General features: G+C 44.8%; 1 protein-coding gene across 1 annotated transcript; it reads right to left on the reverse strand.

The window, feature by feature from the left end:
• Positions 1-10,021: 10,021 nt before the first annotated feature.
• LOC134909186 (uncharacterized) lies at positions 10,022-119,867 on the reverse strand. Its single transcript, XM_063915814.1, has 12 exons — positions 119,813-119,867; positions 117,043-119,499; positions 105,759-105,950; positions 100,424-100,591; positions 92,168-92,269; positions 85,653-85,763; positions 70,820-70,998; positions 47,232-47,389; positions 35,918-35,960; positions 16,763-16,949; positions 12,783-12,918; positions 10,022-10,419 (listed from the first exon to the last, which is right to left on the reverse strand). Exons 1-12 carry the CDS (start codon positions 119,865-119,867, stop codon positions 10,320-10,322), a joined length of 3,888 nt encoding a protein of 1,295 aa, XP_063771884.1. The 3' UTR covers positions 10,022-10,319.
• Positions 119,868-124,979: the final 5,112 nt, after the last annotated feature.

Consider the following 124,979-nt stretch of genomic DNA (forward strand, 5'->3'; position numbering starts at 1 on the left):
GCCTTGAACCACCGATACTGACTACCTTTACTTGAGATTTCGACTATGGGGGTAATTCCAAGTTGATCGCAGCGGGATTTTTTTTAGCAGTTGGGCGAAACCATGTGCACTGCAGGGGAGGCAGATATAACATGTGCAGAGAGAGTTAGATTTGGGTGGGTTATTTTGTTTCTGTGCAGGGTAAATACTGGCTGCTCTATTTTTACACTGCAATTTAGATTGCAGATTGAACTCACCACACCCAAATCTAACTCTCTCTGCACATGTTATATCTGCCTCCCCTGCACTGCACATGGTTTTGCCCAACTGCTAAAAAAAATCCTGCTGCGATCAACTTGGAATTACCCCCTATGTGCGATTTTGACTAAGTGCCAATTTTGACTATACTACTGTATGTACTAGATTGTACACAATATAGTCAAGATTGACTTGGCTGCACAGTCTATCTTCTCTTGTGATACCGACCCCACGGGAGTGTGCATCGGTATCGCAAGCTGTGTACACACGGTGCGATTTGCACTAACTTTCCTTATGATTTTGACTATATAGTTAAAATCATATGGTTACATCGCACTGTACGGCGCATGTGCAGTTCAGACCTGATCGCCTGCTGTGTGAAAACACACAGCAACGATCAGGTCAGAATTAGCCCCTGTGTGTATGCACCTTAAGACATAGCGCATCAGCACTAGGCTGATGCACTGTGGCAGTGGCAGGATCACTGAAGGGGGGAGTTTTCTCTCCCCCACTCCGGCAGCTGAGATATCAACACATTTCATTGGTATTGCTTCCTGCTTTGCCTCGATAAGAGACGAAGCAGGAAGAGCTACAGTGACACAAGAAGTGCCAATATCTCTAAATGACACATCAAAAAAAAAAAAAAATCATAGGGAAATTATGACTGATCAGCTATTCAAAAATGTATTTGCAAACTCTATTTTGTTTTGGTCAAAGAACTGTTTGTAAGATGTCATTCAGATACCTTGGGTGAGAAATCAAATTATTGGCAAGTTGACACCAACTTGTATTATCTTTAAACATTTGTCTATGGAAATCTATTAAAGTCTAGCTCTTGAAGCACGATTTTCTTGCAGAAAGGGCTTCATGTGATTCCTTTGAGCCATAGGCAATAGCACCACAAAAGGATCTGCGAGTCTTTATAACAAGTCTGCTCCAATTCGCACCCACGACCCATTTGTGGGGAAGATGAATGCAGGCACATCTATAGTTAAATGCTTGACCCACAATATGTAAAGTAACCCTGAAGTTAGCTGTTAGAAGGAAGCCAGACAGTGTACTGTATACTGTACAGGGAGCATACAGGTTATTTTTCCTTTTCTGTCTACTCAATAACATATAGGAGAGGACCTGCTGCAACGTTTGCAATTTTTGATACATTTTTCTCAGTCTTATTTGTGAAATTAACAGTTTATCACCCAGTAAAGCATTAAGAGCTGCATCAATATCTGTACTCTTAATATTCTTTTATAAGTGTAGAACTGAAAGCGTCTTTAAAAGTTTTACTCACCTCAGAATGCTCACGCTAGAGTATAGGTAAGGTGGAGGTGTCCTGGCAGATAGAGTCACTCTTGTGTTCAAGTATTAGGATTCCCACTCAGAAGTGTGGGAATTCTCAGGAAGGGAAAGTGTTAGTGACATTGGCCAGCAGTCACATATTTAGAGTATTGAGTTTCCAGGGTGGGGTGTATTAAAATACATTGACGCCCCTTGCAGTGATGCTAATTGCATATGTACTAACATATGCGATTAACATTGCAAAGCGGTATAGGAGGCCCCCTGCTATGTTGGTGGTGAGGTCTGCAGGGGTCGGTGGGAGTCTCTGTCATCTCCCAGACTCGGGAGGTGACTTTTGCAGGGAGTCCCCAGGCTCCCCCCCCCCCCACCCCACCCCCTGCAGCCGGAATGACAAATGGCTGTGCTGCGGGAGGTGGGGGGCCGCACCAGCATTATGGAGGCTTACTGGACAGAGGTATGCCATGGGGTGCTGTCGTGAGTGGCGCGGGGCGGTGGAGGCGGCGGGATAGGGCGGCAGCGGTTAGAAGCCCATAGGCTTCTATAGTGTATCGCCGCAAAAAGATGGCAATACATTCGACGTCAATAACCCGGCGGCCGGAGGTTAGTACATATGAAAATGCATTTTCCCTTTAGTACATCCCGCCCCCAATGTTTTTACCTACTACAGGCAATATCAGAGAACTTTGTGTCTGTGCCAGAGCTGGCATCCCTGTGAGAATTTTTTATTTATTTATTGTCAGTGGGAACATTGGTCTTGAACATGTGCTGTCCTCAGAAGATGTTTCCTTATGATCAGTATCCATTTTTACCTCGGAGTCTGAGGGATTATTATTTATTTAGTTAAAAGCCCGTATATTAGGAGGGCGGTCGCTACTCAGAAGCTGTCGGGTTTAAGGGTTCATGTGGGCATTGTACAAGCGTGCAGCAGGATGTTATGATCAGAGATGTGCAGAAAAGATAGGCAGGGAAAGCACTGCCTCACCTGTTATAGACTGTTTTTACTCCACAGTTTTCACTATAAAAAGGATTAGAATACAGAGAAGATATTTCCAATATATTCTTTGTAATTTTCATATACATTTATATATATCTATCTATCGTATACATTAGTACAGTATGAAAGGAAATGCTCTGCCTCACCTGCTTCACCTCACTGCACGTCTCTAATGTGTGTAGCATTAACCTTTTATAACTATAAATGCTGTATATCTGTAATGGCCAGGCCATAATCATGCTACACTACAGTGTATACAACAGTATGGGCAATCTGACCAGTCCCAACACAGCTCCCTACCAGTCTGGGGGCTAGAGAACACCAGTAGCCACCAGCAGCTGGCCGGGGAAGGGGGGGGGGGGGGTCTGGGCGTGGCTTGTGCGGGGTGTGGGAGGGTTGAGACCAGCACTGAGCCCTCCTCCTCCCAGTCACTGCACTGTTCACCCGACAGAGGTTCTTACCTCTTCCTGCCAGACTGATTCACCTCCCCCTGCCGGTAAGTGCTCACACAGAAGAGAGACTTGAGGATTAATCAATATGGGAATGACCAGCAATGGGTTTATCATTAGTTTATCATGAATCAAACTTCAGGTCTCCAATTGATGCCATCATTGGGCATAAATACAATGCCAGCTACAGGCTATGGGCAGCACTGTTCTGTTGATTCCGGACAGGATATACACTGCTCAAAAAAATACAGGGAACACTTAAACAACACAATGTAACTCCAAGTCAATCACACTTCTGTAAAATCAAACTGTCCACTTAAGAAGCAACACTGATTTACAATCAATTTCACATGCTGTTGTGCAAATGGAATAGACAACAGGTGGAAATTATAGGCAATTAGCAAGACACCCCCAATAAAGGAGTTGTTCTGCAGGTGGTGACCACAGACCACTTCTCAGCTCCTATGCTTTCTGGCTGATGTTTTGGTTACTTTTGAAAGCTGGCGGTGCTTTCACTCAAGTGGTAGCATGAGACGGAGTCTACAACCCACACAAGTGGCTCAGGTAGTGCAGCTCATCCAGGATGGCACATCAATGCGAGCTGTGGCAAGAAGGTTTGCTGTGTTTGTCAGCGTAGTGCCCAGAGCTTGGAGGCGCTACCAGGAGACAGGCCAGTACATCAGGAGACATGGAGGAGGCCGTAGGAGGGCAACAACCCAGCAGCAGAACCGCTACCTCCGGCTTTGTGCAAGGAGGAACAGGAGGAGCACTGCCAGAGCTCTGCAAAATGACCTCCAGCAAGCCACAAATGTGCATGTGTCTACTCAAACGATCAGAAACAGACTCCATGAGGGTGGTATGAGGGCCCGACGTCCACAGATGGGGGTTGTGCTTACAGTCCAACACCGTGCAGGACGTTTGGCATTTGCCAGAGAACACCAAGATTGGCAAATTCACCACTGGCGCCCTGTGCTCTTCACAGATGAAAGCAGGTTCTCACTGAGCACAGGTGACAGACGTGACAGAGTCTGGAGATGCCAAGGAGAACGTTCTGCTGCCTGCAACATCCTCCAGCATGACCGGTTTGGCAGTGGGTCAGTAATGGTGTGGAGTGGCATTTCTTTGGGGGCCGCACAGCCCTCCATGTGCTTGCCAGAGGTAGCCTGACTGCCATTAGGTACCGAGATGAGATCCTTAGACCCCTTGTGAGACCATATGCTGGTGCGGTTGGCCCTGGGTTCCTCCTAATGCAAGACAATGCTAGACCTCATGTGGCTGGAGTGTGTCAGCAGTTCCTGAAAGACGAAGTCATTGATGCTATGGACTGGCCCGTTCATTCCCCAGACCTGAATCCAATTGAGCACATCTGGGACATCATGTCTCGCTCCATCCACCAACGCCACGTTGCACCACAGACTGTCCAGGAGTTGGCAGATGCTTTAGTCCAGGTCTGGGAGGAGATCCCTCAGGAGACCATCCGCCACCTCATCAGGAGCATGCCCAGGCATTGTAGGGAGGTCATACAGGAACGTGGAGGTCACACACACTACTGAGCCTCATTTAGACTTGTTTTAAGGACATTCCATCAAAGTTGGATCAGCCTGTAGTGTGTTTTTCCACTTGAATTTTGAGTGTGACTCCAAATCCAGACCTCCATGGGTTAATAAATGTGATGTACATTGATAATTTTTGTGTGATTTTGTTGTCAGCACATTCAACTATGTAAAGAACAAAGTATTTAATAAGAATATTTCATTCATTCAGATCTAGGATGTGTTGTTTAAGTGTTTCCTTTATTTTTTTGAGCAGTGTATTTACCATCTATAGGCAATTCCGGAGAATGATCAAATAGATTTGCCTGAACAGGGGTCCCTGTGAGAAATCCATATTTTTTATATTTTTTAATTTATTTATTTTTGATAGTAAAATACTTATGATAATATGGAGGAAAAAAACTGAATGATTATTAGATAAAATTTTTACCTCAGAATGTAAGGTAAATTGCCCATCAGGTGTTATGGCTGAAGGATTTCTCATTCCCTCTGGAGTATACTTTTCTCATATAATTGTCGTATCTATAATGGGTGCAGTGTGTGCGGGGCACACAGGACCCGAAGTCCAGGGGGGCCCACCCCGCACACACTGCACCCATTTGTTTAATACTTACCTCTCTAGAGCCCCCCGTCAAAGCCATCCCTTCTCGGCAGCGCAATAGAGTCTGAACACTAGGGGGTACAAACTCTATTGCGCTTGCTGAAAACTCCGGAAACGTGGCGCGGTGGACATTTTTCCAGAGTTTTGCGCTAGCACATTAGGAAAATCTTCAGGATAATGGCCGCTGCGCCATTTTCCTGGAGGTTAGCGCATGCGCGATAGAGTCTGTGCTCAGACACTATTGCCGCTGCGGAGAAGGACGGCACCGCCGGGGAACTCCGAGGAGGTAAGTATTAAATCCTTGTGCATCGTCAGAGAGGATGATATATCTGCAGATACATGTATATCGGCACATTGTGCTGTGTGTATGAGCAGTCTGCAGACCACCCATATACTTGCTGCAGGGGCCGCTGGTGACTGACAGCACAACTGAGCAGGTGCATGTAAATGCCCGCCCAGTTGTGACCTCAGCACAGCACAATGGGCTGATGATCTGTAAGTGTGTATGTACCATTATATATATATATCTCAGGACACAGTATATTTTATTTATACACAGTCAGTGGGCGGTATTAATTTCTTTCGGCACCCTCCCACACCCATTCTGTTTCTGCTGACGGGTGTGGTATATCCATTTCAGCTTGCTACCCCTGGGGTAGCGAGGTGCCCAACTCTTTACGCAGCTAAACCTGGTTACTATGGGCGCGTTACCCGCTATAACGGGGATCACTTTAGAAAGGAAATTGGGTGTGATATATGATTTGAATGCCCCCTAGTGAATTTTGCTATACACAGAAACAGCTGGAGAGCCCACTCCCCATCCAGAGCACAGCAGTGGCCATCACCCCCCATCCTCTCACCCGGCAGTCCACTGACAAACACCTCACACAGCAGCCCAGAGACAGTGGGGACATCCGCTGCTTCCCTGGATCACCTCCATGAGACACAGCAGCCAGAGCTGGTTACTCCGGAGGGGAGACACCTGCCTCACCCATGAGAGATGCCTCAGTGCTGTGCCCCCGATGTCTGTGGGTCGTATAAACACAGCAGTAGTTATAGCGGTGGCGGCTGTGCCGGCGCGGTGGTCACAGGGAGCAGCAAACCTGATGGGATTTATCCTTGCTGCTGTGTACCAAAGTACACAGCAGCCAGCATTAACCCCTTGCCTGGCATGGTCGCATCAGATGCGACCACACCAGGCAGTGCTTTATCTGACCTGGTCGCACAGTGTGCGACCAGTAGATAAACAGTAATAGCAGCGGCAAGGAAGGGAAACTTCCCTCCTCTGCTGCTGTCAGATTGACAGGAAGGTCCCTCTGCCTCCCTGCACTCTCCCATACTGATTGCCGTGCTGCCGATTATTGCTGATCGGTCAGCACGCCTTGACTCCCCCCCCCCTCCCCTCCAGCAGCTGTAGTGTAAATTAACCCCCCCAAGCCTCCCCTGTGTACCTGGAGGCTGTCTCGGCTTTCAAATTGAAAGCTGCAATGTTTATGATGATCGTGATGTTCCGATGGTCACGACTGATGTTCCGATGTTTGGGAAAAATTATTGAATTTATTTTCAAATATAAAAAATATATATATATTTTTTTTTACTAAAATCATTTTAGATGATGTTTAACACACATTCTTCACCTAACTGACTAATAAAAAAAACCCGACAATTTCTGAGCAGTTTTTGGGAGAAAAAAATTGTCAGTTAAGTGGTTAAACCTCCTCCATTTCAGTACACAGCCATACATCCTCTATATCAGGGAAAGACAATTGTGTCAGCCAAAGAGACTGAGACTACACTACGCCCTCCATCCTCCAGCGCTGAGAGATAATCTGCCTCAGGGATCAGTAGCCCCGCCCTCAGCTGCTGGTGTGCGTGTGACCTGTGCACAACCTAACCTGCTGGGCAGGTGCAGCCTCACTGTTAGTGTCGGCAGGTTAGTGATGGAGAAGTGTCACTCCCCTGCCTGTCAGTGGAGAATCAGGATGCTTGCTGCCCCAGCCCACCAGCTGATGTACCATGCAAAAAGAAGCGTATGCACAGTGCTATTTCAATTGAACTGGCAGAGACATGTCTGTATAATTTGCAGCTGATCTTCTTAGGGAGGAATAAACATATTTACAGGTGTCTACTACTGTATATACTCTGCTATCTAGCTTTAGAAGCAAATATAAATATTTAACCTCACAACAGCACTATAAACTGCACCTGGTAAACAATTTGTGACACAAATGTTATGCAAAATGCAACAACAGATAATTATAATATAAAGTGTATCAGCTGGGAATTGTAGCACGCTGCCAGTTGGGCCATTCTACACCAAATCAACACAGGTTTCAGACTGACCATTTCAGATTGTAATGAAATTTGGTATAATAAATGCTGCCATGGGTGTAACCCAACCCCCCCCCCCCCCCCCTGAAAAAAATAATCTTAGGCTGATATCTTCAGCGGTTTCAAAATGACGTGCCTTTAAAGCTCCCATTTTTTCATGAAAAAATGTGCTATTAATGTTTCTTTAAATTGCACTTGCGGCTCACCTAATTAAGCTAGGGAGTTGGACAAGGTCTCATTTTAAACCTCTTTTTATGGGCTTTCAATTGATTTATAACATAGCAGTATGTTTCCATAAAAAATAAAAATTACAAAATTTGCAAAAACAAAATTTCGATTTTCTTAAAAAGCCACTATTTTAAATTTTTGGAAAAAAACCCTCAAAAATTGTTCATCCGTTGTTAATAAATCCCCAAAGTTTTATTTTGGGATCATGATGGGATCACTTGCTATAAGAGCTTTCATTTTTTAGTGTTTCATGAAAATTGTATTTAAAAATCAACAAACAATATTTTTCCAGTTCACTACATTAGAGAAATGCATGTTCCTCTTCAGGTGTGTTTGGGGATGAGATTCTACAGACAGCGTCTGCTCTCACTTCTGTGCAGGCACACAAACTTAAGTGGAAAGGTACTCTGGGGGTCATTCTGAGTTGATCGCTAGCTGCCGTTGTCCGCAGCGCAGCGATCAGGCTAAAAATCGGCATTTCTGCGCATGTGTATGCACCGCAATGCGCAGGTGAGTCGTGTGCGTCATTAGAATCAACGCATACGAAGAGTAACTACAGGGCTGGTCTTGTTTTGCGGGCGCTCTGCTGCACAAGCGTTCGTACTTCTGCAAAGCGAAAATACACTCCCCGGTGGGCGGCGACAATGCGTTTGCACGTCTGCTAAGAACTGCTGCGAGCGATCAACTCGGAATGACCCCCTCTATGCGGAATGATACTTCAGTTGTGTTAAATTGGCCACTACAAGTGGTCCAGGGACAGGATAGCTTTGGGTGGGCTTTAAATAGTGAAGAAAAGCCCATTACGGTGTAAGGCATATTGTGTAAGGGGCATTACTAGAAGGAGGAAAAATGGCAAATAATGTAAGGGGCATGAATCAGGATTTTTTTCCCCTGTGGTGGCCAATGTCTGGGTGTGCAGGTTGCAAAACTGGGCTCCCTTGTTTTGCATTCACAAATTCTTTATTCTTGCCAAGGAAAATTCTTAATTCTCATAACGGTGCCTTTCCCACTGTAGCTCCTCCCACACTGCCCACACCTACGCCCACTGCTGCTCACCCCCAGGAGTTCCTGACCCTATTTTTATACAAAAATAGCACTGCATATATATGTGTATAATCATATCTATACTCACCAACATGTTGCTGTGTTGGAGGGGTATCACTGTCTTTAACACTGACAACCTACAAGAAGCTCTACTGGTAGGATGTGCCTCAGGTCTTCCTTATAGAAGGGGTAGGGATGGCCATCGGTGGGTTATTCATCGATGGTTATCATAGATGGTACCATTGGTGGATAACTTTGATGATGGGAAACACTCGGTAATGGAACCATCAATGGTTTTTACCATTGATGGTCACCATTAATTTAGTATTGAGCTAGCCATTTGCCAATCAGGCCCGGGTGCATGGCTTCATGGGTGTAAGTGGGTGGAGCTAAAAATAAAAAAACATTGATAGCTCTTTATCATCAATGGTGGGAAACCATCTGGTTCTCCCCCATCGATGGTAACAGTAGTTACCATCGGTCATAGACCATCGATAATTTTGAATAATCGATGGTCAATGGCCATCCCTAAGAAGGGGTGTTCTACAGCCAGGAGAGGGCCTCACCCTGTCACTGTAGCAGCCTTTCTGTTGGTTCCTCTTTCTTTCTGTATGTCTGAAAATCTGTTCTTGCAGTATGCCACAATGCGTTTTGATGAGCATATTGCATTACAGCATTGCAGATCCCATCATAAATGCCATTTGCAGCTCAGTGGTGACCTTGCTGCTTGACTCAATAAAATCAGATAACATTGTACAATTTTAGTAATGAGAACACAGTGCTAATCATCTGAGGATCAAATATTGCAAACAGACTTCGGGCCTGATTCATTAAGGATTGCAAATGCAAAGCTGCTGGCAGCAGCTTTGCATTTGCAGTCCTTAGCAATGCAAATGCAGAAGGAGGTGCATACCACCTACTCCCTGCATTTGCGATGCAATCACATCTCAGATGAACATCGCGACCATCAGTTGCGATGTTCATCTGCGACGGCAGGCTGAGTACACTTCATCTTAATCAGCCTTGCAATAATGATATTCATGACCATGTGACAAATTTTACTCTTGTTGAAAACATAGCGCCATCTCAGGTTTTGTACCTGGAAAGTCCTCTCACACTCTCACACTTACTATATTATACTTCCTAGGAGCACTTTCTTTTTTTTTTTTTTTATTAATATTTTTTTTTTAATAAAACACTTATATAAGTCTCTATACAGTATCTATAGTACATTCCATGAAATGTTTGTGCACATAAAAAAAAACTTCACTTTTATTTCAGCTAAAGGTCATTTGACATAACAAAAAGTTTATTTTTAGACTTTTACATTTTGGGTCTATGCAGCCTATCAGACTAAACCCATGAAGTCCTTGATTCACAGTAGCTCTGCTTCATCATGTGGTTACACATTGTATTCTTGCAGTGCACACAGCAGCTGTGCTCCAGCAGAAGCTGCCAGGCCTTGGATATGCATCTGGTGGCACACAATATACATTTGCTGTTCCATCACAGTATGTTGCACATTTTAGTCAAGTCTTTCAGATGCTCTAAATGTTATTATCATACATAGCAGCTTAGTGTCATCACATTCTGGTTTCCTCCAATGGTCGGCTCATAAAATCTTGGATGGCTTGATGCAATGGTAACCACTTGTTTATTGACATCTTCAGTGTTGTGATCCAACTGGTAAAATAACAATGATCATTACTGATACAGAATAAAGTTTTTGGACGTTATTTTCCCAGGTAAGAACTGTGCTGTCGTCAGTAACGATGGTGGTAGTCACGCCCCATGCATACTGGTCATGCCCACAGGTGAGTGGCTTGAAAACCCCTATCTAGAAATCCTGTGTTTTCTCAGTGCCCCATGTTCCCAACTCTCCCCCTGTTGTATAAATATGTACCACCCCTACCCCCTTCTATAAAGCATATTCACCATCAGATTCACCCCCCCCCCCTTTCTTCCCGACACACATTTTAATCCCTCCTTCACTCACACTACAACTCCATGGATGTACAGGGAAGGAGACCATACTCCACCAATGATTGCCTCTGGCTCCATGTACAGGGAAGGAGACCATACTCCACCAATGATTGCCTGTGGCTCCATGTACAGGGAAGGAGACCATACTCCACCAATGATTGCCTCTGGCTCCATGTACAGGGAAGGAGACCATACTCCACCAATGATTGCCTCTGGCTCCATGTACAGGGAAGGAGACCACACTCCACCAATGATTGCCTGTGGCTCCATCTACAGGGAAGGAGACCATACTCCACCAATGATTGCCTCTGGCTCCATGTACAGGGAAGGAGACCATACTCCACCAATGATTGCCTCAGGCTCCATGTACAGGGAAGGAGACCATACTCCACCAATGATTGCCTCTGGCTCCATGTACAGGGAAGGAGACCATACTCCACCAATGATTGCCTCTGGCTCCATGTACAGGGAAGGAGACCATACTCCACCAATGATTGCCTCTGGCTCCATGTATAGGGAAGGAGACCATACTCCACTAATGATTGCCTCTGGCTCCATGTACAGGGAAGGAGACCATACTCCACCAATGATTGCCTCTGGCTCCATGTACAGGGAAGGAGACCATACTCCACCAATGATTGCCTCTGGCTCCATGTACAGGGAAGGAGACCATACTCCACCAATGATTGCCTCTGGCTCCATGTACAGGGAAGGAGACCATACTCCACCAATGATTGCCTCTGGCTCCATGTATAGGGAAGGAGACCATACTCCACTAATGATTGCCTCTGGCTCCATGTACAGGGAAGGAGACCATACTCCACCAATGATTGCCTCTGGCTCCATGTACAGGGAAGGAGACCATACTCCACCAATGATTGCCTCTGGCTCCATGTACAGGGAAGGAGACCATACTCCACCAATGATTGCCTCTGGCTCCATGTATAGGGAAGGAGACCATACTCCACTAATGATTGCCTCTGGTGACATCACTGGCTCCATGCACAGTGTCAATCCATCCACCTGGTAACGGGTGAGGATGAGGAGCAACCAACTGACCAATGGCATATCTATAATGGGTGCAGGGTATGTGGTGCATACAGGGGGACCCATACTGCACACACTGCACCCATTTCTTCGAAACGTACCTCCCCCGGGGTGCACAATTCACCTGGAAATTTTGTTAAAGTGGGGGTCTGCCTTAGATTGCAGCATTGAAGATAATGCAAATCACAGCTACAGGAGGTGCACTTGGACCTCCCATCTGGGATCTCTCTGAGAAGGGTTCATAAAGTGGACAAAAATGACTCAGACTAAATTGTCAGATTGATGGTAAGTCAATAAGGGGTTGATGTACCAAGAAGTAAAAAGAGTGGCCAAGTAGACCAGTGGAGAAGTTGCCAATGGCAACCAATTCACTTGTATGTATCAGTTTATAGAATGTACTTGATAAATGTTACCTCAAAGCTGATTGGTTGCTATGGGCAACTTCTCCACTCTTTTCACTGCTTGATACATATGCCCCGTGGTGCTGTTTGTGTATACAGATGGGTCCACGGTTATCTTGACTAGTTTTCTGCGCCTAGGCACAACATGATTTATTAGCATAAACACTTCATCTATTGTTCTCAGCTGCAATACAATACAAAGAACAATACAGCAGGGGATTAAGTCCGACTGGCCAGTCTCAGTTAATCCTATTAAAGGTCAAGATAAACGTGGACCCATCCAGGGTCGGACTGGCCCACAGGGGTACCAGGGAAACCACCGGTAGGCCCCACTGCCTGAGTGCCCACTCTTTCCTCTAGGGATCAGGTTCCAGACTGCACTTGTATTATACATGGTATATATGTTGCATTACACTGCACTTGACTATTGTGTATTTCAAGCCTCTGTGGAGGCTGGTCACACCCCCTTTGTAGGCTGGCCACACCCTTAAGTATTGGCCCCTATCACTGCATTCCCCCGGTGGGCCCTTCATACCCCAGTCCGACACTGGACCCATCTGTATTTGCATACTAAGCCTGAATATACAGTAAGTTTATAAGAAATGGGAAGTATACCGTTTGTTTTCAGCTGCATTTCCTGCGCTCAGGTAGAATGTTTTAAATTCCTCAGATGGAGGCCTAAGTTCAATTATGCAGCGTCTAGTGTTCAGCAACTGTTCACTGACAGTGTATCCTTGCAAGTAGATTCCGCCTGCAAATAAGATAAATGGAACATTAAATAATATATTGCAGTGTAACCGAATTGTATGTCCCAGCCCAACCCATAACCCTATTCAAGTGCAATGATCTTAAATAGACTCACACTGATCTGTTTGGTGTCGTTATATACTAAAGCAATACATGTGCTTTAAACAGGATTTACAAAATAACAAAAGAATAGAATGAATTGTTCATACAGTAAATGTTTTTAAATATTGTAAGTTAAGAAAACATTGACATAAAACTATAGTCCACGTATGCTTTCTTAGTATTTCTTTAAAATTTCGCACAGCGGACGATCAGGTACTAAATGGGCATGTGTATGCACCGCAATGCGCACGTGCGTGGGACAGCAACAAAGGGCATCGCTGGTCAGCGGCAGGATGGTTAGAAAAATCCGTTTGCACGGGCATTCGCAAGGCGATTGACAGGAGGAAGCCGTTTGTGGGTGGTAACTGATCGTTTACTGGGAGTGTTTTCAGGGAGGGTGTCTGACGTCAGCTCCGGCCCCGATCAGCCTGATGTGATCGCACTGGAGGAGTAAGTCCTGGGCTGCGCAGAGACCGCACACACTGAATTTTAGCAGCTCAGCGATCAGATCTGAATTATCCCTATGTTATGTTTTAACAATTACAGGGGTGAACTTTTCATTCTTTAAAATTAATAATTACATTTTTTTACAACCAGAAGCTGGCAATACCTATATTAACGTGCAATATCACAGACTGATGTCATAGTCACATGAGCTGCCCGTGTCACAAATTATCTGGATTTCAGTAACGCCAAAAAATGTATTTTATGCAGGGAAGACCTGTAATCATATCACTGTATTTTCCTGTGTGTTATCAGGGTCCTACTGTGATGAATGTGGGCAGGGATCCCAAAGACACTGCTTTCACAATGTCTTCAGTTATCACCTGGATGCCTTCTCCTTTTCCGAAATATGTTTGTGTACCTCAAGCAACGGTGATCAGACTTTTTGTATTTGAAGTGTCAATGTGCTACTATTCTGTGACCTCAAGGTTCAGTGTACCATTGTTCCAATTGTATTCTTTTAGAAAGGTGCATACACACTCACCGATGCAGGCTAACAGCCGATACTGACTACATTGTGCCCGGAGGCATGTAGACAGTATCGCCCCCCGCCTGCACACACTATATTTTCTTGCAATGCCGATCCCACAGGACCGCACATCGGCATCGCAAGTGCATACACACGGTGCGATATGGACTATATAGTTCATATCACACGAAAAATTGCACCATGTGTATGCAGCTTAATACTTACTATTTGCTAATCACCATTTATTGGGGGTAATTCCAAGTTGATCGCAGCAGGATTTTTGTTAGCAAGTGGGCAAAACCATGTGCACTGCAGGGGGGGCAGATATAACATGTGCAGAGAGAGTTAGATTTGGGTGGGGGGTGTTCAATATGCAATCTAAATTGCATTGTAAAAATAAAGCAGCCAGTATTTACCCTGAACAGAAACAATATAACCCACCCAAATCTAACTCTCTCTGCAAATGTTATATCTGCCCCCCCCCCCCCTGCAGTGCACATGGTTTTGCCCAATTGCTATCAAAAATCCTGCTTTGATCAACTTGGAATTACCCCCATTGATTCTTCCTATATGCAGCAAAATAGTGCAAACATGCAAATATTCATATATGCAAATGATTTTACCTATAATCCATTATGACTGTAAAGCACACTTGCCTACTTTTGAAAAAGCATTTCAGGGAGATGTGAAAGTAACATCTAACAGCGCGGGCGCGTACTGCTACATGTGAGAGGCGCGTCATAAAAATGACTTACGTCCAAATGTAAATGAGCCCCAAAGTTAGTAAGATCTACTTGTTAAAGATAAGAAAGTGATATTTTGCAGGATTTGTTTGTGTATTGTGTTTTACAAGAGGTTCCATATACTGTAAGTGGCCACAAAAACCTTATTTAAAATGCATGTAGCTATAGGGATTACCATGCCCTATAACCAATGCAGGGAAATGGCACTGATGATCCCATCTGAATGTATATATTTCTGATTTATTTTTTTTCTCCCAAGAATGTAACAGCTACATAATGGGTGTAAGGTGCAATGAGAGATTGCTGGACTATTCAGGGAGTCGGGGAGATTGCCACTATTTCAGGGAGTCTCCTGCAGAATGCGGAAGAGTAGGCAATTATGCTGTAAATTATGGAATGTAATGATGGGGGTTATTCAGAGATGGTCGCAGATCTTGCTTCCCGCAGCAAGATCTGCGTCTATCTACTCACATGCGGCTTACCCCTGCCTTCTCAGAGCGTCTGCGTGTGACATCACGCAGCTCCCCCGAAAACGGTCTGAACACGCCTGCATTGTCCAGATCATGCGCACTAAATGCAGCATCAACACCCCCAACAGGTACCGCTGTCAATCACCTTGCAGCTGCATCCTTCCGGGATGCAGCCGCATGGTGAAGGGTCGTGCACTATAGACACTGCGCATGCACAGACCTCCTGGATGCGGCTGCTGCATCCAAACACGCAGCTGCGTCCAGGTCTGAATAGACCCCTATGTGCTATGTGCCCCTGGAGCTGCCTGAGCTAGGGTTGCCTGAAAATGTACTGGCAACAGAGGCAGGACCACACTTGCACTAGTAAGGAACTGTGCACTAAGCTTTTATTTTTCACTATTGCACTATTTTTCATTTGCCTTCTGGCTAGGGCAAGGATGTTATTTTATTTTACTAGGCCTTCTGGCTTGGGCTTATTTATTTATTTCATTAATTCTTTCTATTATTTTATATTGTTTGCACTTTTTTGCATCGTTCACCTCACCTTTTTGTGTTTGTTTGTGAGTGCGTCACATTTTCATAGGTGAGACATTTTTGGTGAGACATTTACGGGCCTAGTCTCCTGGGGATGTTTCCTTTTGGGGAGAGCCAAAGAATCTGTTCCCCAGGGGGAAGCTTCGGCCAACTCTGTGGAGAAAGGGGCAACCATAAGCCGTGAGGCAGATGGAAGGATCCTTTTGACTCAGGGTGTCGGGGATGCAAGGGGTCCCTCCGAGCTTCGGCAATGGGGGATCTGAAGATAATCTTTTCCCCTCATTGGGCCTTTTGACTCTGAGGGGATGGTGAATAACGGGGACCTTATCCTTTTGGAGAGGGTCAAAAGTCCCATGCCCCAACACAGTTTTTGCACTGCACTGGGTGTTTGAAGCCATGCACCACGGGCTTCTTCTTGGGAGAGCTGAATAATCTGTTCCCAGAGAGGAACTTTGGCCTGTAAACACTTGCTCTCTAATGGGCCTTTTGCCTCTAGGGTGGGCTGACGATTAAAGGGGTTTCTCTGAGGATCTGCAAGGAGGGCAGGGAGATTTCTTTTACTCCTCATACTTCCTTTTGGTTCTGAGGGGAAGGAAAGATGCAGGGCCCTAATCTTTTTTGGAGAGGGTTTAAAGACCCAAGCCCCATTACAGTTTTGCACTGCAATAGATTCATTTGGATCTTGCCGACTGGCACAATGAACTTTTAAAGTGCCTTTTGTTTCCAGGGATTGGAGATTTAAGGGGTCTCCCCTAGCTTCGGTAAAGGGGAACCTGAATTTTCTCTTTATCCACTAATGGGGGGGGGGGGGGGGGGGGGGGAAGAGAGCTATTGGCTTCTATAAAGATAGGGAGACATGGACTATACCTTTTGAAGGAGGGCACAAATTTAGGGGGGAGCAAAACACCCTAGCATTGGCCCTGACCATAATTGTATAATTAAAAATCAGGGGACCCCAACAATATTTTGAATATTAAAATACAAATTCTTGTTAATATTTTAGATATAATAAGTACAGTACAATACCTAAAGCACTATTTGAGCGAATACTAGAGTAAAAATACAAGCAACCATCTTTCAAGATGCAATAATGCTGGATCCAAAAATCTTTGTTTCTGTCTAGTTGATGTAGAAGGCCCAGACACTCAGGGTTCTTGATAGCCAGTGGTGGAAGGCTGATATTGTGTATGGTCACATCAACCCACACATGGTTCTACAAAGCAAACAAAGTAGTATTGTCAGTATTAAAAGAACACTAAAGGAAAACATGAAAAAAAAATTATGACGGTCTTTCAGGAAAATAATGAATTGCTATTTCCCTCCCCATCTTCTACCAATAGTAAAACCATGCCAAACTACAAAAGCTAGAAAGAATCCTCCAGGAAGCTCAGGAATCAGTAGTTATGTTTATGGAACTGCATCGGTTGCAGAGACATATTAGTGATAACCGTTACACCAATCAGCAAGGGAAAAAAGGAGCAGCTTAGAGGACAGGATATCAAAGAATAATCTAAACTTAGAGTGAACTCATCTAAAAGACTACTGGCGAGATGTGCCAAACCATGGAGAGAGATAAAGTGGAGGTGTCCCATAGCAACCACTGAACCTTTCTCATTTTTCTAGTACAGCCTGTAAAATGACAGTAATGGTTGGATACACACTACGCAACATACTGGACAATATATCGTTCTGGCGTGTATTGGAATGATATATCATCTACATCACATAGTGTGTACCTTTGATTACACATTCACGACCGTCGTCCGCAGGGTTGTCCCATGTAATGTTCTGCATGTTAAATAGGCCAACCCTACGGCATGCAGTTAACTGTGGGATGTACTGATATACAGTATCATGCCAATGTATGATATATTGTACAGTGTGTACGGCAGTGCCATATATAGAAACATTGCGCATGCCCGTCGCTGGGACACACCATTGCTTGGTGTGTACCCAACTTTGGAAACTGACTGGTTCATATGGGCAACTTCTCCACTTTATCTCTCTCCAAGTTTGATACATCTCCCCCTATGTAATAGAACACAACTCTTGGTGACTACAGTAAAAAAGGAGTGTTATGGTAGACTTACTATTGTTAACACTCTTTCTGCAAAGTACACAGGGTTCCACAGGGGTGTAGAGTGGATATGGATCCAGAGGCACCAACAGGTAAAGTTTTAGCTGTCCCAGGATGCATAGGGGCCTCCTCTATAACCCTGCCTCCAGGCACTGTGAGCACAGTTTTGTTAACCAGTCCAATGCAGGAAGCAGGCAAGAGAGAAGGCAGATTTTAGTCACATAAGAACACAATCTCACGGCAGGAGAAGGTACCAGTGGCTAATGCCATACAAAGCCAAAGAAGGTCCAACAGACCGGGTAGAATGGGCCTTAATCAAAGCTGGAGCTGGAAGACCAGCCTGTTCGTAAGCATGTGCAATCACCATTGTAATCCATCTAGCCAAGGTTTGCTTATTCACAGGCCAGCCACATTTGTGGAATCCAAACAGGACAAATAGGGCATTAGACCATCTAATAGAGGCAGTCCTGTTCATAAAGACACAGAGAACCCTAACCACATCTAAAGACCGTTCTTTAGCCAACAAGTCCAAAGAATTGAAGGGCGGGACCACAATCTCTTGGTTAAGGTGAAAAGATGACACCACCTTAGGTAAGTAGCCGGGCCAAGTTCGGAGAACCGCCCTGTCACGGTGAAAAATCAGAAAGGGAGGACAACAGGACAAAGCGCCTAAGTCCGAGACCCTTCTTGCAGAGGCAATAGCCAGCAAGAACAGGACCTTGGCAGTGAGCCATTTGAGGTCTCAGACCCTGCAGGTCTGAGAACCAATGCCGTCTGGGCCACGCTGGAGCGACTAGAATTAGCATTCCCCCTCCTTGCTTGAACTTCCTCAGTACCCTGGGCAGGAGTGACACAGGAGGTAATATGTAAGGCAGCCGAAAGTTCCACAGAACTGCCAGTGCATCCATGAACACTGCTTGAGGATCCCTGGTCCTTGATCTGAAGACCAGAACCTTGTGATTGTGTCGAGATGCCATGAGGTCCACGTCTGGCAGACCCCATCTGTCTGAGTTGGAAGACTTCGGGATGAAGGCTCCATTCCTGAGACTGAGGAAGTCCGCTTCCAAGTTCAGGATGCCTGGAATGAACACTGTCGATATGGCTGGTAGATGGCGTTCCGCCCAACATAGGATTTTGGACACCTCTAACATTGCCATGCGGCTTCGAGTGACGCCCTGATGGTTTATGTAAGCCACCGTGGTGGCGTTGTCTGATTGTACCTGAACAGGCCTGTTCTGTACCAGAGGCAGGGTGAGAGACAGTGCATTGAACACCGCCCTCAGCTCCAGAATATTGATCATAATGAGTGATTCTTCCTTGGTCCAATGACCCTGAAACAAGTGTTGGTCCAACACCGCTCCCCATCCCCGAAGACTGGCGTCTGTTATCAGTAGGACCCAGTTGGGGATCCAGAAGGGACGGCCCCTGCTAAATTGCTGGTCCTGGAGCCACCAGGACAGCGACAGATGAACCTCAGGAGTCAAAGAGACCATTTGGTATTTGATCTGATGAGGTAGGCCGTCCCACTTGGAGAGGATCAACCATTGCAGAGAACGAGAGTGAAATTGAGCATACTTTACCATGTTGAAGGACGACACCATCAGGCCAATGACTTGCATTTCCGAGTGTATTGACACTCTGGGGCGTCGAATGTAGTGTCTTATCCTGTCCTGAAGTTTCAGGACCTTGTTCAGGGCCAAGAACAGTCTCTGACTGTGACTGTCCAGTAGAGCCCCTAGGTGCACCATGTTCTGAGCTGGGAACAGGGAGGACTATTTCCAATTTATCAGCCACCCTTGGGCTTGCAGGAAAGTCACCGTCAGTTGGAGATGACTGAGGAGGACTTCATGTGAACGTGCCAGAATCAAGAGATTGTCCAAATATGGGAGGATTCTGATTCCTTGGCGACGGAGGTGAGCCGTCATAACGGCCATGACCTTGGTGAAGATCCCAGGAGCTGTAGCCAGCCCATATTGCAGAGCCTGGAATTGGTAATGAAGGTCGCCAATAGCAAACCACAGGAACTGCTGATGTGAGATGGCAATAGGAATATGCAGATATATCCTGTATATCCAGGGATACCATATAGTCTCTGGGTTCCATAGCCAGAACTATTGAGCGCAGTGTTTCCATATGAAACTTGGATACTCTCACAAACTTGTTTAACGACTTGAGGTTCAGTATAGGCTGGAAAGACCCATTGGGTTTTGGAACCAGGAACAGAGTCGAGTAGTAACCTCTTCCCCTCTGAGACAGAGGAACTGGCACAACCACTGCTGTACTCAGGAGGGAACTTACAACTGTTTGGAGAGACTGCGCTTTCAACAGGTCCGACGGGAGAGCTGTTGTACAGAACTGGTGAGGGGGACATCTCTTGAATGAGACAGCGTACCCATGAGAGACAGCTTCCAGTACCCAAGTGTCTGAAGTGGTCGTGAGCCAGACCTGGGTGAACTGTAGAAGTCGGCATCACTCCCTGGGGTCCCCCAAGGGGAGGCCTGCCTCATCATGCAGCAGGCTTGTCATGTTTTGCAGCAGGCTACCAGGCTGCCCAAGACTGCTTTGCATTGGGCTTGGAGGCTTTGGAAATGTGAGATTGTCTAGGGTATGATTGACCTTTCGCTTTCCCTTGAGGCCGAAAAGAGCAAAAAGTGGTACTTTTTGCCTTCTGAGAAGGATTAGCAGTGGGGATAAAAGCTGTTTTAGCAGTTGCCAGTTCAGACACAATTTTATTTAGGTCTTCCCCAAACAAAATGTCCCCAGTGAAGGGGAAGACTCATCTTTGAGTCCACGTCCACTTTCCACGACCTCAACCACAGTATGCGGCACGCCAGGACAGACGTAGCCGACGCCTTGGCCGCCAATACTCCCGCCTCAGAGGATGCTTCTTTAATGTAATAAGAAGCGGTGGTAATATGAGACAGGTATTGTCTGGCAGTTATAGAGATATTCTCGGGCAGCTCTTCCTCTAACGCCTGAACCCACGCCTCAATGCCCTTTGCAGCCCAAGAGGCAGCTATAGTGGGTCTATGAACATTACTCAATACGCTTATCTGTTGGCTCCCTCAATGAGGTGACAGGGGTGATAGGCAGATTGGATGACACTAAAATAAAATATAGCCGGGCGCATCTAATACAAAGTAGATTTATAAATCTTATATGAATAATTTTCTATAGAGAACAGCAATAATGATTTTTTATAAAAAAAAAAGAAATCATTTGTTTAGGTGTCATCCTAGTTTCAATTTGTATAAAACACTGTATTGTGCAGCCCTCATGTAGACACTCTGGAATGTCCCATTAATTACAAAGAACTAATTGATCAAACATAACTTGTATAACTACAAATTAGTAAGAATTCAGAGGGCGCATATAGATTTTTCTAAAAGTTGTCATAAATTTATTACAGCAAATATAAATTGCTTAAAAACAATTATGTACACAATAGCATTAAAACAATATAATTGTATATGGAGGAGGAAAGGTATTGAAGGACTTTTCCACTTAAAGTAATAGGGACCGGAGTATGGATATGTCCAAAGTGTTTGTTGCACGTATAGATTGTAATAGTTCACTCATTAAGGAGCTAAGGATGAAATGTGAGAGTCAGCGCTGTGCTACCACCTCTTATGAATTCACCGCTTTGATCGTTTTGAAAGGACAGTCAGTCAGTTGTTCTCTGACTGGGCAGCGTTGGCTGGGTGTCTTTGACAGCAGTCCCATATAGTGGTAGCGGGAGGAGATGGAGGGTGCGACTCACTGAAGGTGCATGACAAGCTCCCTCCTCTTAATCTTTGGTTTGTGCGGATATGGAGAGGCGCTGGGTGTTATGGAGCTCCAGTCCTTTGTATAGCTCTGGTCCTTTTGTGGTGGAGACTGGGAATGGTGTCTCACAAAAACCGCTTTGGTGTGGTCCGAGAATGGGGTATCCCAGCTTAGCTTTACGCGTTTCTCCGCCATAGGGATAGGGCGGCTTCCTCAGAAGCAGTATGCTGGATTCAAGAAAGGGAGGTTTTTATCCTCCTCTCAACCAATTATTCCTCCATTAATTAATTGACCGATTTATTCCACATGATGTCCATGTAGGTATATGTCTAGCATATAAAAAGAGATTATAACACAAAATAAATGTAGGGTGACACATTATTTAACTTTTAAAATATCTTTTCATACATAATATAGGTATTCCTACGAATGGCATGAATAAGAGAGACATTGTTACAAAAGTTAATGTTAAATAATAATACGGACAGGCTATAGTGGGTCTATAAACAGCCCCTGTAAGGTAGTATATAGATTTCAGGCATCCCTCAATATACTTATCTGTCGGCTCCCTCAGTGAGGTGACAGGCAGAGTGGATTATACCACTAGGAGGGTGCCACGAGAATCCACCGGCGGTGGAATCTTCCATCTGTTACACATCTCTGCAGGGAGAGGGTAGCGACCCAAAGCCTGTTTGGGAATAGGGAATTTCTTCCCTGGCTTAGACCAGGGTTCCCGTCTGATGTCCACTAAATGATCAGAATGGGGTAATACAGTTTTAACCACCTTCTGCTGTTTAAACTTAACAGTTTTCTTTGCCATAGTAGTGGGATCCTCCTCATCTGTGATTGAAGGATATGCTTAAGAGCAACCACCAGGGCAGGGACATCTATTAATATGGGATATTCCCCGTCAGTAACACAGGATTCAGTGTCAGACAAGACCGTATGCTCCCCTCCTCTTCAGATGAGACAGACCAGATACACAGGAGTGACCCAAGGTAGATTTCTGTCTAACCAGAGACTGGTTTAGTTGTTGCAGTTGGTTAGACAAATTTTCCGCCCAAGGCGGGTTAATCATAGGGTCAATTTGTGGAGGTAATATCACAGGCGGCCCCATAGCAAAGCGCTCTACTAGAGTACCCTGCAGGGTAGTGAATGCTGACCACGGTGGCTTCTGACTAAATGCAGGGGCTGCGGACTGACTGGGAGGTGCATGACAAGCAGTGCAGAGACCATCATGTAATATTTCCCCCTCTGATAAATCCGCAGAGCATGCTCTGCATGTTGCAGGAGCTTCTGCAGATTTGCTGCCCTTTTTGTTAGACATTGCACAATGTAAACAATTGGACTTACACAGTCCGATAATATAGCCAAACAAATACAATAACCTGTGGAACAAGACAGGGTATAATGTGACTGTAACACAGGAGAAATATACTTATATAGGTATATAGATAAACTCTGTGTACAACCATATTGTTTGACCCAAACGCACCTAGCCCAGGGTACAAATATAGTGACAGTTATAGCTTGGAAACACTGAAAGTGAAACCACACAGCAGATACAGGCACACAGTCATATGCAAAGCAGCAGTTATATCACAAAAATGCTGCACTGGACTTATATATATACGGTCCTACGCCGTTTCGGGGACTAGCCCCGTCGTCAGGGACAAGTGATATCACTTGTCCCTGACGACGGGGCTAGTCCCCGAAACGGCGTAGGACCGTATTAAAGACCTTTTAATCAGCTTTACAGTCTGCAGAGTGCTGCTGTTTTCCTCTCGCTACATGGGATCCTGCTACAGATCCACAGACGGCACCACAGCAAGTATTCACTTACACCCGCTTTGAGTGCCGAACCCTACCGCTACATATATATATATTTATATATATATATATATATATATCACAGTGCGGTCCTAAGACCAGAGCATATAGCAGAATACTCGTCCAATATACTCTGCAATGTTTTCCGCAACCTTTTCTCAACTAACGCTGTCTCTAAGACATGTAGGATACTCAAGTGAATGTAAAGACACAGTGCTGTACACAGGCGGCTTTACATGGGAGACTTTGCCCAGCAATCCCAAAGACCTGCTCTGCTATAAGATGGCGCCCAGAGTCTCTATGAGGGAGTGAAGAAGAGTGAGGCAGCTCCAGGGCGGGAAATCTGCAGGAGATGGTGCCCTGAGCTGGGGGAGGGGCTACAGGTTAAGCGCCACCTCCCCTATGCTGGTCTTCCACCCCAGGTACTATGGAACCTTATCAAACTGGTGTTAGTACACCTGATCTGTGCTCCGAATGCCCTGGTGGTCTAGTGGAGTCCCTGCCCAGTGACAGTGTCCACACCAGCGCTGCGGTCCGTCTCCCCAGACCATGGACGGATCACTATTTAATGGCGGGTCCCCCCTTGGAGACCCTCTTACCTCCTCCCCGTAGCAGCCATGTGATCCAGGAGAGCAGTCTGCGACCATGCCTAAGTCGGGACGTCTCCGCCGCAGGTATACTTACCCAGGCCAACGGGAGTGTGCGGTGCCGCTTGGGAGGTGATGGAGCTGCAGCACTGAATGTCACACTGACTTACAGTGCTGCCAGCCCAGTTACAAAAGTCAAATTTCTTTCAAGATGAAAAGCTGTCAGGGCTGCTCAGCGCAGCTCCCCTGTTCAGTGACCTGCTGCTGCAGGCACCAACTCAAAACTAAGCTCACAGTGCCTGGAGGCGGGGTTATAGAGGAGGCTCCTATGCATCCTGGGACAGCTAAAGCTTTACCTGTATCCAGATCCACTATACACCACAATGTTTCCCTGTGGAAACATGTGTACCCTGCTGCAGAAAGTAAAGTACTGTAAAGCTGGGTACACAGTATACAATATATTGGGCGATGCTGCAATCTTATTTGGATCACAACTACTATTGTATAGAGTGCACCCTCAAATCCACCCACTGATTGGGTGATGAATAGAGTGGTAGCACCCTTCCATTGGATGTGCTGCATGTCCAATGGAACAATTCCATGGCCAACATGGTATTGTTACTGTACATGCAGCATGTAACAATACATTACGCCGTCGTACAGTGTGTACGGCTGTGCGTCGTACAATGGGGGTAATTCTGAGTTGATCGCAGCAGGAATTTTGTTAGCAATTGGGCAAAACCATGTGCACTGCAGGGGAGGGAGATATAACATGTGCAGAGAGAGTTAGATTTGGGTGGGTTATTTTGTTTCTGTGCAGGGTAAATACTGGCTGCTTTATTTTTACACTGCAATTTAGATTGTAGATTGAACACACCACACCCAAATCTAACTCTCTCTGCACATGTTATATCTGCCTCCCCTGCAGTGCACATGGTTTTGCCCAACTGCTAACAAAATTCCTGCTGCGATCAACTCAGAATTACCCCCCATGTACATTGCTGGGTTGCACTGTCGTCAGGTGTGTACCCAGCCTCACTCTAGCCACTAAAATTACATTTAAGTATTCTATGTATAACCAAAGAAAAGACTCCGAAAAATAATATAATATTTTGAAAAGCTGCACCGTGGGACGCCCCATTGGAGTCAGAACATGTAGTACAGAAGAGGTAGGAGGTATGTTCTCTCTGCTGCAGGCAATTATCCCTTCGCTGAACTACAGTACTGTATGCTACTGTGTCACCTGGATAAACTTCTATTCATTTAAAATTAAATCCCTGTCTGGATTGTAGGCAGGTGTTTTGTTTCATAACATGATATTATGATAATTGTATTTCCACTATTTCTTTAGACTTGACAGGCAAATTTACATTTTGCTAATCAACAAGTTAAGTCAAATGTAATGTTTGCATATGATATCTGGCAAAAGCAAATTGGAAACATGATACTTTTTCATTTGGCAAATGACCACTTAAAGAGACAATAAAACTAAATTGTAAATTCACAAAAATGAAAGATCCATTTTATTAATACACTTAGACTCCTGAAAGGTTTATATCAGTATATCTATCACAAATAAATGTAAGGTAAGGTGAGAAATAGTTTCCTGCACACAGAAGACCTCCTATTTGTAGTGTCACTAATGGAAACTGAAGGGGTGGTCTTCAGTATGCCGGCTGTCAAGATCCCGGCGCACAGTATACCGGCGCCGGGATCCCTACAGCCAGCATACCGATACTTATTCACCCTCGTGGGGGTCCACGACCCCCCTGGAGGGAGAATAAAATAGCGTGGCGCGCGTAGCGCGCCGCCGTGCCCGCAGCGTGGCGAGCGCAGCGAGCCCGCAAGGGGCTCATTTGCGCTCGCCACACTGTCGGTAAGCCGGCGGTCGGGCTCCCGGCGCCGATATGCTGGTCGCCAGGAGCCCGACCGCCGGCATTCCATACTACACCCAACTGAAGGACACTACAGGCAGTATCTATTATCCTCCTTTATCTTAAAATGTCTGATAACAAACACAGATGGCGGCTGGCTGGTGGCACGGAAGGGGTTCTGGCTGGGCACACAGAATGGGGGCTGGTTGGACACATAGAAGGGGGGCTGGATGGAAATAGAGAGAAGTGGCACTGGATGGAGAGTCAGACAAGTGGTAAGATGTACAAACAGAAGGGATGCTGGCTGTACAAACAGAAGGGATGCTGGCTGGACACACAGAATGGATGCTGGCTGGAGAGACAGAAATGGGCCTGGCTGGAGAGACAGAAGGTACAAATGGCGTAAGTGTAAGCTGGCTGGAGCTAGAGAGATACTGGGGGGGTGGTCGTCTTTAGCTACAGAAACACAAGAAGTGAGGCTGTACACACACAGAAGGGATGCTGGCTAGACACACAGAAGAGGGCCTGCCTGGAGAGACAGAAAGAGGCCTGGTAGGAGAGACAAATGGTACGGATGGTGTAATGGTTGGCTGGCTGGAGCTAGAGAGATACTGGGGTGGGGGTGGGGGTGGGGGTGGGGTGTCTGGAGCTTCAGAAACATGGGAAGTGAGGCTGTACACACAGAAGGGGGGCTGGCTGGTGGCACAGAAGGGAGCCTGGCTGGACACACAGAATGGGGCATGCTGGACACAAAAGGGGGGATTGATGGAAATAGAGAGAAGTGAGCTGGATGGAGAGACAGAAGAGGGCTTAGCTGTACACACAGAAGGGATGCTGGCTAGACACACAGAAGGGGGGGCTGGCTGGAGAGATAGAAGAGGGCCTGTCTGGAGAGAAGGAAAGAGGCCTGGCAGGAGAGACAGAAGGTACAGATGGTGTAATGGTTAGCTGGCTGGAGCTAATGAGACACTGGGGGGGAAGGGGTCTGGGGCTTCAGAAACACGGAAGTGAGGCTGGACACACAGAAGGGGGGGCTGGCTGGTGGCACAGAAGGGAGCCTGGCTGGACACCACAGAATGGGGCTGGCTGGACACAAAAGGGGGGCTGGATGGAAACAGAGAGAAGTGGGCTGGATGGAAACAGAGAGAAGTGGGCTGGATGGAAGAGGCCTGGCAAGACAGACAGAAGGTACTGATGGTGTAATGGTTAGCTGGCTGGAGCTAGGGAGGAGACACGGGGGGGGGGGGGGGGGTCAGGAGCTTCAGAAACATGGGAAGTGAGGCTGGACACACAGAAGGGGGGTTGACTATACACATAGAAGTGGGGCTGGATGGAAACAGAGAGAAGTGGGCTGGATGGAAACAGAGAGAAGTGGGCTGGATGGAGAGACAGCAGAGGGCTTAGCTGTACACACAGAAGGGATGCTGGCTAGACACACAGAAGGGGGGCTGGCTAGAGAGATGGAAGAGGGCCTGTCTGGAGAGACAGAAAGAGGCCTGGCAGGAAAGACAGAAGGTACTGATGGTGTAATGGTTAGCTGGCTAGAGAGACACTGCGGGGGTGAGGGGGGGGGGGGGGGGGCTGGAGCTTCAGAAACACGTGAGGTGAAACTGTACACACAGAAGGGGGTCTGACTGGTGGCATGGAAGCGGACCTGGCTGGATACACACACAGAATGGGGGCTGGCTGGACACATAGACGGGGGGCTGGCTGGACATATAGAAGGGTGGCAAGCTGGACACAGAGCTGGTTGGAAATAGAAGGGGGGGCTGGATGGAGAGACAGATGAGGGCTAAGCTGAACACACAGCAGGGATGCTGGCTGGACACACAGAAGGGGGGCTGGCTGGAGAGATAGAAGGGAGCCTGGCCAGAGAGACAGAAAGAGGCCTGACACTAGAGACAGAAGGTACAGATGGTGTAATGGTTAGCTGACTAGAGCTAGAGAGATACAGGGGGGCTGGAGCTTCATAAACACAGGAGGTGAGGCTGAAGAGAACTGGCAGGAAGTGGCTGTAGATTTTCTCAAGTGACAGGTACTACTAACTCTTTTGCACACGCACTGCTGTTGAGGGGGAGGAACGACACGCATAACAGCCTATATCGCCTGTAGGGGGTGAGGTGCTGCTGCCTATTTTGGCTGGTCAAGGCACCACAATTTATGATAGCAACCCAGTGGGGTGGAGGTCTATTTGTTAAATTTGAGGGTTATTGATTTAATTTCAGGGCTGGTTTTTTGGTCCACAGTAGTCCCCTCTACAGGATATCATTGATGGGATCAGCAGAGAACTGCTGTGTAGAGCCCTATTCTATTTGACACTGCAGCGCTTAGTCATAGGTGAGCTTAGGCACATCTCTTCTGCTATAGGACCAGAGAGATGTCCACGCTCACCCACGTAAGGTCAGTTTATGATAATACAAGAAGAGACTCTTTAAGAAAAATATGTAGAACAAAAACCAACTCATACAGTTTATCATATTTAGCCTTGTTCAGTGGCGGATCCAGGGGGGGGCACTCGGGCCCGTGCCCCCCCTGTCATTTGTGGCCTCCGTCCCCCGCCGGCACCGCACAGGGAGATGACGGGCGCCCACTGAGATTGTGTTACCAGCGGGCGCCCGTCTCCCTGCACGGCGGCAGCCGGAGGCAGGAGCTCAGTACTGAGCTCCGGCTTCCGGCGCTGTCACTGTGCGGCGTGCGCTATGGGAGAGACGTCAGTCATGACGTCTCGCTCATAGTGCTGAGAAGCGGACGCCAAGAGGAGGACTGCAGCAGTCTGGAAGCGGGAACGGGGCTCGGTAAGTATGATTTAATTTTTTTCTTCCTTAGTGCACTGGGGGCATCTACTGGGGGCAAACTACAGGGGGACATTACTACTGGGGGGGCATCAACAAGGGGCATTACTACTGGGGGGCATTACTACTGGGGGCAAACTACTGGGGGCATTATTACTGGGGGGCATCTACTGGGGGCATTACTACTGGGGGGTCATATATTGGGGGCATTACTACTGGGGGCAGCTACTGGGGGACATTTTTACTGGGGGCCATCTACTGGGGACATTATTACTGGGGGATATCTACTGGGGGCATTACTACTGGGGGGTCATCTATTGGGGGCAAACTCCTAGGGGGCATTACTACTGGGGGCAAAGTACTGGAGGACATTATTACTGGGGGGCATCTACTGGGGCAAACTACTGGGGGACATTATTACTGGGGTGCATCTACTGGGGCAAACTACTGGGGGATTATTACTGGGGGGCATCTACTGGGGCAAACTACTGGGGGACATTATTTCTGGGGGCCAACTACTGGGGGCATACTACAGGAGGGCATTACTACTGGCAGCATAACTACAGGGGCATTACTACTGGCGGCTTAACTACAGGGGCATTACTACTTGGGGGCTAAACTACTGGGGGCGTAACTACAGGGGCCAAACTACTGGGGGATAACTACAGGGGCCAAACTACATGAGGTATTACTACTGGGGGCTAAACTACAAGGGGGGCATAACTACAGGGGCTAAACTACAATGGGGCAAACTACAGGGGGGCATTACTACTGGTGGCTAAACTACAAGCAGGCAAACTACTGGGGGCATTACCACTGGGAGGCTAAACTAAAGGGGGGGGGTAAACTACTGGGGCCATAACTGCAGGGGCATTACCACTGGGGGCATAACTACTAGGGCGCTAAATGACTGGGGGCATTACTACAGGCAACATTACTACTGGGGGCAATACGGGCATTGCATAAGGGGCACCACTACTATGGGGTCTATATAAGGGGCACTACCAGTACAGTGGACATTGCATAATGAGCGCTACAACTGTGGGCATTGTATAATAAGCGCCACCTCACATGCACCGAAGCCGCACGCAAATGTACTTGCCCCTTCCATGGTGCCCCCCCTATAATTTTCTTCTGGATCCGCCCCTGGCCTTGTTTATTGGTAATATCTGAAAGCTGAATGACAACCTAGGACAATGATTTCCTAAGGTGGCCCTTCCATCTAGCTGCTCCTTCCTGCCAGGAGACTGCACAATGTGATTGTTACTCACACTCACCCCTACCCCAGTCTTGGACTGGGGCATGAAGGGCCACCAGGGGAATGTAATAGTAGGGGTAGTGGCATCGATAGAGGAGCAAATACTCTTTATCAGGGCTCGAGCCTGTTGGAATGGCCTGGAGGGGTCCCGCTGCAACCCTCCTTTCACTTTGTTACACAGCAGAGGGCACTTGGAGTGGGGAGAAATAGAGAGAGAGAGAGAGAGCAGCTGCTGTGTGCTGCGCTGGGGAGAGAGGCAGCTGCTGCTGCAGTCATTCCTCTCTCTCCATGCGTGATGTGTAGAGGGGGTGTGGGTAAGCGACTGCACCCGCTGGCGTTCATCAGACCTCACACCGGTGGCCCCCCCCCCCCCCCCCACCCTGTAGCGCAAAATAACTATTTTTTTATACAATTCCTGAGGAGGGGGGCTGGACACACCTTCCTGTATTGGCCATGCGTCCTCCGAGTACCTAGGACCGGCACAGCTGTCGGTGTCCATGAGTAGGGTCCATATTTAGGGGTGTGGTCAGCCACTACAGAGATTTTGGCTAACCATTACAGAGTGCATGATCTGGGCTTCTTGATAAATCTGTATAGTAAATACTGCTAGTGCATGCATGATGATGTACCAGATTAATAACAGCAGGGCCGGCTCCAGGCCTACTAGCACCCTGAGCGAGAAAATGTAAAAGCGCCCCCCCATGCGCGCGCCGGAAAAGTGGGTGTGGCCTCTGGAAAAGTGGGCGTGGCCTCGTAACTTCATATCAAACTATAAATATATTTTCACACAATTAGCAGCCTTACACATAGCCACAGTAGTGTTCCTTACACACAATGTCTCCAGTATAGTGCCAGATACACATAATGTGCAGTGCCAGATAGACATGACATGCCCCCCAGCAGTGCCAGCTACACATGACATGCCCCGCAGCAGTGCCAGCTAGACATGACATGCCCCGCATCAGTGCCAGCTACACATGACATGCCCCGCAGCAGTGCCAGCTACACATGACATGCCCCGCAGCAGTGCCAGCTACACATGATAGTGTTCACTTTTTAGGGCATGGTGCTGATCACAGGGAGGGTACATTTTTAAGTTAGGAGGGCAAAATGATGTACATACTGCTTGTTGTTCCCATACCTATATGCCAAAGCATGGACAGTGCGCGCCGAAGGCGCGCAGCAAAAATTAAGGGGAGTTACTTCGTGGGGAAGGTACGTGGCCACATAATAGTGGCAATTTGCATTACACCACACAGTAGTGCAGCTAATACACACTGCACCAGGTAGAACCTCCTATACACTTTGCGCCAGGCACAGCACTGAGACACATTGCACCAGGGAGAGCACTGAGACACATTGCCTAGCCACAGACGCCTAGCGGGAACACTACATGACATGCCCCCCAGCAGTGCAAGCTACACGTGACATGCCCCCCAGCAGTGCCAGCTACATGTGACATGCCCCCCAGCAGTGCCAGCTACACGTGACATGCCCCCCAGCAGTGCCAGCTACACTTGACATGCCCCCCCAGCAGTGCCAGCTACATAAATGGCCACACAGTGCCAGATATGCACCCACAGTTCAGATACAAAAATGCCCCCAAAGTGCCAGATACATAAATGCCCCCACAGTGCAGATATGCCCCCACAGTGCCAGATACATAAATGCCCCCACAGTGCCAGATACATAAGTGCCCACACAGTGCCAGATATGCCCCCACAGGGCCAGATACATAAATGCCCCCAGTGCCAGATACATAAATGCCCCCAGTGCCAGATACATAAATGCCCCCAGTGCCAGATGCATAAGTGCCCACACAGTGCCAGATACATTATTGCCCCCCCACAGTGTCAGATACATTAATGCCCCCCACAGTGTCAGATACATTAATGCCCCCCCACAGTGCCAGATACATGAATGCCCCCCACAGTGCCAGATACATTAATGCCCCCACAGTGCCAGATACATTAATGCCCCCAGTGCCAGATATGCCCCCACAGTGCCAGATACATTAATGCCCCCAGTGCCAGATATGCCCCCACAGTGCCAGATACATTAATGCCCCCAGTGCCAGATACATTAATGCCCCCAGTGCCAGATATGCCCCCACAGTGCCAGATACATTAATGCCCCCAGTGCCAGATATGCCCCCACAGTGCCAGATACATTAATGCCCCCAGTGCCAGATATGCCCCCACAGTGCCAGATACATTAATGCCCCCAGTGCCAGATATGCCCCCACAGTGATAGATACATTAATGCCCCCAGTGCCAGATATGCCCCCACAGTGCCAGATACATTAATGCCCCCAGTGCCAGATATGCCCTCACAGTGCCAGATAAATTAAATCCCCCACAGTGCAGATATGCCCCCACAGTGCCAGATACATAAATGCCCCCACAGTGCCAGATACATAAACGCCCCCAGTGCCAGATAAATAAATGCCCCCAGTGCCAGATATGCTCCTACAGTGCCAGATAAATAAATGCCCCCACAGCGCCTGATAAATAAATGCCCCCACAGTGCCTGATAAATGAATGCCCCCACAGTGCCTGATAAATGAATGCCCCCACAGTGCAGATATGACCCCACAGTGCCTGATAAATAAATGCCCGCACAGTGCCTGATAAATGAATGCCCCCACAGTGCAGATATGACCCCACAGTGCCTGATAAATAAGTGCCCGCACAGTGCCTGATAAATGAATGCCCCCACAGTGCAGATATGAGGCCACAGTGCCTGATAAATAAATGCCCGCACAGTGCCTGATAAATGAATGCCCCCACAGTGCAGATATGACCCCACAGTGCCTGATAAATAAGTGCCCGCACAGTGCCTGATAAATGAATGCCCCCACAGTGCAGATATGACCCCACAGTGCAGCCCCCACATGCCATCCATAATGCCCCCAATACCTGCTGCGCTGGGAGGGAGAGGAGTGCTGCTGTCTGAGGGAGCAGGGCCGCGGGCGGTGTGGCGGCGGTGCGGGTGGTGTGCGCTATGTGCGCTGCGCTGGCGTCTGACGTCAGATGCCGGCGCCGCACAGCGCACAAGGACACAATAGGCCGGGCAGCGCAGCACAGGGCCGGCTCCAGGAACGAAAATGGCGGCGCCAGCGCGCGGCGCCCATTAAGGGGAGTTACTTCGTGGGGAAGGTACGTGGCCACATAATAGTGGCAATTTGCATTACACCACACAGTAGTGCAGCTAATACACACTGCACCAGGTAGAACCTCCTATACACTTTGCGCCAGGCACAGCACTGAGACACATTGCACCAGGGAGAGCACTGAGACACATTGCCTAGCCACAGACGCCTAGCGGGAACACTACATGACATGCCCCCCAGCAGTGCCAGCTACACGTGACATGCCCCCCAGCAGTGCCAGCTACATGTGACATGCCCCCCAGCAGTGCCAGCTACACGTGACATGCCCCCCAGCAGTGCCAGCTACACGTGACATGCCCCCCCAGCAGTGCCAGCTACATAAATGGCCACACAGTGCCAGATATGCACCCACAGTTCAGATACAAAAATGCCCCCAAAGTGCCAGATACATAAATGCCCCCACAGTGCAGATATGCCCCCACAGTGCCAGATACATAAATGCCCCCACAGTGCCAGATACATAAGTGCCCACACAGTGCCAGATATGCCCCCACAGGGCCAGATACATAAATGCCCCCAGTGCCAGATACATAAATGCCCCCAGTGCCAGATACATAAATGCCCCCAGTGCCAGATGCATAAGTGCCCACACAGTGCCAGATACATTATTGCCCCCCCACAGTGTCAGATACATTAATGCCCCCCACAGTGTCAGATACATTAATGCCCCCCCACAGTGCCAGATACATGAATGCCCCCCACAGTGCCAGATACATTAATGCCCCCACAGTGCCAGATACATTAATGCCCCCAGTGCCAGATATGCCCCCACAGTGCCAGATACATTAATGCCCCCAGTGCCAGATATGCCCCCACAGTGCCAGATACATTAATGCCCCCAGTGCCAGATACATTAATGCCCCCAGTGCCAGATATGCCCCCACAGTGCCAGATACATTAATGCCCCACAGTGCCAGATACATTAATGCCCCCAGTGCCAGATATGCCCCCACAGTGCCAGATACATTAATGCCCCCAGTGCCAGATATGCCCCCACAGTGATAGATACATTAATGCCCCCAGTGCCAGATATTCCCCCACAGTGCCAGATACATTAATGCCCCCAGTGCCAGATATGCCCTCACAGTGCCAGATACATTAAATCCCCCACAGTGCAGATATGCCCCCACAGTGCCAGATACATAAATGCCCCCACAGTGCCAGATACATAAACGCCCCCAGTGCCAGATAAATAAATGCCCCCAGTGCCAGATATGCTCCTACAGTGCCAGATAAATAAATGCCCCCACAGCGCCTGATAAATAAATGCCCCCACAGTGCCTGATAAATGAATGCCCCCACAGTGCCTGATAAATGAATGCCCCCACAGTGCAAATATGACCCCACAGTGCCTGATAAATAAATGCCCGCACAGTGCCTGATAAATGAATGCCCCCACAGTGCAGATATGACCCCACAGTGCCTGATAAATAAGTGCCCGCACAGTGCCTGATAAATGAATGCCCCCACAGTGCAGATATGACCCCACAGTGCCTGATAAATAAATGCCCGCACAGTGCCTGATAAATGAATGCCCCCACAGTGCAGATATGACCCCACAGTGCCTGATAAATAAGTGCCCGCACAGTGCCTGATAAATGAATGCCCCCACAGTGCAGATATGACCCCACAGTGCAGCCCCCACATGCCATCCATAATGCCCCCAATACCTGCTGCGCTGGGAGGGAGAGGAGTGCTGCTGTCTGAGGGAGCAGGGCCACGGGCGGTGTGGCGGCGGTGCGGGTGGTGTGCGCTATGTGCGCTGCGCTGGCGTCTGACGTCAGATGCCGGCGCCGCACAGCGCACAAGGACACAATAGGCCGGGCAGCGCAGCACAGGGCCGGCTCCAGGAACGAAAATGGCGGCGCCAGCGCGCGGCGCCCATTAAGGGTGGCGCCCCGCGCGGCCGCTCAATTCGAACGTGCCTGGAGCCGGCCCTGAATAACAGCAATGCACTGTAGTTGATACACTATATAGCCCTGTGCAGTATAATGAGACATATGTATAACTCGAGTTCATAATCTGGAACTTAGGGGTACATTTACTAAGCAGTGATAAGAGCAGAGAAGTGAGCCAGTGGAGAAGTTGCCCATGGCAACCAATCAGCACTGAAGTAACATCTATAATTTGCATACTATAAAATGATACAGAGCTGCTGATTGGTTGATGGGGAAATATCTCCACTGGCTCACTTCTCCGCTCTTATCACTGCTTAGTAAATGTACCCCTTAATCCCTAGATGAGTGTGTGTTACCCCAGGCAGTGGGGTCCACTGAGGGTTTTCCCTGTAACCCCGCTGGCCACTCTGTCCCTGTCTCCCCCTCTGGTCAACTAATGTGTTTGGTATGATAGACCTGCATTCAGGATGCTGGTGGTCAGAATACCGACCATAGCATCCCGATGGTAGGAATCCTGACAGGGGAAAGCTAAGTATACTTACCTTTCCCCAATGCCCCCCTAACCCTCCCTATCCCCAGCCTAAACCTAAAACTCCCCCCCCCCCCCCCCGCAGCCTAAACCTAAACCTTCCCCCACAGCCTAAACCTAACCTCCCCAGCCCTGCATACATCGTTCGGGATCCTGGCGGTCAGGTTCCCTTCGGTGAGTTTGTGAACCTTGTCGGAATGCTGATATAACACCCTCCCTTATGGCTATTTAATGTTAGTTAACAGAATTAATTTGCAAGTTCTAGATTATTAAACTGGCAGAGGCCTGGGAAAGTACACTGCCTTGGGTCTGGCCCCTTAGGTGGTAATGCAGCGATATTAAGAAATAACAATATTAAGAAATAAAAGCAGGTTTTATAGTTCTGTTTCAGTTCATTACCTGGTTAAGAGGATGCACCGCTTTATCCATTGCCTCCAGCCACCTATCAGACAACAGAATGGTAAGCCTAATCACTGGGTACAGTCAAGTTAGATCTTAAATAAATATATCATGTAAGTTTGTCAGACCTATGGCTTTGGATAAAATTAAAACATTACCAAATAGTTAAAAACATTTTCACCAGTTTAACAGTAAAATATATGCACTCTGGTTTCCACCTAGAATATTAGGTTTAGGGGTCAAGCTACAAATTTACTGGGTAAGAAGTCATTCTCCTCATTAAAATTAGGGCTGTTTTGTTTTTACAACATAATAATAGACACAATAGGGGTCCTATCGGCTTTTCTTCATATATATGTATCTGACAGTTCATGTTCCATACAGACAGTGATGTAACTAGAAATATCCAGGCCCCATTGTGATGTGTGGAGCCCCCTGCACACAATCATACGTGCACCACCATAATGTATCCTCCATCCCTAATAAGACCAGTGAAGAAGTTGCCCAAAGCAACCAATCAACTTGCACCTATCATTTTCTAGAATGTACATGACAAATGCTATCTCAAAGCTGATTGGTTGCTATGGGCAACTTCTCCACTCTTTTCACTGCTTGGTAAATCAACACTTAATTGCCTTACAAGCAATCTGGCACATTAGTCTGAGTCATACTTGTCCACTTTATGAACCTCTTCTCAGGCAGATTCCAGATATGAGGTCCACGTGCAGGAGACGTAGCTGTGATTGCATTATCTCCAACAAAATGCTGCAATCTAAAGCAGACCCCCATTTTAACAAAATGGGGGGCTGGGCCTAGATAATGCAACTAGCATTAAATCTTGCCGTGAAGCCCTGCTCTGCCTAGCTCATTAAGCATCCATGGGGTAATTCAGACCTGATCGCGAGGATGCGTTTTCATACAGCCTGCGATCAGGTCTGAACTGCGCTGGTGTATGCACCGCAATGCGCGGGCGCATTGGTCCACAGCAACGGGATAGGCAAGCAGCGACGGGGTGGTGCGAGAAAAGCGATCGCACGGGCGATCGCAAGGTGACTGACAAGAAGAGATCGTTTGTGGGTGGTAACTTACAGTTTTTAAGGAGTGTCCAGAGAAACGCAGGACGGACCAGGTGTTTGAAGGGAGGAATTCTGACATCAACTCTGGCCCCGATCATCGCACTAGAAGAGTAAGTCCTGGTCTGTCCAGAGACTCCAGAAACTCCTGTTTGTGCAGCTCTCCTGCACATGTGATCAGACCCCTGCATAGCGATTTCCCCCTCCCTCTGTAGGTGGCAACTACCTGATCGCAGTGATGCAAAAAACGCACCCTAGCGATCAGGTATGAATTAGGCCCCATATGCAGGAGGCGGCCAACCTGCACAGGAAGTGTCACTGAAATTCAGGCCTTTCTGGGGAATTAGGCAAGTATGCTATAAATCATGTGAGGCAGATGTACTAAGCCTTAGAGAGTGGAGAGAGATAAAGTACCAGCCAATCAGCTCCTAACTACCATGTTGCAGTCTTTGTTAGAAAAACGGCAGTTAGGAGCTGGTTGGTTGGTACTTTATCTCCCTCTACTTTATCACTCTCCAAGGCTTAGTACATCTGCTCCACTAATTTTAGCTTTATTATTTTACAACTCTTATAACTACCTGGATAAACATCTCATGAAGCAATATCCAGTGTGTACTTTAAGACATACAGTGCATCTGGAAAGTATTCACAGCGCTTCACTTTTTCCACATTTTGTTATGTTACAGCCTAAATTCATTTTTCCCCTCAAAATTCTACGCACAATACCCCATAATGACAACGTGAAAAAGGTTTTTTGACAATTTTGCTAATTTATTAAAAACTAGCTGATTACCCGTGCTTCGCTACAGAATGTAAAGAATAATGCCAATCTTTGTCAGGCCGCACCTCTGGGCTTCCCCGGGTTGATGCTGTAAAAATGCTGGTGCTGAGGAGAATAATCCACTTCCGTCTCTGCCCCGTCCCTGATGCTGCCCTGCTCAGTGCTGTAAATGCTGGGACGACAGGCCAAGCTCCGGCCGTGGAACTCTTAACGCAATAAGACTATTGTCATTGCGCCCATCTTCAAGTTTAAATTCACTATCCCTGCTCACCCCCCATGCTGGGGGCTGAATTTGGACTGAAACGGCATCGGGAGTGTTACTATTTACCTCAGCGACCCCGAAAACTATGGATGTTTACATGTCACACCCTTCCCACCCCCACCCCTAGGGGTGCTAGGGGTGTCTTACCCCCACAGTATTTTTTTCCAGATTGTAAATCATATGTGTACCAAGTTTGGTGTTGCTCCAGGCATTCCAGAGTTGTGCCGAAAACTATGGATTTTTACATGTCACCCCCTTCCCACCCCCATCCCTAGGGGTGTTTTACCCCCGCAGTATTGGTTTCCAGATTGTAAGTCATATGTATACAAGTTTGGTGTAAATTGCTCCAGGCATTCCAGAGTTGTGCCTGAAAACTATGGATTTTTACATGTCACCCCCTTCCCACCCCCATCCCTAGGGGTGTTTTACCCCCGCAGTATTTGTTTCCAGATTGTAAATCATATGTATACAAGTTTGGTGTAAATTGCTCCAGGCAATCCAGAGTTATGCTGGAACATACACGCATACTGTACGTCCATTTATATATATATATACATATATATATATATATATATATATATATACTGTATATATATATATATATATATATATATATATATATATATATAGATAAAAAATTAAGAAATCACATGTACATGCTGTAAGTATTCACAACGCTAATCTGAGAAATTGCAGTTGCCTGTGAGTAGAAAGACGTTGCCCCGACAGGAAAGAAAAACCGTCCCCTGCAAATCTGTGAATGCATCACAGATCGCTATCCACTCTCAGATGCATGCGTAATTTCCGGAACATCGAAGAATCTTTGCCATCTATGCAAATGTAAGTAGGTCTGAGGCTTCCAATAATCTGCGACTGAGACGGCCTGGAAGTGGTCTGCGCTGATGTCAGAGACCCTCCCCAAAAATGCCTGGGCACGCCTGCATTTTTTCTGACACACCCAGAAAACAGCAGGTTACCGCCCAGAAACACTGGCTTCCTGTCAGTCAAACAGTGGCTACATTGCGATTAGGATTGGTATGCAATTTCTGTTGCTATTACCCCTCACACGTGCACAATGCGAACGCTACACATGCGCAGTCTTTTGATAATCGCTCAATTTGCGATTACTCTAAATAGCGATCCATGCTGAATTAGGCTCCTTGTGGAAATTTAGGATTTTTGCCTAAAAAGATAGTTGTACTTTAATAATTATGTTTTGACCTCACTAAGCAGATTTGGTCATAATGTAACACACACACTGCCCCTACTGTTAAACACATTTAACATATGATCAATTCCACTGGTAACGAAATCACCTTTTTACAGTGATCAACTCTATTCATTATACAACTGCCACCACTAATGTGAACATATCATATAATAGCATAACAGCCCACAATAAAGCTCATATACTGTAGAATACTATAATATAGCTTAAGTGTAAGTTATCCTTGATAAATTAGCCAATTGTACTTTCAAAGTTGGTAATGGAATCACCATCCATAAGACATGTTACCATGGGCATGATACATATTTGTATGCAAACCTGATGGTTTACATAAAAATACAATGTCCGGGGGTCTGCGTCGGTGCAGAATGGGTCTTGCAATGTCGCTTGCAGCCCGCTGTCAGCCGCAGCATGACTGACATGCTGCAGTGTTTGGGAGGCGGCACCTGGCACCGTTCTTCAAAATGTGTGCGTCACATGTTCTGAAGGCATGACGGGTCCAGGGTCTGTGTCCTTGGATGCAGACTTCCTGGACCCAGGTGTTAAGATCCTAGGGCCAGCCTGAGTAAGCTTCAGCTTACGCAGGTTGGCCATTGCCTGAAACCATCGGGAATAGCAATGGTGATCTGAGGCGTCTATCTCCTACAGATGCCTCCTGTTGAATTTTAATTTTAATGATACTGAATTGCACAGCGCCTTCCTTGTGGCTGTGCAATTCCATACAATCATGAATTGTGCCCTATGTATGTGTACACAAAATTAAAAAATTCAGCTTCCACAATGAACTCTAGATTTTCACAATTTTCTGCATGATGGGGACATCCTGGGGGTACATCTACATAAATTTGGTAAAAGTATGACAAGTTGTGTAACCTGGGCTCATTTTCTAATGAAGTAATGGAATCCCTACGCTGTGGTAACGAAATCATCAAGTGGGTAATGAGTGAGCATGGTAAACTTTTATAAAACTGAATTTTGAGGTAATATCTCGTAATCTTAATAAATAATCAAACTTTTTTACCTTTTTCGGTAAGCAAAAATAAGATTTTAAACCTACCGGTAAATCTTTTTCTCCTAGTCCGTAGAGGATGCTGGGGACTCCGTAAGGACCATGGGGTATAGACGGGCTCCGCAGGAGACATGGGCACTCTAAGACTTTAGATGGGTGTGAACTGGCTCCTCCCTCTATGCCCCTCCTCCAGACCTCAGTTATAGAACTGTGCCCAGAGGAGACGAACAGTACGAGGAAAGGATTTTTGTTAATCTAAGGGCGAGATACACACCAGCCCACACCATACACACCGTACAACATGGTATATACTAAACCAGTTAACAGTATCAACAAAACAGCATCAGCCAGAGACAGATCTCAACTGTAACATAACCCTTATGTAAGCAACAACTATATACAAGCCTTGCAGAATTTGTCCACACTGGGAAGGGCGCCCAGCATCCTCTACGGACTAGGAGAAAAAGATTTACTGGTAGGTTTAAAATCTTATTTTCTCTTACGTCCTAGAGGATGCTGGGGACTCCGTAAGGACCATGGGGTTTATACCAAAGCTCCAGACCGGGCGGGAGAGTGCGGATGACTCTGCAGCACCGATTGAGCAAACATGAGGTCCTCATCAGCCAGGGTATCAAACTTGCAGAATTTTACAAAAGTGTTTGAACCCGACCAAGTAGCTGCTCGGCAAAGCTGTAATGCCGAGACGCCTCGGGCAGCCGCCCAAGGAGAGCCCACCTTCCTAGTGGAATGGGCCTTTACCGAATTTGGTAATGGCAATCCAGCCGTAGAATGAGCCTGCTGAATCGTGTTACAGATCCAGCGAGCAATAGTCTGCTTAGAAGCAGGAGCGCCAACCTTGATGGCTGCATACAGGACAAACAGTGCCTCTGTTTTCCTAACCCGAGCCGTCCTGGCTACATACATTTTTAAGGCCCTGACTACATCAAGGGACTTGGAATCCTCCAAGTCACCCGTAGCCACAGGCACCACTATAGGTTGGTTCATATGAAAAAGACGAAACCACTTTAGGCAGAAATTGAGGACGAGTCCTCAACTCTGCTCGATCCACATGGAGAATCAGATAGGGGCTCTTGTGAGACAAAGCCGCCAATTCGGGCACCCGCCTCGCAGATGCCAAGGCCAACAACATGACCACTTTCCAAGTGAGAAATTTTAATTCAACTGTTTGAAGAGGTTCAAACCAGTGTGATTTAAGGAACTGTAACACCACGTTAAGGTCCCACGGTGCCACTGGGGACACAAAAGGAGGTTGGATGTGCAGCACTCCCTTTACAAAAGTCGAGAGAAGCCAATTCCTTCTGAAAGAATATAGATAAGGCCGAAATCTGCACCTTAATGGAGCCTAACTTTAGGCCCATATCCACTCCTGTCTGTAGAAAATGGAGAAAACGACCCAGCTGAAAATCTTCTGTAGGAGCATTCTTGGCTTAACACCAAGATACATATTTCCTCCAGATATGGTGATAGTGCTTCGCCGTTACCTCCTTCCTAGCTTTGATTAGAGTAGGGATGACTTACCCCAGAATACCTTTCCTAGCTAGGATTTGGTGTTCAACCGCCATGCCGTCAAACGTAACCGCGGTAAGTCTTGGAACACACAGGGCCCCTGTTGCAACAGGTCCTCCCTGGGAGGAAGAGGCCACGGATCTTCTGTGATCATTTCCTGAAGATCTGAATACCAGGCCCTTCGAGGCCAATCTGGGACAATGAGTATTGTCTGCACTCTTGTTCGTCTTATGATTCTCAATATTTTTTAGATAAGTGGAAGCGGAGGGAACACATAGATCAACTGAAACACCCACGGTGTCACCAGGGCGTCCACCGCCACTGCCTGAGGGTCCCTCGACCTGGAACAATACGTCCAAAGCTTTCTGTTGAGGCGTGACGCCATCATGTCTATTTGAGGAAGTCCCCAACGACTTGTTACCTCTGCAAAGACCTCTTGATGAAGTCCCCACTCTCCTGGATGGAGATCGTGCCTGCTGAGGAAGTCTGCCTCCCAGTTGTCTACTCCCGGAATGAAGACCGCTGACAGAGTGCTTACATGATTTTCCGCCCAGCGAAGAATCCTGGTGGCTTCTGCCATTGCTGCTCTGCTCCTTGTCCCGCCCTGGCGGTTTACATGCACCATGGCTGTGACGTTGTCTGACTGGATCAGAACGGGTAGGTTGCGAAGAAGATTCCCCACCTGTTGCAGGCCGTTGTATATGGCCCTTAATTCCAGCACATTGATGTGTAGACAAGCCTCCTGGCTTGACCATATTCCCTGAAATTTTTTTTCTTGTGTGACTGCTCCCCATCCTCGGAGGCTTGTGTCCGTGGTCACAAGAACCCAATCTTGAATGCCGAACCTGTGACCCTCTAGAAGGTGAGCACTCTGGAGCCACCACAGGAGAGAGACCCTGGCCCTGGGGGACAGGCTAATCCTCCGATGCATCTGTAGATGGGACCGTGACCACTTGTCCAGAAGGTCCCACTGAAAAGTTCTCGCATGGAACCTGCCGAACGGAATGACCTCGTAGGCCACCACCATCTTTCCCAATACTCGAGTGCATTGATGAACTGACACTCGTTTTGGTTCCAGCAGGTCCTTGACCATGTTCTGGAGTTCCTGGACTTTTTCCTTTGGGAGAAAAACCCTCTTTTTTTCCGTGTCCAGAATCATGCCCAAAAATGACAGCCGAGTTGTCGGAACCAACTACGACTTTGGTAGATTTAGAATCCAGCCGTGTTGTTGTAGTACTCTCAGGGAGAGAGACACGCTTTTCAGTAACTGATCTCTTGATCTTGCCTTTATCAGGAGATCGTCCAAGTATGGGATAATTGTGACCCCCTGCTTGCGCAGGAGCACCATCATTTCCGCCATTACCTTGGTGAAAATTCTCGGGGCCGTGGAAAGCCCAAACGGCAACGTCTGAAACTGGTAATGACAATCCTGTACAGCGAATCTCAGGTACGCCTGATGAGGAGGATATATGGGGACATGAAGGTATGCATCCTTTATGTCTAGTGACACCATAAAATCCCCCCCTTCCAGGCTGGATATCACTGCCCAGAGAGATTCCATCTTGAATTTGAACCTCTTCAAATATAGGTTTAGGGATTTTAGATTCAGAATTGGTCTGACCGAGCCATCCGGCTTCGGGACCACAAATAGGGTTGAATAAAACCCTTTCCCCTGTTGCACTAGGGGAACCCTGATAATCACTTGCTGTTGACACAGCTTTTGTATGGCAGCTAAAACTATTTCCCTCTCGGGGGGAGAAGCCGGCAAGGCCGATTTGAAAAATCGGTGTGGAGGCACATCTTCGAACTCTTTAATACAATAAAAACTAATATGTCTCTTAAATGACTACAGGTGGACTTGAGAATCTGTTCATGCCGACATTCGAATGATTTAAGCACACACCAATACAAGCACAGTCATAATGATGGACCAGATTTAAACAACTTCATCCAATTGGATGTATTTACCAAGTCTGTGTTCCGTTTGGAATGGATCCCGTTAGGTGTAAGTCCGTGTGGCAACGGTGATGTAGTTGGGGTCCTGGTTCACAGTTCACTTGGAACTCCGTGTTCCGTTAGGTGGATCCTCTATAGATGTTGTAGGCAATGGCAATGCCAGTAGGGATCCTGGTTCACGGAGATGAGGGTGTAAGCAGAGGTCCTGACTGCAAGTGGTGGCGTGATGGAAGTGCTGGTCAGCATGTGTCCACACAGGTCTTTGCCTAACGCGTTTCGCTGCTCCAGGCAGCTTTGTCAAAGCTGCCTGGAGCAGCGAAACGCGTTAGGCAAAGACCTGTGTGGTCACATGCTGACCAGCACTTCCATCACGCCACCACTTGCAGTCAGGACCTCTGCTTACACCCTCATCTCCGTGAACCAGGATCCCTACTGGCATTGCCATTGCCTACAACATCTATAGAGGATCCACCTAACGGAACACGGAGTTCCAAGTGAACTGTGAACCAGGACCCCAACTAAATCACCGTTGCCACACGGACTTACACCTAACGGGATCCATTCCAAACGGAACACAGACTTGGTAAATACATCCAATTGGATGAAGTTGTTTAAATCTGGTCCATCATTATGACTGTGCTTGTATTGGTGTGTGCTTAAATCATTCGAATGTCGGCATGAACAGATTCTCAAGTCCACCTGTAGTCATTTAAGAGACATATTAGTTTTTATTGTATTAAAGTATTTGTATTTTTATTCACAAAAAATATTTTATATTATATATATTAAAATATTCATTTATAGACTCTATTGTGTCAAGCAGCGCTGTATATTTTTTCTTCTCTTCTTGTAATTCCAAGGGGCTGACTACCCCTTATCTATACAGCTGCTAGGGAAAACATACTCATCACAGCGCCCTCATATATACTTGTTATATATACTTTCCCCAACATCTTCGAACTCCAGCTTGTAGCCTTGGGATACAATTTCGACCACCCAAGGATCCAAATCCGACTGAACCCAGACTTGGCTGAAGAGTCAAAGACGTGCCCCCACCGGTGCGGACTCCCGTAGCGGAGCCCCAGCGTCATGCGGTGGATTTTGTAGAGGCCGGGGAGGATTTTTGTTCCTGGGAACTAGCCGTAGCTGGTGTTCTTTTCCCTCTACCTCTGGCGAGGAAGGAAGAGCGACGCCCCTTTCTGAACTTATGAGACCGAAAGGACTGCATCTGGTATTGAGGTGTTTTCTTCTGCTGTGGGGGAACGTAAGGCAAAAAAGAAAATTTACCCGCGGTAGCTGTGGAAACCAGGTCCGCGAGGCCCTCCCCAAATAAAACTTCACCTTTGTAAGGCAAAGCCTCCATATGTCTCTTTGAGTCAGCATCACCTGTCCATTGACGGGTCCACAGGGACCTTCTAGCAGAAACTGCCATGGCATTGGCTCTTGAACCCAAAAGCCCAATATCTCTCGCAGCCTCTCTCATATATAGCGCTGCATCCTTGATGTGACCTAAGGTCAACAAAATACTATCTTTATCTAGGGTGTCAATGTCAGATGACAAGTTATCTGCCCAAGCTGCAATTGCGCTACCCACCCATGCCGACGCTACTGCAGGTCTGAGCAGGGCTCCCGTAGTCGCATAAATTGATTTTAAGGTAGTTTCCTGCCTGCGATCTGCAGGATCCTTTAGGGCCGCCGTGTCTGGGGACGGTAGTGCCACCTTTTTGGACAAACGCGTCAAGGCCTTGTCCACCGTGGGCGAGGAGTCCCACCGTAACCTGTCCTTTGAGGGGAAAGGATACGCCATAATAATTCTCTTGGGAACCTGCAGTCTCTTGTCTGGAATTTCCCAAGCCCTTTCAAATAAAGCGTTCAGCTCATGAGATGGGGGAAACGTTACCTCAGGTTTCTTTTCCTTAAACATGCATACCCTCGTGTCAGGGACAGAGGGGTCCTCTGTGATATGCAAAACATATTTTATTGCAATAATCATATATTGAATACTCTTGGCCACTCTTGGGTGCAACCTTGCATCATCATAGTCGACACTGGAGTCGGAATCCGTGTCAGTATCAGTGTCTGCTATCTGGGAAAAGGGACGTTTATGGGACCCTGAAGGGTCTTGTGACACAGTAACAGCCATGGATTGACTCCCTGCTTTGTCCTTGGACTCTGCTTTGTCCAATCTCTTATGTAATAAAGCCACATTAGCATTTAAAACATTCCACATGTCCAACCAATCAGGTGTCGGCTGTGCCGACGGAGACACCACCATCTGCTCTGCTTCCTCCCTAGACGAGCCTTCCGCTTCAGACATGTCGACACACACGTACTGACACCCCCACACACACTGGGATATATGAAAATGGGGACAGACCCACAATAAGGCCCTTTGGAGAGACAGAGAGAGAGTATGCCAGCACACACCCAGCGCCACTAGATTCTGAAACAAAGTCCCAGCCTGTACAGCGCTTTATATATAGAATTAGCACCAAATAAATGTGCCCCCCCTCGTTTTTGCCCCCTGTTACTTGTTCAGCAGGGGAGAGTCTGGGAGCAGCTTCTCTGCAGCATGCTGTGGAGAAAATGGCGCTGGTTAGTGCTGGAAGATCAGGCTCCGCCCCCTCGACGGCGGGCTTTGGTCCCGCTATTTTTATTATACTGGCAGGGGATTTATTATATACTGCCTCCGCAGTATCTATATACGTGTGCCAGTCTTATGTGAGGTAAATATTGCTGCCCAGGGCGCCCCCCCCCCCCTGCGCCCTTGCTGTGCCTGTGTGTGTTGTGGGAGCAATGGCACGCAGCGTGACCGCTGCGCGGTACCTCATGAAGATCTGAAGTTTTCTGCCGCCTTTGAAGTCTTCTTGCTTCCTATACATACCCGGCTTCAATCTTCCGGCTCTGTGAGGAGGACGGCGGCGCGGCTCTGGGACGAACAGCAAGGACGACACCTGTGTTCCGACCCTCTGGAGCTAATGGTGTCCAGTAGCCTAAGAAGCAGAGCCCATCAGTCCAGGAAAGTGGGTCTGTTTCTCTCTCCTCAGTCCCACGAAGCAGGGAGCCTGTTGCCAACAGTGCTCCCTGAAAATAAAAAACCTAACAAAACTCTTTTCAGAGAAACTCAGTAGAGCTCCCCTGTAGTGCATCCAGTCTCCTCTGGGCACAGGATCTAACTGAGGTCTGGAGGAGGGGCATAGAGGGAGGAGCCAGTTCACACCCATCTAAAGTCTTAGAGTGCCCATGTCTCCTGCGGAGCCCGTCTATACCCCATGGTCCTTACGGAGTCCCCAGCATCCTCTAGGACGTAAGAGAAATAAAGCACTTCAACTGGTTATTAATGGAAACATGATTTCTTATACCTGTGTTTACTTTTATTTTGTAGGCTCTATGTCCATATTTTCATGGAGTTGCCTATAGCGGAACACTCATAAACATATAGAAAATGTCACATTAGACTCCCAAGATAATAACCTACCTTTTCATCTCCTGATTAGATGTTGCACAAAAGTAGAATATGCGGCTTCCAGATTGTGGGACACATCTAAAAACAAATGGTTTCCCCAGAGTGGTGTCAACACCAATTTCAGAGCCTTCTAACTTTGTAACTTCAAGAGGTTGACACCTCCCTTCATCCTGTTGGGAGAAGACAAGGTTGGCGGAGTTATTTGTAACCTTACTGTGGTTAGAACTGGGAACACGTAAAGCATAATTTCCTCGGACTGAATGCCGAATGAGGCAAATATTCAGTTATATAGGCGTAAATGTATCAAACTTTAGAGATAAAGTGGAGAAGTTGCCCATAGCAACCAGTCACCAATAAGTGGTACCACTGTGTGGTGTTACGTGAATAATGTGCACTATGGTCTGACGGAACGTTAATAAAGGGTACTACTACTGTGCAGTGTAATAGGAATAAGGTTGCACTATAGTGTGGAATAATTTGAATTGGGGGTAATATTGTGTGGCCACGTCCTCTCCATGCAAAACCACACCCCTTTTTGGCTCAGGGTACACAAATATCTACTTATGGCTCTGGCTGGGGACATTGACGAGGGGGGGTGCTATCAGTAGCGGATCTTGCCACGGGCAAGCATGACTTTTGCCTGGGATGCCGCCTTCCGGAGGGCGCCGCACCATGGTAAGATCCGCTACTGTGCCCCATGCTGGTCCCCCGCTGTGAAGGGAACTAGATGCTACCCGTCTAGTTTCCCTTCGTAGAGAGGACCTTTGCTGTGCGGTGCGCGATGACGTCATGGTGCACCGCACAGCATTGTGGGATTGGCACAGATGCTAGGGGTCATAATTGAACTCTAGTGTCTATGCTGTGCTATGGGAGAGACGTCATGACGTCTCTCCCATAGATCCGAGAAGAGGAGCGGCGCCGGCGGAGGTCTGCAGCGGTCGGGAATCAGGAGCGGGGATAGTAAGTATTCTTTTTTTTTTTAAGCGGCGCTACTCTACAGGGGGCACAAATGGAGGCGTAACTGACCACGCCCCCGTATGAAGCCACGTCCCTATTTTTTGCCCGGGGCGCCACAAGGGCTAGATCCGGCCCTGGGTGCTAAGCTGAGAGTGAGACCACGCCCGACTGCAGTGAGACCATGCCTCTTTACCAGAAGTGAGCGCAAATGTACCTTGTACCCCACACCCCCAATTCCTTTATCAGGGTACCCATATAACCCCTCAGTGTCGGACTGGGGTATGTAGGGCCTACCGTGGGAATGCAGTGGTAGGAACCCATGTTTAGGGATGTGGCCAGTCTGTAGAGGGGGTGTGGCCTGCCACCTCACTGGTTTGACTAAACATTAGAGTGCAACGTCTGGGCCCCTTCATAAATATATACAGTAAATTCTGCTGCTGCATGCATGATAATGTACCAGATTAATAACAGCAATGCACTGTAGGAAATACACCATAGTCCAGTATAAATTAACATATGTATAATGTATAATTCAAGTGCACAGTCTAGAACCTGATCCTTAGAGCAGGAGGTGGGGCCCCAGGCAGTGGGGTCCACTGGTGGTTTCCCCTGTGGGCCAGTCCAAGCCTGTAACCCCTCCTACCTTCACCTAATCTCAGGGTCTTTTATAGTGCCTTAATACATTTGTTGCACTTTTATAAATAACATTTTGTGTTGAAAGGTCTTTTAGTTTGCTACAGATTTGAAAATGATGACAGATGCCACCTGTGTGTGTTGTCTCCATAAGGAAGCAGATGACACAAGTATGACCTAACCATTTACTTCTGCTGTTAGAGATTAGGATTTCTCTCGGTGATGGTAGTTGCTTGATCACAGAGGCATGTGACAAGTACTGTACACAAGCAGAGGTTTAAACATAAGCCTATTGCTTGGCTAAGCGGTTTACATAAAATGCTTAGGCTTACACCCTGGAAGTTGGAGACAGAAGCGGGACAGGGCATTGTATATATTCTTTTGTTCTTTCTTCTTCTTTTTCTTTGTTTTACAGAAAGCATGGAAGCATAGCAACCTTATTGAATTCTCGCCAGCGAGACTGGTGTACAAAATTTACTGTTGGAAACATGTTACCAGATAATTATGCAGCAAAGAGATCTGATCTATAAACAAGTAATCCTTTGTTGTAACATTAAAAACAAGTGTCTAGAAGTGAAAAATGAAAGCGCTGTCTGTCTCATGATGAAGCCTGTCTCTAGGAACTCTAATCCTTATAAACCACAGATTATTAACAAGATGAATTATTAATACTTGAGCTACACACAATGCTTAACAGCATATACTGTGCTTGGGGAATGTCTTATGCTGAGTACGCACACTGACAGGTATATCGCCCCCATTCCATTCAACAGGCGATATATCTGTAGTGTGTCGGCGGGTGTGTAAAGACACGTCTGTGCGTTCACAGACATATCACGTCAGCCCTGGAGCACAGCTAAGGGCGGATTTATCTGTAGATATATCAGCCGATCTGGCTGCGTGTATGGGCGGTCACCCGACCACCCATACATTTTCTGCAGGTGCCTCTGATGAATGACATCTCAACTGTGTGGGCACATTTAAAAGCCCGCCCAGTTGTGATGTCAGGCACGACACATCGGGCGGATGGTTGGTAAGTGTATATGGGGTATAGCATGGTATGCCGGCAGCCAGGCTCTCTGCGGCCAACATACCGATGCCGGAATCCCGACCGCCGTCATACCGACAGCTGGGTGAGCGCAAATGAGCCCCTTGCGGGCTACTTGTGCTCGCCATGCTGCGCTCGCCATGCTATCTATTCTCCCTCCAGGGGGGTCGTGGACCCCCAAGAGGGAGAAAAGGTGTCGGTATGCTGGGTGTCAGGATTCCGGCGCCGGAATACTGTGCGCCGGGATCCCAACAGCTAGCAAACTGAAGACCACACGTGTCTATGCACTTATCAATCATTAGAGGGGGCCAGGTGTGTACCCAGCCTTAGCCTGCAGTAGCGAGATCAGGGGAATCAGGCACTGAGAAGACAATGTTGGCCTGCTGGACACCCTGTGTATTATTGTGTATACTGCTATTGCTCTTAATGCCAGAATTTGTGTGTATATTTTAAGATATTGTATAGCATTGTATGAGTTTTTGTGATGCTATTTTGTGCTGTAGGAGTTATGTCTTTTCACATTCACATGCTGGAACCAAGTTGCCCATGGCGACCACAATCAGGTAACTCTGGGGGAAGTTCCAGTGATAACCCAGTGGAATCCAATCACTGTGAGTACAGGGTTTAAAAAGACACAGTTATTGTGAGAGATGATTTGTGTGATATACAGTATGTAACCTTGTCAGTGCCATCACAGTGCACTGATTCCATTTGTACTGGGTGCAGGGTGGCAAAGATAGGCCTCAAGGAAGAAGGACAGGCAAGTGGACCAGAAAGCTTCCACAGACTCTGCTATTTTGTGCACCTGCCAAAAGTGGGAATAAACTGAGTTTAGTTGAGGAATAAAGAGCGTGGCAGGGATTGCACATCAAAAGAAACGTGATAGATACGTTTTTTAGAGATGTGCGGCAGACACTTTTCGGGGTTTTTTTTTGCTTTGGATCTGGATCTTCGTTCGTGTTTTGGATCTGGATTGGTTTTGCTAAAACCACCCTTTCGGGTTTTGGATCTGGATTCTTTTGAAAACACATAAAAACAGCTAAAATCACAGAATTTGGGGGTATTTTTGATCCTACAGTATTATTAACCTCAATAACATTCGTTTCCACTCATTTCCAGTTTATTCTGAACACCTCACAATATTGTTTTTAGGCCAAAAGGTTGCACCAAGGTAGCTGGATGACTAAGCTAAGTGACACAAGTGGGCGGCACAAACACCTGGCCCATCTAGGAGTGGCACTGCAGTGGCAGACAAGATGGCAGTTTTAAAAACTAGGCCCCAAAGAGCACATAATGCAATGAAAAAAAAAAGAGGTGCAAGATGGAATTGTGCTTGGGCTCTCCCACCCACCCTTATGTTGTATAAACAGGACATGCACACTTTAACAACCAATCACTTCAGCAACAGGGTCTGCCACACGACTGTGGCTGAAATTATTGGTTTGCTTGAGCCCCTACCAAAAAAGAAGCAATTAATCCCCACACCAAAAAAGAAGCAATTAATCCCTCCTTGCACAAACTTGCTCTACAGAGGCAAGATGTCATCCTCATTCCCATCCTCCGATTCCTCACTCCTTTCAGTGTTTACATCCTCATCCTCACAGAGTATTAATTCGTCCCCACTGGAATCCACCATCACAGGTCCCTGTGTACTTTCTGGAGGCAATTGCTGGTAAAGGTCTTCCTGGAGGAATTTATAATTAATTTTGATGAACATCATCTTCTCCACATTTTGTGGAAGTAACCTCCTACGCCAATCGCTGACAAGGTTACCAGCTGCACTAAACACTCTTTCGGGGTACATACTGGAGAGGGGCAACTTAGGTAAAATAAAGCCAGTTTGTGCAAGGGCATCCAAATTGCCTCTTTTTCCTGCCAGTATACATACGTCTGACATGCCTACTTGGATGCTGTCACCGATATAATCCTTCACCATTCTTTCAATTGTGACAGAATCATATGCAGTGACAGTAGACATGTCAATAATTGTTGGCAGCTCCTTCAGTCCAGTCCAGATGTCAACACTTGCTACTGACTGCCCAGAGGGTGGGCTTGAAAATGTTATTATTTTTCTCGCTGCCCCAGTTATGGGAGAAAATGAAGGAGGAGCTGTTGACGAGTCACGTTCCGTTTGAGTTGACAATTTTCTCACCAGCAGGACTTTGCAACTCTGCAGACTTGTGTCTGCCGGAAAGAGAGATACAAAGTAAGCTTTAAACCGAGGATCAAGCAGGGTGGCCAAAATGTAGTGCTCTGATTTCAACAGATTGACCACCCTTGAATCTTGGCAAAGCAAATGAAGGACTCCATCCACAAGTCCCAAATACTTAGCGGAATCGCACCGTCTTAGCTCCTCCTTTAATTTCTCCAACTGCTTCTACAAAAGCCTGATGAGGGGAATGACCTGACTCAAGCTGGCAGTGTCTGAACTGACTTCATGTGTGGCAAGTTCAAAGGGCTGAAGAACCTTGCACAACACGGAAATCATTCTCCACTGCTCTTAAGTCAGGTGCATTCCCCCTCCTTTGCATATATCATAGGTGGGTGTATAGGCTTGAATGGCCTTTTGCTGCTCCTCCATCCTCTAAAGCATTTAAAGGGTTGAATTCTATCTTGTTACTACCTGTTGCTTCAGGTGATGGCAGGGCAGATTCAGGGCAGGTTCAGTAGTATTCAGCAGTCTTGGCACGCAGTCGCTGAATGTCGAAAAAGGCCCGCAATTTTTTGGGCCACATCTCCTGCATGCCCCTGTCGATTTTCAAAAAATTCGGAACTACCAAATTAATTGTATGTGCAAAACATGGGACGTGCTGGAATTTGCCCAGATGTAATGCACGCACAATATTGGTGGCTTTGTCAGATATCACAAATCCCCAGGAGAGTCTAAGTGGGGTAAGCCATTGTGCGATGATGTCCCTCAGTTTCCGTAAGAGGTTGTCAGCAGTGTGCCTCTTACGAAAACCGGTGATACACAGCATAGCCTGCCTAGGAACGAGTTGGCGTTTGTGAGATGATGCTGCTGGTGCCGCTGCTTTAATATATCTACCTGTCCCTGTACAGTCCGGGAATCGCTTGCCTAGTGAAGTGGAATCTAGAAGGGATTTGGTAGCGGGGACACAGTATGTCCATCAACTGTCTAAATCTCACTGCACTAATTGCGTATACCAGATGCACATCTAACACCATCATAGTTATTATGGCCTCAGTAATCCGCTTTGCAACAGGGTGACTGCTGTCATATTTAATCTTCCACGCAAAGGACTGTTGGACAGTCAGTTGCTTAGTTGAAGTAGTACAACTGGTCTTCTGACTTCCTCTCTGCAACGACGATTGACTAACAGCAGGATCCTCCGGAGGAATCCTGGATAGGAGAGGACTCGTCAGTCATGTCAATGGCATTGTCTGCAGGACTACTTATGTTCTTGACTCAGGAGGAAATTGACGTTGAGGGAGTTGGTGGTGTGGATTGCAGGAGCTTGGGTACAACAGGAAGAAGGGATTTAGGTGTCAGTGGCCTGCTTATGCTATTACCGAAAGTTTCTGAACTTGACAATGAATTATGATGAATGCGCTGTAGGTGACATATAAGGGAAGATATTCCTAGGTGGTTAACGTCCTTACCCCTACTTTTTATGGATTGACAAAGGCAACACATGGCTTGACACCTGTTGTCCAGATTTGTGGAGAAATAATTCCACACTGAAGAGTTGGCTTTTAGTATTTTGCCCAGGCATGACAATAGGCTTTTTCATTCCATGGCCAACAACTCCAATGGTGCCTTATTCAAACAAAGCACATCACCATCAGAATCCTCATTGTCATCTTCCTCCTCAGTGCCAGGTACACCAATATCCTCCTCATTCTGGTGTACTTCTGCAGTGACATCCTCAATCTCAATATCAGCAACTGGACTGGCGGTGCTCCTGCCAGCACTTGCAGGGGGCGTGCAAATAGTGGTAGGAGCCTCCTCTTCCCATACAGTCTTGGGAAGGTCAGGCCTAGACATCGCAAACGCTCACACACTTGGACTCTCCTTGGGGATTTGTGATATCTCTGAACGCACAGTTATTTTTCCTGTGCTTTAATAAGCTTAATTATTTTAATTTTTCAAGAGGGAGGAGGGCTTCCTTCCTCATGAGAAGCTGAACCACCAGTCATGAACATAGGCCAAGGCCTTACCCTTTCCTTGCCACTTTGTGTCGTGAATGGCATATTGCCAGTTTTACGTTTCTCATCAGATAATTTCTTTTCTCTTACGTACTAGAGGATGCTGGGGACTCCAAAAGGACCATGGGGTATAGACGGGATCCGCAGGAGCTTGGGCACACTGAAAAGACTTAATCTGGGTGTGAACTGGCTCCTCCCTCTATGCCCCTCCTCCAGACCTCAGTTAGACTTTGTGCCCAGGACTGACTGGACACTCACAGGGGAGCTCTCCTGAGTTTCTCTGGAAAATACTTTTTGTTAGGTTTTTTATTTTCAGGGAGACCTGCTGGCTACAGGCTCCCTGCAGCGTGGGAGTGAGGGGAGAGAAGCAGCCCTAATTCTTCTTAGTTAAGGGCTCTGCTTCTCAGCTACTGGACACCATTAGCTCCAGAGGGTTCGATCACTTGGTGCGCTAGCTGCTTGTTCCCGGAGCCACGCCGTCACCCTCTCACAGAAGCCAGAAGAAAGAAGTCTGGTGAGTATGAGAAGATCAGAAGACTTCAGGATGGCAGAAGACTTCAGTAACGGAAGGTACAGCACAGCGGTAACGCTGTGCTCCATGCTCCCACACACATCACCAACGGTAGTTACAGGGTGCAGGGTGCTGGGGGGGGGGGGGGCGCCCTGGGCAGCATGTTACTGAGGTCGGGGACCGGCAGAGGGCTTTCGGTGCCTCTGCATCGTTTCTTAAACCCCCTGCCGGCATCTTTTTCATTTTCAAATTTGACGGGCCGAAGCGCGCCGGGAAGGGTGCGGAGCTTCGTCCCGCGGCTCACAGGCGCCATCTTCTCCTTCAACACGCGGCTGAAGGAGACGCTGCCGGGACCTCCACATTCCTCTCACAAGTAACGGGGAGATATTCAGAAGGGGGTGGCCGCAGTGTGGTTCTTCTTATCATTATAAATTAAGCAGCGCTGGGTACATATATCTTTTGTCGGGATATATGGGCGCTGGGGTGTGAGCTGGCATACTACCTCTGTGTCCTCTATCTGGGCTTCATTGTGGGCCTGTCACCTAGCTGGGACGTTCTGTGTGTATCTGTGTGTCGGTACTACGTGTCGGCATGTCTGAGGCTGAATGTTATTCACCAGAGGAGGTTATTGGGGGAGCGGATGCGGGGCTAGATTTGGGACTGTCGACGCAGCCGACACCTGGTTTACTCGCATTGCTCAGTACGATAAATTCGAATGTAACTTCTTTATCAAAGAGGTTGGATAAGTCTGAGTCATGGCTATAAAAGATGTTTTACACATTTCTGATGAACCTGCGGTACAGGAAACAAGGATTTGCTTGTTTAAGGGAAAAAAACCTGAGGTGAAGATTCCCCCCTCTCATGAAATGAATACTCTTTGTGAAAAGGCTTGAGAGTCGCCGGATAAGAGGTGGCAGATTCCCAAGAGGATTTACATGGCATATCCATTCCCCTCTGATGACAGGGAAAAATGGGAGGCGTCTCCAAATGTTGACAAAGCTCTATCTCGCTTGTCTAAGAAAGTGGTGCTTCCGTCTCCTGACACGGCAGCTCTCAAAGATCCGGCGGATCGCAAGCTGGAGACGTCTCTGAAGTCCATTTTCGCTAATTCGGCTGCATTGCTCAGACCTGCTGTGGCGTCGGTATGGGTGAGTAGTGCTATTGCTAAATGGGCTGAGAATTTATCTAATGATATGGATACCCTTGATAAAGATAATGTTCTTTTGACTCTTGGTTATATCAAGGACGCTGCAGATTACCTGAAGGATGCGGCAAGGGATGTCTGTCTCTTTGGATCAAGAGCCAATGCCATGGTGATATCAGCCAGGAGGGCGTTGTGGATCCATCAATGGAATGCTGATGCCGACTCCAAGAGGGCTATGGAAGCGAAACCCTTCAAAGGTACTGTCTTGTTTGGGGACGGCTTGGCTGACCTGGTCTCGACCGCGACTGCGGGTAAGTCCTCTTTTCTTCCTTATGTTCCCACACAACAGAAAAAGGCACCACATCAGCAGATGTAGTCCTTTCGTCACAATAAATACAGGCGTGGAAAAGGTTCGTCCTTCCTCGCTTCAAAAGGTAGAGGAAGGGGAAGGAAACCACCTGCAGTGTCAGGCGCCCAGGACCAAAAGTCCTCCCCTGCTTCTACCAAGTCCACCGCATGATTCTGGGGCTTCCCTGGGGGAGTCCGGACCGGTGGGGGGCCATCTACAAATATTCAGTCAGGTCTGGATTCAATCAGACCTGGATCCTTGGGTTCTAGAGATTGTGTCTCAGGGATACAAGCTGGAGTTTCGGGAGATACCCCCTCACCGGTTCTTCATTTCGGCGTTACCAGTAGCTCTTCCGGACAGGGAGGTGGTGCTGGCAGCGATACAACAATTGTGTCTACAGAGGGTCATTGTTCCCGTTCCCTCGTCCCAACGGGGGGAGGGGTTCTACTCGAGCCTCTTTGTTGTGCCGAAACCGGACGGTTCGGTCAGACCAATTCTAAATCTAAAATCCCTCAATCCATACTTGAAAGTTTTCAAGTTCAAGATGGAATCTCTTTGAGCGGTAATTGCCAGCCTGGAAGGGGGGGATTTTATGGCATCAGTCGACATAAAGGATGCCTACTTACATGTACCGATATGTACTTCACATCAGGCCTTCCTCAGGTTTGCGATACAGGATTCTCATTACCAATTTCAGACGTTGCTGTTTGGGCTTTCCACGGCTCCGAGGATTTTCACCAAAGTCATGGCGGAAATGATGGTTCTCCTTCGCAAACAAGGGGTTACAATTATCCCGTACTTGGACGATCTCCTGATAAAGACGAGGTCCAAGGAACGGTTGCTGAGAAGTGTAAATTTGTCACTGTCGGTTCTGCGACAGCACGGTTGGGTACTCAATTTGCCAAAATCTCAGTTGATTCCGACCACTCGGCTACCTTTTCTGGGCATGATTCTGGACACGGATTTACAGAAAGTATTTCTTCCAGAAGAAAAAGCTCTGGAACTGCAGACGATGGTCAGGGAACTTCTGAGGCCGACGAGTGTGTCGATCCATCACTGTACTCGGGTTCTGGGGAAAATGGTTGCGGCGTACGAAGCCATTCCATTTGGCAGGTTTCATGCCCGGGTGTTTCAGTGGGACTTGCTGAGCAAATGGTCCGGGTCTGACCTGCACATGCACCGGAAGATAAGTCTATCTACCAGAGCCAGAATTTCTCTCCTGTGGTGGCTACAAAGTCCTCACCTCCTAGGGGGACACCGGTTCGGTATCCAGGATTGGGTACTTCTGACAACAGATGCAAGTCTCCGGGGCTGGGGCACAGTCACCCAAGGAAGGAACTTCCAGGGGAAATGGTCGTTCCAGGAAGCTTGTCTCCACATAAATGTTCTCGAGTTAAGAGCCATTTACAACGGCCTGCTGCAAGTAAGAAGCCTTCTTCAGGGTCGACCTATCCTGGTACAGTCAGACAACATCACAGCGGTGGCACATATAAACCGTCAAGGCGGAACAAGGAGCAGAGCGGCAATGGCGGAGGCCACAAGAATCCTTCGCTGGGCGGAACAACACGTGAGCGCCCTGTCAGCAGTCTTCCTACCGGGAGTGGACAACTGGGAAGCAGATTTCCTCAGCAGACACGATCTCCATCCGGGAGAGTGGGCTCTTCACCAAGAGGTATTTGCAGAGGTGACAAAACGTTGGGGAATTCCGTTGACATGATGGCGTCTCGTCTCAACAAGAAGCTCCCAAGGCATTGTTCCAGGTCAAGGGACCCCCAAGCCAGTGCAGTGGACGCCCTGGTGTCTCCGTGGGTGTTCCAGTCGGTGTATGTGTTCCCTCCACTACCTCTCATTCCAAAGGTACTGGGGATCATTCGACGAGCAAGGGTTCAGGCAATTCTCGGCGTTCCAGATTGGCCAAGAAGGGCCTTGTACCCGGATCTTCAGGAATTACTGGTGGAAGATCCTTGGCCGCTTCCTCTAAGAGAGGAGGTTATTGGGGGAGCGGAGGCGGGGCTAGATTTGGGACTGTCGACGCAGCCGACACCTGGTTTACTCGCATTGCTCAGTACGATAAATTCGAATGTAACTTCTTTATCAAAGAGGTTGGATAAGTCTGAGTCATAGACACAGGTGTGGAAAAAGTCCATGGAAGAGGCTTTGTCTCAGGTACAGACCCCATCTGGGTCGCAAAAGCGGCCATTTACTCAAGTGGTAGATACGGATACCGACACGAACTCTGATTCCGAGGTCGATTTCACTGAGGCTGCATTACATCCACGATTAGTTAAGAGTATTCAATACATGATTGTGGCTATAGAAGATGTTTTACACATTTCTGATGAACCTGCGGTACAGGAAACAAGGATTTGCTTGTTTAAGGGAAAAAAACCTGAGGTGAAGATTCCCCCCTCTCATGAAATGAATACTCTTTGTGAAAAGGCTTGGGAGTCGCCGGATAAGAGGTGGCAGATTCCCAAGAGGATTTACATGGCATATCCGTTCCCCTCTGATGACAGGGAAAAATGGGAGGCGTCTCCAAATGTTGACAAAGCTCTATCTCGCTTGTCTAAGAAAGTGGCGCTTCCGTCTCCTGACATGGCAGCTCTCAAAGATCCGGCGGATCGCAAGCTGGAGACGTCTCTGAAGTCCATTTTCGCTAATACTGTTGTTGCAGGGTCCGTGCGTGTTTCCAGACTTACCGCGGCTGCGTTTGACGGCATGGAGGTTGAGCGCCAGATCTTAGCTCGTAAGGGTATCCCCAGGGAGGTCATTACAACTCTCATTAAGGCTAGGTAGGAGGTTACGGCAAAACATTATCACCGTATTTGGAGAAAGTAGGTTTCCTGGTGTGAGTCTAAAATGGCTCCTGCGGAAGATTTTCACTTGGGGCGCTTTCTCCACTTTTTACAGGCGGGAGTAGACGCAGGCCTGAAATTAGGTTCCATCAAAGTGCAGATTTCGGCTCTGTCTATTTTCTTTCAAAAAGAATTAGCTGTCCTCCCAGAGGTTCAGACTTTTGTGAAAGGAGTAATGCATATCAATCCTCCGTTTGTGCCTCCTGTAGCTCCATGGGAGCTTGATGTGGTCTTACGGTTTCTCATGTCTTCCTGGTTTGAACCTTTGCGTAAGGTTGAATTGAAATTTCTCACTTGGAAGGTAGTTATGCTGTTGGCGCTGGCGTCTGCCAGGCGGGTGTCAGAGTTGGCGGCCTTATCTCATAAGAGCCCGTACTTGATTTTTCATTCGGATAGGGCGGAATTGAGGACTCGTCAACAATTTCTGCCGAAGGTGGTTTCTTCATTTCACATTAACCAACCTATTGTGGTCCCGGTGGCTACGGAGGCTGTGGCGATTCCAAAATCTCTGGATGTTGTAAGAGCGTTGAAGATCTACGTCATTAGGACAGCTGTTGCCAGAAAAACTGAGGCGCTTTTTGTCTTGTATGCTTCCAACAAAATTGGTCATCCTGCTTCAAAACAGACTATTGCACGCTGGATTTGTAGTACGATTCAGCAGGCTCATTCTTCGGCCGAAAAGAGCAATTCCAGACGCGCTGTCACAGCTGCCAGCAAGGGATTGTCAGTCCCAATAGAATTTTTACAATGAAAAGCACTTAAGCCGGCGCTGGCTGTTTCTCCAATAGTAAATAATTAGAAAACTATGGATGATTGTAAAAACACACTTGGATTTATTCACTAAACATAAATTAATAAAATAAATAATAAAATTCACATATACACATGAAGTTTAAGGGCATATATGGAGCTGTGAAGCATTTGAATGTGCTGCTAATAAGTGTCCACTATGGATCCCGGATTAGAACACTGGACAAAGTTCCCTGGGGAAGAGAAATTAAATACAGCTGGTGTTACCCGTGAGGACGGAGGCTTCCAGAGGCTTTCGAAAACAGCAAGCATGCTGTATCACTTGTATTCAAGCTGGGTCTCTCCAGTCGGTGCTGTAATGTGAATGTCCCACAGAGAAAAATTCCAAAGCAGGTGTTCCAAAACTGATTGTTATAAGTCCATATCTGGATCCGTTGTGATGTGGAGCACTGGTGATAGTGGTGATGGCAGCTTTCACACTTAACGCGTTTCCCTAGGCTCGGTCACCTAGCTTCATCAGAAGTAAAGCTCCCTCTGATTAAGGGATCTATTTAAACCCTATTAATGACCTAATGCCCAACAGGTGTGTAGCAATAACTATTCAATCATCCACAGTATTAGTAAAAACAGTAATTCTACATTATCACTAGTCCTATTAGATAAAAATAGCGATTGGTAGGAGGCAAACCCACAAAAAAAAAATATATATATAGTATAAAACCGTACAAATATACAATAAATGAAACTGGATAGGATAGGGGTTAAAGGTCAGTGCAATCACATGACCTACTCCCAGACTATATGTTATATGAATGATGGTGTTTCTTATATCACTCTTAGGAACCCCTTGCTTGGGGAACTATATCTGTCCACCTGCTGAAATTACCTGAGATATTGTAATCTCGTAGGGGGGAGAGATATCCCAGCCTCGGTGCTCCATCTGGCGGCCCCCGTGCTTCCCGGTCACGTGACCGGCGGCGGCCAATGAAAGTGGCCTGACGGATGTGACCCGGTTGCTAAGCAACCAGAGTACACTCCGGCGCGCGGCACAGTGACGGGGGTTGCCCAGTTGCTATGCAACCCGAGTGAACATCATCGCGATACGCGACGACGTCACTCTCCTGTCACGTGACCCGCAGGGCGGAACAGCGAGGCCGGGGAAGGAGTATAGATCTGTGCCCAACTGTGGGCATCTCAATAGCACAAACCACATTTAAAAACTTAGGAGAAGTTGAACATGTGTATAGGTAGTTATTTAGCCATACGGTGACACTTTCATTAACATTGAATACATATTATTTTATGGCCCCAGCCGTCAAAACTTATCTGTAGGTCAGATTTTATAAGAGGCACAAATTCCCTCATATTAATCAGATGACCTGTCCCTATAATCAGACTCCATGGGACAATTATATATATTAAAAATTCAATGGATACTATGTTTCAAATCTTCCTTAGTTCTCCTCAAAAAGTATTTAATAAATTAACAAGGGATACAGAGAAAATAATAATAATAATAATAATGATGACAGTTAATGAGAATTAAATAATAAAAGATATATCATATTAAAAATATTATAACATTTCACTAAAGAAGGGGGGGGGGAAACATTGAAACAATTCATGTTTCTCAAGACCTATCATCTCCGCTACCATTGGGTGGCTGTCCGGCCGTGGAGGAACTCCAGTTGTCAGGAGTATCCCAAACATCCGAAGAGGCCCCGGATGTCCGCACAGCCCGGACGCGCTGACAGGGGTGACCACCGTCCCGTCCAGGTTGCGCGTGGAATCCTCCACGGCCGAACAGACCACACACAGGTGACACAGAATTGTCACCTGTACCAACTGTAGGCGGTGGATGCTCAAATTGTTGAAAATGAAAACTCTACATGGCAGCTCTCAATAATTTTAAATTACTATATTTAATTCCATTGTCTCATTTAGACCAGTCGGGTATACTGAATTAAACTGTAACATCCAATATATCTCTCTCTTGCATAAAAGTGTATATCTATCTCCACCCCTCACAGTGGGTGCCACATGTTCTAAAGCTAGAATTGAAAGGCATCCAGGATCTTTCTGGTGTGTGTTTAGAAAATGGCGGGATACATTATGCTTAAGAAAGCCTTTAACAATATTTCTTTTATGTTCCATGAACCTGGTGCGTAATTTTCTGGTGGTGCGACCCACATAGTATAAGTGACAGCTACACCAAAGTAAATAAATAACATATGAAGAATCGCAATTCATAAATGATTTGATTAAATATACATCAGTTTTGTTTGGTAATTCAACAGACACTGTTTTTCTTGGTGTATGTGAACAGACTTGGCATTTGTTCTTGCCACAATGGAAAAAGCCTAGTGGTTTCTTTGTCAACCATTCAGATCCTGACATGTGTTGCCTACTCTTATCATCATTGTCTATTGTTTTCAAATGGCTAGGTGCCAAGATAGTTTTTAAGGACCTATTCTTTCTATAAATTATTTGTGGCACTTTAGGTAGTGTATCTGCCAACATAAGATCTTGTCTCAAGATTTTAAAATTTCTATTTAGTATGTCGCGAATCTGTCCTGCACAGCTGTTAAATTTGCATATGAATGCCGAGCTCCTATCCTTTTTATCCACAGATTCTTCTTTCCTAGAGTGATATTGTAGGAGGCTATTTCTTTCTTAATTTAGAAACCTCCATAAGTGCCTTTTGTAGGAGATTTTCGGGGTAACCGCATTCCCTGAAAGATTTAAGTAAAGTGTCTGCTTGTTCGATGAAAGTGTCAAAATTGGAACAGTTTCGCCTCAGGCGAATAAGTTGTCCCTTAGGGATGTTTTGTTTCCAGGGTCTAAAGTGCGAACTCGTAAAGTGTAAATAGGAATTGGTGTTGGTTTTTTTATTAAATGTAGACGTGACTATTTTGTTATCAATAATCTCTAGGTTCACGTCTAAAAAATTGATTTTAGAAGTGTGAAAAGTGGAAGTGAAAGAGAGGTTATATTCATTACAGGAGAGGGACTGGATAAATTGTGTCGCAGAGTTAAAATCCCCATCCCAAATAATAAATAAATCATCGATATAGTGTCCATAGAGGACCAGGTTCTTCGCCCAGCCACCATCCCACACATGGGTTTGTTCAAACTCCCCCATGTAGAGGTTGGCATAGCTGGGCGCGAACCTGGTCCCCATGGCAGTGCCCATCACCTGTAAATAAAAAACACAGAGAAACAAGAAATAATTATGTGAAAGGATAAAGGAAATGGAAGTGATAAGAAATGATTTTTGTTCCTCACTGAGGTCATTATCAGAGTCCAATCTCCTTTTAATCACCTCACACCCCAACTGATGAGGGATGTGTGTGTATAAAGCAGAAACATCTAGAGTGAGAAAAGCATAAGAATCTTTCCATACGATGGTATTGATTAAATTCAGAAAGTGTGTGGTATCTTTGATATGAGACCTCAGTGAGGACACTCGAGATTGAAAAAAGGAATCAACATAAAATGAGAGGTTAGAAGTCAAAGAATCAATACCAGAAATAATAGGTCTCCCGGGAGGTGCAGTGATGGATTTGTGAATTTTAGGAAGATAATAAAAGACAGGAATGTGAGGATGTGCGGGGTAAAGGAAATTGTAGATATCTCTAGAGATAATTCCAGAATCCACGGCTCCTTCTAATAGGGTTTTAAGTTCTAGCTGAAATTTTAAAGTCGGATCCCCTTTAAGTGTGTTATAATGCTCCTGATTATTTAATTGTCTTGGAGACTCCCTTATATAGTCTGAACGGTTAAGAATTACTAGCCCCCCCCCTTATCTGCTTCTTTTATTACAATAGTGTAGTCCTCTGTCAATATTTTAATAGCTTCTTTTTCTTTCCTATTTAGATTAGATGGTTGTTTTTTATCATAATATTTTTGGCACATGTCCCTAAAGTCCTCCAAGGTAATGCGGTAAAAGGACTCAATGGAGCTACTTTTAGCACTTATTGGAAAGAACTCCGATTTTTTCTTAAATTTGTCTGTATTTTTTATATCGAAGATTTTTTCCACAGTCCTAGTAGAATTTTCTGATTCTATGTTACCTTCCTGCCATAGACTTTCTAAGGTATTTATAAGAATGGTATCTGTGCTATCTAATACTATGGGGATGGAGGTGTCCTGTAACTCTTTTAGTCGTTTATTCGCAAAATAACGTTTGCGACAGAGCGTTCGTACGAACTTGTTCAAATCAACGTATAAATCAAACAGGTTGGGCCCCCTAGTAGGGGCAAATTTAAGTCCCTTCTCCAGGAGTGCCACTTCAGATTTAGTTAGTTGCTTTGAAGAAAGATTAAAGACTCTTTTGGAATCCCTATTTTGATCTGTACTAAGGGCTTTTTTAGTCCTATTATTCCTGTGGGCAAGTTTATTTTTTAATCGTCCTCCTCTAGTGCCTCTGCACTTGGGTTTCTGGCCCTTTTGTTTCTGAAATCTGCTCTCTGTTTCTTTGGTGGAGACTCCCACCTGTTGAGTCTGTGTTCCCTGTCTAAAAAATGGTCCTCTCTATTCCTTATTTTTCCTCTATATGAATCTGTGATAGAGGATTCTGCTTGATCTGAATAGTGGCCTAGAGAGTTTTTGTAATCCTTCTTTCTAGCTCCCAATTGTTTTGGTGACCTTCTAGAGTTATCAAGATGGTCAAGAGGTTCAAATCTATTAGTATGTTCAAATGTTTCCCTTCTAGTGTTGGGTTTTTGTCGTGAATAATCCCTTTCCCTCCCCTGGGTGTTTCTAAGGGTACCTAATTTGCGGGTCTGTTTGTAATTATTCCTATAGGTTCTAATTTGGTAATTTTTGTAATCAAAGGAGTCTCTCTTGAATTTCCTATATTTATTATCCATCAAATTCTTTTCAAAATTGATGACTCTTTCATTAATACGTCTATCTTTTTCTTTAAATTCTGTTAGAGACATATATTTATCCATTGATTTTTTCAAAGAATCTATTTCTTTTTCAATTTGTTGGACCTTGAATGCTCTGAATTTTATAATGGTTTTCATAAGGGCTAACGAGCAATTGTCCAACAGATTGTCCCACTCTTTCTGAAACTCAGGGTAATCTGAAAAGATAGAGTTTTTGAATAATCTAAGACCCCTTGGTACCATCCCCTTATCCAAATAGTTCTGTAAGTTAGTGCTATCTAACCAGTTTCTTGATTCATTTTTTAGGAGATCCTCAAGCACATAGAAATCCTTATTCATAGCATGCAATTCAGAATCAGGTTTATCTACCAATGAATCACCCCAATTGGTCATATAGGTTTGCCTCCTATCGCTTCTCTCTTTAAAATTGGAGAAACAGCTCATGACTGCTGCGTCTGGGTATAGACAAGAAAAAAGGAGATAAGAGCAATTCCAGACGCGCTGTCACAGCTGCCAGCAAGGGATTGTCAGTCCCAATAGAATTTTTCCAACGAAAAGCACTTAAGCCGGCGCTGGCTGTTTCTCCAATAGTAAATAATTAGAAAACTATGGATGATTGTAAAAACACACTTGGATTTATTCGCTAAACATAAATTAATAAAATAAATAATAAAATTCACATATACACATGAAGTTTAAGGGCATATATGGAGCTGTGAAGCATTTGAATGTGCTGCTAATAAGTGTCCACTATGGATCCCGGACTAGAACACTGGACAAAGTTCCCTGGGGAAGAGAAATGAAATACAGCTGGTGTTACCCGTGCATATCAATCCTCCGTTTGTGCCTCCTGTAGCTCCATGGGAGCTTGATGTGGTCTTACGGTTTCTCATGTCTTCCTGGTTTGAACCTTTGCGTAAGGTTGAATTGAAATTTCTCACTTGGAAGGTAGTTATGCTGTTGGCGCTGGCGTCTGCCAGGCGGGTGTCAGAATTGGCGGCCTTATCTCATAAGAGCCCGTACTTGATTTTTCATTCGGATAGGGCGGAATTGAGGACTCGTCAACAATTTCTGCCGAAGGTGGTTTCTTCATTTCACATTAACCAACCTATTGTGGTCCCGGTGGCTACGGAGGCTGTGGCGATTCCAAAATCTCTGGATGTTGTAAGAGCGTTGAAGATCTACGTCACTAGGACAGCTGTTGCCAGAAAAACTGAGGCGCTTTTTGTCTTGTATGCTTCCAACAAAATTGGTTATCCTGCTTCAAAACAGACTATTGCACGCTGGATTTGTAGTACGATTCAGCAGGCTCATTCTTCGGCCGGACTACCGGTGCCGAAGTCAGTAAAAGCCCATTCTACCAGAAAAGTGGGCTCATCTTGGGCGGCTGCCCGAGGCGTCTCGGCGTTACAGCTTTGCCGAGCAGCTACTTGGTCAGGTTCAAACACTTTTGCTAAGTTCTATAAGTTTGATACCCTGGCTGATGAGGACCTTGCGTTTGCTCAGTCGGTGCTGCAGAGTCGTCCGCACTCTCCCGCCCGTTCTGGAGCTTTGGTATAAACCCCATGGTCCTTTTGGAGTCCCCAGCATCCTCTAGGACGTAAGAGAAAATAGGATTTTGGTACTTATCGATAAATCCTTTTCTCCTAGTCCGTAGAGGATGCTGGGCGCCCATCCCAGTGCGGACTGTTACTTGCAGTGTTTTCTTGCTAGTTAAATTAGTTTATACACGGGTTGTGTATTTCTTGTTTCAGCTTGTTGCTGTTGTTAATTCATACTGTTATCTGGTTTAATGTTACTCTGGTTGTACGGTATGTTTGTGGTGTGGGCTGGTATGTTGGTAGCCTTAGTTTAAACAAAAATCTTTCCACGAAAATGTCAGTCTCTCCTGGGCACAGTTCCTATAACTGAGGTCTGGAGGAGGGGCATAGAGGGAGGAGCCAGTTCACACCCAGATTAAGTATTTTCAGTGTGCTCAAGCTCCTGCGGATCCCGTCTATACCCCATGGTCCTTTTGGAGCCCCCAGCATCCTCTACGGACTAGGAGAAAAGGATTTATCGGTAAGCACCAAAATCCTATTATTTTTTCTGATTACTAATTTTTGCTTCTTGGATTTTACATGCCCTCTATGACACTGGGCATTGGCTTTAGCAGACGACATAAATGGAATTGCATCGTCAATGTCATGACTGGTGGCATCAGCAGCTTCAGCACTAGTACTAGGAACTGGAAGTGGTTTCTGATCTTTCACTGTTTATTCCTCCAAATTTTTGTTCTCCAGTTCACAGGACAGCACACCTTTATTATTACAGCACACAGAACAGTGCCCTTTTATTTTCACAGCACACTGTATTTTTACAGCATACAAGACAGGGCCAGTGTACTTTTATTTTAACAACAGCACCCCTGTATTTTTACAGCATACAGGACAGGGCCAGCACCCCTGTATTTGAACAACACCTCCGTAATTTCACAGTATACAAGACAGGGCCAGTGTAATTTTCTTTTAACAACAGCACCCCTGTATTTGGGCCAGTGTACTTTTATTTTAACAACAGCACTCCTGTATATTTACAGCATACAGGACAGGGCCAGTGTTCTTTTATTTTAACAGCACCCTTTTATTTTTGGAGCATACAAGACAGGGCCAGCACCCCTGTATTTGAACAATAACCCTGTAACTTACAGTATACAAGACAGGGCCAGTGTAATTTTATTTTAACAACAGCACCCCTGTATTGGGCTAGTGTACTTTTATTTTAACAACAGCGCCCCTGTATATTTACAGCATACAGGACAGGGCCAATGTACTTTTATTTTAACAACAGCACCCCTGTATTTGGGCCAGTGTACTTTTATTTTAACAACAGCACCCCAGTATTTTACAGCATATAGGACAGGGCCAGTGTACATTTATTTTCACAGCACCTCTGAATTTTTACAGCATACAAGACAGGGCCAGTGTAATGTTATTTTAACAACAGCAACCCTGTATTTGGGCCAGTGTACTTTTATTTTAACAACAGCACCCCTGTATTTTTACAGCATACATGACAGGGCTAGTGTACTTTTATTTTAACAACAGTACCCCTGTATTTTTACAGCATATGGGACAGGGCTAGTGTACATTTATTTTCACAGCACCCCTGAATGTTTACAGCATACAAGGCAGGGACAGTGTACATACATTTTCACAGCACCCCAGAACTTTTACAGCATACAGGACCAGGCCAGCACCCTTGTAATTTTACAGCATACAAGACAGGGCCAGTGTACATCTATTTTCACAGAACCCCTTAATTTTTACAGCATACAAGACAGCGCCAGTGTACATTTATTTTCACATGATCCCTGAATTTTTACAGCATACAGGACAGGACCAGCACCCCTGTATTTTCACAGCACCCCTGTATTTTCACAGCATACAGGAGGCCAGTGCCCCTGTAGAGCACAGTGACAGCCAGGACAGCAACACCCATGTATAGCTGCAGCACCCCTAACAGCACATGACACCACAGTGAGTGACAGGACAGCACCCCTAACAGCACAGTGACAGGACAGCACCCCTAACAGCACCCCTAGAGAGCACACACTGACCCCACCCGATGCCACCATCCACAGAGCAAGACAGAAGCCTGTCTCCCTCACTCTCCAAGTCCGGAGTGAAAATGGCGGTGATGCACGTCTGTTTATATGGAATCCAAAACCCGTGAGAATCCGACAGCGGGATGATGACGTTATGCCTCGTTCTGGGATCAGAGCCTGGCAGGAAGTCTCGAGCCGGACTTGGTTACCAGCTCAGATCGTGAAGTTCGGGGGGGTTCGGTTCTCTGAGAACTGGACCCGCTCATCTCTACTTGTGATGGATAATTCACATTTACTGTATGCTATTTTTTTGTGGGTTCCAGGAAGGCCAGAGGTCTGACCTATAGGCACATCTGTCAGCTGACAAGGCTAAATGAGCTAAACATTTTCCTGGTAATGTCACACCCCTACACTACAGGCCTCATTTATTAGCTGTATCTGTGCAGGTGGCATAACATTTGTTGTACTACGCAAGCGTACAGCTTGCACATTACATGTATCTTGGAATTGCGGCCTGGAGAGACAGATAAGAGGCCTTCATCACAAGTGTGCAATACCACAACCTTCAAAGGTGTGTATGAGTGAGAGGTAAAAGTACCTTTAGATGAACATTTAGGAGTCTATCTGTTTGTGATATCATTGTGAATGTTTCTATTTGCCAGGGTGCTGTCTTTGTAAATGCAGAATGAGGCTGGATCATCCCAGATCATGTGTAATCTACAGTTTATGCACTACAGGCATAAGGGAAGAGCCAATCAGCTGGAGGTTGCATTGGAAACATCTTGCACTTATATAATGAATGAAATCCGGGAAGGAGACATCTCTCCTTTTTGTGCAAGGAACAATGAGCAAGACTTACTTCCCATAACTACCCGCTATGTACACATAGGTTCACATTCAGTATGAGTTGTAAAAATCCAGAAATCGCAGGTGGCCGTGTAGCAGTCATCTGTGCATGCGCAGCATCTGCAGTGCGTGTGCACAGAAGGATGCAATTGCATAGCGAGTGACAGGTGGTGGGCGTTTGGGGGTTGCGACATGCGGGGGGCAGCAGGGAAAGCAGGCATGTCATTACTGTTTTTGGAGAGGCCCGATGACATCACCTGCGTTTCCTGCTATTGGAACATGGTGGCTGCGCACCTGCACGCAGCCTGGCTGCGTATGCAAGGGTCTTCCACTAACTTGACGATTTCTGTGATGTGATTGCAATTGGATTGCGTTGGCATCGCTGGGCGGCACTTAACATGCTGGACAGCCTTGCCCTGTGCAGCGATTGTAAGCAATAGCAGTTTTCTATTTTAGCTAAACTGCTACTGAAGCTGAATTATGCCCATTGTCAGCACCTTGGGCTTAATTGTATCTCTCCTTATATGCATGTGCATTCTACAGGGCAAAGTGCAAATGTAAAATTACTGATGGACTACAGAAAAACTATTATTACATTTTACAGGAACAAAATGTAAAGGTGCGTGTACTGTTCATATGAGAGGGGTCACAGTTCACAAACCTTTCTTGGAGAACACATACTGTATTCTTCAATTATTTGTCTACTTGACAGGTGAGGTAATACAGGATAGATGGAGAGATGTTTATGTTTCTGACATGCACTGTAATGTACATGCATTGAAGAACAATAAGGCTCAAACATGACACAAGATGAACCATACAGTATGTCCTATGTTAGTAGGTGAAGCAAGCATTTAAAGATCACCTACCAACTATAGACAATGAAGGCACCAAACACCGTGGACTGATCCAAATTTCTGTATGAAGCCTATAAATTCACTAGATATCTAATGAATTGATATTTGTTTTAACTTATAAAATAGCTTTTTCCACATGTATTTAAACTGTAAAATATTATGTTTCATTTTAAACCTTATGTGAATTAAGATCCTTGAACCTTAAACGGTGAATGAAATTTATTCTGCATTCCTCTAGCTGCTGTACATTAAAAACATAAGTAACAATAATCTTGCTAAAGAAAATCCCATGTAAACTTGGTAGGGAAAGCAATCGGAATTGATGGGTTTTTAAACAAATTTTCTAAAAATGTTTATCACAGCTTGGTACATTGGGCCTGATTCATGTTTGTAATGCTGGGCATACACTATACAATTATCTGACAGATCATCTGCCAGATCTGGCTGGTTGGAATTTAAAATCGGGTAATGGATGAGAGCAAATGACAATGAACCATTTGCTCCGAAGCACTGTAAAATGGACAAAACCTGTTGTTCAGACAAATTGGTTAAATCGTGAATTTAACCAGTTTTTAGGAACAACAGTTTTTGTTTGCTTTACAGTGCTTGTTAGCACCGCTGGAGAGGAGGGAGCCCAATCGAAGACTGCCATCTCCTCTCTTAAAGTGCCTCTGATCAGGGCCATAGTGCTCATCTTATATCTTTTCTAGGAAAGTACACCAAAATCTTCTGAAACGTCATAATTCCAAATGTCATGTTTAATACTTATTATACTTACTATAATACTAATACTTATAATACTTACTATCTTTAACACATTTCCTTCTTGATGAGTACAATGTTGAACTTATGTATATTTGAAATATTTATAAATATTGTTTTAAAAATACATATTATAAAATGCACCTTTAGTTGGGTAATGTTCATATTTTCATTTGAATCCATTCAACATGACAATATGTTTATCCACACTAGTAGTATGGAATTGCGTATTTACTATTTTACCTTTTTATGCTTGTAATAGTGTAGACTCCCGTCATGCTTGAGAACAAACCACCTCTTCCTCCATCCTTTCAACAATCCTGAGTGGGTCCGCTTATGCAGGTAGCCACGGCATGTTGGTCGGGGGGTATTGGGAAATCGGCTAATGTCTGATCCAACTACCAGAGTCAAAACATCTGGACCTAAAGTATAATTATTAGCATGCCCATTTGTTATATTTCATATAATACTGTCTACAGTGTGACAAAACTAAATGTGCAGAAATACATTTATTACACAGAACCTATTGCTAGAACTGCTGAGATTTCTCTTAAAGCACCTGATATATATATATATATATATATATATACCAGTTATATCATGATATACTTTGTTACTGCCTTCCATCTTATAACGCTACACTTGATACACTGCTTTTAACCAAATTGTATCTTAACAATAGTACATACAGGGCCAAATTCAATTACCGAGCGGGTACAGCTCTGGATTTAACATGCAAAGTTACTTAATTTTTCTGCACTTTCCCCACACAGTAAACCTGCAGTAACCCATTAACATGTGGCGATGAGGCTTCTAAACAAATTGCTCAGGGCTGAGTAGTTAGCCGCAGGTAAACCCCTGGGCTAATTGAATCTGCACCGAAATTGTATGTTCAAGGAAATACTAATAATGATGTATCTGAAGATGTGTTGCATCTTTTTTCTTTAATTTACAAATGAAAAAAAATTTTTTTTTTACAACTGTTACACTGAGAATTTTAATTAAACTCAAATAAAATATTGTAAAAAGTGATAAGTGCAATGTCAGGGACAAGTGCACTAAAATCCCAAATAAAGGCCAACAGGTAGTTTCCCTGTTCATCATTCGATAATTTATATGTACAGCACGGTACATTGTTTTCATGACAAAGAAATGGAAGAAAATAACATACATGTTCTAGTTTGATTGGCACAAACAAAGTGGGTGTACAAACAGAATTAGAAAAGTGATCGGCGCAAAACATCATATAAGGTATGCAAAAAGTCCTTACATCTGATAATAAACAAGAGAATCCCCTTGTAGTCCTTCACTGTAGTGTTTTGCAGGTGTCCTCTTATCTCGCCCTCCAAAAGTGTGATCTCTTATCTCAAAAAAGAAAACAAATCATCGGGCAGACCAATTTGGACAAAGGGACAAACGAATTTATTGCACAGAACACTCACAATATATTTTTAAAAATATAGCATATATCCACAACACAAAAGGGTGGGTATCAAGGGGTGCTAGCAGCTGGAGTCAAGTTACCCTTCCGGAAAAAACGCTGGAGATTCCGGACTTCTGCAGCGTAACGGAAGCGAAGGATCATCCAAGGAAGACAGCTCCACCTCTCCCCACTGGGCACCACTAGCTAGTGGTGCCCAGTGGGGAGAGGTGGAGCTGTCTTCCTTGGATGATCCTTCGCTTCCGTTACGCTGCAGAAGTCCGGAATCTCCAGCGTTTTTTCCGGAAGGGTAACTTGACTCCAGCTGCTAGCACCCCTTGATACCCACCCTTTTGTGTTGTGGATATATGCTATATTTTTAAAAATACATTGTGAGTGTTCTGTGCAATAAATTCGTTTGTCCCTTTGTCCAAATTGGTCTGCCCGATGATTTGTTTTCTTTTTTTAGATAAGAGATCACACTTTTGGAGGGCGAGATAAGAGGACACCTGCAAAACACTACAGTGAAGGACTACAAGGGGATTCTCTTGTTTATTATCAGATGTAAGGACTTTTTGCATACCTTATATGATGTTTTGCGCCAATCACTTTTCTAATTCTGTTTGTATAAATTTCTTGTGGAATTATTTGTGAAGATTCCTGTGTCTAGTAGTTGGCTGCATATACATCATTGGCAGCGCATGTGATTAATTCCTCTTTTGCTTGTAAAGTGGGTGTACAGTAAAGTAGGGTAAGAATTCAGTCTGTTTTTATGCTGGATCTAAAAAATGTTATAGAAAGTAATAACATTTGTTACATTTCCATGCAAAACACATGTTGTTGTTAAATTTATAGCACAAAAGCAACAAATTGTTAGTCATGGTTATAATTCTCTGTTTCTGGTAATTGTACAGTGTCATTATAGAATGTAATAATACTGTAAGATTCTATAATGAAACTGTATTTATAGTTGTTTACCCATGGTAAAAATGTATGTTTCAGTTATTCTAAAGCTGCCCATATGCCTAAAGATTTATTGTCAGATCTGGCTGGTTGGAATGAAAACCTGGTAATTGTCATTTGCTCTCATCCATTACCAGGTTTTCATTCCAATCAGTCAGATCTGACAATAAATCTTTAGGTCTCTGGGCAGCATTAGACAATGTTACAGAATACATGGAGCGCATCATCTTTCTGTCCATTTTATACACATTATACAAATTTGCTAATTTATGTTTTGGAGAGTTTTTTTATTTATTTATTTAAACATAATAATTAATAAAATGTAATGTGCACAATTCTGGACACTATTCTGTCAGCTTTATCAGTACTTATCTATTTCAGTTGTTAATAAGACCATAAGGGGTCTATTCTTCATGTTAATTATTAGTGGCTGGATAGCTCCCAATAATTAAATATACAGTTCACTGCGATTAGCAGCGGTGGATACAAAATCAGTGCAGCAGTTCAACATTGCTCCGGTGCGAAGACAGCTTGTCCAAAGGTCAACTGTCCCTGCAATTCCTTTCACTGCTACTTTAGTAGTGGTGAAACTTAGCACTGTCGACTTGGAAGTGCTACCGCACATGTGTGAACTTGGGTTTACGCATGCATGACTTCCGGCAGAAGGAGACTAACAGGGGCGTGGGGATCTGATTGGACTCCCTTCGCAACTCTGAACTTCCTTCCCATAGAAAGCAGTGGGGGTGTGGAAACAAACTCCATCTGAAGATGGCCCTAGTTAAGCTCTGAAAATGTTGTATTTTTGAAGCTCGATGAATTTAGGAACCAATCAGGGCTGAAAAGAAAGCAGGCGGTATCTGTGAAATCTCTTCCGTATCCTATATAATGAATGGCCTTCAAGCTTATGCTGCTTTCACATCGCAAAACCTGCTTTTGAAATGGTTCTTTAAACGATTCTTAAAACGGGTCTGAGCAGTTAAACCCCCTTCACATCGCATGTTGTAACCAGTATATTACCATTTCATTACCGTTTTGGTACCTTTCACACTGAACCCGTTTCACCCATACAAAACAGTGGTTGTCATTTTAAATGTTTATTTCCTGCTTCTGCCTGGTGACATCACACATGGAGACAGCCTATCACCTTCTGGGGCTTGCAAATACCGTTTCAGACCCTTTCACACTGCACAATGAAACGGGTCTGAAACGGGTAGGACCCTGCTTTTTTACCGTTTCAAAATACCGGTATTTTGAAAACGGTAAATTGAAGGTGACCCTTTTACATCGCAGCTCGAACCGTTTAGGAAGCCTTAAAAATCTGCAATTTACCGGGTTCAAGCTGCGGTGTGAAAGGGGTATTAATGTCTTCAAAAGTAGGTGCAAATGTTAGTATTCACATACTTTTGTAGAAATTATGGGATGATGAATAGATTCCTTAATGTGGTTTAACTCATTAAGCTTTATTTTAGTCAGGTGAAACAACTGAAGGTTTCAGCAATCATCTAATTAGCTGACTGGGGGATTACAAAGGAAAGCAAATCGATTGTCAGCAAATTTGCTTGCAATTTTATCTGTCAAAAGACCAACAGAGATCTAAAGTACACTACTGCACATCCGAGAGTTTTCTGAAGAATACTTTTTTCTACAAACTCATCACAATAATTATATCAAAATGACTTGTAGGAAAAATGGATTAAAAAGATGTAACTTCTTTCCTTATTTTTTGTTAAAATAATGTTGTGTTGTATAAATATATGAGCCTGATGGCTTTTTCTTTGTATTGGGAATTTTTTATTATTTTATGCTAGAATAAATCATAGAAGAAAATTTGTATACAAAAACAATATTAAAATTAACATCAAAATCTAAAAATGTGCTTTTTTACATTTAAAAATATAAGGTATATTTTATATGCACGGCATTTAGAAAGCTTCTTATAAACTACTGTCTTTTTTAAAAATAAATGAAAGCTAGAAAGAGGTTGAAAATTTCAGCAAGTCTGAGATCAATCATAAAGTTCTTAAAGGATATAAAGATAACACCTTTCAAAGCCTTGCATAGTCTTGTGAATATTATAACAAATCTGTGGGAAGGAAGTGTTGGATAAAATTCCAAAGCAATTATACTAGGAATTCATCCTAATAAAATCTAACGTTATCTAAGGTGATGCTTGGCTTTGTACCCTGTATGGTCAGGTCAACTTCAGTGTCCTTATAGAAATCCATTGAAACATACAATTTTACCAGCAGTGCTCTCTATGGGGCAGACATATTAAGCCTGGAGAAGGCATAAAGAAGTGATAAAGCAGTGATAAGTGCAAGGTGATAACGCACCAGCCAATCAGCTCATAACTGCCATTTACATATTGGAGCTGATTGGCTGGTGCGTTCACCTTGCACTTATCACTACTTTATCACTTCTTTATGCCTTTTCCAGGCTTAATACATCTGCCCCAATGTACACACAACACATGTGGATTGCTAAAACAGTACATAAATCAGAGTCATATATGTTTGTAGCCATGCAAACTCACATAATATATCCTTTTACAGGAATATGAGTGACCTTTTGGTATCCATATTGCATGCTATAGAACACAGTGGGGCAGATGTATTAACCTAGAGAAGGCATAAGGAAGTGATAAAGCAGTGATAAGTGCAAGGTGATAAATGCACCAGCCAATTAGCTCCAATATGTAAATTAACAGTTTTGGAGCTGATTGGCTGGTGCGTTTATCACCTTGCACTTCTCACTGGTTTATCACTTCTTTATGCTGTCTCCAGGCTTAATTCATCTGCCACGCTATCCCTTATTACCATCAAATGAATTTGCTGGTGGCAGTTACTGTACAGTAAAAAAACTAGATCTTATCATTATATATATATATATATATATATATAGCCTAAATGCCTTCTTCCTTTAATTGATTTATTTCTGTTCATGCAATATCATTAAAACCTAAATATGATTACAGTAGCTTTCTGACTATATGACATAACTCGTAATATAAGGCTGAAAGGAAGATAATTTATCATTGCTCCATTTTTTTTTCCCAATGCAATGCATACCAACATACCAAATCAATTTCAGATTTTACAAACTTTAGTTTTGCTATCACAGCTGTAATATTACTATTTGTAACATTAATTACAGACCCTCCAGAATGACCTGCTAAACCCAGAACAAAATGTTTGCCTACTAAAGTAAATTTACAATTGGTATTATCCGTGCTAAACAGAGTCAGCTCATCCACCAAGCAAACTAGGCTCCTGCCTTTGTCCCATTGGGCGCTGATGGGCCCAATGGCGAATTTCCCATTAGGCACGTGAGGCACTTGCCTAGGGGTGGCACTTGTTTGGGGGCGGCACTTGGATACTTGTGTTGGTACTGCCAGCCAAAACAGTACCAGTAACTGCACAATGTTTCTACTGGACTGTACCATATGTCATCTTGAATGGAGTGTAAACAGGTAGGACATGCACATACTGTCCCTGTAAGCTGTCCTACTTAGTAAATATGTACACATAATTAAAAATAAAAATAAATGCCATAGGGAGTAATTCAGATCTGATCGCTGCTGTGCACAGCGAGCGATCAGATCCGAACTGCGCATGCATATGCACCGCACTGCGCCGGCGCGTTGCATGGCTGCAATGGCATCGGAGCCTTGCAACGAGATGGTGCGAAGAATCCATTCGCATAGGCGTTCGCAAGGAGATTGACAGGAAGAGGCAGTTTGTGGGTGGCAACTAATCGTTAACAGGGAGGGTCCAAAAAGCGAAGGCGGGCTTAAGCGTTTTCAGGGAGTGCGTCTGACGTCAGCTACAGCCCTGATCAGCCTGCTCTCATTTCATGGGAAGAGTAAGTCCTGGGCTGTGCAGAGACAGCACAAAATCAGTTTGTGCAGCTCTGCTACACATAGGAAAGCACACTTGCACAGCGAAAATACACTCCCCCTGTAGGCGGCGACTATCTGATCGCAGGACTGCAAAAATCGCTGCCCAGCGATCAGATCTGAATGACCCTCATAGTTAGTAGCTTTTCAATAAAAAGAATAACATTAGGCAGGCAGGGTATGGCCGTTACTGTTGTGCCTAGGGGCGCCATCACCCCTAAATCTGCCCTTGGATGGGCCTGGATTACTCTAGCCACAAATTGCTTAGCCTGTTTGTGGTCTGGGCCTGGTAGGGAGGTGTATTTGCAATGGGGATTAGCCAAGTGCTCTCACATTTGGCCAAACCACCTAGTACCGAGGTCCAATACATCAATTAGTGGACCTCTGTGTGAATAGACCTTTCTTATTCAGCAGAGTACTCCAATAGTAAATAAGGTGAGAAATACGGCAGAGCATTTTGTTTAGACTAGAATAGGTCATGTAGAGGATACTGGAATCATGCTGGATTCAGATAACTTGTCCTTTGTTTGTTCCTAACCATAAGTCTATACATGATTTACAGTATTTTTTTTTCTTATGATGTATTGTGCCGGAACAGAATGTGTGAAGCAGAAAGCAAAGGGTGGAAATAATCGGATTTGGGGCCAATTTCTAGTGTTTTACATTCGGATTATTCGGATTTAATCTTCTAAATCAGGCTAGGACAACCTGTGATTCTGTTGTTTAAAAATACCCGGGGCTATATTCAGTTAGCCACGTGGTTAACCATGACAGCTTCGGCATTGCCCTGAGCTATTCAATTATTGCTGCTACCAAATGTGGTAAGTGCCAGAGGGTGCACTTAATGCAGATTTTGCCTCATACCCTCAGGAGCTGCAAGAAAAATGACTTAACCCGGGAGCTACATCATGATCGGGAGTCACAGACATACAGTAAATCCTGTGGACAATTTAATCTGACCCCCTGGAGAACCACAGATTATTTAGAGCTGTTCATAATTTAGTAACATCAAGCTTTATATACTGTAGACAGTGTCACCCATGGGGCTGGTTAACATTCTGACCAACAATTGAAATTGGAAGGGAGGAGGGGAAAAACCTCATGTCAATATTCTCTCAAAATCTCCCTCCTCCAAGTGTGGACAGGGGAAGGGCAATCGCTCACTCTCTATTTCTTTCCTAACGTGTCTGCAAAGCTGAGAGCTACTCTTATAAACATAATACTCAGTTTACGACTGATCATGCCTTTCATATCACAAGCGTATTGACAGCATTGTAATTCATTCAAAAAAACACATCATTGCAATTCACTACTTCACAAGGTTACATTACTGCTTGGTTACAAGCGAATTAATAGGATGCGTTATCATGGATATTGGTTAAGCCTAATATTTGTGGGCTACAAAATGGTTGCCTATACGGTCTGAAGGCAGCAAGTGCCCTTTTTATTATGTAATAAAAAAACAAAATTAAATTTTTCCCTTATAGTAATAGTTTAAATAAGTTGATCAAATATTTGCAGTATAAACAAATATGACTTAAAAGTTTATAAAAGGTCATTTATGAACTAGACAAAGTTCAGGGCCTCAGTACTATTTTATGTAGACAACTGCCTATTGACAGTTTCTCCTCTACTCTGTGTTTTGCTGTGCACCAGTGGAGCCGCAGTGTGTGACTATTTGTGGGACCAGGGGAGAAGATAGTGGTGTCGGGCCTGGGTGCTGTAGGGGTTGTGGCCTAATGCTACAAGCGTGGCCATGTCCACTAAAATAAAATAATGTAAAAAAAAAGATGAGTGGGCGATATGATCAGTGCGATTGTTCCACCCGCCTGCTGTATAGTCTCCCTGATCCCACCTGAGTTGCTGCCATCTTGTAAGCCACGTTCTCACTGGTTCATGTAAAACTGATCACATAAAACTGCATAATGTCCAGTTCATAGATGACCCTCTCATTTTTAATTACATTACATATATATATATATATATATATATATACATATATACAGTATATATATATATATATATATATATATATATATATTCAATAAAATGAAAAAGAACACTCTGGTACAAAGGGAAACACAGTGTATATTGCTATATGCAACTACACTAAATACTGTATCTGCTGCATACACACATTGATCGTTGTGTTTTGTTGCAGTCTTTATACATTAAATAAACTAAGATAGACTAGGGGACTGTATAGAGGGTGCCAACTAATGTAGCTAGGCTTCAGCAGCCCACACTTGGAGGAGAGGAGTTTGGAGGTCAAGAATATAAACCAAGGAAATTCTCCAGTCTTACCATGATTAATGTCGATTGTAAAGAATTGTTGTATATTTCCTATTTTTGGGCCATACATGGGGGAAACACGTTTTGTAAGCACAGCCAACACACTTCTGTAGCTGCAACCTTTCTCTGATGGAAAAAATGAATGTATTATTAACATTGCTAGCCTACTAATGTCATCTAACATTCTGTGCTCTGCAGTCAAATAGAAAGGGGTATTCCACCTTCATATTTTATTAACCTATATTAATCTTTGTTATTCATTTTGTTATTATTACTATTATTACTATTATTTTATTATAACATTAGATTTTGTTGTTGTTTACACACTCAATTGTACATTTGGTAAATACATTGCTTTATCATTCTGGTTGACATCTTTTTGAATAGGAATTTATACAATGCTGTTATTATTGTCCTAGAGTTTTTAGCACAAAACTGTTTCATTGATCCAGTTCTAGAATTGCAGACTGCAGGGCACAATTGTGTTGTATCATAAATCAGGGCAAATCTATTATCAAGACTGATTATGTAAGTACAGTATGTGATTGAAAGCACTAGTGAAAGAAAAAGCAAAGTATTTAAAGTATTTAGTAGAAGTCACATCTGGCCAACCGGGATGTAGTCAGATGACCTGTGGTCGGGATCCCAGCGGTCAGCATACCGATGCAGGGATCCCGCACGCCAGGATGCCGACAGGAGGTCCAGTACACGACACCCATAGAGTGGGAATAGAACCTGTGGCGAGTGCATGTTATTGCGTCCTTTACAGACAAAATTGAATAGCTGCCGTTGGGCTTGCAATACTGCTGCAGGTGTCAGAAATAATTGCACGCCCCATCTTTATCACATAATATGCTTTTTTAAATTATTATTTGTTATTTAAATAATGTGGTTTCTAGTTTAATAAAAAGAAATGTAAGTGAGGGTTGAAAAAGAAAACATCTAAAAGCAAGGTAGGTGAAGCAACGTGTATACTATTAATACAGTGCATCCGGAAAGTATTCACAGCCCTTCACTTTTTCCACATTTTGTTATGTTACAGCCTTAATCCAAACTGGAATAAATTAATTTTTTCCCTCAAAATCCTACAGACAATGGGGGTCATTCCGAGTTGATTGCTCGCTGCCGATTTTCGCAGCACAGCGATCAGGTGAAAAAACTGCATTTCTGAGCATGTGTATGCCCCGCACTGCGCACACGCGATGTACGGGTACAAAGCCCTTTGTGGTTGTGCTCAGTTTCTAGCTAAGTTTTTCTTCGCACTGGCGGCCGCTAGAAGATTGACAGGAAGGGGGCGTTAATGGGCGTCAACTGACCATTTTCAGGGAGTGTTTGCAAAAATGCAGGCATGTCTGAAAAAATGCAGGCGTGGCTTGGCATTCGCTGGGCTGGTGTATGACGTCAAATCTGGACATGAATAGGCTGAAGTGATCACAAGCGATGAGTAGGTTCAGAGCTACTCAGAAACTGCACAAACTGTTTTTGCAGAGCTCGGCTGCACATGCGTTTGCACTTCTGCTAAGCTAAAATATACTCCCCAGTGGGCGGCGGCATAGCATTTGCACGGCTGCTAAAACTAGCTAGTGAGCGATCAACTCGGAATGACCCCCAATACCCCATAATAACAACATGAAAAAAGTTTTTTTGAGATTTTTGCAAATTTATTAAAAATAAAAAACTAAGAAATCACATGTACATAAGTATTCACAGCCTATGTTCAATACTTTGTTGATGCAACTTTGGCAGCAATTACAGCCTTGAGTCTTTTTGAATATGATGCTAGTAGCTTTGCACACTTATCTTTGGGCAGTTTTTCCCCATTCCTCTTTGCAGCACCTCTCAAGCTCTATCAGGTTTGATGGGAAGCGTCGGTGCACAGCCATTTTCAGATCTCTCCAGAGATATACAATCGGATTCAAGTCTGGGCTCTGGCTGGGCCACTCAAGGACATTCACAGAGTTGTCCTGAAGCCACTCCTTTGATATCTTGGCTGTGTGCTTGGGGTCGTTGTCCTACTGAAAGATGAACCGTCGCCCCAGTCTGAGGTCAAGAGTGCCTTAGAGCAGGTTTTCATCCAGGATGTCGCTGTACATTGCTGCATTCATCTTTTCCTCTATCCTGACTAGTCTCCCAGTTCCTGCCACTGAAAAACATCCCCACAGCATGATGCTGCCACCACCATGCTTCACTGTAGGGATGGTATTGGCCTGGTGATGAGCGGTGCCTGGTTTCCTCCAAACATGATGCCTGGCATTCACGCCAAAGAGTTCAATCTTTGTCTCATCAGACCAGAGAATTTTGTTTCTCATGGTCTGAGAGACCTTCAGGTACATTTTGGCAAACTCCAGGTGGGCTGCCATATGCTTTTTTACTAAGGAGTGGCTGCCGTCTGGCCACTGTACCATACAGGCCTGATTGGTGGATTGCTGCACAGATAGTTGTCCTTCTGGAAGGTTCTCCTCTCTTCACAGAGGAATGCTGAAGATCTGACAGAGTGACCATGGGGTTTTTGGTCACCTCCCTGACTACAGCCCTTCTCCCCCGATCACTCAGTTTAGACATCCGGCCAGCTCTAGGACAAGTCCTGGTGGTTCCAAACTTCTTCCATTTATGGATGATGGAGGCCACTTTGCTCATTGGGACCTTCAAAGCAGCAGATATTTTTCTGTACACTTCCCCAGATTTGTACCTGGAGACAATCCTGTCTCGGAGGTCTACAGACAATTCCTTTGACTTCATGCTTGGATTGTGCTCACACATGCACTGTCAAGTGTGGGACCTTATATAGGTGTGTGCCTTTCCAAATCATGTCCAATCAACTGAATTTACCACAGGTGGACTCCAATTAAGCTGTAGGAACATCTCAAGGATGATCAGTGGAAACAGGATGCACCTGAGCTCAAATTTGAGCTTCATGGCAAAGGCTGTGAATACTTATGTACATGTGATTTCTTAGTTTTTTTATTTTTAATAAATTTGCAAAAATCTCAAAAAAACTTTGTTCACGTTGTCATTATGGGGTATAGTGTGTAGAATTTCGAGGAAAAAAATAATTTATTTCAGTTTGGAATAAGACTGTAACATAACAAAATGTGGAAAAAGTGAAACACTGTCAATACTTTTCGGATGCACTGTATCTAATATGAGATTGTGCAAGGCAATGGATGCATAGATATAAATCCCATGATATTTTAAAATGGTAATACATTTAAAGATCCAACCTCATGGATCTGTCTCTGGTTTGGTCACACATGAAGATGTCCAGATTGGACAGATCTGACCATTCAGCTATGGCTTCATTAGTGCTGTGGACTTCAAATGCTGTACATACAGATGGAGCCCTGCTCATCTATCCATTTAATAGGATTAATTGAGCCAGTGCTGTCGGACTTAATCCCCTGCTGTAATGACTTAATCCCCTGCTGTATTGTTCTCTCTGTATTGTATTGCTGCTAAGAACAATAGATGAAAGGCTTATGCTAATAAACCTTGGTGCACCTAGGGGCAACAGAGAAGGCTAGATGAGCGAGGCTCCATCTGTACTGATAGTATTTACCAGCAACCTGTATTTTCACTTGGAAACAATTGATGACTGGGCCATCTTTGGTGGTCAGTGGAGCCACGTACACTATGCACTTGCACCAATTCAAGGATTTGGACAAACACATAAGGGCAGGTTTAATTAGAGCGGAAGCCACTGGAACAGCATGTGTTAACTCACAGTAGGCTGATTTTGCTCACAGCCTATGGATGTGCAAACAGAACCGGTTTACCATAGCAGCTGTGTGATGAAATCTGACACTTAGGGATTTAGGGGTCTATTTACTAAGCCTTGGATGGAGATAAAGTGGACGGAGATAAAGTACCAGCCAATCAGCTCCTAACTGTCATTTTTCAAACCCAGACTGTGACATGGCAGTTAGACGATGATTGGCTGGTACTTTATCTCCGACCACTTTATTTCGATCCAGGGCTTAGTAAACAGACCCCTAAATTACTAAAGTTCGGGTTTACAGATGTAGAGCTATTGCCCATAGTAACAGGTTAGATTCTAGCTGTTTTCTTCTAGAAGGTGCTAGATACATAATAAGTAGTATCTGACTGGTTGCTATTATTATTATCCTTTATTTATATGGCGCCACAATGCGCCCAATTACAGAGTACATAAACGAATAATCAAAACAGGAAAATAGTGACTTATAGTTGAAGACAATATAGGACAAGTACAGGGTAAATAAGCATAGCTGCATCAGCAGACGACACTGATTAAAGGTGGGTATACACTAAGCGACGTGCTCTATGAGCGACGTCGCCTAGTGTTTCCTCCTCCCGGGCCGGGCGGTTGGCCGTACACACTGAACGATATGACCGGACGGGGCAGGCAGCTCTTTGACGATATCCCAGATTGAGCTGCCTGTACGGCCAACAGAGAGGGTCGTTAACGACCCGTGGGGTCGTGCATCGATGGTCACCGACGGCATACACACTTGCAGAGAAAATGAGCGACGTTGCTCAGGAAGGGTGAAAATGAGGGCAGAGGCGGATTGGCCATAGGTTCCACAGGGAAGATTCCCGGTGGGCCGAAGCACCCGCGGGCCTGTTTTGTTTGAGGACATGTGGTCCTATTTATACACATAATGAATAAGATGCCAAACAATTTGCATATATGAAAATGACTTTGCCACTTAGCCTGTGATTGCAGATGATCTAGTGCAGTGGTTCTCAAACTCGGTCCTCAGGACCCCACACAGTTCATGATTTGCAGGTAACCCAGCAAGTGCACAGGTGTATTAATTACTCACTGACACATTTTAAAAGGTCCACAGGTGAAGCCAATTATTTCACTTGTGATTCTGTGAGGAGACCTGCAAAACATGCCCTGTGTGGGGTCCTGAGGACCGAGTTTGAGAACCTGTGATCTAGTGTATGCTCTGTCTGCCTGCTTGGCTGACATAAGATTGAGTGAATAGTGACTGGGATACGGTTGGTGTAATAAGCAAGAAAATATATCTTTCTAAAGAATTATATAGTTTCCTAAATTCTAAAGGTGTATCATTTAATGTGCTCATAACATTTAATTTTATTTCCTTTTAACTTACCCTTGATGCTGGACATTCCCACTATCTGGAAAGTCTTGGGGGGAGGGAGCTGCTGCCATGGCCCATGGCTAGACCTTACATCTCTGGTGCTGCCCAAGTGGGGCCACTAGCACAAATTTTTCCAGGGCCGCTTTTTGTTCCCAATCCGCCCCTGAATGAGGGACATCTGTTTTTTTCTCTGCAAGTGTGTATGCACCTTTAAGTATCAGGGTGACAGAAAACCGTGGGATTTGGTACTGTCAAACATGGTCTAAGTAAGAGAAGGATAAGCACATGAGGTATGACGGCGATGCTCATGAGAGCTTCCATTTTTAAGGGGAGGGCCACATCTCCACTTCTGTAAACCCGCACTTTAATACTTTGTATACCCCTTAGAGTGTTTTTAGTATACAATAAATATTAAAATGACATATTAGGATGAGGCCCAGCCTGACTATTTTTTATAAAACATAATGTAAGATTCAGATATAGGCAAACTTCAGCCACATAACAAAATCTGCTACATATTTGTCCTATATTCCATGAGCCAGTATTTAGCTACAAACTATATAATTAAATTATGTACCTCAGAACTTTCTTATGGTACCCAACAGTACAAGAAACCATAAAGCACTCTTGCTGTGGCGTTAGTTCCGTAAGTAGTACTACACAAATAATATAACACAGTATCAATGAGGACAACATATGTATAGCCAAAAATGTTTTCCTCTAATCCGTTACTGAGTTGTTAAAAAGAGGAAAAGAAAGTGAGTGAAGACCTCAGATTACATCGGTCATGTAAACGGACTACAATACAGTATAAGCAACTTCACAAGTTCTCTGTACCTTCCCAGCCCAGTGTTACAAAGTCACTAAGAGGCCTAGTTATTATCCCTTATGTGCTTGTTGCACATGTGGAAACACTATTTTCAACCTATATTATTAAAATGCCCCCCCCCCATCCCCATCCCCATCCCCTTCCCCTTCCCCCACTGTATTCAGCAAACTCTGAAATGAAAAGTTTGTGTGAACGGATTCCATCTGCCATTAGCTTACAGTGGCCCTCTCTGTGCACATGATAGTAATTAGCGGTAAAAGTGTCAGTGATAGGAATCGCTGGACAGCTGATTTCCAGTGCAGCCGTCCCATAACTGGAGCAATGCTGAATTGCTCCGGTACTTTTGTAGCCAACGCCGCATCTTGTGGTGAGTTGGATATTATTTTTGAAAGTATACTATATATATATATAGTATCGTGAACTTTATATATATATATATATATATATATATATATATATATATCTATCTCTGCCTAATCTTGAAGTATGTCAATTTAATATAAAGTTCACGATACAGTATGTCTGGGAGATTCAATAAACTAGTAATTAAATGCCCCAAGGTGGCAATCAGAATAGATATGCATGCTTACCTTGCCTTGCTAAACATGCAGCTTCAGAATGAGGAATACTAGTGACATCAGTTCCATTAACAGCCGTTACTATATCTCCCACCTGAAGTCCAGCTTCTTCAGCTGCACCGTCTGTTAGATATTATATTAATGATAAAAATAAAGAGTCAAATGATATAGGACAAAACAAACAAAACAAAAACAACATTCCTACAACATGAAATACAAACAGTAGTGTGCGTTATGTAGAGGATTATCTGTACATCAAAAGGTGACGCTGTCATGATGACCTACTCATTTATATGAAATTGTCCCATAGCATGTTACTAGTGTCAGGCAGTGTAAACTTTTGTCACTACTATTAATGGTGAAAGAGCGGATGTTAGACTTCACCCGGACAGCTGCATGTTTGAGCATGTGTCTAGCACTGGAGCAATGATGCATTGGTCTGCTACAGTAGGTTTGGATCTGTTGCTGTGGTGAGTTAGACTGGTGTGAGGCTCTCTCATTTATTGATGTGGGACTGATTCTGAGAGATCTCTTTGCAAGGTCACTGTGTGCAAATATTTGTTTTATACAACCATAAAGGTATTGCACGAATAAGTAGAGCTGTAAATATTCCTATGTAATATAGGTATGAGCAGGGGTGTAGAGAGCTGTGGCGGGCTCATGTACAGGGGGCCTGGCCTAATAGTGGAAGGTTTCGCCATGCCAAATTATACAAATGATGGGGAAAGAAATCATTTAAACCTTTTGCGGCCCTGATGCAGACTTGGGGGGCCTCAGTCAGGGGCATATCCAGAGGGGGGCCTGATCAGTATGATCGCTCCCCCTCCTACCCCCCCTCCCCACAGGCAGAAGACACTACTGCTGCTGCTGCCCCTCCATCAGGTCCGGGTGAGTAGTACCTGCTCCCCACCTCTCGGCGGCAGTGGGTATGGGTACCAGTACATTAAATATAGTTGTGTCAACTCTAACTTCTATAGTAGAGCAGAATTTCTGCTTTTACAAATAATTTGTATACTGTATTATTTATTTCTAATCCCCATAGAGATCTGCCATGTCCCTGACTGTGATTGCATTTTCAAAGATACCTAGAACTAGAGATAAGGGGGTTCTGTTCCCTGAGAACCCAGCCCCCCCCCCCCCAAACTTCACGCTCCGAGTCCGGATCTAAGTCCGGCTCGGGTTTTCCTGCCAGTCTCGGAAACCAGAATCAGGCAAAACGGCATCATCCCGCTGTCATGGGTTTTGGATTCCATATAAGGAGCCGCGCATCACCGCCATTCCATTGGTGCTGTCTTGTGCTGCATCAGTCCAGTGGTGCTGTCTTGTGCTGCATTAGTCCAGTGGTGGTGTCTTGTGCTGAATCAGTCCAGTCACTCCAGTGGTGGTGTCCTGTGCTGCCATAAGTCCAGTGGTGCTGCTGTATAAATCCAGTCCAGTGGTGCTGCCGTATAAGTCCAGTCCAGTGGTGCGGCTATATCAGTCCAGCGGTACTGCTGTATAAGTCCAGGTGTACTGCCATATAAGTCCAGCGGAACAGCCATATCAGTCCAGCGGTACTGCTGTATAAGTCATGGGGTACTGCCATATAAGTCCAGTGGTGCTGTCTTGTGCTGCATCAGTCCAGTGGTGGTGTCTTGTGCTGTATCAGTCCAGTCACTCCAGTGGTTGTGTCCTGTGCTGCCATAAGTCCAGTGGTGCTGTATAAGTCCAGTCCAGTGGTGCTGTCTTGTGCTGCATCAGTCCAGTAGTTGTGTTTTGTGCTGCATCAGTCCAGACACTCCAGTGGTGGTGTCCTGTGCTGCCATGAGTCCAGTGGTGCTGCTGTATAAGTCCAGTCCAGTCCAGTGGAGCTGCCATATAAGTCCAGTCCAGTGGTGCTACTGTATAAGTCAAGTCCAGTGGTGCTGCCATATAAGTCCAGTCCAGTGGTGCTGCCATATAAGTCCAGCAGTATAGTTTATTAATGGCACTATACTGGAAACTACTGAGGAGGAAAGGGATCTAGGAGTCACTATTTCAGGTGACTTAAAAACAGATAAGCAATGTAACAAAGCAATGAGGAAGGCTAGTCAGATGCTTGGCTGCACTGGGAGAGGAATCAGCAGCAGAAAAAAAGAAGTAATAATGCCATTGTATAGGTCATTGGTACGGCCTCATCTAGAATACTGTGTTCAATTCTGAAGGTGATATCTTCAAAAGGATATTAATACATTAGAAACTGTACAAAGAAGGGCAACTAAAATGGTGCATGGCCTACATCACAAAACATACCCAGAAAGACTAAAAAATCTCAATATGTGTAGTTTGGAGCAGAGAAGGGAAAGGGGGGACATGATAGAAACTTTCAAATATATCAAGGGTTTTAACAAAGTCCAGGAGGGAAACATTCTCCAAATGAAGAGAAGCAATAGGACACGAGGACATGCACTGAGACTGGAGGGAGGTTCAGGGGAAATTTGAGGAAAAATTACTTCACAGAAAGGGTAGTGGACAAGTGAAATAGCCAGACATCAGAAATAGTAGAGGCTAAGACAGTAGAGCAATTTAAACATGCATGGGATAGACATAAGGATATCCTTACAAAGAAATAAGGATCAAATAACTTTTGAGATAAAAATATGGTTAAAAAAAGGGCAGACTTGGTGGGCCAAGTGGTTTTTATCTGTCGTCAAATTCTATGTTTCTATGTACTGCCGTATAAGTACAGTGGTACAGCCGTACAAGTCCAGCGGTACAGCCGTATATGTACAGCGGTACAGCGTGTAAGTCCAGGGGTACTGCCATAAAAATCCAGTGGTGCTGTATAAGTCCGGTCCAGTGGTGCTGTCTTGTGCTGCATCAGTCCAGTGGTGGTGTCTTGTGCTCCATCAGTCCAGTCACTCCAGTGGTGTTGTCCTGTGCTGCGTGAAGTTCAGTTGTGGTGTCCTGTGCTGCCATAAGTCCTGTGGTGCTTCTGTATAAGTCTAGTCTAGTGGTGCTGTCTTGTGTGGCATCAATCCAGTGGTGGTGTCCTGTGCTGCTATAAGTCCAGTGGTGCTGCTAAATAAGTCCAGTCCAGTGGTGCTGCCATATAAGTCAAGTCCAGTGGTGCTGCCGTATACATCCTGTCCAGTGGTTCTGCCATATAAGTTCAGCAGTACTGCCGTATAAGTCCAGCAGTACTGCCGTATAAGTTCAGCGGTACTGCCAAATAAGTCCAGTCCAGCGGTACTGCCGTATAAGTCCAGGGGTACTGCCATATAAGTCCAGGGGTACTGCCATATAAGTCCAGTGGTGCTGTCTTGTGCTGTATCAGTGCAGTGATTGTGTCTTGTGCTGCATCAGTCCAGTCACTCCAGTCGTGGTGTCTTGTGCTGCCATAAGTCCAGTGGTGCTGCTGTATAAGTCCAGTCCAGTGAAGCTGCCGTATAAGTCCAGTCCAGTGGTGCTGCCATATAAATCCAGTCCAGTGGTGCTGCTGTATAAGTCCAGTCCAGTGGTGCTGCCATATAAGTCCAGCGGTACTGCCGTATAAGTCCAGCGGTACTGCCGTATAAGTTCAGTCCAGTGGTGCTGCCATATAAGTCCAGGGGTATTGCCGTATAAGTCCAGCGGTACAGCCGCATAAGTCCAGCGGTACAGCAGTAAAAGTACAGGGGTACTGTCATATTAATCCAGTAGTCCTGTATAAGTACAGTCCAGTGTTGTTGTCTTGTGCTGCATGAGTCCAGTGGTGGTGTCTTGTGCTGCATCAGTCCAGTCACTCCAGTGGTGTTGTCCTGTGCTGCCATAAGTCAATTGGTGGAGTCCTGTGCTGCCATAAGTCCAGTGGTTCTGTATAAGTCCAGTCCAGTGGTGCTGTCTTGTGCTGCATCAGTCCAGTGGTGCTGTCTTGTGCTGCATCAGTCCAGTCACTCCAGTGGTGGTGTCCTGTGCTGCCATAAGTCCTGTGGTGCTGCTGTAAAAGTCCAGTCCAGTGGTGGTGTCTTGTGCTGCATTAGTCCAGTCACTTCAGTGGTGGTGTCCTGTGCTGCCATAAGTCCAGTAGTAGTGTCCTGTGCTGCCATAAGTCCAATGGTGCTGTATAAGTCCAGTCCAGTGGTGCTGTCTTGTGCTGCATTAGTCCAGTGGTGGTGTCGTGTGCTGCATCAGTCCAGTTGTGGTGTCTTGTGCTGCATCAGTGTAGTCACTCCAGTAGTGGTGTCCTGTGCTGCCATAAGTTCTGTGATGCTGCTGAATAAGTACAGTCCAGTGGTGCTGTCTTATGCTGCATCAGTCCAGTGTTGGTGTCCTGTGCTGCCATAAGTCCAGTGGTGCTGCCATATAAGTCCAGCGGTACTGCAGTATAAGTCCAGCGGTCCTGCCGTATAAGTCCAGTCCTGTGGTCCTGCTGTATAAGTCCAGTCCAGTGGTGCTGCCATATAAGTCCTGGGGTACTGCCGTATAAGTCCAGCGGTACAGCCGTATAAGTCCAGTACAGTGGTGCTGCCATATAACTCCAGCAGTACTGCTGTATAATCCAGTGGTGTTGTCCTGTGCTGTACATTATTTACTCCAAATAAAGGGGTTATTAATATTTAATCCAAATAATTTTTACAGGGTTTGCCCTGTGGGTTGTATGGGTACACTCTCCTGTGCGGCATATTATTATAATAACTCCAAATAACAGGGTTATTATTATTCAAATAATTATTTCAGGGTTTGCCCTACGTGGTGTAGGGGTACGCTCTCCTGTGCCGCATATTGTTATATAGCTTCAGAAAACTAATGGAGAACAAAAATTTGATGGATAAAATAGGGAAAGATCAAGTACCACTTCCTCCTAGTGCTGAAGCTGCTGGCACTGGTCATGACATAGACAATGAAATGCATTCAACATTGTCTGCCAAGGCTGATGCCCAATGTCATAGTAGAGGGCATGTAAAATCCAAAAAGCCAAAGTTCAGTAAAATGACCCCAAAAAATAAATTTACATAGTCTGAGGAGAAACGTAAACTTGACAATATGCCATTAACGACACGGAGTGGCAAAGAACGGCTAAGGCCCTGGCCTATATTCATGACTAGTGGTTCAGCTTCACATGGCAATGGAAGCCCTCATCCTCCTGCTAGAAAAATGAAAAGAGTTAAGCTGGCAAAAGCACAGCAAAGAACTGTGCGTTCTAAGATGGTATCACAAATCCCCAAGGAGAGTCCAAGTGTGTCGGTGGTTGTGATGCCTGACCTCCCCAACACTGGACAGGAAGAGGTGGCTCCTTCTACCATTTGCACACCCTCTGCAAGTGCTGGAAGGAGCACCCACAGTCCAGTTTCTGATATACAAATTGAAGATGTCACTGTTGAAGTACACAAGGAAGAGGATATGAGTGTTGCTGGTGCTGAGGAGGAAGTTGACGATGAGGATTCTGATGGTGATGTGGTTTGTTTGAATAAGGCACCAGTGGAGACAGTTGTCCGTGGGATGAGTAAGCCCATTGTGATGCCTGGGCAAAATATCAAAAAAGCCACCTCTTCGGTGTGGAATTATTTCACCACAAATCCGGACAACAGGTGTAAAGACATGTGTTGCATTTGTCAATCCGTAATAAGGAGGGGTAAGGACGCTAACCACCTAGGAACATCCTCCCTTATATGTCACCTGCAGCGCATTCATCAGAAGTAATTTTCAAGTGACAATTAAATTACATTGAAGTGAAGTACATTGTCAAGTATGTGCTGTTTGGGGACTAGTTTTTAAAACTGCCATCCTGTCTGCCACTGCAATGCCACTCCTAGATGGGCCAAGTGTTTGTGCCGCCCACTTGTGTCGCTTAGCTTAGTCACCCAGCGACCTCGGTGCACCTCTTATTTTTCTTTGCATGATGTGCTCTTTGGGGCCTAGTTTTTTTAAACTGCCATCCTGTCTGCCACTGCAGTGCCACTCCTAGATGGGCCAGGTGTTTGTGCCGCATACTTTTGTCGCTTAGCTTAGTCATCCAGCGACCTCGGCGCACCTCTTTTTTTTCTTTGCATGATGTGCTCTTTGGGGCCTAGTTTTTTAAATATTTTGTCCTAAAAACAATATTGTGAGGTGTGAGGTGTTCAGAGTAGACTGAAAATGAGTGGAATGAATGTTATTGAGGTTAATAATACCGTAGGATCAAAATTACCCCCAAATTCTGTGATTTTACCTTTTTTATGTGTTTTTTTCCAAAATCATCTAGATCCAAAACCAAAACCCGAAAGGGTGGTTTTGTCAAATCCAATCCAGATCCAAAACACGGGCGGGGATCCAGATCCAAAACCAAAACACGAAAAGTGCCTACCGCACATCTCTACCTAGAACCCTTCCCTAATCTAGATTTATTGTCCTCCTTTAATTCCTGGAGAGTGAATATTCAGTTCTAAAGAGAACTCAGTACTTGCCCGATCTCTGCTCCTGTCTGCTAACATATGATGAACATAGTGACATATAGAATCAAAGTTAAATGCAAAATTGATTCTAACTACATTAGAAACTGACATCCCAGTCACAAAGTGGCTTATGCTGAGGATAGATAATGTGCTTACTTGTATCAACTTCTGTAACCAGGATAGGCTTAGAAAATTGAATCCGAAATCCCCAGGGGTAGTCTCCTGTACCTTTTGCAATTCTCACAGTACGCTCACGAACTATTAAAAAAAGAATACATATTCAGAATTTTCTGTATTTCATCTGTTGCCACAAAGGAGAACAGAAGCCAGTTTGAATTGTGTGATTTTTTTATTTATTTTTTAAAACAAGTCATCTGTTACATGGATGGAATTGCATATGAATTACCATGATTAAGCATAATTTGAAAATTTGGACATGAGAAAATTATAAAATATAAATAATATTAGGACAAGGTAGTCACAAATGTCATCTTTAGCTTATTTTAAATAAGAGGTGATAATGAACATACAATGATTTAACATTTGAGTCATATGTGAAGAATCAGCTTACTGAATTATTTTGGTTACTGCATTAAACTAAAATGTGATAGAAATTAATTTATTTTCAATACTGGTAAAGGCTACTGTATATGTAATGTAAATTTACTAACAAGTATCATGATTAGTGGGTATATATACTGTGTATTCTGTATGTGCATCCCACAATTCAGAACTACTTCATCTACTAGGTTGCTTGGGTAACAGCTGGGCAATCAGTGCAGTGTGGTGTGGTCAAATGATCGTCAGGCAGCTAACCACAGAGATGTGCTTAGCTCTGCAGAGGTCATGTGACTGAATCCCTGCTCCATTCAGCTCTGCTGTGTGTTACTAAAACCTATGTTCTGATTAACTTCTGTTAAGTCTGCCTGCTGACTGCCCTGTCCTATGCCTAAATACTGACATGGGGCCTAATTCAGACCTTATCGCAGCAGCAACATTTTCCTCTAATGGATAAAACCATGGGCAGTGCAGGTGGGGCAGATATAACATGTGCAATAAGAGTAATTTGGGTGGGGTGTGTTCAAACTGAAATCTAAATTGCAGTATAAAAATAAAGCAGCCAGTATTTACCCTGCACAGAAACAAAATAACCCACCCAAATCTAACTCTCTCTGCAAATGTTATATCTGCCCCAATTGCACTGCACATGATTTTGCTGCTGCGATCAGGTCTGAATTAGGCCCTTGGTCTGTGAGCTGCTACTTGCACATGCTAGGTCCTGGGGTAACTGCATAGTACCAGTGAACATTCACACACTATGGGAAAGGGGCTGAGATAGGTGAAAGCAACATGTACTGTAAACATTTATTCTGACGTTTGACAAGCAGTCCATCCATTAATGGGTGTGGTATTGAAGATCTACAATGTCTAGGTCAGGGGTGGGCAATTATTTCAGCTGAGGGGCCACTTGACACTTTCTTGTCAGTATCCGAGGGCCACACATAAAATAGCAGCTCCCCCCCCACCCACGTGCCAAAAATATAGGGACGTGGCTTCATGTGGAAGGGGCATGGCCAAAAAATAATACAGATTCATATTAGGCTGCTCAATAGTCTCCATTACTCAAATTGGGCCACACAGTAGCGCCACTTACACACATTACACCAGGTAGAGCCCCTTTTACACACATTATGGCAGGTAGAGCTCCCTTATACACAGTATGGACGGTAGAGCCCCCTTTTTACACAGTACGGAAGGTAGAGCCCCCTTTTACACATTACAGCAGGTAGAGCCCCCTTTTACACATTAACATTTTATTTGGGATAATCATTGCGCAGCAACCAAATTATCCAGTGTATTATGGCCCCTGGGGAAAGGTGTGACACAGTGATAGAACACGGGGGTGTGACACAGTGACAGAACACGGGGGGGGGGTGACACAGTGACAGAACACGGGGGTGTGACACAGTGACAGAACATGGGGGGTGACACGGTGACAGAACACTGGGGTGACAGTGACAGAACATGGTGGGGGTGACACAGTGACAGAACACGGGGGGTGACACAGTGACAGAACACAGGGGGTGACACAGTGACAGAACACGGGGGGTGACAGTGACAGAACATGGGGGTGTGACACAGTGACAGAACACGGGGGTGTGACACAGTGACAGAACACGGGGGGTGACAGAACACTGGGGTGTGACACAGTGACAGAACACAGGGGGTGACACAGTGACAGGACACGGGGGGTGACAGTGACAGAACACGGTGGGGGTGACACAGTGACAGAACACGGGGGGTGACAGTGACAGATCACGGGGGTGTGACACAGTGACAGAACACGGGGGTGTGACACAGTGACAGAACACGGGGGGTGACACGGTGACAGAACACTGGGGTGTGACACGGTGACAGAACATGGGGGGGTGACATGGTGACAGAACATAGGGGGGGGAAACATGGTGACAGAACACGGTGGGGGTGACACAGTGACAGAACACGGGAGGGGTTGGTACAGCTAGAGCTAAAGATCTCTACCCCCAACCTAACAACAGTCTGACGCCACTGCCCGCACACACACACACACACACACACACACACACACACACACACACACACACACACACACACTTTCACACACACTTTTCTTTCTTTCACTCACTTTTTCCATTAACTCACTGATCTGGATGGCTGGCAGTGCAGGAAGGATTGATCTGCAGCAGCCTGGCTCTTGTCCCGTGTAGCTCCGCCCCCTGAGGTCCCGTGTTGCCCCCCCTCATCGGCACGTAGCTCCGCCCCCTTTTTGGCTGAACACAGCCGTTGTCACTGGGGACTCTGGAGGCGGGAGGAGGAGGCTACAACGCAGGCGCCGTGCAGCAGCAGGGGAGACTGGCATCGGCAGCTTGGAGGTACTGCAAAGCAATGACAAGCAGCTCAGCCGGTCGGGCCGCTTGTCATTGCTCGCTGTTGGGAGGCAGTGGGCCAGGCAGGATTGGTTTGCGGGCCGCATCCGGCCCGCGGGCCGTATTTTGCCCACCCCTAGTCTAGGTCAACAGTCATTAGGTCGACCCTATATGGTCGACATGCATTAGATCGACACTGACAAAAGAACAGCATGTAGTAGGTTGATGCTGACAAAAGCTCGACACATGAAAGGTCGACAACATTTTTTTTTTGTCGTTTTCACTGTCTGACCATAGGGAACCGTAATTAATGTACTGAGTCCCCTTGCATGGCTCAGGTTACTTTTCCTAATCAGTGTCTATGTGTCGACCATATGTGTGTTGACCATTGCCATGTCAGTCATTTGAACATGTTGAACTTTTGTACATGTCAACCTTTTCCAGTGTCAACCGTTTGTCAGTGTCAGCCTAATGACTGTTGACCTAGACATTGTCTGTCTATACATTGGAACCCTCCTTTAATAGCCATTTCTCCACGCAAACATTTGCTTTAAATGTTGTTCAATCTGCACACAGTGTGGGGGCATTTAGTCTATCCATTATATAGCAGCTCATTGAATTCTCTGGGGCTGATTCATTTGTGGAACGTGCCCACTGCTTAACTAGGGTGACCATAATATCCCTTTAATCTGGGACACCTATGTTTTACACAGGTTCTGTGGCTGGCTAAACGCTAGCCTGAATTTCACCTGGTTTAAGCCAGCCACAGAACCTGTGTAAATCATAGGTGTACAGGGGAGGGGTCCTGGGGTGCACACCGGTAATGAGAGGTGCGACCCTGCGGAGACCTTTCAGTAGAACTGCATACAAAGAAAAAGGTTGCAGGTGCACAATTCAAACATTACCAATTTATTAATAATAATAATTGCAATAAAATTTTGCATTTTAAGCGAGGTTCTTCGCATAGTTATGGCCATAAGTAACGGCTTGCCCACCGCGTCCAGGTGACCTCATTAGTCGGGCAAGTCCCTAACATTTGTACCCCCCAAAATGTTAGGGACTTGCCCGACTAATGAGGTCACCTGGACGCGGTGGGCAAGCCGTTACTTATGGCCATAACTATGCGAAGAACCTCGCTTAAAATGCAAAATTTTATTGCAATTATTATTATTAATAAATTGGTAATGTTTGAATTGTGCACCTGCAACCTTTTTCTTTGTATGCAGTTCTAAATCATAGGTGTCCCAGATTAAAGGGATATTATGGTCACCCTAGTTTACTATCTAAGTGAACGGGCATCTATCAGAGCTATTCCATTGTTGCTCCAATCTGACGACCATTAGCATTTTACCTGACTGACAGATTCAGGTCTGAACCATTGCAAAGCCAAAATATGTTCTCTACTTCATCACATCTATCAGATTGTTGTCATGCATTTAAAACAACATTTTTTTATGCCTAATTTCCTCCCAGATATATCTATTGTCTGTTATACCCCTTTTACACTCGCATGAAAATCCCGGGATTTTGCACGTGAACGCGCATCATCCCGGGATTTTTCTCAGTGTGAAAGGGTACAGGGTCAATTTCCCGGGACGAGCATCCCGGGATTTCAACCCAGGTCTCGTCCAGGGTTGGTCACGGGACCGTCCCGGGAAGCTGTGTAGTGTGAAAGGGCCCGTCCCGGGATTCACTATCCCGGGACTGTTAAAAGGCCTCGGATTGGAGCTTTCTTGGGCTCTGAAAAGATGATGTCACCTTTCAGAGCCCTGGGGAGCGTCCAGGAAGCGTAAGAGAAAGCCGCTGTGGCTGCTATACTCTGTACGCAACCTACGTACTTTGTACACCGTTTGCGTACAGAGTCTTGTACCGTGTAGGGACTTTGTGCACAAACGCCGAGCTGGGGGTACAAAGTACACACAGCGCAAAACACCCAGAGATACACCGCAAACCCTATAAAAATAAAAAAATTATAATTCGCCAAACATATTGTGTTGATTCTTCTTCACCCCTCCCTTTTGTTGACTAGTGTGATCTCATCTATGTGAGCCAGAAAAGGCCATTTCTAATGACATACATATGCATTTGCAGGGATATCCCGGGATCAGTATGAATGGGGCTGTCCCGGGTCGATCCCAGGTCTTAGTGCAGTGTGAAAGGGGTCAGTCCCGGGAATGCATCCCGGGAAGCATCCCGGGAGTGACCCGGTAGTGCGAGTGTAAAAGGGGTATTACTGAAACTCAGTCACTCCTACCACAACCCTTTCAGCACAAAGAAAGTGTATCAGTTTATGTAGTACTATGATGGTGACTACTAGTCACTGGAATCTCAGTAATATTCTGACAAAGTACCGATAACATCCAGTTCCCTGCTTACAACTCAAATATTCCATCATTTCAACGTTGTCCTCCAGGTAATCAGTCTGAGCCAAATAAGATAGAGAGTTGTGCCTAGTACTTCAGTGTCTAGTGCTTCAGAAGAACTTGACTGCCCAAACCCCTTCCCCTAAAACACTTCATATAAATCAGTGGCAGGTATGCGTGCCACCTGCTTACTATGGTGAGTGTGGACCAAATCTTGAATTCCCAGCATTTTGGACAATCATGTCAACAACTGGGATGGCAGACCATTTCCCTGAAATCATCGGGTTGGAGGGTACAGATGGAGCCATGCTCATCTAGGCTTCTCTGCTGCGCCTAGGTGCACCAAGGTTTATTAGCATAAGCCTTTCATCTATTGTTCTCAGCTGCAATACAACACAGAGAGAACAATACAGCAGGGGATTAAGTCATTACAGCAGGGGATTAAGTCTGACTGCTCTGGCTCAGTTAATCCTATTAAAGCAGGCATGTCCAAACTGCGGCCCTCCAGCTGTTCTGAAACTACATATCCCAGCATTCCCTGACACAGTTTTGCTGTCAGAGAATGCTAAAGCTATGTCAGGGCATGCTGGGATGTGTAGTTTCTCAACAGCTGGAGGTCCGCAGTTTGGACATGACTGTATTAAAGGCATAGATGAGCAGGGCTCCATCTGTATGCTTTTTTTTTTTGAAGAGGGGCAAAGACATATATAACAAATGTATAGCAGCATAGTAAAAAATGTTTAAAGGTAAATCCAGACAAGAACTTTCAGTCCGGCTTCAGTGGCGATTGCAGGACTGAGACGCCCGTGGCATTAAGGATTAGGGTGAGGGTTAGGATTTGGGATAGGGGTTAGTGTACTCGACCTTGGCATCATAGGCGAATCTAGAGATCTGGTAATGGGTGGTCCCAGTTTTAGCACCATGTTTGAAATTGTGTTTCTGTTTCTTGAGTTTGTCACTCAGTCTCATGATCAATAGTTATGCACAGTGCTTAAAGTGGTCCTAGAGAGGTGGTGGAACTCCTCCCCCCTCCCCCCAACGCCCATGTAAAACAGGTATTGCGTGCACCCCAAAAGGGGTGTGGCCTCAACAAGAAAGGGGCGTGGTCACACAATAGTAATAATGCCCACAGTAGTAGCATCCCGTAATACACATAATGCCCACAGCAGTAGCCCCCCTTATACAATGCCCACAGTAGTAGTACTCCTTGTGCAATGTCCACTGTACTGGTAGTGCCCACAGTGGTAGTGCCCCTTGTATAGAGCCCATAGTAGTGGTGCCCCTTATGCAATGCCCCCAGTAGTAGTGCCCCTTATGTCCCCAGGAATGATGCCCCTTATGAAGTGCTCCCTTTACAATGCTCTCATTAGTAATGCCCTGAATGGTAATGCCCCTGTGTAGTATTGCCCCCAGTAGTAACGTCGCCCCCTCCCGCTCAGCAAACGCCTCTGCCTGTCAATCAGGCAGAGGCGATCGCAGGACTGAGACGCCCGTCGGCTGTCTGGCATGTGCAGTTCAGACCTGATAACGCACAGCACCGATCAGGTCTGAATTAGGCCCCTGGTGTGATCATCCCACCAAATACAAATACAGTATAATCATCCAAACAATAAAATATATAACTAATTAAAATGAATGAAATACTACATTAACTAAGTTCTGCTGCAGAAGTTAATGTATTATTTCACTCATTTTAATTAGTTATATATTTTATTGTTTGGATTGATATACATACTATTACTGTATGTATTATATCTATATGGTGTGGTGGGAGAAGATGTATAATTATTTATAATGATAAAATAGTATGTTTTATATGAACACAAATTTTTTATACACAGTGTCACTGACACTGTGTATAAAAAATAATGTGTTGTAACAGACTCAGTGACAGGACACAGTGGATTTTTATGCACAGTAAAAGTCAGATCTCTCACTGTAGTGACTGACTGGGGTAAATTTACTAAGGTGGGAGTTTTTTTAGAACTAGAGATGTTGCCCATAGCAACCAATCAGATTCTACTTAACATTTATCAAGCTGCTTCTAGAGAATGATAGATAGAATCTAATTGGTTGCTATAGGCAACATCACCAGTTCTAAAAAACTCCCACCTTAGTAAATTTACCCCACTGTGTCTGGGTTTCCACGCGGGCGGGCTGCTGGGCGGACGGCCACGCAGTCAGACTCAGGGCAGGCCAGTGGGTGAGCGGGCGGGCGCATGGCCGCCCGTGACAGTGGTGAAGCTGGCTGCAGGCGGCGGGAGCTGAAGGAAGCATCCGGACTGTGCCTCGGCTCGGCACTACGCTCAGACTATTGCACGGTGGAGCTGGTGAGCGCTGCATGGCGTGACATCATTATGTCACATCGCACTCAAACGCTATAGGCAGATCACAATAGGCAGATCACAAACAAGGGGCGGGGGGCAGCCGTGGAGCTACTGCAGCGTGAATGTCCTCCCGGTCAGCAAATGCGTCCCTGACCGGGAGGACAAATTATTAAAAATAATTAATTTTAAAATGTTATTTTCACTAATGGGTGGTCCGGTGCAGCCCCGGACCACCCCACAGATTCGCCTATGCTTGGCATCCCTTGACACTGCTGGACCTGGAGGCACGGCTTCACCACTGGAGCTGAGCGGACACAAGAGATCACTGCACCAATCTAAATATTTAATCAGTGTTGATGTGCTAAATGTAAACATGGTCAAAGTCGACAGGCTAAACATGATGACATGCTGCAAGTCAACATTAGGACCATGTTGACATTCTCATATTGACATTTTAAATGTCCACAAAACATACCAAACCCAAATGCAAAGAAATGGACCCAGTCAAATGCTATTTTGCTGTGGTGACCTCTGATCACGTCATAGCTGTCTGTGTGGAAAGAATACACAACAGTGGGCTCGGTAGATCCCTAGCTGGCAGACTTACATCACCCTTCTATCTGAAACTTGGATCATTTAAGTTTAAATATTAAATTAGCAAGGCATTATTTTGTTATGTCACAGAATTATAAATTTGTTTGATATCACTATAGGATGAAGGCATTGGGGACCATCACTGCAATTAATATGGTAATGCATTAAGGATTTTATGGAGATTGGTTAGATATTAGTGTATTGTACATTGCAGTTACTTACTTGCTACAGATCTAGGCCTTTTACTGAGACATCTTGGACTGTTGTCCGGGCTGCTGTCATCTCCTCTAAATATCCATGAAGCTGAGTGAAAGCTCTCTGTATATAATCCTTTATCCTTATTGTCAGTACGTGATGCTAAATCCACTGAACGAGTTTCTTCTGAGTTCCCTGGAAAACATGTTGCTTTACCTCAGATATTCAGTAAAATATAATTAAATACCTATGTTTGCCCATATACAGAGTTGTACTCATCTCCGCCCTGAGCCAAGTACAACCAATATACACACTGCAAATGGACTTGCATTCCCTCTGTATCAGCCATCCCTACAGCATGTAGTACTAAATGACTGTAATGAGTGCTCCCATGTACCTACATTATACTGTACTGATCAGAATACTCAGAAATGCTGCAAGCAACACTGACATTAATGCAGGCAAAGTAATCCGACTGCGCAAGTGTGAGGTTACTGCTCCATTAGTTTGCCTTGTTTTTTTTTTTTTATCAATCAACAATAAACCGTGTGTCCTAGGATTTAAGAATGGGTGTTAAATGCTTATTATTAATACTTGTGTATATGTAATTAAATAAAGTTTAATAAAACAAAAACAGTACTGTTAAACACAGAAAAAACCCCCAAAACAAATAAAAACTACTGAAAACTAAAGTCAATATACATTAGTGTCTTAGAATCACAATTAACGTGTCACAATTAAGGATATATCAAAATATACAGTAGTATACCTCCCAAATGTCCCACAGACAGGGGGAAGGTTGGGGGAGCCTTTGATCACCACTGCTCTGCACTGCAAAGCACCGTATGATCCCTGAAAAGGTGCAGGGAGGTGAGCCAGGGGGGCTTTCCAGTTGCTCAGGGAGTGCTGGGCACTCTCCCCAAATTAGGAAAATGATGTAAGGCCACACCCACCCACTCAAGGCCACACCCACATTCAGCCAAGGTCATGCCCCCTTTATGGGCACAGCCAAATTGGACTCATCAAATATTGTGAGGTATGATATAGTGTTTAGATATGTTGTGTACAATTAAAAATATTTGACATTCAATTTATATCATTATGTTTATTATTATCATTATCTAGAAAGCATAATTTTGACATAAAAATATCACTATGCTCACAATGTCAACTATCACCATGTTGAGATTAAAATGTTGACACAGACAAAATTACATTTTCAAAATAGTATGTAATATTGACACCAAATTTTCAGCCTAACCTCAAACCCCTAAAATATTTATTGACAAAATTTTGACCGTCAACACTTTATGTGTTGATATTTTGACTGTGTCAACATTTTAACTATGTTAGCATTATGGTTGTCTACAAGTTGACTGCTAACAATATATTCCCATCATAATGAGGCAGATTCAATTAAACCCTGCAGCTAGTTGTCAGTCCTGAGCTACTCAATCAAGGGTTGCTACCCCAAACTTTAAACCCCAGAGGGTGCATTTAACGTTGATCTTTCCTCACAGAGCTAATGGAGTTCCGAGGAATAATCTGCCTTAATACACCTTCTGGGACTTAAAGTGTGGTATAACCCATATATTCTGTCACTTAACGCGGAATCTATGGGTTAACGTGTGTTACCTGCATGTATTTCGTCCTGGGAAATTAACCTATAATTGTATTGCTCTGAGCAGTAAACCTGGAGCTTTACCTGCACTGTAAATACCATGGCTAATTGAATCTGCCCAATTACTACATACCATTAAAAATGCAAGTACTGTTTTATTATAAGTAAATCTTTAGTCAAATGCGTCAGCAACAAAAACAGCACGGCAGCAAGGTTTATAAATACAAAACATAAGAGGCAAATAACAATAAAGTAAAATACTGATATAACACAGCAAATGAAGGTAATAGAGCCAGAAAAGCACATATTTCTTCATGACAAGGCTAGAATAGTCAGACATGAAACACCAGTTTTCCAAACCCACTGATTATAAAAGAACCTCAACCTCCAATTTAACATTTCAATTCATTAAACTACCTAGGATAAAAACATAAATATTGCCCTTGTGGCAATTCAGGACAGTGCGAGTATCAATTGACAGTAATAACAGCATTATGTCTATGCTATGTGTAGAGCAGTTACACTTTCAAATCAACCATACGGGGGTATTCAATTAGCCATAGTAATTTACCACAGCTAATTGCCCCCCCCCCCCCCCCCAAAGGATATTCAATTGTCCCCGATGCTGTCAGTCATCAGGGATTTTTTTCCATATGACTGAGGCAGACAAGAAAAAAAAATCATAACCATCCCCATCAGCCTAATTTTTTTGTGAATACACATAGGGAACTTGTTTTTAGTGCAAACAAAATGGGGTATAATTGAAGAGCCCAATGCGAAAAATCGGACAAAAATGTTAATGATAATACTAGAGATGTGTGGGTTTGGATTTACTCAGGTTTTTTTTTTTTTTTAATATATATAAATTAGCACAAGTTCAGATTTATCTGGATTTATCTTATTGGCTATCCAAAACACGCGAGAGCAGATAGCCACTAAGATGCTGCTTTTGAGATCTGAGTAAAATGTAACAGAGACAACTGAATATCCCCCATAAACATTTCTCCACTGTGCTTAGTTCCTTTGAACAGAGTGCAGTGTCTGTATGAGTCATCAATGCTCTAGGTAACTGCACGAGTCACAAATAGATGGTTACATAAGCTGCAAAGTCATGTGAAGAAGCTTAGACATTAGTTATAATAAGTGTAACATATACTTCTGTGAAGCTGTAAATTAGTTTACAGCTAAACGAGAGGTTCATGCAGTTTGCAGGTCATTGAATTGGTTACATAAAAACATTCTTTACGTTCTTCATTTCCTTCCCGTTACTTTGATAATTGCCTTTGTGCTATATATAGAGTTCATCACAGGGCAAGGTCAATTTCAGGAAACAATATTGTCTGGGCACAATGTGTAATCACGCCATAAGCAACATATTATTATTCCATTTATTTATTAGTCACCATGAAGCCATACAAAGAGCAAATCGCAAAACATTACATTAAATGACAATACGGAACATAGGGCCATTTTCTTGGTGATTTGCACACGTGCAGTAGAGATGTTCCTGGGAACGTGGTGCTGGCGCCATGTTCCCGGAGACCTGCACATGTACAGTAGACTCTGGCACAAAGGCAGAGCCTACTGCATTGTTGGAAAAGAGGAGTCTTGCACAGAGCCTGCATATGGGCCCCCTTTGCTCTTAAATTGCCCCTGGTCAAAATGCCACAAATCTGCATATCCACATCTGCACGTGTTCCGTTTTCTGGGAAGGCACAGAATTAATTTAAGTAATTTAAGCTGTACAATCGAACATAAGTCTCATCATTGTGGCTATGTGACATGAAATCACTAACATCTATTCACATTACTCCACTGAAATTAATATAATTATAATTTAGACTATTGCAGAGATAAAGATTTTAATTTCATTTTTAAAGGGAAAAACAATTAGTATTTTCTTTTTATTTAAGTACATTTTGTATTTAAAGTGCTACTTTCCTATTTATTAATACCGTGACAATGTTGTCTTTTGTATATATGCATACCTCCCAACATGACCCTCTCCAGGAGGGACAGAATGCTCTGCTCCTGGACTTCCCGCTTAATGTATGATTGCCGGCACCTGTGTTGAACAGGTTAATGGATGAGAAAGGTGATGGCAATTATAAATTAAGAGGGTCATGTTGGGACGTATGCATATGGCACTACATTATAGTACTACAGTATATGTAGTACAAATCGAGTAAGGCAGTGGTTCCCTCGATCCTTGAGGCACCCTAACAGTCCTGGTTTTATGGATATCCATGCTTGAGCACAGATGGATAAGTCAAATTGATTGAGGTACTAATGAAGGCACCTATGCTCAAGATATCAGAATCAGCTTTATTGGCCCAAGTATACAAACATATACAAGTAATTTTTAGCAGTTAACCACAACTTTCAAGAAGAGATAAAGACAACAATACACATACATTAAACATAAATTACACACAAGTCAGCATTCACACAATAAAATACAACTCCTCTATAAATATTAAAATTTTATAAAATATAACAATCCAATAACAAAACCTGCTATTGGGTTTGTAATCTTTTATTTACATTTTAATATTTATTGAGGAGTTGTATTTTATTGTTTGACTGCTGACTTGTTGTTTGTCATGTATGTGTATTGTTGTCTTTTATATCTTCTTGGGAGTTGTGGGTACTTGGAAAAAAATAGCCTTAAAATCTGGACTGGTGTTTTGAGAACCAAGTTTGGGAACAACTGGAATAAGGTAATGTGACTGTAATATTGGGCAAAAGAGGTTGGTGTATTATATTTACACAAACTATCACATAAGAGAGAGGCATTTACTACAAACAATGTCATGCTACAACTGCATACTATTCTGGGACGTTAGTATTTATAGCCTGATGTAAGGCTGGCACAAATTATATTGTTCTTGAGCTGGATACATATCGAGATGCATATAATTCAACATATGTGCATACATAAGCTTTCATTAGTTGCTTCTTTCCTTCACCTGGGAAATGTTATAAAATTCTGTATACTGGATGTTCTGTTTTGACATTTCATGCTAATCTAAGGGTGGAAATTAAATGTTTTTCTGATAGCAAGTATTCAATTGTAGCTACAGGCAAGATGGCTGCTGGCGTCTGCATTTCAGCTCACACTCCCCTGGGGGTGGCAAGCTAAAATGCGCAAAAAATGACCTGTCTGGGTGGCCATATGGCACTTCTCACGATCGCACCCATTCGTGTAGTTGGGTTTTGCCGCTTTACACATCTAAATCCGACTGCTATGGGTGCGATAGGCATGATAACGGGGCTCAATTGGATCTAGCCCCGCTATCTCCCGGCTCTTTAGGTGGGAGATCGGGCGGGACTGAATATCGTCCTAAGAGTGCATAAAGGGGCTGTTTCAGAGATGGATGCATATCACTCCATACGCAGCCAGATCTGCACCCATCTCCAGCGGGCCACCAGGGATCAACCTTAGTTCAATGCATCCGCATTGAACTAAGGTTGACCCCCAGTGGCCCGCCGCCATTTTTTTAATTGGAGTGGCTGTGTGTGATGTCACACAGCCACCCTGAAAACGCTCCCGGAATGCCTCCGTTTGGCCCACCACTCCCCCCCATGCCGCATCACCACCCCCCTGATATCCGCCGCTGTTGACGATGCGCAGACCAGATGGATGCGGTCACTCTGTACAGATGCGCGGCTGTGTCCTCCTCTGAATTATCCCCAAGATGCTAAAACATGCTTTACACACAGATATAACACAACACTAACCTGACTCCTCATTGATAGTGGCAATGGAGCTTCCTCCAGTTGAATTACAGTTCTTGGTTTCTTTAAACTGTTTTCTTTTCTTAGCCCAGCGGTCTGAGCCTTCTTCTTGTGGACTTTCGCAGCTTCCTGGTTCCTTTAGCACCAAATCTCTAGGTAGTTTCAGGTGTGTGGAGAATGTTTCTGATTTTGCATCTTATTTGAAAAAAACATAAAACCAGTTTGTTATATTACAATAAATTCCAAATCTACAATGACATAGTCTATAGCAGGGCTGGCCAAACCAGTCCTCGAGATCTACCAACAGTACACATTTTCCAGACCACCTAGCTGGTGCACAGGTGTAGTCATTACCAATTAAGATGTGCTGCATTCATTCCTAACTGACAATTCTACAGATCTCCAGGAGGCCTGGAAAACATGAACTGTTGGTAGATCTCGAGGACCGGTTTGGCCAGCCCTGGTCTATAGGATATAACTCACAGTAGCAGGTAAATTCTTTTTCCAAGAAATCTCCCAGACAGATTTGTATATGTCACTACTCCTTGAATACAAATGTGTTCTCATTTAACTATCAATCTGACTGGGTATAACTTATGTGATATATTAGTAAAAAAAAAAAAAACTTTTCAGAAGATATCACAACTGTTGATAATGTGTCACAAGCTGGTGTCTATAAAATTGTATAGAACTCTATGGGGGGAATACAAATGTTTGCAAAAGTCAGTTGGGTGTCTGTTTTTTCCTATCTAATAGACATGAATAACAGACACCAAAACAACTTTTCAAACATTTGAATTCCCCCCTATGCGTATGACATCTTATCATGAGTTTTCATACATTATTACAAGAATTTTTTTTTTCCTAGCACATCTCGCAAAGCCATGCAAATGTCTGTCTGGAAGGATAGTTATATGGGGACACATCAATACTGAATATGCTTTGGGTACAGTATGGGGGAGATTTATCAAATCTTGGAGAGAGATAAAGGACCAACCAGCTCCTAACTGCCATGTTACGTGCTGTGTTTGAAAAGTGACAGAAGCTGATTGGTTGGTACATTATCTCTATTCACTTTATTTCTCTTCAAGATTTGATATATCTCCCCCTATATCTGTATAGCAATACTGCAGTTGATATCTGTCTACTGACATAAAATTGCAGTGTGTGTGGGCTGAAAACAACCACTGATAATGATCTCACAATGGAGAGGCTCAGTACCAGGCACGCAGAAAACATGGGGCCTAATTCAGACATGATCGCAGCAGCAAATTTGTTAGCTAATGGACAAAACCATGTGCACTGCAGGGGGCGCAGATATAACATGTGCAGGGAGAGTTAGATTTGGGTGGGGTGTGTTCAAACCATACTTGCCTACTCTCCCGGAATGGCCGGGACACTCCCGAAAATCGGGTGACCCTTCCGGACCCCCGGAAGAGCAGGCAAGTCCCCCCCTGCCCGGCCGCCCACTTAGCGAGTAAAGAGGGCGGTCCGGGCAGGCGATGACGCGATTCTTGTTGAATCGTGTCATCATAGCCACGCCCCCTGCTGTATAATGCCGGTAATAGTGGCATTACACAGCGGGGGGCATTACTTACATGATGCGTTCCGCAGCCATGCCCCGTTCTGCCTCCACCACGCCCCCATTCCACCTCTGGCCCGGCCCCCTCTGCACAGCACGTCGCAGCCCGCCCCCCTGCTGAGCCAACCTGGCTGCTCTCTCCCGGAGAGAGCAGCCAAAAAGTCGGTAAGTATGGTTCAAACTGGAATCTAAATTGCAGTGTAAAAATAAAGCAGCCAGTACAGTGCCTTGCTAAAGTATTCACCCCCTTTGCATTTTTCATGTTTTGTTGCCTCACAACCTTGAATTAAAATGGATTATTTCAAGGTTTGCATCATTTCATTCACAGAACATGGCTACAACTATGAAGATGTTTTTTTCTTATTGTGAAACAAACATAGGACAAAATAACAGAAAACTTCAGCATGCATAACTATTCACCCCCCTAAAGTCAGTACTTTGTAGAGCCACCTTTTGCGGCAATTACAGCTGCAAGTCGCTTTGGATAAGTCTCTATGAGCTTGCCAAATCTTGCCACTGGGATTTTTGCCCATTCCTCAAGGCAAAACTGCTTCAGCTCCTTCATGTTGGATGGTTTCTGCTTGTGAACAGCAATCTTCAAGTCTGACCAAAGATTCTCAATTGGATTGAGATCTGGGCTTTGACTAGGCCATTCCAACACATTTAAATGTTTCCCCTTAAACCACTTGAGTGTTGCTTTAGCAGTATGCTTCGGGTCATTGTCCTGCTGGAAGGTGAACCTCCATCCCAGTCTCAAATGACAGGCAGACTGAAACAGGTTTTTGTTCTTCGGGAGGCTTGCCACCTAGCAACAGCAGGTGGGCTAGGCAGCAAGCCTCCCGAAAACGCTGATGGAGAGGAGAGTGAAAGAATTTTCACTCCCTCCCACATCTCCAGAGCTGGACGGGGCGCGCGCGCGCACGCACGTTACGTCACGTGCGCGCGCGCGGTCACGTGGACGCGCCTCCCAGCCTCTGATCAGATTTTTTCTGTCAGCGGACATGGAGGACTGTGTTTCTGTTTCAGCAACAGACACACTCTCTCTGTACTCCATGGCTGGCGGTTCCTCAGGGAAGAGAGCCCACAAAAGGGCAAATAACTCTTCTAATTCATCCTCTGAATCCTCAGAGGAAATTAATGTAAAGAAAAAGAGGACTTTTTCAGTCAGAAATTTCTTGTCCTCTGACTCTTCTGACATGGAGGTAAGCAAATCACCTCAGAATAACACAGGGTTATCCCCTAACATAGGGAGCCCTGCACACAAGAAACATCTTAAAAAGACAGATAAAAACAAGTCTTTTAAAAAAGGGGCCTGTTCAGGTGATAATCCCCTATTCCCCGGTATTGTCCGTAGCAGACACCCTAATAGTGCTCGAAGCAAGCACACATCCCCTGCCCGTAGCTGGCATCATACATCTGCCCGGAGCAGGCAGCAGGAAGGGACCCGTACTCAGCATAAGGGGTCACCAACAAAGAAGCCACAATCTGTCCATGAGGAAAAAAGTCACCCCCCTGCAGTGGATTGGGAATCCGAGGAAGTGACAAGATCCTCTGCATCTTCCCAGCGCGGGGAATTTAGTGACATACAAATGGCTAGAGTAGCTTTAGCGGGCAAAACACCTCCGCCTAAGCTTTACACCTCACACTGGGCACTAAAACAAGATTCAGAAGTGCAGAAATTTGCCCAGTTGGCATTTAGAGCAGCACTTATTAAAGAGGATGAACTAGTGTTACGCTCTTACACAGGGTTGCCAGATGTGCCAGCACTATTCGCACCTAGCATAGATCCCGCCCTTACTTCCATAGTGGGTGAGAAAAGATATAACGATACCACTGATCGTACTCTTAAGAAAATACAGTATAAGATAGCAGACGCAGCTGGCCCACTCTTATATGTACTGGATAAAGCGGAAAGAGAGGGCGAATCCAGTGTCTCCCTAGATTCGCTAGTGGCTTCCAAGCTTGCTCTCCTTAAGGCTATCAGCAGAGCAACGCTTATCATAGGCCAGACTTTTAATCACATCACTAATACCCGCAGGTCCAGATGGTTATCTAGTGCAGGACTAGCGGACCTAGCCCCGAAATCACTAGAATTTCCCAATTTAGACAATGCAGATCTATTTGGGCCCCAGTTTATTGAGGAAGTTAAAATCAGACATAAGGCCCGAAAATCCTTTTCTGACATCAAGAAAGGGAACGAACAGTTCAAGAGGCCCTTTCCGCAGGGGGGTCGGACTTCAAGAGCCGCAGGTCCGACCCGAGAATTTCGAGGCACCAGAAGAGCCCAGACAGGAGGCTTCGGTAACAGACCAAACGACACGGCCAGACCGTCTACCTCCAATGCCTGGAACAACTCAAAAAGAGGCCGCAATTACGGTAAGCATGCCAAGAACACACAAAACGCTCAAGGAATCTTTTACAGAATGGCAAAAGATTACTACAGACAATTGGCTATTAAAAATAATTCGAGTCGGACTAAACCTGCCCCTGATTCGCTACCCGCGACAAATAAATTACATTCCTTGTTCAAGGAATTGCAGTCCCCAGCTAGACGGAGTACTATCGTTAGCACTATTACAGGGAAAAATAGAACCGGCAGACCCAGCAGTAAAGGGCTGGGTAAGTCATCTATTCCCAATATTAAAACAAGACGGCTCAATAAGACCTGTATTGAACGTCAGAGGCCTGAACAAATTCTTAAAACCAAAAAAGTTTCGCATGGAGGGGATTTCAGACATTCCATACATACTCACAAAGGACTGCTTCTGCATAAAAATAGATCTAAAGGAAGCTTTCCATTCTATATCGGTCCACCCCAGCCACAGACGTTTCCTCAGATTCTCCTGGAAACAAAAACTATACCAGTGGACTGTCATGGTATTTGGCCTATCATGTGCACCCTACACATTCACAAGGGCTATGAAAGCAGTCATTGCCCAACTACGCCAACAAAGCATCCTGTGCATCGTGTATCTGGACGACATACTATTAGTACACCCAGATCTAGATACAATTGCCAAACACAGAGAAATAACCCTTTCCTTATTAGGAAACTTGGGCTTCACTATAAACATACAAAAATCGGTACTTACCCCAACCAAAACTCTTACGTTTCTAGGTTTCAACCTAGATACCCATTCTTTCTCCCTAGCAGTGCCGTCGGAGAAATGGGTAGACACAAAGACGTATATACAAAAAACGTCCAAAAAACACAGATTATCCCTACGCGACTTAGCAACTATCATAGGGAAAATAATCGCAATGTCCCCAGGCTTTCGACACGTACCCCTACTATGCAGGGAAATGCAAGGCCTTTTGAGAACACTCATTCACGCCCACTACGCCTGGAAAGACACAATTTTTCTTTCCAGAAGAGCAAAGTCAGAGATATCTTATTGGATCAGTCTCCCGCTTCCTCCTCCTCGCCCCCTCCTAGACCCTCCGCCTTCAATGACGATAACCACAGACGCGTCTTTGACAGGCTGGGGGGGATTCTCTCGGGAAAAAGCAGTCAGGGGAACTTGGTCAATAGAAGAATCCCAGCTACACATAAATATATTAGAGCTACGGGCAGCGAAATTAGCCCTGAAAGAGTTAGTTCCCACCCAAATGAAGGACTCCTCTATTCACTTATGCCTAGACAACACGACCGCAGTGTCATACATAAACAGAATGGGGGGTACCAAGTCAATATCGCTATGCAGGGAAGCCCTGGACATTTGGAATTGGGCTACTCAAAGGGAGATACTCCTCCTTGCGTCATACGTCCCAGGGCAGTTAAACGAGCTAGCAGACTCCTTGTCCAGAGACAAACTTTCTCTAGATTCTGTAACCCTGAAGAGCAAAGTCTTCAAAACAATAACACAAACATTCGGGAAACTAGAGATAGACCTATTTGCCAGTCCCACAAATGCTCAGATTCCCCAATTTGTGTCCAGAATATGGACAGCAGGAGTATGGAGGATGGACGCAATGTCCTTCCCATGGACAGACATACCTCACCCATACGCCTTTCCTCCCCCGGCACTCCTTCTAAAAGTACTCCAGAAAATCAGGGAAGACCGGGTACCCCACATAGTTTTAGTATACCCAGTCTGGCCATCCAAAGTATGGTTCCCTTTGATCAGCCAACTACGCAAAGGCCCCAAAATTCCCCTGTGACTATCCAGGGAGTGTTTCCAGGGAACTCAGGACACACTAGAGACCCTACCCCAGTGCATGTGGATGGCAATATTACTAGGCTGTTAACTGACCTCTCTTTAGCCTCCCCAACAAGAGCCCTAATTAATGCATCCTTAAGACCTCGTACAAGGGCCAGATATTGCACAATAATTAAAGAATTTGAAACATGGCAATCACAACAGATTATTCCTGTTCAAAGCTCCCTAATCCAATTAGCTCTAGACTTTCTAGCTTCTAAATTCCAAATGGGTCTAGCTTCGGCCACTATAAGGTCATACGGCTCGGCTTTAGCCATCATAATCCCAGACTTAACAAGCAACAAATTATACCTACGCCTCCTAAGAGGAATTCACCTCTCTAGACCCATGCTACCAAAGTACTCAAACACCTGGGACATAGAGCCTTTCCTCTCCTTTCTGTCCTCCTGGAACTCAGACACTGATATCAGCCTACTAACTCGCAAATTAGCATCCTTACTAGCTTTGGCTATAGCTGCTAGAGGGGCAGAACTCACCCTCATACACACCTCAGATCCTTGGCTTTCACTCACACCCACGGGATACCATATCATACTAAAAGGTCACACTAACACCTCTTCCTTTAAAAGCCCAATCGTAGAATTTGACATTATCAAAGATCCTCAAGACTCATCTCTGTGCGTAGCCTCCTGCCTATCATCTTATCTATCACAGACAGAAGAATTCAGAGGCGACATAACACAACTCTTTATCACTTGCAGAAAACCATATCGACCAGCTAGACCCTCAACAATTAGGGGGTGGATAGTGGCCTCTATGAAAAAGGCAGGCATTGATACAAATCATTTCAAAAGCCACTCCCTACGGGGAGCCGCCGCAACTAGAGCGGCTGCCAAAGGCATTCCATTACAGTCCATCATGCTAGCTGCAAGATGGTCCTCCGCTCGAACCTTTTACTGGAGACCAACAGACTCGCAAAAAATCGAGTTCCTCAGAGCAACCACCAGGTATGTGGTAGTCTGCCCACCTGCTGTTGCTAGGTGGCAAGCCTCCCGAAGAACAAAACACTAGTTTGCAGGAATCTATGACCTGCAAACTGGATTTGTTCTAGGGAACAGGATTGCCACCTAGCAACAGCTCCCACCCAACCCACCCTCAGCGTCGCTAGGGCTGTTGTTTCCTCTAAAGAACTCTCCAGATGATAATTTCCTGCTCTCTCCTATTTCCTTAGGCGCACCCAGAGACCAGAAGAAGCCGCAAGCAGCTGCCAATAAGGAACAAAAGTAGACCCCTTTCCGCCTTGGACATGTTCACCTGAAAGTTACGACATTTCTTCCAGTTTGAATTTCGCTTCTCCGCTACTAAACCTAGCGGACAGTTTAGACTGTTACCTTTCCCCACTTTGTTTAGGGGGATGTTATGACTCGAATGTTAAATAAACTAACTTTGGTTTTCAACACGTCTTGCGTGACTTTTTCACACAATAATCCAGACATAGCTGGTAAAGCACTGGAGTTACGCAATATAACCCATGTTTTTGGAGACTGGTTTGTCACCAGCGAGCTTCCGAAAAAATCTGATCAGAGGCTGGGAGGCGCGTCCACGTGACCGCGCGCGCGCACGTGACGTAACGTGCGTGCGCGCGCGCGCGCGCCCCGTCCAGCTCTGGAGATGTGGGAGGGAGTGAAAATTCTTTCACTCTCCTCTCCATCAGCGTTTTCGGGAGGCTTGCTGCCTAGCCCACCTGCTGTTGCTAGGTGGCAATCCTGTTCCCTAGAACAAATCCAGTTTGCAGGTCATAGATTCCTGCAAACTAGTGTTTGCTCCAGAATATCCCTGTATTTAGCACCATCCATCGTTCCCTAGTCTCGAAACAGTTTACCAGTCCCTGCTGCTGAAAAACATCCCCACAGTATGATGCGGCCACCACCATGTTTCACTGTGGGGATGGTGTTCTTGGGGTGATGCAGAGGCGGAACTACCGGCAGTGCAAGCAGTGCGTTGCACTGGGGCCCGCCTCTGTCCAGGGGCCCAAGCATGTAATGAGTCAAACTGACTCATTACATGCCGCTGTGCGCTGCGGGCAACCGCTGCCCGCAGCGCACAGCCGCCCGGAGAGGAGAGGAGCAGCGGCACTGACGGGGGAAGGAGAAGGAGGGAGGTGAAGGAGGGAGCCGCAGCAGCGCTTTGTTACTGGTGGAGGCGCTGCTGCTGCCCCTCTGCTTCACTATAGGCTGTCTTCCGAGAACAGCCTATAGGGAAGCAGAGGGGCAGCAGCAGCAGCGCCTCCACCAGTAACAAAGCGCTGCTGCGGCTCCCTTCTTCACCTCCGTCCTCCACCTCCTCTACTGCTTTGGGAATCGTCTGACGCGGCTGCACCGAGGAGCCTGAGCCGGCGGAGAGGGTAAGTATAATTCTTCTTTCTTTCTTTTTCTCTTTTTCTTTCTTTCTTTCTCTTTCTTTCTTTCTTGGGCCTGCCTGCCGCTATGTGTAAAATGGGGGACTGCCTGCAGCTATGTGTAAAAAGGGGAATCAGCCTGCCGCAATGTGTAAAAAGGGGGGACTGCCTGACGTAATGTGTAAAAAGGGGGAATCAGCCTGCCGCAATGTGTAAAAAGGGGGGACTGCCTGACGTAATGTGTAAAAAGGGGGAATCAGCCTGCCGCAATGTGTAAAAAGGGGGGACTGCCTGCCGCTATGTGTAAAAAGGGGTAATCTGCCTGCCGCTATGTGTAAAAAGGGGTAATCTGCCTGCCGCAATGTGTAAAAATGGGGAATCTGCCTGCCGTAATGTGTAAAAATGGGCCAGCGGTCTGCCGTTATGTGTAAAAAGGGCACGCTGTCTGCCGTTGTGTAAAAATGGCACGCTGTCTGCCGTTATGTGTGAAAAGTGCACGCTGTCTGCCGTTATGTGTAAAAAGGGCACGCTGTCTGCCGTTATGTGTAAAAAGAGGAATCTGTCCGCTGTAAGGTGTAAAAGGGTCTCTACCTGGTTTAGTGGTGCTACTGTGCGGCGTAATTTGAATAATGGAGACTACTGTGTACCGTTTTATGAATTGGTATTATTTTGTGGCCACACCCCTTCCCCACGAAGCCACGCAGCAGCTTTTTCTGATTTAATTGATATGCGGCATGCCTATATACTGTGTGCGACTGTGGCTGTATCTGCATACAAAATGCTACACACAAAATATAGGCATGCTGCATATCATTTTAATCAGCAGAAGCTGCTCATGCCCCTAGGCATATCAGATGCCCTAGGCAATTGCCTTGTTTGCCTATGCCTAGGGCCGGCTCTGGGTTGGTGTAATAAGTAAGAAAATATATCTTTCTTATATAGTTTCCTAAATTCTAAAGGTGTATCATATAATGTGCTCATAATATTTAATTTTATTTCCTTTTAACTTCCCACTTGATGCTAGACATGCCCACTATCTGGAAAGTCTTGGGGAGAGGGTGCTGCTGCTATGGCCCATGGCTAGACCTTACACCTTAGGTCTTAGTGGGGCCACTAGTACAAATTTTTCCAGGGCCGCTTTTTGTTCCCAATCCGCCCCTGCATATACCCCATAATCTCATCATATCAGCCCCACCCCATAGATCTGAAAAAAGTGGCAGTATGCCGGGCGGGTGTGGTATAGAAGCTCTAAAGCAGGCATGTCCAAACTGCGGCCCTCCAGCTGTTGAGAATCTACACATCCCAGCATGCCCTGACACAGCTTTAGCATTCTCTGATAGCAAATCTGTGTCAGGGCATGCTGGGATATGTAGTTTCACAATAGCTGGAGGGCCGCAGTTTGGACATGCCTGCTCTAAAGCAATTAAATAGATAGTCATTAGGTCGACCCTATATGGTCGACATGCATCATCTGTGACCACAATCACAGTAAACGTGTACCCTCGTGGACTCACTTCGGTACAGGCAAGGTTACTGCTCCCAATCGTAGTCCACGTGGTTAAATCAAGCAATTGTTGCACAATATGTGAAAACCCCAGACAACTTGTGTCGACTATATATGTGTCGACCATTGTCATGTTGACCTTTTAAACCTGTTGACCTTTTGTACCTGTTGACCTTAAGCATAGTTTACTTTTTACCTGTCAACCTTTTGAGCCTGTTGACCTTTTGATGATGTCGACCACATGGTGTCGACGCACTGACTGTTTATCTAGACACTATCAATCTATACCTTGCCGGGCAAGGCTCTGTCTCAGGAAAATAATTTGGTTTATCATGGTGGGTTTCTGGGTGGATTTCTGCTTGTGCCACTGCACAGAGGGGGTAATTCCAAGTTGATCACAGCAGGAAATTTTTTAGCAGTTGGGCAAAACCATGTGCACTGCAGGGGAGTCAGATATAACATGTGCAGAGAGAGAGAGATTTGGGTGTGGTGAGTTCAATCTGCAATCTAAATTGCAGTGTAAAAATAAAGCAGCCAGTATTTACCCTGCACAGAAACAAAATAACCCACCCAAATCTAACTCTCTCTGCAAATGTTATATCTGCCCCCCCCTGCAGTGCACATGGTTTTGCCCAACTGCTAAAAAATTTCCTGCTGCGATCAACTTGGAATTACCCCCAGAGTTCTAACATTTGCTATCTACTCTTTGTAAAGTGAGGCTAAACTCATACTGTACCTTCATTTTCTCTTACTTCAGTATTTACAGTTACTAACACTTGGTTTTAAAATGATGCATGCTCCCCTCCTATTGATCCAACAAATTACTTTTTCATTGGATGAACCATCAAATTCAGTAAACACTTGGCCTTACAGTAAAGTGACTAAATTCTATTGAGCTGATAGTCTGCAAACTGCATCAGATCCCCAATGGCTAACAGACTGATATTACCCCTGTAATTGTGGGAAAATATTGGGAATTATGAAAACAATTTTTTTCCTAATTATTGATTTTCAAGTGTGTTTAAATGGTATCCGGACTCCAGGTCGACAGCACAAATGTCGACACACCTTAGGTCGACGCCAATTGGTCGACACACCTTAGGTCGACATGGACAAAATGTCGACAGGAACAAGGTCGACATGGAAAAAGGTCGACGTGAGTTTTTCACGATTTTTTTCTCTTTTTGAACCTTTTCATACTTAACGATCCACGTGGACTATGATTGGAACGGTAAAGTGTGCCGAGCGAAGCGGTAGCGGAGCGAAGGCACCATGCCCGAAGCATGGCGAGTGAAGCGAGCCATGCGAGGGGACGCGGTGCACTAATTGGGGTTCCCGGTTACTCTACGAAGAAAACGACACCAAAAAAACATAAAAAACTCATGTCGACCCTTTTCCACGTCGACCTTTTGTCCATGTCGACATAAGGTGTGTCGACCAATTGGCGTCGACCTAAGGTGTGTCAACCTTTGTGCTGTCGACCCTCAGTCCCAGACCCGTTTAAATATTCAGGTGACCTCAAGAAATCTCAATAAAATGCAATTTTTTAAGCATCCCTTTTACACAAATACATTGACAACACACAGTTGTGGTTTAAAATGTACTAATGCCATACAAAAAAAGTAATCATGATTATTAATTACCTTTTTTATTCACCATCTCTTTTGGTATTTCTGTTTTCTCCAAATATTCTTCTACTCTTTCAGTATTTTTGAGAGAATTGTTTTCAGATTCTGATTTTGGGATGCTGGAAATCTGATGGGATATTGATTCAAACGAAGTCCCGGGGACTGCACTATCTGAGCTATTTCTTGGTGATGTATTGTTGCTTTCCTCCTGCTCAGGACACACCATCTCATTTATTTCTTTCAGACCTGCATCATCAGGCATGTTGCTTTGGTCTTCTACTGATAAAAAAGGGTCAAACCTCTCAGATGTCTGTGAAGAGATATCCTTGTACACCTGTGGACTATGGTCTTCGAATGAACTAAGTATTTTGTTTTCTACATCTGTCTCTTCAACATCAAAAACAGGTGTCAATAATGAGTCTCTGTTTATCATAGCAGATTTAAACTCTTTAAGAGGTTCTCGTTGCAACCTAGAGGCTGTTGAATCACTTTCACCTTGGATTAGTACTCTTTGGTCCAGGTCTCCTGTTACAACAGTAACGACTGAGCCTCTTCTCTTCCTGGTTGTACACTCCATTTCTGAAGCATTTGACTGACTATTTTCTTTTGCATGTGAATCCAACTGGAATGTCTGTTGGAGACATTCAACAGATACTCGGCTATTGCTGTTTTTCCCTAGGATATAATCTTTTGAGGCACTATGCGATAAAGGAGTCCCTTGGATTGAAAAGCTTTTGCTTTGTAATTCTGAGACATCAAATATTTCATTATGATTATCACTGTCTAACATGTCTTCATCAAAGCCACTTTCAGTATAGTCTACACGCTCATCAGCATTTTTCAGTAGATCCTCTAAATCCTCCTCATCATCATCATCATCATCATCCATATTTTTATTTTCAACACTTATTTGCTGTGGAGAATATAAAAATGTTCTGTCCGAGGTCTCAGCTGGTGATAGAACCACAGAGTGGCTGTTGACAGAATCTATGTGAGCAACATGTGAAATGGTATTTTTATGTTCAGATGGCATGGAGTAATAGTCTGTTATTGCATTACCCTTACTTACATAGCTTGTAAATGATGCAGAAGTATGTAGTTGTCCAGGTTGGACAATGGGAATGTAAGCTTGATTTTGTTGAGCCATTGAGTTTGTCCTACATGAGTTTGACTGTTCATCCATGTCCAAAAAAGATTGCCTTACATGATTGAACTTGACAAATGGATCATAATACATTTCTGGAAATGTTTTTCGTCTCACTACTTTGGCATCAAAGGGACAATCACTTTTTTTCAAATGGCAGCATTTTGATGAATCCAAATTTATTTCCTGATAGGAAGTAAATGGAGCTTTGCTAATACTGGATTTATTTGGCTTAACTGGTTCCTTTGTGCATTGCTTCCAGCTTTTCAAGTACTGAAAATGGTGATTTTCCCTTAACTTAGCTGCAAGTTCTGCTGGGCAAGACTCATCCTTTAATTGTTTTGGCTCAGTTTCCAACTCAGACCAAGAAGATGATATTGGAGATGTGGAATATGGTTCTTTTGTAGAATCTTCAAGAAGTAAGGCATTGTCTTCTGTATTCACAAAAACACCTTTTTCATCAGCAAACTCTGCAGGAGGAGGAGGCACATCTACATGCCACTCTGGACATCCATACTTTTCACAGAATTCTTTAACTTCATTAAGACTAAAATCGGACACAGGGTATGAGCTACATGATCCTCCTGTTGATCGATAGTCATTGGTTTGAGAAAACTCACTTCCAAATACATCTTCTGCTTTCTTTTGTACTTTATCAGCTTCTATGTGAACCATTAGATTCTGGCTGACTGCTTTATATCTTACTTTAATACCTTCTCCGATTATCTCTAATTTTATTAAAGGTTTGTCACAAGTGTTCTTTTTAGGTGCTGAATTGTCTGTATCTTTTCTAGAATCTCCCAGAAAATCCCATTCCTGGTCATCATTGTTTTTACTTTGTTGGTGTTGCCTATCATGATAACTATGACTCTTCTTAAGACTTTTTCCATTCGTTATTTCAACACAAGTTGTGCAGTTTGGTGCTAGTCCCTTGTTTATTTCCAAATTTAGATGAAGACAATCAGATGTGACTTGTGCTGTAAGATCTTCCCTGTCATCTAGATGTTCAGTACCATAGTAGACTTCATTTTTATCCATCTGCGACATTGCAGATGTATCATGCAAAATGACTTTTACAAAATTCTCTGCTTTGTGAGGTGTTGATGGACTTGATGTTATTTTCCTGTCTGCTGATCTGCGTGGAACATCATGTTCTTTCTCCTTCCCGTTTCCTTCATAGTTTTGACATTGTCCCTGCGCTTCACTAGAGGAGGTACATGAATGAGAATTATAATTTGTTTGCTTCTTTTCGCTATCCTTAGAATCCAGATGTATTTTCTGATTAAATGATTTACAATGGCAACGGCAGACAAATGGCACGTGTTCATCTAAAAACACCAAAACACAAAATATTACAACCGACTATCTAACATAAAACCAAGCATGTGTCAATGACTACAGCACAATAGTCTACTATTAATAACCAAAATGGATTGTGGGATATAGTAGAAATACAGGGGCATTTAAGTTTGTATAGCAGTATAGAAATTACATTTTGCAGGGCAGCAATATTGAATTGAGAGGGTGGAGAGGTGACATTTATAGGAGTTGCTGGGGAGGTCTGCATATACATTTTTGACAAGTATTTTAAAAAAAGTAAAATGTATATTTTATTGAAATACATGTGGCTATATATCTTACATTCTTCACTGTCTGAGCTCCTCCTGTTCTTGTTTTTCCTCTTTTTTCTGCTCATTACTTCTTTGTGGTAGTGTTTATTTTTCTATCTGCAGAACATACAAAATAATGCTGCTAATTAATATTAAAATAATGTATATACAGTATGTATGTATGTAACATTAACAGATTGATTCAACCAGTCACTAGCTACAGGAGTAATTCTAGAGGACTGGAAAAGAGTGAATGTATTCCCACTGCACAAAAGTGGAAGCAAGGAAGAGGCAAGCAACTACCAACCAGTGAGCCTTACATCAGCAGTAGGGGAATTGATTGAAAAACTAATAAAAGAAAGAGTTGTAGATGATCTCAAATCCAGAAATTTACAGGATCCCAAACAGCATGGATTTACTGGGGTAGATCATGTCAAACAAATCTTATTGACTTTTTGACTGGGTGACTGAAGTAATAGGAAAAAAAAAGGGGGGGGGGGCATAGATATAGCTGAAAGTGTCTAGACTTTGTGCCTAATTCAGACCTGATCGCTAACAAGTGATTTTTGCACTGCTGTGATCAGATATTCACCGCCTACAGGGGAAGTGTATTTTAGCTGTGCAAGTGTGCGAATGCATGTGTAGCAGAGCTGTACAAACAGATTTTGTGCAGTCTCTGCATAGCCCAAGACATACTCAGCCGCTGCGATCACATCAGCCTGTCCAACACTGGAATTGACGTCAGGAACCCTCTCGGCAAACGCGTGGACACGCCTGCGTTTTTCCATACACTGCCTGAAAATGGTCAGTTGCCACCCACAAGCCTTCTTCCTGTCAATCTCCTTGCGATCGCTCGTGCGAACGGATCCGTCACACAAACCCATTGCTGAGTGGCAATCCGCTTTGTACCCGTGCGACGTGCCTGTGCATTGCGGTGTATACGCATGTGCAGTTTGGACCTGATCGCCCGCTGTGCGAAAATGAACAGCAGCAATCAGGTCTGAATTACCCCCTGTAGTAAGGCTTTTGACACTGTCCCACAACGCATACTGAAAGAAAACAGAGAGTTGTAGTAAATGGAGTGCATTGTATTTGGACTAGTGCTTTTTTAATATCTTTCTTGGTGACATTACAAATGGTATTGAAGGGAGAGTATGCCTTTTTGTTGATGACACAAGGGTATGCAACAGGGTAGACACACCAGAAGGGGTAAAACAAATGTTCAAGAGTGTGGCAACTACAGTTTAATGCAAAAAATGCAAAATCACACACTTGGGTCTCAAAAATGCAAAGGCTAAATATAGTATTAATAGCGTTATATTGGAAAGTACTGAGGAGAAAAGGGATCTAGAAGCCACTATTTCAGATGATTTAAAGGTAGGTAAGCAATTTAACAAAGCATTGAGGAAGGCAAGTCAGATGCTTGGTTGCATGGGGAATGGAATCAACGGCGGAAATAAATAAATCTTAATTCCACTGTGTAGGTCATTGGTACAGCCTCATCTAGAATACTGTGTTCATTTCTGGAGGCCATATCCTCAGAAAGATATTAATACATTAGAGACTTTACAAAGAAGGTCAACTACCCTGGAAATACTAAAAGATCTTAATATGTATAGTTTGGGGCAGAGAAGGGAAAAGGGGGACATGATAGAAACTTCCAAATATACCAAGGGTTTAACAAGGTACAGGAGGGAGACATTCTTCAAAGGAAGAGCAATATTATAATACAAGGAAATGCACTGAAACTGGAGGGAGGGAGGTTCAGGCGAAATTTGAGGAAAAATGACTTCACAGAAAGTGTAGTGGACAAGTGGAATAGCCTCCCATCAGAGGTGGTAGAGGCTAATACAGTAGAGCAATTTAAACATGCATGGGATAAACATCAGGATATCCTTACAAATAAATAAGGATCACATAGAGTTTGAAGTAACAATATGGTTATAAAAAGGGCAGGCTAGATGGGTCAAGTGATTGTAATCTGCCATTAAATTCAATATGTAATAATGTATGTATGTTGTCAGGAACCTCACTTTATCCCTGACTTTTTCTGAAGGACTCTGCGCTCTAACTATTGGTCAGGGTGCAGTAATTGAATACACTGTGCTGCCACCACCCGTGATAACATTAAAAAGGGGGTCACAGGTCCCCACAACACCTTTATGAACAATTGCACACAGACTTAGCAATATCTACATCCATGCAGTTTGGGATAACACTCCCTACTTTGGGTCTAGTACTAGTGTATAGCATAGGCTAGGAGTCTACAATCACTTCAGAGTATTGGGTTTTGGGAGCAAATACAGTATGAATAAACTAAAGAAAGAAATGCTTTATTCACAAAAAGGTACAATGCTTATTTAGAAAAGAATGCTAACAAGGAATGCTTACAAAGTTCATACAGACAAACAATCAAAATAAAAATGACAAAACATACAGTTAACAGGCAGCTAGATCTGTCCCAGAAGAAACAGTAGGAAATTGCAGAGGCTGCAGGTTGCAAACATCTATGCCAAGCATAGTGCATACCCTCAAACATTTTACACATAAAAATCGGTACAAATTCGAAAAGGGGGCGTGGTCACGGGTAAAAGTGGTGTGGTCATGCCCCTTTTCCTATACTTTCAATGGAAGTTTGGAGAGCCAAAAATCGGTAGACCATAAAAAAAGGTACTGTACCTGCCAAAAAGGTACAGTTGGAGGGTATGATAGTGTCTCCAAATCTCAACCCAGAATAATAGGTGGTCATACCTTTTATCAGCAGAGTATCACACCTGGGGTAAGGTCACATAGCTGCCAGCTGAGGTAAATAATTGAGACTGGGTACCCTCCCTGACTTGCTCATATAGCATAACTTATATTTATATAATTGGGCATAACATAAGGGTGACCATAATATCCCTTTAATCTGGGACACCTATGATTTACATAGGTTCTGTTGCTGGCTAAAACCAGGTGAAATTCAGGCTAGAGTTTAGCCATCCACAGAACCTGTGTAAATCATAGGTGTCCCAGATTAAAGGGATATTATGGTCACCCTAACTTCCCCTGTGAAATTATGATTTAGAACAGGGCTAGCCAACCTGGTCCTTGAGAGCTACTAACAGTTCACTTTTTCCAGACCACCTAGCTGGTGCACAGGTGTAGTCATTACTAACTGTCACATTTTAAAACATGTAGTGCATTCATTCCTTATCAATACATTCTACAGGTCCACAGGTGTCCTGGAAAACATGAATTGTTGGTAGCTCTCGAGGACCAAAGTTGGCTACCCCTAAACTAGAATATGGGGCGCCAATATTATGCTCTCCTATTTTACCTATAAAATGACACTACATATAATACATTGTGAGGTGGGATTGGCCTAGATACTTCATATCTTGGAAACAATGCTTCTTAGATCTATGCAACTCGCACCCTACCTACAAATGGACCAGATATGTCTCAATGGAAAATTGAACATTCATTGGGATTATGGAACTATTAATTTTACTTCATAAACCCTAACCAATTTGATGTGCCTTTAATGTACTGTAGCTACCAATGTGGGAGTCTGAACACACATGGAGCCTAATCACCCCCACTGGTCTGCTTTCCTTTCTGAGTGGCAGAGAGGATGCCCTGACAGGTAATTGGCATCTTCCTCTGAATTCAATTACCTTTGATGTAAACAGGGTCTCCTCTCAGCCTACCAAAGGATTGGCGCATATCTGAGGTAGTGCCTTTATTTAAAAAGGGAACTAAAAATAATCCTGGAAACTATAGACCAGTTAGTTTAACCTCTATAGTGGGTAAAATATTAGAAGGCATTTTGAGGGATAGCATAGAGGAGCACCTACAGGCAACTAAGTTTATTACTAAAAGTCAGCATGGGTTTGTAAGGAACAGATCATGTCAAACCAACTTAATTAGCTTCTACATGGAAGTGAGCAAGTATCTTGACCATGGAAAAGCAGTGGACATGGTTTACTTAGAATTTCCAAAAGCCTTCGATACAGTGCCACATAGGAGACTGGTCCACAAATTAAGGGAACTTGGCCTAGGAAATACGATTTGTACATGGATAGGTAATTGGCTGGATAACAGGGTACAACGAGTAGTGGTAAATGGGATGTTCTCCAGCTGGGCACCAGTAGTCAGCGGAATACCACAAGGGTCCGTTCTTGGCCCACTGCTGCTCATTATATTTATCAATGATCTAGGAATAGGCCTGGAAAGCACAGTGTCAGTCTTTGCAGACGACACTAAACTGTGTAAGGTAATTAACTCAGAAACCGATGTGGAGTCTCTACAGAATGACTTAGTTAAACTGGAATTCTGGGCGTCTAAATGGAAAATGAGGATCAACATAGAAAAATGCAAAGTTATGCATTTTAGGACAAAAAACACACTTGCATCCTACACTCTAGATGGAGAAAATCTAGGGTAACTGTGGTGGAAAAAGATTTGGGGGTGCTCATAGACAATAGGCTTAGTAACAGTACACAATGCCAAACTGCAGCAAAGAAGGCAAGTAAAGTGCTTGCGTGCATTAAACGGGGCATTGAGACTAAGGATGAGGATGTAATCTTGCCGTTGTACATATCATTGGTATGCCCACACCTGGAATATTGCGTTCAGTTCTGGGCCCCATATTACAAAAAGGATACCGGGGAACTAGAAAGAGCTCAAAGACGAGCTACTAAATTGATTAAAGGGTTAGAGACACTGGAATATGAGGAGAGGCTTACTAAATTAAATATGTATTCACTAGAAAAGAGGAGACAAAGAGGAGACATTATTAATATCTTCAAATATGTAAAGGGTCATTACAGAACTCTGTATAGGACGCGTGGGCACTCACTGAGGCTAGAAGAAATAAAATTCCATACACAACGTAGGAAAGGGTTCTTCTCCGTAAGGGGAATAAAGATTTGGAACTCACTGCCGGAGAAGGTAGTAATGGTAGACTCTGTAAATGGATTTAAAAACGGATTGGACAAAATTCTAACAGGAAAACGTATCAAGGGCTTTAGCATTTAGCATATTGACATTAAAATTATCTGGGAGTGGTTGGAGTCATTGCTGTAAATCGGTACTAAACCATTACTTCAGCATGCACATTATATTACGAACAGATTAATGCAGAATACAGGTTGAACCCGATGGGAATTTTGACTGTTTTCAACCGCACTGACTATGTAACTATGTAACTATGG

This window comes from Pseudophryne corroboree, chromosome 1, assembly GCF_028390025.1.
Source record: "Pseudophryne corroboree isolate aPseCor3 chromosome 1, aPseCor3.hap2, whole genome shotgun sequence".
In the NCBI taxonomy this organism is placed as follows: domain Eukaryota; kingdom Metazoa; phylum Chordata; class Amphibia; order Anura; family Myobatrachidae; genus Pseudophryne; species Pseudophryne corroboree.

Coding starts and splice junctions, on each gene's coding strand:
- LOC134909186 (XM_063915814.1), bottom strand. CDS start 119,867: ATGAGCAGAAAAAAGAGGAAAAACAAGAACAGGAGGAGCTCAGACAGT. Junction 12,919..16,762: donor TCGCTCAAATAGTGCTTTAG/GTATTGTACTGT, acceptor TCTTATTTGCAG/GCGGAATCTACTTGCAAGGA. Junction 10,420..12,782: donor AATGCAGCTGAAAACAAACG/GTATACTTCCCA, acceptor TTATTTTACCAG/TTGGATCACAACACTGAAGA.